At 40.9% G+C, this 144,179-nt stretch overlaps 1 protein-coding gene across 2 annotated transcripts; it reads left to right on the forward strand.

Annotated features, from left to right (window-relative positions):
• Nucleotides 1–7,830: 7,830 nt before the first annotated feature.
• LOC148015613 (prolyl 4-hydroxylase 1) lies at nt 7,831–108,710 on the forward strand. 2 transcript variants are annotated; one of them, XM_087665547.1, is made up of 11 exons: nt 7,832–8,033; nt 8,202–8,249; nt 9,245–9,297; nt 55,790–55,855; nt 56,025–56,103; nt 72,795–72,865; nt 74,625–74,695; nt 98,156–98,207; nt 101,099–101,188; nt 101,292–101,384; nt 107,533–108,702. In XM_087665547.1, exons 1-11 carry the CDS (start codon nt 7,835–7,837, stop codon nt 107,638–107,640), a joined length of 930 nt encoding a protein of 309 aa, XP_087521673.1. In that variant the 5' UTR covers nt 7,832–7,834; the 3' UTR covers nt 107,641–108,702. The 2 variants fall into 2 exon arrangements, with proteins under 2 accessions (XP_087521674.1, XP_087521673.1); XM_087665548.1 differs by lacking the exon at nt 101,292–101,384 and having other exon boundaries at nt 7,831–8,033; nt 107,533–108,710.
• The last annotated feature ends 35,469 nt before the right edge of the window (nt 108,711–144,179 follow it).

Below are 144,179 nucleotides of genomic sequence, written 5' to 3' on the forward strand. Positions count from 1 at the left end.
TTCAATATTGGTCTACATCCTCAAAAGCTCTTTTGTACATCTCATTGTAATTCTCATCTACAAGCTTTGAGGACAAAGCTTCTTTAGGCCAGGTAGGCTTGTAATAAAGGATAGGCTTAGGAGAGAGCATAAAAGGATGAGAATGTAACATGTTTGCATCTTTTTTCCATTAATAAATTTTCCACTTGAGGACTCCTAGTTTGGACCTCCCACCATAGCAAAGGGGTGTGTACCTTGCTCCATCATAACAAGAGGAGGGTATCTTGCTACCATTTACATTTCCTCAATTGTGTTTCTCCCACATGATAATCTAAGTATTAGCTATAGCCATCTTCATTATAGCTTTTGCAATATTTATTGGTTCATATTGAACAATTTTCATTTAGAACAAATTGTCTTCATTACAAAAAACAATGTGGAGTATTGGGATTTCGAACTTTCATTATGTGTTAAACCATTGGGCCATATAGAGATTAGTTCTTAAATGCTTATCTTATAATATTTAATTGGTTGGAAGACAAATATAATGATTTTAAAGGTTTTTGTATCCACCATTAGTTTTTTTTTGTTGGTTTTGAAAAATATTTAAGAAAAATGATGAGATCATTACTTTCAAATTTGAAAGGTTTTTGGTTTAAAGTCTCAGTTTTAAGAGTGTGTATCCTTAATACTTATTTTTTCTTCTTAGATGTGAATTGATAAGTGCCATTGGGGGAAGCATAACCCAAGAATCAAACTCATGCACTTGTAATGTTCACCTACAAAGGACTTGTCTCCACTACAAAAATTATTCCGAAGTAGTTTGGGCACTAGTTGGAAGCCCATACAAACTGGTTTTGCATGTACAAATTACTTTGGAAAAAATGCAATATATTTTTCAATCCTTCTCATGTTGTACCTACCAAATAGCAAAACAACTAGCAAAGTGAAAAATCTCCACACATGCAAGATGGTGGCAAACTTTTTTGGACAATACCTTCACCTTTGGCTCAGAAAAGTTAAAGGTTCACAAATCCATTGCAAAAAAACTCCAATGTATGCGATGCAAGTTTGAGAGGATTCGCCCTAGTGGAGATATGATCCAATATGGCATCTTCTCATGGACATATTTTTCCTTTAATATTATATTTTAAACTTCATTGTTTTTCTTAGCAATTACTTTTATGTCAAATTTTAGAAGGATCATAACTCTTGTTCATACAATTTTTGTCTCATTCTACTTACATAGGAACCAGAGTGCTCAATTTTAAAGGGTACCATTGTTTTTTAATTGGAAAGGCAACTATTTATACCATCATTCGAAGTGAAAGGGTCAACACAAGTAACACATTTTTTGAAAATGTTTTTGGAGGCCCAAAAGGAACACCAAGAAAACAGGGTTTCTACTACAATAAAATCTATCATGCATCATCAACAACCATCTCTTTCATCTTTTATATGTCCACAACAAGGAAAAAAACACCACGAACAAGAAATCTTCACGCATCTTCATAAAAACAATTCTCCCATGGCTTTAACTTTAACAAAATCCATCATTCTCTTCATATTCTTCATAGAATTCTTCGATAAACATTGAAAACACAAAATAATGCTCCACTTTGAATGGAAAGATATCACATATAATTCATGTTCAAACTTTTTCATAGCTTTCTCTCACAATCTCTCATAGATAGATACATTGTTTTGCATAGAATTGGCTCTCTCTCTCTCTCTCTCTCTCTCTCTCTCTCAATAGTACATCATCTCCTCACTAAAATACTCAATAATCACTTATAATAACCCTTCTTTGGTCGTGAATGCCCCTTCCAAGAGGTGTGTTTGATATGAAAGGTCACCAGAGCCACTACAATGACTCTTCATAGCTCAATACTGTCACTTCGCTCCAATCTTCTCTTAAGTCTTTAGCAAAACTGCTTCTTCCACTTCCTTGAGCTCTTTTGAACTTATATTAATCTCTTTCCAAGGATAGAAAACTTTCTCAAAGTCACACATAAATTCCAAAAAACACTTACAAAGGCATACAAAACAAGAACAGAGGCTCTACAGCAACTCAACAGAGGGTTACAGAAAGTCAACAAAAAGCATCAGAACCACATAACTCATACTAAAACCATTACAAACTATCAAAAACAATTCAATGAGCTTTCAAACAACCTCTAATTTCATCAATCATCATTCCACGCTTCCATACGAAAGAAAAATAGAACAAAACAGAAGTTGAACAGATGCTATCAAAACAAATCAGAACCTATCAAAACATCACAGAGCCTCATATCCCTACTATAAAACATCATGAGCTTCCAAAACATAATCAACCTCATCCAAAACACTCTCAAACACTTCCAAAACAACCAAACATTATTCAACATCCATAAAAAATCAACCATTCGGGCCTCAAAAACAACAAAAATCAACCAAAAAATCAAGTCATTTCGTCATTTAATAGTTTCTCACCTTTATATCCTTCCTTGCAAGAAGGTTAACTTTTAACCTAAATCTTAAATAGAAGGGTTAGCCTTTTATTTGATGTTATCACTCAAAAGCAACAAAAGATGACAGTTGGAAGATTTGAATCACAATCATTGGGAAAAAGAAAAACTATATCAATAATGTCATTACAAAGGATGCAAGCATTGAGGTCTTATATATTTCATTTGCTTCCACACCTAAAAAATCCCATCATGGTTTACATCATCCCAGTTGTTGGATCTTGAAAAGGAAACAGACATGAGCATGTTGAGTATAGATAGGTTCAAACAACTTCTTCCAATGCTTTTAATCCGGTTTTTCTTAGAAAAACCTCTTTCGCATATGGTCGAGCTAGTTGGTAATGTGACAATATTTTGCCACAATTTGAATAGCTTAGGCTACATTTGCTCCCATTCTATCTCCTCGCCACATTGATTACAAGCATCAATGAGTCCCGAAGATGGATAAGAAGAATATAAAGTTGGGCATTGGTCCTACACCAAATCTAGTTGTCAAAACTAATCTAAAAACTCCCTAGCTTGTTGATGATGAATCTCCACATTCCTATGATATTTTTTGGGAGCGAAAAGCTTGGTAGCATGGAAAAATAAGAAATCACTAAAATGTGATTCCAAGTCTCTCTAGAAAAGATCTTCCTAGAATAATTGATTCATTTAGGCTTCCACCAACATCATTTGTGAGAAGAGATGTGTATGACAAAATGTGATGGTGTTGTCTTCCTTTTTTGTTGGTAAAAACCATTGCTTCTTGTTTGATGCAAAGGAGCCATGATGAAAGAAGGTTAGAGCCACTACCAAACTTTTTTCTCTCATCACAATGCATATACATCTCTTCCTATAGTTGTTATGTTGACACTATCGTACTGAAACTTGACACTCACATATTTTAATATATATTCCAATAAGTGAATTATGAATTGTAGCTCAAACACTGTGGCTGTCTTGCAAAGAGTTGGATATTTTCTCTTCCAAAGAGCAAGTAATCTGAGCATGATTGTTACCAACCTAAAAATGAAAATACTTAGTTATAAAAACAAAAAAGACATTCAAAAGAAAATACATTATATCTTAATAAGTTACATAAAATTACCTTCTCATGAGCTTTCTTCTCGATATCCACCTTATGCCATGTATTTTAAGGACTTCATTTCGTTGTGCCAAAAAGGTACCCATAAACTTGCCTAATTCTTCTTGACAGAGAGATGAATATTATTCACTAACTTTATTAACACATTTGTCTACATATTTAAAATCTCCAAAGTAGCTCACATGCGTCTTTTGATTGCCAAAGCTTCTCTATGTGCCACACAGTGTATACCAAGGAGATGAGGCACCTCAACTTTCAATCTTACAAAGAGACATGCTCGTACTCATACCATCACTAAAGCACCATCAGATGCAAAGCCCACCATTTTGTTGAGTGGGAGTTGCATAGTTATTAATACTTCCATTATTCCCTTCAGAAGTCTTTCTACTTTTCCATCCTCTATTCCAATCAATTTGACAAATTTAGTTACACATTCACCCTTGTCCACATTGATTAGTTAGAAATATATAGAATTAAATGCTTTTCATATCTTTGGTTTGGACTTTCATCTAGTAAGATAGAGAACACCAGACTTGCATTTATCTCATGTTTTAGTTCATCCCAATACAACAAATATATAGCTTCAAGAAATTGGTTTCCACTTTTTTAGTTAATATACGACGAATATTCATTAGATAGTGGCATTTGAGGCGTTTTCATATGCATATGAAATTTGCATTATTCTTCACAACTTTCTAAGGACATATCTTTCTTAACCACATGATATAAGACTTAGATGAAAGTTATGATACGATTTTTCTCTTCATCTATCATTAAGTCTACATGTTTTTCTATTATATTTGCTTGACTTTCCAAACATGTCTTTTTTTAGAATTTCTTGTTTATGTTCTTATGAAACCTCGTGTATTTGCAATGCTTCTCTTTGAATTGTTGAGCTATCCTCATTAGCAAATATATTTTTTCATTTGACAAGTAGTACATATCTTACATTTAGCTCTCTCTCTCTCTCTCTCTCACACACACACACACATTATAGATAAGCCCATTTGAATTGTAACTTCCATATCAACAGAAACTTACACTTACATATTTTTTTCTCAATAACATTTACAATACTATTAAAGCAACTAGAGCTAGCTTGATGTTGAGGATTTTCATTTTATATGTCAAACATTGCATGGAGCTTTGATTGCCTTTTATCTTTTTTGGGATGAGCCATTTCAAATCCCTAGTAAATATTTTTAAAAATAATGTTCACATGAAACCAAGTTAAAGTTTCTTAGAAAATATGTATAAACTATAAAATACATAACCATCATTCCAATTCTAGCAATAACATTAAACAACCAAGATTTTCCAGTTGATTAATAATGAAGAAACTTATTTTTAAAAAACTATAAATTATTCAAAATGATAAACTCAATAAAGAATTTATAAAAGGAATGAAAAACTTCAATTAATTATCGACATGCTGCATGACCACTGCACAACCACGCTACTATCATTGCTTGATGCAATCGTGCGACCTGAATGAAGGCCACAATCTTGACTCTCCACTCATTGCTTAGCAATGAGCACAAGTGACACCAAGCTTTGGTTGGTAGAGCCACCTCAACACTTGCAAACCTTGACACATGCATGGTCAACACCCAACGCCTGGCAGCATGCATGCTTGCTAGTCACAAAGTCGTAGTGATTTGTGAACCCTCTCCTAAAGCCATGTGGCACAACCCACGATGCCACTGCCATATCAAGTGGAGCCAAGGTCCAATGCTCCATAGCAATGCCCCATAGTGCCACACGAGTTGTGGCAATCCCACAACCACATCCATGGCACAACCACACCTATGGTGCCATAGTCACGCCAATGGCTCGTAGCCAATTGGTAGTTTGGTTGCCTTTGGAGAGGAAGGCACTGGTCTAATTGCCATTGAGCAATACATCGAAGGGTCATGGTTGCAATGACCAGTTGGCAATCACCATTGACCAGTGTTGCAAGGCACCTACCATTTATGGAGTCTAGAGGCAAACCAGGAGTGACACTCACAAACTCACATCCAACTCCAAGCTTAGGCTCCAGCAACTTGTGAGTGGCTGCACTTAGAAGTTCAAACTTTGGGCTCATGAATTAGAGCATATTCAAGGAATCAAGATAGTAAGTAGCCCTCTAAACCTTGAACTTCAAAGTTGGCTAGTCAATAATGGATTGAAAATGAGTGGATGATAGAGATAGCATCAAGAAGGCTCAAGCACCAATGAGAACTTGTAATAGTGAGGCTATACATAGTGGTTCATAACAAAACTGGTTACAAAAAAAATATCTATAATATCTTGATTCCTTATTCTTTAAAAATTAATAAATAGAAGTCCCTAGAATTTACCAGTCATTATGTCATACTTGACACTTGTTACTTAATACGTATTACGATGATGATGGGGCTGTGGGCAATGATCCACTTATTGGGTACTTGGTACTTATTGCTAGGTATTTTTATGGAAGGGTAAATTTTCAATAACTCTTATTTTGTAAATCTAAGTAAAATAAGTTACCCATATATTGAACAAAAAAAGTTTATTGCCCTTCCGACACATGGACATATGAAACATTATTGTTGGTTTTAAAGATCGATTTTTCTAAAGCCCTTTTTAAGAAGGCATCTTGTTCCGTTTTAGTCTTCTTGTTTGAAGGGGGGGAGGGGAGTGGGATTAAAAAGCTATGGAGTAGCATTCTTCTTAGTCTTCTTCCTTATGGTGGAGTTGCAACTTCCAAGCACCCATGTGGCAAGCCTCTTGCCTGAGGGCGCCATACTATAGCCTGCTCAAAAGGGTAGGACTTCGTGTACACATGGATGGGCATGATTTGCAACACATTAGGTCGAGTGACATGCACCAACGACTCAAGTTCCATCTTGTTAGAGCTCGACCACTTCTCCTCCCTCAACACCCTCTACCTCTACTGCAATTACCTGTCTCGACTTCACATGGCTAGGAAAGTCCCTCTTCCTACTCCTCTTCTCTATCATCCCCCCCTCCTCAATCAGTCTTTAGTTGCATGCATGCAATCCAGTAAAAAGGAAAGTGTGGGGACGCGCACAGAGAGAGAGAGAGAGAGAGAGAGAGAGAGAGAGAGAGAGAGAGAGAGAGAGAGAGAGAGAGAGAGAGAGAGAGAGAGAGAGAGAGAGAGAGAGAGAGAGAGAGAGAGAGAGAGAGAGAGAGAGAGAGAGAGAGAGAGAGAGAGAGAGAGAAGCGAGGGTAACATGTGGTACCCCCCATAGCACCCCCTAAAGTTTTTGTAAGGGATGCAAGAGGTTGACACATGGCACCGCTTACAAAATGTTTCATCAATAAAAGAAAATGGTATTAACATTTCGTTGCCATTAGCACTACACAAAAAGGTATTGGGAGAGAGAGAGAGAGAGAGAGAGAGAGAGAGAGAGAGTCGATGAGCGTAGGCGGGTAGAGCTGCATCACGAGGAGCAAGCGCCAACGGGTCTCTCTCTCTACGCCTATGCCTTGTTGACTCGACGTTCTTTATTCAATGCCTAGACCAGGCGGAGCTTCTTGTCGAGGATGCGGGTGCTTGAGAGGAAGGCTGGTGGTCAGGAGCATGTCAAAGTGTGGGGGTAGGGCGAGCATGGCTGCCGTGATCTCTTTTGTGCAAGTGTAGCCTAGAGAGAGAGAGAGAGAGAGAGAGAGAGAGAGAGAGAGAGAGAGAGAGAGAGAGAGAGAGAGAGAGAGAGAGAGAGAGAGAGAGAGAGAGAGAGAGAGAGAGAGAGAGAGAGAGAGAGAGAGAGAGAGAGAGAGAGAGAGAGAGAGAGAGAGAGAGAGAGAGAGAGAGAGAGAGAGAGAGAGAGAGAGAGGATGAAAAAAAGCATATGTTTTTCTACGAAAAGAACTCCTTTTAAAAAACAAAAGAGAACATATTTCATTGTTGTTTGAATTTTTGAATCGAAAATTGAGTGAAAAGATTTGCGAGCTCACCCTTTTTTTCTTTTGAACCAACCATCCACCCATCTTGTTTCTTTCTTTTCTTTTTCTTTCCATTCTTATTTTTTAATATTTTTTCTTTCTTTTCTTATTTCTTACTTCTTAATTATTTTTTTGGTCTCCTCTCCACTGGATGTGCCACATAGGTTTGGGAACATATTAATATCCGTCCTCCAGAAACACCGAACCAAACCTTTGGTTAATATATAGAAAAGATGACCATGGCCAATGGCGAGGTCAGCTCCATTGCGGGCCCCATAGCCGCCACATTTTGTTTTCGCGCTAGTAATGAGTATATTATGTCGGCGAGATGTATTTCTCCAAAACCATTGCTGAAAGGTGGGCGTGCCGCGTGATCGACAGACTGCAAGTGAAAAACCATGCTACAACAGCTCGAAAGAAGGCGGAGACCCAGCAGCATCAGTGTAATCTCATCATCTCAGTAGCGATGGCGAAATCCAGAGTTCTGTACGCGCTCCTTTCACTAGTCATGCTGGGCATGACCATAGGTAGAGCTTTATTCCCACTCCCCCCAAGAAAAAAAAAAGAAAAAAAGAAAAAGGAAAAAACTGCCATTTAGCGTTTAGAGAACAAAGATCCGAAACAACGGAAGCTTTGTTGTTATTGCAAGTCAATGCTCTTCTGTAACAATGGAGAGCTATCGTTTCTCTCTGCAGGGGCTGTGGTTCAAGTGCTCCTCTTCAGAAGACTGGAAGCTTCAAGTGGTACTATGACGCATTTCTGAAGTTTCGTAAATGTAGTCAAAATTTTCCTGCGAATGCCATTGCATTTATATGATCGCGCTAGCATTCTTGCAGCAAGGTATTGACACAAAAGTCAGGTTAGAATCTCTTAGAGATGATGGTCCATTATCAACCAATTCGAGGAATAGCTGCACCAGACAAAAGCATGTAAAACTTTAGGTGCAAGGGCTGTAGGGTGACTGGCATTAAGGCTCTGCTCCTTATGGAAGCCTACGCAAGCTCTCAATTTCTCAAATTACCAAGGGCTATTATCCTTCAAAACCATGTCCTTTGAGAGATTCTAACCTAATTTTGTGTCAATACCTGACACAGGAAAATGCATTCAGTTCGTAAGGATGCTGTTTCTCAATTATGTCAATGTCTGTTTTGTGCTTCACCCACTTTGCTGATTCCTCAACAATGGTTGCCAATAAATCCTACTTGTAGACGACGTTTTGACTTTTCTTTGTTTGGATTCTGCATTTAATAATGAATGTCGTGGTTTAAAGAGAATCCAATGTGATATCAAATGACTATGGATAGTGGCATTCGACTAAATTGTACATTTGGTTTGAGGAATATTGGTTGAAGAGACATGCTCATGTAGCATCCATGGGGGTAAGAAGATAAGAGAACGCTGGTTGAAAGAGGAGGAACACTCTTTGGTGCTAGTATGCATCCTTTAAGAGGAGAAGAGAATGGTGAGGAGGAACACTTGTGAAGTGCTAATGCACTGTTCTTCTTGTTTTTGAGCATTTATTATCTATTATTTTGAGCAGTTTTAATCATCTCTTAGTAGCATCATTCTATACTACTAAATCAGAAAGTTTGTGTGCAGTGAGATAGGTGCTAATGTCTAACGTGATGGTGTTTTGAATTGTATTGTCAGTAAGGGCTCTGGTTGACCAAAGAAGAAAACCAAACAAGGTTAGTGATAGTGTTCTAAACAAGCTTTAGCATCTTGTTTGATTTTGCAGATATATTTTCATGGGAAAATGATCCAGAAGCTCGGATTTTGCGGGTGGGACTTGTAAGTAGAACTCTTCCTGTATTAAAAAGGAAAGTTCAGCAAAGGAGCTTCATGTCAATTCATTTGTTATGCTAGTTCATTGCACCTTTGCTCAAGACATTAGAATTGTTAATCTTAGTAAAGGAGCTTGCAGTTTGCACATGATAAATCACATGTTCAACCATAATGATAATGCTTCCGATCTACGGATAATAGTCAATGCGATGTCTCTAGATGATCTAAACCCATTGATTAGGATCTTGGTGATACCTTTAAATCCTCTAATTCAGTCAAAGGATTGATAGTGCATGTGTTTGAGAGTTCATCAGCTTAACTTAGAGTTCAATTACACGGTCCTGCTATTTGGCATGATTATTATCATTGTCATGTGTTATTGCACACTTTCCTAACATCATAACCAGTTCCAAACATTCATCTTCAACTATAAGTTGCCATGTCCATCTGTTGAATGCTTTTGTCATTTGTACAATCTCTATTCTAAGGATAGTGAGATAATATTTCTCATAGGGAGTTCTAACTTTCCACTTTGTCACGTTTTGAAACTTGGAAGTTTGGTAGGCTCAAGAGAAGTTGGTAGATAGTGTGTGCTCACATCACAATATCATGCATTTATGAGTATACCCACAATAAGCTTGAGCCAAGAGCAAAGCACCAACCAAGAACAATTAGCAATGAGGGAATCAATGTGTTGGTTGCTAAATGTTATAGTATATGAGCATACAAGACCTAAGAGAGTTGGCATGTGTGAGAGGTGGGAGGGCTTGCTATTGGTGCTTTCCTATAAGAATCTAAAAAGCATTTTATAGAGTAGTAGACATATTTTTAAACCCTGATACTCATTAAATGCTCTGAGTATGGAGAGTTAACAATTGCCTCAACTAAGTGTTGAATCATGGATAACTCAATGCTAGACATATTGGATATGCCTTGGAAATAGCACAAAGAAGACTCCCCTCAAGGATGAAACTTGTGATGGAGAAACAAGTTCCTACACGTAGTACCCTAGCAATATCCAAGATAATTCAAGAAGAGTTGCTCAAGATCTAAAGGTCTTCAACTGGATGGAATGTTTGGAAGATCACATGATGTTGGAGATGCATGTATAGGAGAATAATAAGTGTTCCACCTTGTTAGTGTCACGAGGATGTGAAGGTTTGATGCTTTGCTTAGTACGTGATTAAGTTGTTAATCAAATATACAAATGTGAGATGCACATGTGATGTGCAAGTTAGTTATTTCACAGTGTTGGGTAGAGGACCCCAAGATATGAGTTGGTGCCAAAGATAAAAGTTGTGATAAGCTGTATTTGTTAGGTACTAGGTGGTATCTGGTGTTAGTTTGGACCTAGGACCATTATTTGACCAATGAGTGTCAATGGTGATGTTAGGAACCAACATTCCAATTCAAGGGTCAAATAATGGACAAGACCACTTGGGGGTCAAAATGCCAATTTAGCTGTGGATGGGCACACTCAAATTTTTTGGGTAGGGATATAGGTTTGAAATAATTTTCAAAATTAATTAGTTCTAAAAATAATTTAAATGATATAAAATTTTTGAAAATGTATTTGCAAGGCTACTACTTAGCAAAACTTCCCTATGCAAGTGGGGAGAAAGCTATTGGAGGCTGGATAGAGTTGATTCTAGGAATTCAAAGCTTGTTGCAGGCTTGGAGAGAGAAAGAACAGGCTGTAGTGGTAGTTGGAAAGCCATTGCAGCCACCAAAGGAGTTGGCAGCAGCAGATTACAATCCCAAAAGGCCGTGGAGCAATAGGTGATAGCTTGGAAGGGCTGCCAAGCAGTAGGCGACAGTCACTGTGGAGCTCTTAGGTAACAGGCAACAACATATAGGCAAATCTGATCAGGGCAGCAACTGATTTAGGAGTTTCCAATGATGAACTCTGAATTTTCTCTCTCTACGGCATTCTCTCTCATTCTCTAGCCTTTCCTTAGAGTATCTCAACAAATCTTAGCTATTTATAGTAGAAATTAGGGTTTATCACAACCCTCGGGTCTTGCACTCAAAGATCGAAGGCCTAGTACTTGGAATAGGGTGGGAAATTGTGTAATTTCAGTGTTTCCAAGAGGTTAATTGTCACGAGGACGTGAAAATTTGATGCTTTGCTTATATTTAATTGACATTTGATTAAAGGATTAATCAAATGTGCAATTAAAATATGCACATGTGTTGCACATGTGAGGTGCAAGCTACTTTTTTTATAGTTGAAGGCCCAAGGACCCTGTGAAAAAGATGGGTGTCAAAGGCAAAAGTTGTAACAAGTTACACTTGTTAGATTCTAGGTGAATTTTGGTGTCAGTTTGCCCCTAGGACCATTAATTGGCCATTAAGTGTCAGTGGTGACACTAGGGACTAGGCATTAATTAATGGATTAATGCTTGCCCAAGGGCCAATTAATGCATGGGACCACTTTGGGTTGCAAATGGCCTAGCCAATTAATTTTTGGATGGGCAAGGTCAATTTTTTGGGCATGGATTAAGGGCTGAATTAATTTTCAGAATTAATTAATTCTGAAAATTAATTAAATGACTGGAAATTGTTGAAAATGGATTAAGAAAGTTGCCACTCGGCAAAACTTTCCCATGCAAGTGGGGGAAAGGCTAAATAGGGCTGAAGGGAGAGGGAAATCTCGTTTTTTCATTTTGGAGCTGTTGGAAAGAGGCGTTGGACTGTTGCTGCTAGCTTTTTGGGGCCATTTCCCAGCCATTGGAGACCATTTTGGTGATAGAGATTGCATATTCTTGACCTTGGGAAGCTGACAATTGTTACTGATGCACTTTCTCCTGAAGATCACAATCTCTGATGCTCCTATTGTTGTTGGTGCATCCGTTTGGGGTTGGTACAACAAGGCAACAGCTGATTTTTGATCAGTTCTTCGCGACAAATCTCTGAATTTTCTCTCTCTGCAGCATTCTCTCATCTCCTTCAGCCTATGCTCAGCCATTCTTAGCAATTCTTAGCCATTCGGAGGAGATTTCAGCCATTTTTGGTGGGCTGATTTGTAATTTCTGCAGCAAACCCTAATTTACAGTAGAGATTAGGGTTTAGCAGCCAGCTTGGGATCCGTGCCAGAGATTGAAGGCTCAAAGGATTGAAATCAGCAGCTGATAATTGAAGATTATTAAGGGATGTTAGGGGCCAGCCCATCCTGAATTGATTTGGGGCAGCATTTGGCCAGCCAAGGGTCAAATTGGAGAAGAAGTCCTGGGTGAATCAAGGGGCAAATGACCCAAAAGGCTTGCTGGTCATTTATGACAGCAAGAGCAATTGGTTAGCAGGAGGAGATTGAAGAATCTCGAGTTTTACTCCTTCCAATTGAATGAAAGCTAAAGAAATACCGCAAGGGGCGCCAATTTTGGAGCCAACAGGATGTCTACTGTCCAAGAATGTTATGGTAAAGTGTGTGTTTCATTTTATGCTGGACAGAGGAGAGAGAAACTACAAATGCAGCAGGTTGGTGATGACGTGGCAGGCTGGCAGCAGCCTGATCAGAAAAACGTAGATGATCAAAATGCAGCCTTGGGAGATGTTGCCAACAGTAGATGAAGTATTATGATACATGGATACGTGAAACAATACTGACGAATAGCCGAATCACTCAGAAAACGTTTAACGATCCTGAAAACAGTGGCACGAGACTTCGTTTCTCCTCCCAACCTCGCCTAGATAGTTGCTGGCACCTCCCTTCTCGTTTCCTCTGCCAGCCATCCACTTCAGGTGAGTCCTACTATTCTCGGACTCTCTAACTCTCTAGGCTCCCCCAAACCCTGTTCGGGTGCCAAAGGCCCTTGGACGGTCATCCCTCGCGCCCGTTTCCCATAATTTACCTTATTAATGTAACATTTCCTTCCCCTTAAGAATCGGTTTCGTCCTCGAAAACAATACTTGGAAGGTCCAACTGTAAATTGGGAAACCTTTTCCTTAGGGTACTTACTCGCTCCCATGTTGAGCTTTCTTCTGAACAATCTTTCCACTTAACTAAACATTCTTGATAAATAGTATTCCTTGTTCATTCGTTATGAACATTTAATATTCTTTCTGGTTCATGTGGATTAGATTGGTCATCTAATAGCTCCTCAAGTTTATAATTTAAGATTAGATTATCCAAATCACCCAGCTTCTTCCTTAGCTTACTTACATGAAAAACTGGATGTATTTTACTACCAGTAGGTAGTTGGAGCTTGTAAGCCTGTTCTCCCACCTTTTTAAGTATTGTGAAAGGACCACAATACCTGGGATAAAGCTTTGGACATCGTCCCGTTTTCATGGTTTTAGTTTGTTCAGGCACCTTAAGATAGACCAATTCTCCTTCTTCAAAGGAGATGTCTCTTCAGTGAGGATCTGCATAAGCTCTAGCTCGATTTTGAGCTTTCTTAATATTTTCTTGAGCAAATTTTAACATACTATTCATATCCTCCAAAAAATCCTTGGCTGCTTGAACCTTTTCCTTATGCAGTTCCACTCCATGAGGAGCTCTGGGTTGAAACCCATACATTAACATAAATGGACTATATCCAGTGGAAGAGTGCTCGGCACTATTATATGCAAACTCTGCTATCGATAGATACTCTTTCCAATTAGTTTGCCTTTTACTTACATATGCCCTGAGTATATCTTCAAGGATTTGGTTAACCCTTTTAGTTTGCCCATCATTTTGCGGGTAGTCCGCCGTACTCATGCTAAGTTAAGTATCCAACTTCCTAAATACCGCACGCCAAAAATGGCTATCAAATTTTCTATCCCGATTAGAAACTATATTTGCCGGAAGGCCATACAATCGGTATATGTTCTCTATGAACAATCTAGCCAATTCTGGTGTTTTAACATCAGTTGAAGTTGGAATAAACCTAGCCATTTTGGTTAACCTATCCACAATCATCCACACAGAGTTGTGCCTCCTCTGTGTTCTGGGTAATGCAACAATAAAGTCCATGGAGATACTCTCCCATTTTCTCGAAGGAATCTCTAATGGATAGAGAAGTCCTTCCATTTTCAGTCTTTCAGGTTTATTAACTTGGCATTTACTACATTTGACCACATAGTCAAGGACGTCCTTATTCATTCCAGGCCAATAGAACTGCCTTTTAATAAGACTATAAGTCTTATTAACTCCTGGATGTCCCGCGCTAGGGGTATCATGACACTCAAAGAGTATCTGGCGCCTTATTTCTTTATCTTTCGGGACACATACCCTACCCTTGTATAGTAAATAACCATTATCAATGGTAAAATTCTTCCACTTGAATCCCATTTGAGCAACCCGTGATGCTCCATTTCCTTGTTGAACATCCTCAGATATTCCTTCCTCAGTGGAGGCCCTTCCATTTGGATCCCCATTTTCTATTGCTTTCCATATGTTGGAATATGCCGGATCAACCTGGCATTTCCCTTTTAAGGATTCAAGCAAATTGGAAGTGAACTGAGTAAAACTCAATTCATTTATGATGGGCATTCTGCTAAGTGTATCAGCCACTATATTATACTTTCCTTTTCTATACCTTATCTCATAGTCGAACTCTTGGAGGAGTTCGGCCCATCTGGCTTTATGCCCTTGTAGATCCGGTTAGTCATTAAGCCACTTAATGCTTTCGTGATCCGACAGAATCAAATGTTTGGCACCGTATAGGTAGTGCCTCCATTTCTTCATTGCATGTACTATTGTATATAACTCCCTTTCATAAACAGAATAATTCTGTTTTGCACGGTCTAATTTCTTGCTTTCAAAAGCAACTGGTCGACCTTCTTGTAATAAGACCGCGCCTATCGCCTTATCACTGGCATCAGCTTCAACCACACAAATGGTTTATTGGGATCCACAATTAATAGTACTGGAGCTGTAGTGAAAGATGACTCCGGCAAAGACAGAAAACGATGAAGCCCGAAGAGAAAATTTGTTATAGTCCCAATCGGTGAGCACGAGTGATTCTTCTCCTCCCAACCACGCCTAGATAAGTGCTGGCACCTCTCTCTCCGTTTCCTCTGCCAGCCGTCCACTTTTGGTGAGTCCTACTATTCTTGGACTCTCTTACTCTCTAGGCTCCCCTTAACCCCGTTCGGGCGCCCAAGAGCTCGGATGGTCATTCTCGTGCATGTTCCCCTAGATTTACCTTAATGTCACATTAAATGTCACTTTAATGTCACATTCAATATTTGTGACCTTAACGTTACATTAAATGTCACTTTTAATGTCACATTAATGTCACATTTCCTTCCCCTTAAGAATCGGTTTCGTCCTCGAAAACGATACTTGGAAGGTCTAACTGTAAATCGGGAAACCTTTTCTTTAAAGTACTTACTCGCTCCCATGTTGAGCTTTCTTCTGAACAATCTTTCCACTTAACCAAACATTCTTGATAAATAGTATTCCTTGTTCGTCTATTACGAACATTTAATATTATTTCTGGTTCATGTGGATTAGATTGGTCATTGAATAGCTGCTCAATATCATCATTTAAGATTAGATTATCCAAATCACCCAGCTTCTTCCTTAATTTACTTACATGAAAAACTGGATGTATTTTACTACCAGCAGGTAGTTGGAGCTTGTAAGGCCATTCTCCCACCTTTTTAAGTATTATGAAAGGACCACAATACCTTGGTGAAAGCTTTGGACATTGTCCCTTTTTCATAGTTTTAGTTTGTTCAGGCACCTTAAGATAGACCAATTCTCCTTCTTCAAAGGAGATGTCTCTTCGGTGAGGATCTGCATATGCTCTAGCTCGATTTTGAGCTTTTTTAATATTTTCTTGAGCAAACTTTAACATACTATTCATATCCTTCAAAAAATCTTTAGCTGCCTGAACCTTTTCCTTATGCAGTCCTACTGCAAAAGGAGCTGTGGGCTGAAACCCATACATTAACATAAATGGACTATATCCAGTGGAAGAGTGCTTGGCACTGTTATATGCAAACTCTGCTATCGGTAAATACTCTTCCCAATTAGTTTGCCTTTTACTTACATATGCCCTAAGCATATCTTCAAGAATTTGGTTAACCCTTTCAGTTTGCCCATCTGTTTGCGGATGATCCGCCGTACTCATGCTAAGTTTAGTATCCAATTTTCTAAATACCGCACGCCAAAAATGGCTATCAAATTTTCTATCCCGATCAGAAACTATATTTGTCGGAAGGCCATACAATCGGTATATGTTCTCTACGAACAATCTAGCCAATTCTGGTGTTTTAACATCAGTTGAAGTTGGAATGAACCTAGCCATTTTGGTTAACCTATCCACAATCACCCACACAGAGTCGTGCCCCCTCTGTGTTCTAGGTAAAGCAACAATAAAGTCCATGGAGATACTCTCCCATTTTCCCGAAGGAATCTCTAGTGGATGGAGAAGTCCTCCCATTTTTAATCTTTCAGCTTTATTAACCTGGCATTTATTACATTTGACCACATAGTCAAGGACGTCCTTATTCATTCCAGGCCAATAGAACTGCCTTTTAATAAGACTATAAGTCTTATTAACTCCTGGATGTCCCGCACTAGGGGTATCATGACACTCAAAGAGTATCTGGCGCCTTATTTCTGTATCTTTCGGGACACATACCCTACCCTTGTATAGTAAATAACCATTATCAATGGTAAAATTCTTCCACTTGAATCCAGTTTGAGCAACCCTTGATGCTCCATTTCCTTGTTGAACATCCTCAGATATTCCTTCCTCAGTAGAAGACCTTTCATTTGGATCCCCATTTTTTATTGCTTCCCATATGTTGGAATATGCCGGATCAACCTGGCATTTCCCTTTTAAAGATTCAAGCAAGTTGGAAGTGAACTGAGTAAAACTCAATTCATTAATGATGGGCATTCTGCTGAGTGCGTCAGCTACTATATTATACTTTCCTTTTCTATATCTTATCTCATAGTCGAACTCTTGGAGAAGTTCGGCCCATCTGGCTTTACGCCCGTGTAAATCCGGTTGATCATTAAGCCACTTAATGCTTTCATGATCCGATAAAATCAAAAGTTTGGCACCTACAAATAGTGCCTCCATTTCTTCATTGCATGTACTATTGCATACAACTCCCTCTCATAAACAGAATAATTCAAAAGCAACTGGTTGACCTTCTTGTAATAAGACCGCGCCTATTGCCTTATCACTGGCATCAGCTTCAATCACAAATGGTTTATTTGGATCCACTATTAATAATACTGGAGCTGTAGCAATAGCTACCTTAAGTTTTTGAAAACTTTCATTTTGGTCTGTTCCCCAATTAAAACTTTTCCCTTTCCCTTTAAGTTGGTCTGTCATTGGAACAGCTATTTTGGCATAATCTCGAATGAATCTATGATAAAATCCAGATAAACCTAGGAAGATCTGCAGCTCTTCCAGGTTCATTGGAGGTGGCCATTCAATAATTGCCCTTACTTTTTCTGGATCCATGTTGATTCCCTCTTTCGATATAATATGCCCCAAATATTTGACCTCTTGTGCAAAGAATTCACATTTAGTTTTCTTTGCATAAGGGGAATGTGTTTTTAACAGTTGGAATACTAATTGTAAGTGTTCCAAATGTTCTTCTCTTGATTTACTAAAGATCAAGATATCATCCAAGAAGACTACTACAAAATGTCCTAGATAGGGCCGTAAAACACTATTCATCAGCTTCATAAAGGTAGCTGGTGCATTGGTGAGGCCAAAAGGCATCACCAAAAAATCATAATGCCCGTATCTAGTACGAAATGCTGTCTTGGAAACATCTTGTGCTTTAATTATTACTTGGTGATAACTTGATCTTAAATCTATCTTTGTGAAGAATTTTGCCCCTTGTAATTGATCAAAAAGATCTTCCATTCTGGGCATAGGAAATTTATTCTTCACCGTTATTTTATTAAGTGCTCTATAACCATCTTTTTTCTTTACCAATAAAATTGGTGAAGCCCAAGGTGAATTACTGGGTTGAATAAACCCTTTATCCAGGTAATCCTTAATTTGTCTTTCAACTTCTTGATGCTGTGTTTCACTTAACCTATACTGTGGTTTAGAAATAGGGTGTGTATCCTTATTTATATCAATTGGGTGATTTATATCACCCCTATCTGGTGGAAGGCCACTTGGTAAATCAGAAGGAAACACATCTTTAAAATCATCTAACAAACTACTTAAATTCATTATTAACATTCAACTCACAAACATAAGAAAATTGTTGCTTTATATTACAGAAAGTAAAAGTGTTCTGTACAGGAAGAGACCATAACATATATATCTCACAAACTTCCTTCTTTATCAGCTTCTGAACTTCAGTAGAACACATCAAAGGATTATCAGATACTTCATGTTCACCTTGAATGACAAAAGTCTTACCATCCCTTTCAAATTCCAGTGTATTATGATGGTAACTACGTTTTAAGGATGGTTCCAATCCCCATAGCCACTCCCTCCCTAGAGCAATATCAGCTCTTTCCATGTTCATTATTTGGAAATCAAGTTTATCTTTATATCCTTGAATTTCAATTTCCAAATTGGATACCATTGTATCCCATATTTTATTGTCTTGGCCTTGCATCATACGAACAACATATTGATGCCCACTCTTTTGTTGGGGAAGTTTCAATTTTTTGACAAGTGCATAATTTATAAAATTATGTGTGGCAGAGTCATCAATCATGACTCTAACCCTCTTTCCAGCTATCAATCCATGTACTCTAAGTAAATCATGTGGCCCAAAAGTAGGCTGCCACATAGAAGTTGACATACAACACTTATGTTGTACATCCATGTGCAAGACCTCTAAAGATTTGTACTTTTCATGCCCCTTTAATTCTAAGGTCTGCACTACATGGATTTGTTTTTCTTTTCCCTTGCCCTTGTCCTTATCCTTTCCTTTGTCTTCCCCCTTTTTCTTTTGAGGGCAATTCCAAGCAGCATGGTTAGGGGATAGGCAATTGAAACACAACTTTTCTTTTTTGGCCTTATCAAAGTCATCAGGACTTAACTTTGGCCTCATATATGGTTTCTTTTCAAAAGGTTGTTTTTTACCCTTAAAAAATGGTATTTTCCTTTTAAATTTGCCCACAAATTCTGAGGTTTCCAATTCCTTAGACTTGGGCTCCGTATCAGTGAGACTAGTGAGTGTACCTGGACGCATACTATCTTCATGAATTAATGCAAATTTAATTGCGTCTTCCAGCGTCTTAGGTAAACTCTGTTTTACTTCCTTTTTACAGGCTTTATCTAGTCCCCTAATGAATCCTCTTGTTTTTTGAAATTCATCTATTCCTTCCAATTTGAGGATTATCTCACGATATTCCTCCAGATATGTCAGCAGGGGTCTTCCCTTTTGTCTGACATAATCCCAATCTTCCCAATTTCTTTCCATTTCATTTTTAGGAAGAAATTCTTTCAAAAAGACGGATTCAAATTGAGCCCAGGTTTTAGGTATTTTATTCGCCTCCTTTAAAGTTCGCCACCACTTATATGCTTTGGGCCCCAAAGTTAAACTAGCCTCCAGTGCTTGGAGATGTGGTGGGGTGTTTTTTAGTTTATGTAAATCTTCCCATTTTTGGAGGAAATTAAAGATTGTGTCTTTATTCCTATCTTTTTCCTCCCCGTAAAATTGAGGTGGTTTCATATCCTTTAGAACTGGATTATCCCTCAATTTATGGTAAGGTTGAGGTTCCTTAGGATCTCACATAGTCACATCTAAATCTTTCGATGAAGATGGGACATCCGAGGTTTCTATCTTATTTTTATCTCTTTCCAACAATAAAGTTAATTGAGATTTTATTTCAGTGAGTGTTTGAGTTAAAAATTCCATTTGAACCCCCTGAGCTTGCACACGAGCAGTAAGATCATCAAATTGCTCTCGTGTAGCAAAAAATTCTTCCCATTGTTCTTCTTGTATTTCTGGTTCATGGGGATCTACCATAGGTTGGTCCCCAGAACTAGAGCTTTCCATTACCCTTTCTTTCCCTTTTTCTGCCATTAATACACTGGAATTGGAAAGCAAAGATAAGAAATTTGCATACAAAGTAAAGTACTTCCTTGATTTTAATGGCAGGCGGTGGTTGCTGGTTTGGAAAGAAACCCGAAGAGTAAGGAACAAATTTTATCTTCCCAGACTAGAGCAGTGAAGCAGTTATGCTGGAAATTCAATTTCGTGACTTCAGTCGTGTATGACCATTTTCGTCCGTTTCATGACATTTTTCTGTCCCTCTCACAGCAGTCGTGACAACAATCGTGTCACGTTTCACGTTTTGCCTCCGTCTCACAGCAGTGGTACAACAATCGTGTCACGTTTCCTCACGACCACACGCCTGGTTGTTTCGCCTGAACCTTTCTTCTGCCCGTAACGTGTCACATTTACGTGACGTGGCACGTCTCACTTTTTTTTTTTTTTCCACGGCCCGTCACGCTTTCACGGCGTCTCTTTTCGGCCAGTACTCATTTATGACGGGTGACACGCGACCTTGCGAAGGACTGACGACTTGGCAGATGACTGACGACCTGGCGGATGACGGATCTGGCCGTTGAACCCTAGGCTCTGATACCAATGAAAGATGACTCCGGCAAAGACAGAAAACGATGAAGCCCGAAGAGAAAATTTGTTATAGTCCCAATCGGTGAGCACGAGTGATTCTTCTCCTCCCAACCATGCCTAGATAAGTGCTGGCACCTCTCTCTCCGTTTCCTCTGCCAGCCGTCCACTTTTGGTGAGTCCTACTATTCTTGGACTCTCTTACTCTCTAGGCTCCCCTTAACCCCGTTCGGGCGCCCAAGAGCTCGGATGGTCATTCTCGTGCATGTTCCCCTAGATTTACCTTAATGTCACATTAAATGTCACTTTAATGTCACATTCAATATTTGTGACCTTAACGTTACATTAAATGTTACTTTTAATGTCACATTAATGTCACATGTAGTAATAGCTACCTTAAGTTTTTGAAAACTTTCATCTTGGTTTGTTCCTTAATTAAAACTCTTCCCTTTCCCTTTAAGTTGGTCTGTCATTGGAACAGCTATTCTGGTATAATCTCGAATGAATCTACGATAAAATCCAGATAATCCTAGGAAGATCTGTAGCTTTTCTAGGTTCCTTGGAGATGGCCATTCAATAATTGCCTTTACTTTTTCTGGATCCATCTTGATTCCCTCTTTCGAGATAATATGCCCCAAATGTTTGACCTCTTGTGCGAAGAATTCACATTTAGTTTTCTTCGCATAAAAGGGAATGTGTTCTTAACAATTGGAATACCAATCGTAAGTGTTTCAAATGTTCTTCTTTTGATCTACTAAAGATCAAGATATCATCCAAGAAGACTACTACAAAATGTCCTAGATAGGGCCGTAACACACTATTCATCAGCTTCATAAAGGTAGTTGGTGCATTAGTGAGGCCAAAAGGCATCACCAAAAAATCATAATGCCCATATCTAGTACGAAATGCTGTCTTAGGAACATCTCGTGCCTTAATTCTTACTTGGTGATAGCTTGATCTTAAGTCTATTTTTGTGAAGAATTTTGCCCCTTGTAATCGATCAAAAAGATCTTCCATTCTGGGCATAGGAAATTTATTCTTCACCTTTATCTTATTAAGTGCTTTATAATCAACACAAAGTCACATAGAACCATCTTTTTTCTTTACCAATAAAATTGGCGAAGCCCAAGGTGAATTGCTGGGTTGTATAAACCCTTTATCAAGTTAATCCTTAATTTGTCTTTCAACTTCTTGATGCTGTGTTTCACTTAACTTATAAGGTGGTTTAGAAATAGGTTGTGTATCCTTATTTGTGTCAATTGGGTGATTTATATCACCCTTATCTGGTGAAAGGCCACTTGGTAAAATCGGAAGGAAACACATCTTTAACTTCATCTAACAAACCACTTAATTCATTACTTACATTCAACTCACAAACATAAGAAAATTGTTGCTTTATATTACAGAAAGTAAAAGTGTTTTGTACAAGAAGAGACCATAACATATATACCTCACAAGCTTCCTTCTTTATCAGCTTCTGAACTTCAGTGGAACACAACAAAGGATTATTAAATACTTCATGTTCACCTTGAATCACAAAAGTCTTACCATCCCTTTCAAATTCCAATGTATTATGATGATAACTACGTTTTAAGGATGGTTCCAATCCCCATAGCCACTCCCTCCCTAAAGCAATATCGGCTCTTTCCATATTCATAATTTGGAAATCAAGTTTATCTTTATATCCTTGGATCTTAATTTCCAAATTGGATTCCATTGTATCCCATATTTTATTATCCTGACCTTGCATCATACGAACAATATATTGATGCCCACTCTTTTGTTGGGGAAGTTTCAATTTTTTGACAAGTGCATAATTTATGAAATTATGTGTAGCGGAGTCATCAATCATGACTCTAACCCTCTTTCCAGCTATCAATCCATGCACTCTAACTAAATCATGTGGCCCAGAAGTAGGTTGCCACATAGAAGTTGACATACAACACCTGTGTTGTACATCCTTGTGCAAAACCTCTAAAGATTTATACTTTTCATGCCCCTTTAATTCTAGGGTCTGCACTACATGGATTTGTTTTTCTTTTCCCTTGCCCTTGTCCTTATTCTTTCCTTTATCTTCCCCCTTTTTCCTTTGAGGGCAATTCCAGGCAGCATGGTTAGGGGATAGGCAATTGAAACGCAGCTTTTCTTTTTTGGCCTTATCAAAGTCATATGGACTTAACTTTGGCCTTACATATTGTTTCTTTTCAAAAGGTTGTTTCTGTGAGAGTGCGCAACGGAAGAAGAACACGAACACAGAGGAGAGGAGAGAGAAAGCAGAGAATGAAGGAAGAAAGTCTGCACTGACTGAGATGAATGCTGAATACACTGAAATGGACAGAGTAGTCCCTGCACGCAGCCTGGAGCGTCAGTGAGGGCACCGGAACAGACTGGAAGCAATGGCAGCACCAATGCCGGAGACGGAGATGACGGAGACAGTGCTGAACCTGCAGAGTACAATGCTGGAATGACTGGGGGGGGGGGGCAGCTATATATAGCCCCCAGGCCAGAAAACTGGCCGACTTGCCAAATCTGGCCAACCTGGCCAGATTTGGCCGACCAACCAGATCTGGCCGACCTGCCCAAAAACTGGGCCGACTGCAGAATAACAGCCCAGTTTGGGCTGTATGACTCCCACAGGCTGCAGACTGACAAGGACAGCCACTAAACGAACTTACAGAGCTCCTCTGTCTCCTGTTAGATCTGACAGGAGCTCACAACCAGGAGATGACAGACTGAGAATGATAAAGAGCAGGCTAACACCCCCTCTCAGATCCTGGGAGAGTCTGAAGACCCAAGAACCGCATGTGATGAAGCAAAGAAGCCTGAGGCAAAGGCTTCGTAAAGAGATCAGCTGCATTGGTGGCCGTAGGACAATAGACCACCACCAGCTCCGAATCCACGATCCGCTCTCGAACATAGTGACACTGAACCTCAATGTGCTTTGTGCGAGCATGAAACACCGGGTTCTTGGCCAGAGCAAGAGCACTCTGGTTATCCAAGCGCAGCTCTGTAGGTCCGGTCTGGGAAAAGCCAATCTCCGCCAGTAAGCGACGGAGCCAAACTGCCTCCATAGCGGTCGAACATAGGGCCCGATACTCAGCCTCTGTAGAAGAAAGTGCCACAGTAGGCTGCTTCTTGCTGCTCCAAGAGACAGCACCTGATCCAAGGGTGAAAGCATAACCTGTAGTGGATCGTCTCGAATCCACATCACCGGCCCAATCAGAATCACTCCATCCAGAAAGGGTAATCCCATCTCCATACATGATCTCGAAGGATCGAGTCCCCTGTAAATAGCGAAGAACCCACAAGGCTGCTTGCCAATGATCCTGGATAGGAGTCTGCATAAAAGAAGACAATAAAGCCACCACAAAAAAGATATCTGGCCGAGTGTGAAGCAGCCAGATAAGAGAGCCGATAAGGCACCTGTAACGAGTGGGATCTGGAAGGGGAACTCCAGCTGTTAAAAGCTTGGACTCGGGGTCCATGGGGCATGAGATAGGCCGATACTCAGCCATATTAAACTCCGAAAGAAGCTCAGAGATGTACCTGTGCTGCGAGATAAAAATGCCCTGTGCCATCTGATAGATCTCCAGGCCTAGAAAGAAGTGAAGGATCCCTAGATCCGTCATGCCAAACTCCTGTTGAAGAATGGACCGTGTATGCTCCACCTGCTGAGTGTCGCTCCCTGTAATGATAAGATCATCCACATACAAGATAAGAAACACTGAAAGAGAATCCACAACCCGGAAGTAGAGGTTGGGATCATAAGCGGAGCGCGCAAAGCCACTCTGTAGAAAGAAGCGGTCAATCCGCTGGTACCAAGCACGAGGAGCCTGCTTCAAGCCATAAAGAGCCTTCCACAGCCTGTAGACATGATCCTCCTTCCCCTGCACAAGAAAACCAGGAGGCTGTGAAACATAAATCTCCTCCTCAAGAACGCCATTCAGAAAAGCAGACTTGACGTCCATCTGATAAACAGGCCAACGGTGGTGAGCAGCAAGAGCCAAAAGAACTCGAATGGTGGACATCTTGGCTGTAGGAGCAAAAGTCTCGAAGTAGTCCAAGCCTGCACGCTGTGCAAAACCCTTGGCAACAAGCTTAGCCTTATGCTTGTCCAAGGAGCCATCTGCAAGATACTTGGTCTTAAAGACCCATTTCACACCTATTACCTTCCGTTTCGTGAGACGCGGAACAAGCTCCCACGTATGGTTTCGCTCGATGGAATCGAGCTCGGCCTGCATAGCCTGTCTCCAAATATCCTGTGCAAGAGCCTCCTCCACAGTGGAAGGCTCGGAATCCTGAAGAATTTGTGACATACGAGCATAGTTCACACATAGTGAACTATCCCGCTGGGCCTATAAACGTGCTGATCGACGTGGACCTGTAGAAGAAGCAGGAAAGTGAGTAACACCTGAATCCTGCATGAGCCGACGATACCATAAAGGAATCCTGAAAGACTCTTGCTGCTGTGAGGGAGACCGGGGGGTCTCCGGAACCTGCAAAGCACCCAAATCGAAGAGGGACTCCCCCTCACCGAGTGAAGGTAGATCCTCCGCATCAGAAGAAGGCTGTGTATCCCGTGAAGATTCCGAAGTGGCGGTGGAAGAGCTCGTAGAAGACGGAGTCACATCCACCAAAGGGGAAAGGGAAGCCGAAGGAGGAGGAATAGGGGGGGTGCTAAGGGGTATCCTGGAAGGAAGTGAAGGTAGAGAAGGTGGGGGGAGGTCCGTCGATGACGAAGAAACATCTGTAATGGAACCATCAATTGGATCCTCAGAGGCCGAAGCCTCATCAAAGATCACATCCCTGCTCACCTCTACCTTCCGCGTCGTCGGGTCGTAGAGCCGATATCCCTTCGTGGTCGTGCTATAACCAACGAAGATAAGCTTTCTCGACTGAGGGTCGAACTTCGTCTTCCTCTTCTTCTTGTCCACATGGACAAAAGCGTCGCACCCAAAGATGCGAAAATGGGACACGGAAGGCTTCTTCCCAAAGAAAGCCTCATACGGAGTCATGTCCTGTAATGCCGAAGTCGGAGAGCAGTTGCGAATATACACCGCTGTAGCCACTGCCTCACCCCAAAGGAAATGAGGAAGACTCCTATGCTCCAGCATAGATCGGGCCATCTCCACCATGGTCCGATTCGCACGCTCCACCACACCATTCTCTGATGGTGTGTTCGGATGGGAATACTCCACCCGAATACCATGATCCCTGCAAAACTGAGAGAAAAGGTGAGAAGTGAACTCGCCACCGTGATCAGCTCGAACGCCACGAACCTTGGAAGTTGTTTGGGTCTCCACAAACACCTGCCACTCACAGAAACGGGAGTACGCCTCGCTCTTGTACTCCAAGAAATAAGGCGACACATAACGACTAAAGTCGTCCACAATCAGCATCAAATACCTGGCCTTCCCAAGGGAGGCCGTGCCCATAGGTCTGCAAAGGTCGGTGTGAACCAACTCAAGTGGAGAAGTAGCCCTCCTAGAAGCAACCTGAGGGTGTGGCTGCCTGTGCTGCTTGCCCCTCAAGCAGCTAGGGCACAAAGTGTGAAGAGGAGGGAAATCAGGAAGTCCCTCCACCATCTTCCTCCTAGAAGCCCGGCGAAGAGAATCGAGGTTCAAATGACCATACCGAGCATGCCAAAGCAGCCCAAGCTCACGGGAAGTCCGCGCAGCCAAGGCTGTGAGCGTATAAAGCCCACCCTCTTGTGTACCTGTCCAAAGAGCATCACCTGTCGAAGCATCCTCCACTGTGACTGCATCCTGTGTAAAAATGACTTGGGTACCTAGCTGAGTAAGGCCATGCACAGATAATAGGTTAAAACCCAAATCAGGGACATAGAGAACTTTAGCGGAGGAAGACCGCCTGTCAGAAAACATAGGTAAGGTCCCCACGCCTCGAACAGGGACTGTAGAATTGTCACCAATGGTGACGGTACCCCCTCTGGAACGAAGATCCTGAAGCCAATCCTGACGGAAGGTCATATGTGAAGATGCTCCACTGTCGACGAGCCAAGGCTTCTCCTGTGTGGTAGAAGCTAGGGCTGTATCCTCCTCAACAAAGACATGCACAAACGCAGATTCTGTTGTGGCTAGGGCCGCCTTTGAGTCCTTCTCCTTAGGCTTCAAATGGGGATACTTCTGCCAACACTTCTCCTCGGGATGAGTGCCCTTCCCACAATGGGGACACTTGGGCTTCTTCTCCTTCGCATCCTTCTTATCCTCCTCCTTCTTGTCCTTGGCCTTCTCCTTCTTTTGTTTCTTCTTCTTGCCGCCACTTGTGCCGGCCGTAAATGCCTTGGTGGAGCCATTGGCTCCCACCTCTTTGAGTCGCTCGTCATGCTCCAAGAGAAGCGGGGAAAGCTCCTCCCATAGGAGTGTCTCACGGGTCCTCGAGGTGCTGAGGCTGGTATAGAAGACATCATATCGGGGTGATGGCAGCTGAGTCCACAGAATCATCGCCATATCCTCAGACGATATCAGACGACCAAGAGAGGCTAACTCGCCTCGCATATCCTCCATCTTCATGATGTGCTCCTTCATGGAAGGAGAATCATCAAGACTGAGCATCCGCAACTTCTTCTCCAAGGAAATCTTGTGGGTAAATGTCTTGTGCTGATACAAAGACGCAAGCTTCTTCCACACTTCCGCCGCGGTCTGTAACCTGTGAACATGTACAAGAACGGAATCATGGAGACTCATAAAAAGAAAGGAACGGGCTCGAGAGTTGAGCCTATCCCATAAGGCTGCACAGTCCATAGAGGTGCCATCGGACGAATCCGCGGGGGGACGGTCGATGGGTGAAGAAACAAGCTCCCAAAGGTCAAATGTATCGAGGATGCAGGCCACCTTGCATGACCAGAGGGAGTAGTTGGAACCATCCAACTTATCTTCCTTCGGAAAGGAAGGGAGAATCGGCACCTGAATAGAGGGAATCAAGGAAGGCATCCGCACATCTGAAGGAGTCTTCACGGAAGAAACCTTCGCGGTAGATGGAACCCTCTGAGATGCATGGACTGAAGAAGGACGAGTGCGAGGAGGTTCTTCCTGACGTCGAACCTCATGATAATCCCGCCTCCGCTCAAAGGAGTGATGAGAAAGAAGTTCATCCTCTGAGTCATCAAAGCCTGAAAACTGGTAAGACATCTTCCAATCTGCAAAATACCAAAGAAAGTTGTGCCGATGTCGAAATATGACCAGCAATGTGGTCACCAACCACCAAGACGCAGGCAGAGAATGCCTACAAACACCTGGATCTGCAAAACGCAAAGATAACTGATGTCGATCACCAGAAAAGAGACCACCAGCACCAGGAAACAGCCCGGAAAGAAGTCGCCAGCAGGAAATGTGCCGCCTGGAGTGAAAGCGACCAGCAGAACAGCAAAACGCAGCCTGTAGAGAGGTCGCCCAGCAGAAGGAGGGACAGCCTGGTGGAAAACGCAGGGTTTCTGCGTCGCTGGATGACGTGGCAGCCTCTGCAGACAGCGTGGACAGGAAAACGCAGGCTGAAAGGCCTCCTGAAGAAGTCGCCTGGCAGTTGTTGATCAGATGGCAGCAACAGTAAGGTATCTCACTCCTGAGGGTATGTCCTCCGTGCTCTCAATCAGGCGATGATACCATGTGAGAGTGCGCAACGGAAGAAGAACACGAACACAGAGGAGAGGAGAGAGAAAGCAGAGAATGAAGGAAGAAAGTCTGCACTGACTGAGATGAATGCTGAATACATTGAAATGGACAGAGCAGTCCCTGCACGCAGCCCGGAGCGTCAGTGAGGGCACCAGAACAGACTGGAAGCAATGGCAGCACCAATGCCGGAGACGGAGATGACGGAGACAGTGCTGAACCTGCAGAGTACAATGCTGGAATGACTGGGGGGGCAGCTATATATAGCCCCCAGGCCAGAAAACTGGCCGACCTGCCAAATCTGGCCGACCAGCCAGATCTGGCCGACCTGCCCAAAAACTGGGCCGACTGCAGAATAACAGCCCAGTTTGGGCTGTATGACTCCCACAGGCTGCAGACTGACAAGGACAGCCACTAAACAAACTGATAGAGCTCCTCTGTCTCCTGTGAGACTCTGACAGAAGCTCACAACCAGGAGATGACAGACTGAGAATGATAAAGAGCAGGCTAACAATTTCTTGCTCTTAAGAAATGGCATTTTCCTTTTAAATTTGTCTACAAATTTTGAGGTTTCCAATTCTTTAGTCCTGGGCTCTGTATCAGTGAGACTAGTGAGTGTACCTGGACGCGTACTATCTTCATTGATTAATGCAAATTTAATTGCCTCTTCAAGCGTCTTAGGTGAACTCCTTTTCACTTCCTTTTTACAAGCCTTATCTAGTCTCCTAATGAATCCTCTTGTCTTTTGAAATTCATCTATTCCTTCCAATTTGAGGATTATCTCACGATATTCCTCCAAATATGTCAGCAGGGGTCTTTCCTTTTGTCTGACATAATCCCAATCTTCCCAATTTCTTTCCATTTCATTTTCAGGAAGGAATTCTTTGAAAAAGACCGATTCAAATTGAGCCCAAGTTTCAGGTATTTTATTTGCCTCCTTTAAAGTTCGCCACCATTTATACGCCTTTGGTCCCAAAGTTAAATTGGCCTCTAGCGCTTGGAGATGTGGTGGAGTATTTTTAAGTTTGTGCAAATCCTCCCATTTTTGGAGAAAATTAAAGATTGTGTCTTTATTTCTATCTTTTTCCTCCCCGTGAAACTGAGGGGGTTTCATATCTTTTAAAACTGGATTATCCCTCAACTTGTGGTGGGGTTCTTTAGGATCTCGCATAGTCACATCCAAATCTTTCGATGAAGATGGAATATCCGAGGTTTCTAGCTTATTTTTATCCCTTTCTAATAATAAAGTTAATTGAGATTTTATTTCGGTGAGTGTTTGGGTTAAAAATTCCATTTGAACCCCCTGTGCCTGCACACGAGCAGTAGATCATCAAATTGTTCTTGTGTGGCAAAAAATTCTTCCCATTGCTCTTCTTGTATCTCCGTTTCATGGGGATCTACCATAGGGTGGTCCCCAGAACTAGAACCCTCAATTACTCCCTCTCTACCTTTCCCCTCCATTAATACACTGGAATTGGAAAGCAAATATAAGAAATTTGCGTACAAAGTGAAGTACTTCCCTGGTTATAGTGATAGGGCAACTGTTGATGGCTTTTAGTAATAACCCCGAAGAGTGAGGAATAGTTTGTCTTTCCCAAACTGAGCTGGTCACGTTGAAAATAAAGCTTATTGGCAGAAACACCGAGTAAGGAGGGGACTAAACACACCCCTTCCCAACGGTCATGTGAACTAGCTGTATGCCTGTTATGTCAGATTCGTCAAACTGGCTTCGTCTGACTGGCTTTAACTGCCGTTCGATTGCTGCGCTTCCTGAAATACTGCCGTTTGATTGCAAAGGGGAGGTACAATAGGGAAGGGAGGTTGATGTTGAATCTTGTAGTATACCAAGAAAGGGTATGAATCCCCTCTCAACCAAGGATGTTGAGGCGCAAGAAGAGGACCTTGATGTCGGTCTTTGTGTGATATTGAGAACCATGGGGATAGATGAAGAGAAAGATAAAGCACTCTAATTGGAAGAGCAGGGTAGAAGTCATTGCCATGATAGTATCAAGAGAGATGTTGCACGATCCACTTGGAGAGGGGAAGCCTCCATGCTAGTAGAAGAGCAGATCTCCTAGGAAGATGGAATCACAAAAGAAATGGTGGGCATTCCATGTCTCCAATTCAGGAAGACTAGTGCAAACTTGCATGATAGCCCGACACTAGAGTACAAAACCTTGCAAGTGAGATCATAGATTCTCCAAAATAGAGGTTAGTAGTGAGATGCTTCAAAGAAAAACAAAACAAAATAGTAAACCTAAATGAAAGATGTGCAATGAGTGTGTGTATATGAGTGAATGTAGCAGAATACTAAAGACCTAGAGGGACCATAGACTAACCTAGGGTGTGTGGAGGGACCTAGAGAAGAGCTAGCCTAAGGATATGGCTACCAATGCATATGGCCATCAACAGTTTGGTGCTAATGAAATGCATGACATTGTGGGGAAGTGTACCTAGGGTGGGGCGTAGGAGGAGACCTTGGAATGGATGCAAATAGTGCAATGGGTGAGGAGCCAGTAGACCAAATAGCTAATCCTTTAGGAGTAGTGAAAGATATGGGTTGTTGACGCAAATGGGGCAATAGCAGAAGGCAAAGCCCCACTTGATTGTCCAACAGGAGTGGAGACAAGTGCAATGGTTTGTTGTGGTTTTTGAGGTGGGAGACCTTGGGCCTTGGTATGACACTCCTCGTCCACATGGCCCAATCTTTGGCAATGCATGCAAAACCTAATTTTTTAAGGGAACTATTGCCAAATGGGTTTCGTTTCCTTGTTTTTGTTTGAGGAAGAGGTGTCACCCTTGTTTTGAGTTGCCTTCACATCTTGTGAGTTCGTGCCATCTCCCGTTTTCACTTGCGAAGAAGAGGCAAGTAGACCGCTCTCTGAATAAGAATATGGGAGGACTTCTAGTGGATTTAATCATCCAGCCTCACGTAACACAAGAACTGATAGTCGAACTCATAGAAGGATAGTAATCGGGGCAATGAGATGATGTATTGGATGAAGTGGAAGTACTTTTCAAGAAGCTTGCTAAAAAAGAATGTAATGTGATTGTTGTTTGACTTTGGTGGGGCAATAGTGAAACTCTCTAGGATTGCGTTTCTTTTTAAATAAAATGTTGAATTCATTAATTAGTTTGAGTTTTGTGGGTTTGTTTAACTAAGGCTAATGATTTTTTAGCTCAACACCCTGAGAAATACCCTAACACATAAACTCAAACATAATCATACAACAAAGCACAAATTGACAAAAGACAATTAGGGCTAGGGTTGTTGAGCGAAAAAATGCATTGCATGCTGGTTAGCCTCTTAAACAACCCTAAAATATGCTTATTTAATGAAAACCCTAAAATGGGGTGCGGTTCAAGAGAGTTTCTGTGAAACCTTGATTTGGGAGGGTCCATCCATATCTATAAATAGACAAGCTGCCCCATTCAATCTTCATCTCTTGTGCAGATTTTCAGCCATTAGTCTTTCTCCACGTGGTTGTCAGCCTTCGCGATTGCTACCATCACTCCTCTAGGTGCTCTAGCTTCTAGTGACTGCTTCTCCTAGTGCCATCTCTCGCCTAGTGTCACTCCCACTGTTGCATTTGACACTCCACAGTCATTGCGAGCCTCCAGAAGGTTTCCTACAGCTTGCGTTTGATCTCCATTAACTAGGTGATAGGTTCTCCTTCATCAGGCTGCATTTGCGGCTTCTGGCTGCTGCTTGACATCATCATCCCCTCTACTGCTTATGTTTGTAGCTTCTGCTTGCCACTTGCCTTCTCCAACATCATCCTTGCTATCACCGGCTTCACCAGCCTCCATTAGAATTTGGGTTTGATAGTTTTCCTCACTTTGACACTTTGACTAGTGATCACAGTACTTGGGATTTGTGTTTGGTGGATGTCACTCTTCAACACTATTGCTTTGCCCTTGGGCACTTTGTATACTTACATTTGTTTAGAATATTCATTCACTTTAGAGTTGTGTTCATTCTCTCTCCTTTTCTTTGTGTTTGTTTCTACGTTTGAGTTTTGAATTTTGCTTTTTAGAGTTTGAGTTTTGCACATTTGTGTTTGTATCGTTGTGTTTCTGTCATGGTCCTACACTTCTTGTTTCCTCAGTGCAAACCCTAGCAGCTACTCCACAGTTTTCTTCACATGGTATCAAAGTCGGTGCTCTTGTAAAGAGCATCTTGTGGATATAGTGGAGTGCTAGGTTTTATGCGAGGTATACAAACAACTTGTAACGAAATCACAATGTCTCAGTCACCTTCTTCTCGAGACCCCATGATGTCATACCAAGCTTCTCCATCACTGGAGGCCTTGAAGAGGGATTATGGACTCCATGACGAAGATGACATCCCACTGTCACCTTCATCTTTACCTTCTTTATTTTCTCTTGTTCCAGATTTTAGTCTCATGTCAGAGGAGTTTCAAGAGTACTTATACATCATGTATAGTCGAACTTACACCCCTCCTACTAGCTTTACTACTCCATCTAGACCAGTTGGTGAGGTTGGACACCACTTTGATCATGGAGGATATACGATGTTTGGGATGATTGGCAACCCATCTTCATCATCGTAGCCAAGCCCATTGTCAGGTTCCTACAATCCCTTTGAGTCATATGAATCAAAGCCCTCTCTTGTTTCTCCTTTTGGTATGTAGAATCGGGATGATTTTCTAAATGTAAACTCCAATAGCGGGGGCTCTCGAAGTAGACATCCTTTACCAGGTATATCTATATGTTCTGTTTCATTTGAGCATGTAAGCCACTCTTATCAAATCCCTCACATCCCACCCTCTTTTAGTCCCCACATTGATTTCCTCTTGGATTACTCTACATCTTTCACAATGGGATTTGGAACCTCCATTTCCACTTCTAGGACATCCTCATTCTTTGTTTCATAATTGCACTTTCCTACCACTTCATGTCACAATGCATTGTCATAAGGAATGTGACTCTTAAACAGTGTACCATTCACTTACCCTCAAGCCACTTTACACCATGGGGCTTTGCTATAGGGCGTGCCATCCTCCTTTAACATAGTTCCCTCCACTTTTTTGAAAGTGAGCACATTATTTTCCACTAGGACAACTGCGATGGGCATCCCTCTCACTACCCCAAGTCACACACATCCTTTAAGCTCTCAAACGCAGGGAGATTCATCCTTTACTTATGGTATGTCATCACATTTTCCATGGGTGATTCCTATGCAGGGATTTCCATCTTTTGCTCCACGTGTCTTGTCAAAATAATAGGTATGCTTTGATATCATGTCAAACTAAGCGACAGTGTAGAGAGATTGTAGGGTTTGTGACGAGTAACATAAAGTATGTATAGCAAGCATTGAGAGAGAAGAGAAACTCAAAAACACAAGAAGAACACGGTGATGATGCACTAGAACATGCTATGAGAAGAAAAGCTGATACAACGGAGCCGAAGCTTAGACGATAATTGCACTATCTTGTCTGAATCAAGTGGCATCACTTGTGGAAATTTGCACAGTGAAGGGAGCGAAACAGAGTCCTTTGGGAAGTGGGCTATTGAAGTAACCACTGGAAGGTGAAAGATAGCTGTTGAGGGAGCAAACCGCAATCCTCTAATGTCGTTGGAGATGAGCAAGACGAAATCACCAGTTGTAGCGAACCACAGTCCTTTGGTGCCAGGGAGTGACTTGGGCATCAAAATGCAAATCCTAGAGTGTCGAAATTGTCAAATGAAGGGAGATCAGCCGAGATGGTGATGCCAGATAGATAATGATGATGCTAGATGATAGAGGATCTTCCAGGATGCAAAACGCAAATATTTGGGGTGTGTTGGGCAATTGCCAGGTAGAGGATCTTCTAGGATGCAAAACGCAAATACCTAGGGTTGAGAAGGCAGGTGCCAGGTAGAGAATGAGAAGTTGCCAATTGTGTTGGACTGGTGCCAGGTGGAAGAAACTCCAAAATGCATAACTTGCTGATGGAATAGGGCGCCTAAAGCAAAAGAGGAAGGGTGAAGGCAGCCATGAGCCATGAATTGCAATGTCCTGCTGATTGGGCGTGTGTGCAATGGAAGGGGCTGGTGAGAGAAGGGAAGGGTGTTTGATGACGAAGGAAGAGGGGTGAAGAATGACTGAAGAGTAGCAAGAATGAATCAAGTGATTGTCTATTTATAGGCATAAGTTGCCTAGGGTGGTGCACCATTGCGCGAATGCTCATTGAAAAAGTGGCCAAAATGTGGATATCAGCCCATTTTTGGGGTTGTCAATGCGAAACCCTAAATGAAGTGTGTAAACTAAAGATGTGGTTTCTCAACATCCCCTCTTAGGCCCTAAAAGGGATGAAGAAAAACGAGCAAAGAGAGATACGAAGAAGAAGTAGAGGAGCCCGGAGATCCAGGAATTCCTCTTGAAAGGTAACTTGTAGTAAGGAGTGGGAGACATAATGAAATGTAGAACTTGACTCCACCTTGGGAGAGAAGCCACTAGCTCCATAACTCCATGTTGGAAGGAATTCGAAGGTCTCATCACCAAGTTGTGACTGAATCTCCAAGGCCTTGATCTAGGCCTTCTTGGAAGATCTTGGATATTAGTAGGAGAAATGACTGCTTGAAGATAGCCATGCCAAAAGAGTAAATGGTGGGTGACGAACTTCATGATGAGTAGGTGTCCCCATTGAGGATGGTAAGGGAGGGGTCCTCTGTGAAGCCAAAGAAGCCCCCTCTGAGGGCAAAGAGAGTACATCCCCCCCCAGAAGCCCCCTTTGTGAGAGATAGGGAATCTAAAAAGGGAATCTAAAAATTCATGGATAACGGACTCCGAATCATCTAATGATGAAGGAAGTGCCATTGGTTGTGTTGAAGAAGGTATTTGGTCCTAGAGGTGGCCTCTTGAACCTGAGTAGGCGAGGGTGGGAAAAGGGGAGGCTTATTCGGAGCTGAGGATGGGCAATAGTCACTGTCTCTTAGTGGAGTGGACTACGGAGCTGAAGTAATAGAAGGTGTCAAACAACCACTGTCTCGCAAAGGAGCAGACTATCGAGGGAATGGTATCCATCAATCACAGTCTCTCAGTGGAGCGGATTGTAGAACCGCAGCTTGTCGAGGTGGCATTCTTGAAACCCTAGAAGAAGTAGAAGCAACTTTCATAGCACATTACAACGGTTGCGAGGAGGCCAGGGTACCAGTCAATCCTTTTGTGGCGTGAAAGGACTTAGTGCACATTGGATGCGTCTTATTGCCTTGAGCATAAAAATTTGAAAGCTGGTGCAGAATAAACCTTGTGGCCCAAAAGGGAGAGGTGATGCAATGAGTGCCTGGGGGTAGACGCGTATGCTCCATTGGGATAGGGTGCAAAGGTCCATGTCGGCAAGCATCGGTGGGGGTTTTGGTGATACCAAAAGAGGAGCACCTAGTGGCATGTCCATCAACTTGTGGAGAAGTCACAACACCAGAGTGTCAACTTGTAAAAGGGTGGGGGGTTGGGAGAGGAAGAGTAGGATATCTTTGTCTCTTGGTGATGCAACAAAAATGAAGGGGAAAATTAGTAGATGATGCCGAATCTACAACTTGTCTTTGTCTTCTTTGATGAATAGGGTCTTTAGCTCTCTAAGCTTCTGCGCTTTGGTACCACGTCAAAATAACATGTATGCTTGGATACCATCTCAAAATAAGTGACAGTGCAAAGAGACAGTAGGGTTTGCGGGGAGTAACACAGAGTGTGTATGGCAAGCATTTTGAGAGAGAAGAGAAACTTAGAAACACAAGAAGAACACGATGATGATGCATTGAATCATGCTATGAGAAGAAAAGTTGATACAACGGAGCTGAAGCTCGGAAGATAATTGCATTGTTATGTTTGAATCATATGGTAGTACTTGTGGGAATCTGCACAGTGAAGATAACTGCACTGTTCTGTTTGAATCAGGTGGTAGCACTTGTGGAAATCTGCACAGTGAAGATAACTGCACTGTTCTGTTTGAAGCAGGTGGTAGCACTTGTGGGAATTTGCACAATGAAGGGAGTGAAACTCAATCCGGGCAGCCGACTATTGAAGGAATCATTGCAGAGTGTTGGAGCTGTTAAACGCAGGGAGAGCAGCCTAGATGTTGACGCCAAATGGATAATGATGATGCTAGATGATAGAGGATCTTCCAGGATGCAAAATGCAAATACATGGTATGTGTCAATCAGACGCTAGGGGTGAGAAGGCAGTTGCTAGGTGGAGAATGAGAAGTTGCCAGTTGTATAGGGCTAATGCCCCAGGTGGAAGAAGCTCCAAAACACAAATCTTGGTGATGGAATAGGGTGCCCGAAGTAGAAGAGGAAGACTGAAGGCAACCACAAGCCACGAACCGCAATGTCCTCTTGATGGCGCGTGAGGGTAGTGGAAGGAGATGATGAGAGAAGGGAAGGGTGTCTGATGGCGAAGGAAGAGGGGTGAAGAATGATTGAAGAGTGGCAAGAATAAATGAAGTGACTGCCTATTTATAGGCATAAGTTGTCCAGGGTGGTGCACCATTGTGTGGACTCCCACTGAAAAAGTGGCCAAAATGTGGGTGTCCACCCTATCCACCCTACCCTTATTACACACCTTATCCATCTCCTAGTATTATTGCTCATATTGCAATAACCAAGGATGCCTTCAAGGATAAGACTCGTGTTAACGGGCTGAATTTCACCACTTGGTTGAACTTCATGTAACAAGTGCTTGAATCGCAAGGACTTTGGGAGCTCGACGTTGGTCTAGAGCCTAGTGGGACCCTTGCTTAGCTCACCTTGATCACATCAGTTAGTGGAGAGCTCGCAATCCTACTGCCAATTTTGAGTTAATGTAGGGATTGCTTTGTGAGTTTCCCTCTTAGTTACAACATTTTCCCCTCACATTTGAGTGTTAAAAGTCATCTCATTGCCCGCTATGTGGCACAAGATTGCACTTGACATATCAGTCTCGGTTTTGAGCTTCAAGAGTTTTCCATTAAGGAAGGGGATAATTTGAAAGTCAAGTAGGCTCAATATTGGCAGTTGCTTGCGGAGTTTGCCACTACTAGCTCTCAAAGTCAGACGATGATTAGGTAATGTTCTTCTTGAACAAGTTGCCTAAAAAATACTTCCATTTTATCCAGCACATTATCTCACTAGCTAGATTGCCGGTCTTCTACAAGTTTGAGTGTTGATCCTTGCATTATGCAAGGCTGCATGACCAAGTTCACAAGAAATCCTGTACACATACTTATCTAGAGAGGGGACTGGTTGCATCTTCTTCGCAAGATAAAACCAACAGTGGTTAGAACTCACAAGATGCAAAAGCAAGCCAAACTAAGGGCGACTTCCCTTTTTCAAACATAGCCAAAGAAACAAAACTGAGTTGGCAACAACTCTCTAAGAAAAATAGGTTTTGCACACATTGTTAGAGATGAGGAGTGTTGTACCAAGCCCTAGGGTCTTACTCCTAAGGAACCTCAATAGACCATCGTGACAGCCTCCACTCCTAAATAGTCCAGTGGGGCTATGCTTCTTGTTGCTGCCCCATGTGCTCCTTCATCCCCCATAGCTATTGGATATGTGGCACACGGCAACCTCAACAACCATCCTTCTCTACTCTTGAAAGGTTGTCTGATTGGTCTACGAGTACCGATCCCATTGCACTTTATGCATCCACTTCATGCTCACCTCCATCTAGGACTATCTTCCCACTCAGTCAGGTGTTTCATTGGCAGAGCTCTGCTAGTGGGCATATGTGATGTGGTCACATCCTTACATATCTCCATCTTCGCACTCTTAGGTCTTTAGGCTATTGAGTCGGGTCCATAGGATTTTGTCCTTAGATTTTCATGCTTAAGTTTTCCGTTGCATTTACTTACACACTCATACGCATTTGCATCATTGCATTGTTCATTCATTTATATTTTCATTTCAGTTTTTTTTGGAGTATCTAAATATTGACCTCTGTGCTTGGAGATCTCTCTCTCTTTTGCAAGGTTTATTTTCAGTATAGGGATAACATGTAGGTTTTCATTAGTCCTTCTTGTGCTGGCAACTTGGGATGAGTGCTATTCCATTCATGGTTTCATTCTCCTAGGAGTTTTGCTCTTCTACTAGTAAGGAGGCTTCCTCTCCCGAGGTAGATTGTGCAACATCTCTCTTGATGCTATCATGGCGGTGATTTCTATCTTGTTCCTCTAGTTGGGATGCATCCTCACATCCTAGTTCTTGGTACCACATGAAGATTGACATTCGTCTCCTCTTCCTCCTTCGGCATTGCCATCCATGGTTGAGAGGGGGTTGCCTCCTTGGAATTCTACAAGTTTTGATACTTGTCTTCGACATTGGCTCCCCCCCTCCCCCTTCTCCTGTTGTATCTCCTTCTTTTGTGTTACATGATTTCATCATCTTTGTAAAGGGCACTTGGGCAAGTGAACAATCTCCCCACAAGGAACATTGTCCAAGTGGCACTTGTTGCATGAGCGTTTCATAACATGTAGCATACTCATTGTGTAGAGTACCACTAGACAGATTCTACATTGTTTCCGCCAGTGGCTTGTACACCACACCACCATTACATTATCACTCTTCCCTTGTCCTCATTGATACACTCGAGTGGATGGGTAGCTTGTCTGTTTTGTGTTGGGTTGGACTTAACCATCCCTTCTCATTCTTCCGTATGGTACAATTACTTAATCGACTGCAAACCATCTCTCAAATCACCTAATTAAACCCCCCCCCCTCCCAAAAAAAAAAAAGGAGGGTGTCCATTGTGGTTTCATCCACCTTTGTAGGATTTGCTAGGCCACTGGGCATTCGATGAGCACCCTTTGTTCGATGTTGTGTCCTCTTTGGGGTGACTACTTGGACTCCCTTGGTAAGGTAACCATCATCTTTGTAGTCTTGGTAGGCCACTGGGCAACCACTGTGTACCCTTTGTTCAATGCCACGGCTGGTTTGGGGTGTGACACCTTGGGCAAACTTGGGTTGGCTTTCCTTTCTAGCCTTGTTTTGGGCTTGAGAGAGGGTGTTGAGCTAAAGACTTTATTACATACTGATAAGCCTCTCAAACAACACTAAAATAGGCTTATTTAATGAAAACCCTAAAATGGGGTGTGATTCGAGAGAGTTTTTGTGAAACCCTAATTTGGGAGGGTCCATCCACATTTATAAATAGAGAGGTTGCTCCCATTTAGTCTTCATCTCTTGTGCAGATTTTCAGCCATCTATCTTTCTCCACGTGGCTCTCCGGCCTTTACGATTGCTGCCATCAGTCCTCCAGGTGCTCCAGCTTTTGGTGACTACTTCTCTTGTTGCTGTCTCCTACTTGATGTCACTGCCATTGGTGCGGTTGGCACTCCACAGTCATTGCTAGCCTCCAGAAGTATCCTGTAGCTTGTGTTTTATCTCCATCAATGAGGCGACAAGTTCTCATTCATCAAGTGGCTGCTCCACTGCTGCATTTGCAGTTTCTGGCTGCCGCTTGACATCATCACCCCCTCTATTGCTTGCATTTGCAACTTCTGGTTGCCGCTTGCCTCCTCCAACATCATCCATGTCGTCATTGACTTCTCCAACCTCCACTGGGATATGTGTTTGATAGTTTTCCTCACTTCAACACTTTGACTAGTGATCATGGTACTTGGGATCTGTGTTTGGTGGGAGTTACTCTCCGATGCTGTTGCTTTGTCCTTGGGCACTCTGTACACTCTTACATTCATTTACAATATTCATTCACTTCAGAGTTGTGTTTTTTCTTTCTCCTTTTGTCTGTGTTTGTTTTTGTGTTTGAGTTTTGCATGTCTATGTTTGTATTGTTGTGTTTCTATCACGGTTGTACACTCTTGTGTTTCCTTAGTACAAACCTTGGCAGCTACTCCACAATTTCTTTCACAAGGGTAACTCAAAGATAATGAACACAATGAGCAAGAAACTGAATGAATTTGAATAATACAATACTCATTTAGCAAACACACCATGTAGTGAAGGAAAATTGACCCTCAAACTCCCATGCCTCAAGGACTAGGGTAGAGAATATGAGCTAGAGTGTATTGTACTCCGATGGATTCCAAAATGCAGCAAGGCAATCTCCATAGGTGATTGGCAGCAGCAAATGCAAGAATGTGGAGCTAGATTAGTGACAAATGGGTATGCCAGTCATCCGAAACACCATATGTCCTCCTTGAAACCAATCGGTTTGGATGTAGTAGAAAAACTGGTAGGAGGGAGATAAGATGAGCCATACTTGTCCATGTGGAGAAATACCTAAACACAGAAACTCAAACACAATTGTACGACAATACACAAATTGATAAAAGAACAAAGTTAGGGTTCGGGTAACTCAGAGACCATGAACATATGAATAAGAAACTGAATGAATTCGAATAATATAATGCCCATGCAGCAAACACACTATATAGTGAAGGAAAACTGACCCTGAAACTTGTGTTTTGAGGACCGGGGCAGAGAGGGTGAGCTGGAGAGTGTGTTGTACTCTGACGGAAATGCAGCGAGGCAGCTTCCATAGGTGTTTGGCAGCAGCCAACACTGCAGTGTAGAGCTGGATCAGTGAGGGACAGATGGGCAAAGGAGAGAATCTGCAAACATAGCAAAATTGGTGATGACTTCTCAAGTAACCGACAGCCTGATCAGCAAACTGCAGATCTGAGATGATGTCGCAGTCAGGACAGCAGCCAGCTGATCAAAATGCATCCTTGGGAGATGTTGCCAGCAGTAGATGAAATGTTAGATGCAGCAAACACAGTCTCCAACTAATTGCCAGGCTGTAAATGCAGCCTCCAAGTGAAGGTGGACTGCAGGCGGCAGCAAAACGAGCTGAGGACAGCAAGAAAAAGGTTGCAAACAGGCAGCAGATGATGGTAGACAGCATGGAGCAGCTATGATTGAGATATCCTTCTTGAATGGGGTGTGGGCAGCAAAGCTATAGCATTTGCAATCTGCAAAACGAGATTGATTGAGTGGGAGGGCAATGAAACCAACCTTTCTTCTGTGGATGAGAGGTAATTCCGTGATTACAACTTAGTTACATCATCAGTAATATTTATTACAGGTGGCAAATGATGGTAGACAGCATGGAGCAGCTATGGTTGAGATATTCTTCTTGAATGGGGTGTGGGCAGCAAAGCTATAGCACTTGCAATATGCAAAATGAGATTGATTGAGTGGGAGGGCAATGAAACCAACCTTTCTTCTGTGGATGGGAGGTAATTCCTTGATTACAACTTACTTAGATTAGTAATATTTATTACAAAATTGAGAAATACAAAGTAACTTGCAATCTTGGACAATGGACACCTTGTTGGCCCTAAGAATGGTGTCCCTTTCGGTATTTCTTTAACTTAATTGAAAAAAAAGTTGATATACATGGGGATTCTCCCAATCCCTTTCGGTATTTCTTTAACTTAATTGAAAAAAAAGTTGATGTACATTGGGATTCTCCCAATCCCTTTCGGTATTCCAACTCCCTTTGCTGTCCAAAATGACCAGCAAGTTTTCAATCCGATTTGCCCCTCGACTCAAGTAGTCAATTGGCCTTCATTTGCTTTGATGGAGATGGAAAATGCCTCAAATTCATTGATTTGTTAGTCTCTCCACTTGAATTTTATTGAAAACGGCTTTAGCCTTACTGAATCTAAGTCTTGGAGTTTCCAAATTTTGGCACGCTTCTTCCTGAGGTTGTAACTAACCCTAATTTCTATTGCAAATTAGGGTTACAATAGAGAAATTTGAAATTTCTTACTCTCTGGCGATCTCAATACTGTAATCTTCGGAGTAAGGCTGTGGAAAGGTTGGGAGATGAGAGAGAATGCTGAGGAGAGAGAAGATTCAGACTTTCTTCTCGAAGAACTGAAGAAAATCAATCATTTATTGCTGTTGCCTTGTCTCAACAGCTTGTAGATACAAAGAACTGAAGAAAATCAGTCATTTATTGTTGTTGCCCTGTCTCAACAGCCTATAGATGCTGTCACCTCTTGTCAATTGGTCTTCTCTTGCCCTTGGTTGCCTTAGAAGGTCCTCCAATGGCTACAAAGCAGACCAATAGCATCTCCTCCCTCTCTCTTGCAGCAGCTGAATGTGCTAAAATGCCTCTCTCTAGCCTTGAAAGACGTTTTCTAGTCTTGCATAGGTATTTTTGACAAATGGCAGCCTTTTCAAATGGTTTTTCTAGCATTATTCATAATTAAATATTAATTTTCAGTCTTTAAATGCTGAAAATGAATCTAATAATTATTTCGGTGCAAAAAAAAAAAGATTGGTCAATAATTAAATTGGCTAGACAACTTCGATTCTCGAGTGTCTCTGAGCCATCTTTGACCATTAGATTGGCGTTAGGTACCATTAAACGCCACTTCTCTAGTGTCACCAACTGACACTTATGGCTAAATGAATGACCTAGGCTAACAACTGGCACTAGATACCACCAAGTACGTGTGCGGCATAACTTATAGTAACTTTTGCTTTTGACATCTTATGATTTCCTTGGGTTCCGGACTCGTAAATTTACTCTAATCCTAGGTACACCTCACATGTGCGACATTTACTTGAATTCTCATGTTAAGTGAGGTTTAAAAAATACATGTCCTCATGATAGGTAACTTGTCTATTTATAAAAGGTTTGGGGTCTTCCAAATTAGGGTTTACATGTGGAACATTGAAACTCTTGAGTATTGCGTTTCTTTTTGGTACCACATAAGACCAACATCAAGCTCCTTTCCATGCTACTACCCTTGATTTTGGTTGCCGCCACCCCCTACCTGTGTAAGGGGTTGCTTGACTAAGGGGCAAGGGTTTGGGTCTTTGATTTTGGTTTTGTGCCGCTTGCCTTAACACTTGTCAAAATAACAAGCTTTTTGACAATGTTGACAATACCTATTTTTTAAAGGTATATTTTGCCACTTGAGCTAGGGAGATGATTAGGAGGTTTTTTATGACTCACTAGCTTGGTTTTGTTTTTGTTTTCGATTTTGATTTAAAGTTTGATTTGTTTTTGCTTTTCCTTCCCTTGCTGTCCCTTTTGACAAGTGGCAGCGAGGGTCACTCTAAAGATGTAGAGCTATGAAACTGATTAAACAACGGAGTTCAACAAAGTAGTTGATACTCAAATTCATAGAAGGTGGGTATGGTAGGCTGTGAGATCACATGCTGTACAAAATGGAAGTATTTTCTCGGTAGCTTATTTAGAAACGGCGTGGCTTGGCCATCAGAGGACTTAGAAGCCCTTGTGATAGAAAACTCTGCAAGAAGTCGCCGATACTCAACTAAGTTGACCTTAAAGTGACCTCGGTTAGTGATTTTGAAATTTTCGAGTTCACGGTCAAGTGTGATATGAGGAGTCCTATCTTGAGCCGCCTAGCGGTTAGTCAAATGTGCCCATCGTTGGGATGCTAGATCAAAGTAGTATAGTTATGAGTGAGACTCAAGAAGACCTTGAGGCATTCCTAGCCTTCCATGAATGGACAACCTTGTATGGAATAAGTATGGGATCGGGCTAGGATTCCAAACCTTGTATGAAACTAGCTTTCCTTCTCGAATAGGGTGGTAAATAACCCAATTAAGAATTTAATCACCACAATTAACAAATTCACAAAACTGAAATGCACAATTTACCATACAATCTTGGACATTGGACAGCTAGGTGGCCCCAAAAATAGCGTCCCTTGTGGTATTTCTTTAACTTTTATTGCAAATGGATGGAGTACAAATGAGATCCTCCAACCTCCTCCGCTACTTTTAAGTGATCCTTGTTGTCAAAACTGACGCGCAAGCCTCCAAACCAATTTGCCCCTTGGTTTGCTTGGGGATTGGTCTTCATGCTATTCCTTGAAAGTCAAATCCAGTCGCAAATCTGATATTGGCTGGTTGGCTTCTTGAATCTCCTTGAAATTTCTCAATTTCAATTGCTGGAACCTCAATGCTGAGAACACATCTCGAGGCGTCTGTCAAAACCCTAATCTTTGCTGTAAATTAGGGTTAACAATAGAGATTGATTGAAATCTCTTTCTCTGATGGCTCAAATTGTTGGAAAATGTTGAGATAACTTGAGAGATGACTGGGGGATGAGAGGGAATGTTGTAGAGAGAGAAATTTCAGAGTTTCATTGTAAGAAAAGCTGAAAAGCTATTGTCGCCTTGCTCAAACAGCCATGGAACCTATCATCTACAGCTTAGGACCATCAGAAAGATTGCTGTTCCCTCCTGTATGCTGTCATCTGCACTAGAAGGACCTTGGGCTACTGTCATTTGCTCGTGGAGGGATCCAAACTGTTGCCACATGCTATAGGATTGATCCCTAGTGGCTGCAAATCACATAAGTAGTCTCTCCTTACTCTCTAACAACCTTCTTTTCTCTCACAATGACTGGAATAGACTTCCACCAGCCCCAACTGGGTAAGTTTTGCCAAGTGGTAGCCTCCTAATCCCATTTTTCAGCATTATCTAGCTTATTAAATTAATTTTTAGAATATTAATTTTGAAAATTAATTTAATAATTAATCTAGTGCTTAAAAAATTAATTCCATCAGCCAATAAGTAGATTGGCTAGGCCAATTTATCTTCAAAGTATCCCTGAGTAGTTATTAACTCTTAGACTAGCATTAATTAATTAATTTGCCTAGTCTCTAATGTCACCACCAATGACACTAGTAGCCAATAAATTGGTTAGGTCCAAATCTAACAGTGGGAACCATCTAGTACCTATTAGGCATAACCTATTACAACTTTTGCCTTCGACACCCATTGCATCCTCTGGGATTCGTCAAAACTTAACGGATATAAATACTTCACTCAGAGATTTAAGGGATTCTATTATACTTCATCTATATCGTGGATGACAGGTTTTTTCTAATTTTTGTAGTCGTGTCTGTTTGCAGTTCGTAGTGGCATATTTGCAACTTGTTTATTTTTTTATGTGATAACGGAGTTAACCCTTTGGGGTGGATAATTGACTTTATTTTACCTTTATTGTTTGTAGTTTTTTTGTATTTCCAAAGCTACTTTCCTAATTTCCAATCGGGAACATAATATCAAATTATCCTCTATCATGATGATAAAAAAAAAGGATATGCTAACGATATAAATAAAGCCTAAAATGGACCGCATATACGGGCAAAATATATGCGATCATGTGGATCAACATTCAATGAGTTTGACTACAGGTTTAGAAATTGGTCTGTTGCCATGAAATAACTGCCATGCACATCTCGTATGCTAAACAACCTTGCACATTCGATTAATAATTTAATTAAATGCTATCAACAAGATTAAAGCATCTCAAAATTTCATGTCCCCATGACAATACATAAGGTCCCATAGGTTTTGAGAGTCAAGTATATATCTCATCAAATTTGACCGTGGTGTAATTAGACCCATTGAAATGAGTCTTGTTAGAGAAAGCGTGCTTGGGTGAAGAGGAGGCATCTATGCAAAACCATGTGGGGAGTGATATGAAAAGGTGAAAGGTGTGAAGGGTAATGGTGATGTAGTGGAAGAACTGGGTGGAATAGGTGAGTTTGTAAATTGAGATATTACATTGAATTGATTTTGATTAGATGAATGAAATTGGAATGAAGGTGAAAATGATGAATGCAAAGGTGATGCAGAAAATTCATTTTGACTATTAGAAGCATAATGAAAAGAAGGAAGAGGCAAAGAAGAGTACGTAACTTTTTCTTATTATCACCTCTTCTTGTATTCACATAGATGAGTGGGTCATCTATGGTGGATTTACCATGTTCTACATATGGAACTCTTGCTTCAATTTGGCCTTTACTAGCATGCTGTAAAGGCACTAAAGAAGGAGAAATAGATGAAGGAACAAAAGTAGAAACTTGTGTACCTTGTGCCGAGGTAGGAGAAATAGGCTGAAAGTATGGAATGTACTCCAAATCTCTCTCCAAGAACGGGGCACATTCCTAATGGATGTCTCGACGGCCTTGCAACATCATCAAACTTATGTACTACATCTTGTGAGACAGAATCAAATATACCTTCTTCTTGCAACTTTTGTTTCAAGGCTTGTCGATGTAACCCTTGAGATTTCTTGGCTCTATGAGCCAAGATCAGCTGTAGCTCTTGATTGGTGATATCACTAATGAAATCAGAAGGATCATTCGCCATGTCGAAACCTTGTGGAGTTGGTAGTGGATGCCACACTTGCTCAGTTCTCAGCACAAGCTCTTTTGGGGATTGAGTGTTGACGTGTTCGAAGTCATTTGACTTAGTGTGGTTCCTGGCTTTTGCGAAGAGCTTTCAGATCAAGGTCTAGGTTTCTGTAGAGAGAACCTAGCTTTGATATCATGTGAAGAAATACCCTAACACAGAAACTCAAATACAATGGTACGGCAAAGCACAAACTGATAAAATATCAGAAATAGGATTAGGATAACTCAGAGACAATGAATACAATGAATAAGAAATTGAATGAATTTGAATAATACAATGCTCGTGGAACAAACACATTATGCAGTGAAGGAAAACTAACCCCCAAATTCTCGTGTCTTGGGGATGTGGTCAAAAAGTATGAGTTGGAAAGTGTGTCGTACTCCAAATTCTCGTGTCTTGGGGATGTGGTCAAAGAGTATGAGTTGGAAAGTGTGTCGTACTCCAAGGGATCCCGAAATGCAGCAAGTCAGCCCCCATAGGTGTCTAGTAGCAGCAAATGCAGCAATGTAGAGCTGGATTAGTGACAAATGGGCAAAGGAGAGAAAATCTGCAAACACAGCAAGCTGGTGATGATGTCGCAGGCTGGCAGCAGCTTGATCAGCAAAATGCAGATCTGAGATGACGTAGCAGTCAGGACAGCAGCCAGTGATCAAAACGCAGCCTTGGGAGATGTCGCCAGCAGTAGACAAAGTGTCAGATGCAGCAAATGCAGTCTCCAGCCGTTTGCCAGGCTGTAAAGGCAGCTCCTAGGTGAAGGTGGACAGCATTTGGCAGTAGAATGAGGAGAGGACAGCAAGGAGAAGGCTGCAAACGGCGAGAGATGATGGTAGACAATTTGAGCCAGCTTTGGCTGAGATGTCCTTCGTGATTGGGGTGTAGGCAGCAAAGCTATAGCACATGCAATTTGCAAAAATGAGATTGATCGAGTGGCAAGGCAGCTTGTCTATTTATAGAAGGTTTGGGGCTTCCACGTTAGGGTTTGCATGTGGGACATTGAAACTCTCTAGGACCGCATTTCTTTTAAATAAAAGGTTAATGTCATTAAATAATTTGAGTTTTTGTTTAATTAAGGCTAAGGAATTTTCAGCTCAACATCCTGAACACCTACAATCTTTGGGATCTTGTTCAGTCCCTATACCTTGACCTACTATGGATTCCCGTGTTGGGGTGACCTCGGACTTGACAGCTTTATGGGATTGGCTAAATGCCAAAGCCCGCTCTTTTCTCTTTTTGAGTTGTGCAGGTTCTATGCTCGTGCATGTATGATGTATCTATACTACCGTAGAGGTTTGAAAGAGTTTAGCGACTCTCCACTAGATGGAGACATTTGGGCATCACTTATCTCTTGAGTTGAGGCTACAAAAACTCTTTCTTGCATAGATTCCTCTCCTCTATGATGAGGGATCACATTCACAAGATGGAGGAGATTCGAGATGAGCTTCTATCTCTTGGTAAGGATTTTTTTCAAAGGACCTAGCTACGATACTTCTCTCACATCTTCGGTCACTGATCTATGATGTATTCTACACCAGTCTTCTCACCTCTTGTATACAGGAGACTCTCACTTGGGAGGTGCTAATTCCGTTGGTGTGCTTGAGCAGGATGCGCATCACAAGGTGATAGATTTTGGGGGAGCCCATGCACATAGCCATGCTTTTGCGGCATTATCTATAGGTATAGGACATGCCAAGTAGAATAAGGGGAAAAGGAAGAAGTTGGAGTCCTCTTCAAACTTTGGTATAAATTTTGAGGGGAAGCACAAAGGATATCCCAAGTATCCTCATTGTGGGAAGACCTTGCATCTCAAAAAGTGTTGGAAGAAATGCCCTCACCTTTATCCAGGAGCGAACAAAAGATCTACATCAGAGCCTTTGTCTACCTTTTCTTCATCATCAGCTATGACCATCGAGTTTGTGTTTCTTTACATTCATTAGATGGAGGAGCCTTCTTTAACCTTCTTATTGTTTGAGTGGTCTTGGCTCATCGACAACGGTGTATCAAGCCATCATCCCTTGCCACTTGGCCCTTGGTCCTTGTTGTTTCTGTCTAGGTTATGGTGCCTTTGATAGCTCCTTGCTATTGTCTCACAGTTGAGTTAGAGGCTTGGCTTATCCCTCCCTAACTAGGGTTTTCAAGAGTGATCCGTTTGAGGGATCTCCATTTTCATCGCCCTTTGGTGGCCTTCCTTTTAATCGGGCTTTCATCAATAGAGGAGGTCTCGCTCCTTAGTCAGCATTCTTCATTGTTGGGCTTTATCGGCATTGGCACTCTTCTTGCCACCCTTCGATCTGTATCTCCTTTGGCCTTTAGCCACATCCAAGATTTGAGGGGGGTTGTTAGTAGACATGTGTCTTGTATCATCATCTCCTATATGTGAGCCTTAGTCTGAGTTAGACAAGGAGATTGGAAGCTTTGACATTGTCTTTGTCTATCATTTTATGTGCTTTAGGCACTTTAGATTGAGGGTACATAAGTGCGTTTCTTTTTGGGCATTGTAGTCTATCTTGGGCACCCACGTTATGGACTTGGCCACTTTATTACTAGTGCAGCTCTAGTTTGCCTAATTATAGGCAATCTACCCTCTCTCTCTCTCTCTCTCTCATTATCCATCATTGATCCTTTGTGATCAGTCAGTCCTTCTCATTCTCTACCCCTTGCTACTGTTTGGGACCGACACTGATGCGTAACGTTGCATGTTGGGGGTGACTATTGCGTATCCATCAGCCATTGTAGTTAGATTGTTCCTTCTCCACCTGTGTTCTTTTTCTATCTCCTCTCCATGTTCACTTTTCTTTTTGTTGCGCACACTCACAAATTAACCATTGGTAGACTAAATCTAGCTCCAAATCTGATCAGGATGGGTTGATCTCTTGGAAACAATGAAAGTGCACAATTTCTAGCTAGTGTTCCAAGTAATAAGTCTTTAATCTTTGAGCACGGGATCCGAGGTAGTTGCCAAATCCTAATTACTACTGTGAATTAGGGTTTACAGCTATAAACACTCCTGCTATCCACTAAATATGACTGATTTTTGCTACAAACGGCTTAAGTTTTTCGAGATACTTCGAGAATGAGGTAGAACGGCTTAGGTTTCATTGCCAGAAACTCATCAAAACAGCTGTTACCTTGATCATAAGGTGCCTTTGATACTGTTGCTTGTTGCTTGGGAGCCCAACAATGGCTATCTGTAATATTCTTGCCATAACACTTTATATCAAGAAACAAAATCGAGCTTGAGACGTTTTAAAAATTACTCGTTGAGCTATCACATAAGTGACATCATGTAATTTTCTTAATATTGAGTCTTGTATTAAATCGACTCCGCAATCCGACATGAGAAGACACCTCAATGTTCCCAGCCAACAAAAAGCAAAGACGCCTCGTAAATAATATTACGATGGCTTGATCATAATTTTTCGTGCATTATATTTGATTTAGCATTCGTGACTCCATTTAATGCATCAAAGATCGTATTGATTTCGTAACCGCAAATACAAATTGTAAAAGCCTTAATCGGTAGACAAATAATGTGCAAGAATGAGTATGATATTGAGTAAGTTAAGTGTCAAAGAGTATGATATGACTTTATAAACTAGATAAGTCATGAGGTAACTTGGCCAAAGACCACCAGATGAAGTCGGTTTGAAGAAAAAAAGACGTTTTTGAAAAAATAAGTCAAAATCATGACATTTTTTACGTCACGAGGGAGAGATATCATAAAATAATCATCCTCATATCACCATCCAATAGGTAGATAATCAAAGTGCATTTTTTATAAAGCTCACTTGGCTCTTGACAAGTAGCCAAAAGAATGAGTTGATTGCATGTTTTCCCTCATGCCTATAAATATACCCCCTCTCCTTCACAAAGAAAGCAAGAAGGAAGACCTCTTAATGATGGAAAATTTTCTCTACTTCTCTTATCCATTGAAGCTTTGAGCTTGAAAGAGTAAAATATCCCCCTTCTATCTCATTTCCATTCTCTCTACCCCTTGTTACGCCTTCGTTCCATACAGCCATATCGCCAAGCGAAACGTTGGTGAAATTTTTCTAGACGACCATCAACTCTCCTTGAACTACCACGTCAATTTCGCTTGACATCCATGGTTTTGCGAGGTCGCAGAAATTCAAAAAGCCCATTTGAAGCAAGGGAAGCAAATAACGTGGCCAATGGAAAAAATGATGTAGTAGGAATTGATGAAACCTCCGTTATAGCAAACTTGAGAGAGGTAACATTTTGTCAATTTGGAAAAAATTAATGTTTTATAAGCTTATTACTATATTTGGTTTTAAATGATTATAAACGCATTCTAAAGAAAATGCATATGAACTGTCGCTTAGGAAAATAGCCTAAGTAATATAATAATTAACTATTCAGTGAAAAGACTCTTTTGCTTGGAAAAGGATTATATGCTTGTCATTAAGACAATATCTTAATTATGGTTTATTTTGTGATATTTATTGCTATTTCATTAATGACGCATATGATCATAATAACAAAAAAAAGGTGGAGGGTGTTAGGGAAGGAAATATTTTATGAATTTTCCTTGAAAGTGGCTATATCTATTTCATTTTGCTAATAATAAACATGTGCATATAAGTTTTATAATAATTTATAGAAAATCATTTAGGTAATATCATGAAATAATCAATGCATTAAATCAACAGAAAGTTGTATAGGAATATATATATTAGACGTGCATAAATTAGATGCGTAGTAATATAATTCGATTTTTGAAAGATGAAAGAAAAATTACACTTATGATTTTTGCATTACCTAGAATAAAGTAAAAAAAAGAACAATCAGTATTGCACTTAGGATATAGCTAAATGAAAATTGATCTTTCTAGATAACGTTGAAAGTTCGGTAAATGGTCGGACATCGTCGATTAAACCATAGAATATGAGTAGAACAAAATAAAAATTAATTTCTTGTTGAAATCATACGTAATGTTAATATTAATGATTATATCAGCGAGAGCGTCAATATCATGAGTTGATCCATGTATGAATCAGTGAGAAAACCTAGCCTAAAATATCGAGAATGTTGAAGCAAAAACAACTATGAAATACTCAACAACCCTGGAACTATTAGTATCAGGAAATTGAATAAATATTGGAAGTTTGTAGGACTTGTTGGACATTGATAAGAATTTGTCAATACAAATTCTAAAGTCTAAACAGACTTGGAAAAGCATTTGAAATTCTGCTAAGTGTGGGTTAGGGCAGGGCAGCGCATGAATTGCTTGCCATAGGTATAAATGCCCATATTATCTTTTAGGGCGGAAATACCAAATTTTTCATATGGATAAAATAGATTTCAGATTTGCGAAATAACTTGCGGATCCTGAAAAAAGAGTTGTAAGTAGGAAGTGAAACCCTAAGAATAAGGTGGGATCTTAAAAGAGAAACCGTAGATTTGGATGGGATTGCTTCCTATGTTAAAAACACTTGCTGCTGTTTCTTTTTTATTCATGTATGCATTGATGGTTGCACATGAAAGATTGATTGTGCTTGTAGTAGTTAAGATCTGATTGTAAATATATAATCAGGATAATAAGAGGAAAGATTGGACTATGCCTTTTCCACGGCTAGATGCGGAACCTTACTCCAAGGGGGATTGTTTTGTACCGCTGCAAGGAGCTTTGGACTGGTCCCGATGGTGAGAGGTCGCTCGATGAGGAATCCATTAGGCAGGAGGACGAGAGTGTCAGGGGGGCTCTGGTCGTAAATCTCTTGATCGCTCTTAGGAACTGCTTGACCCTCACACGAATCAGGATGGGATCCTGGAGTCCCCGATACTAGTGAAGGGATGGAAATCTTGGAGGGTTTCTTTTCTTCTGCACAGACAGAAGGGATTTTCCGGTGAATGGAGGTTTATCTTCTGCGTAGGTAGAAGGGGAAAAGCATTGTAAATAACTTTGCGTAATATGTTTTGCCAAAAGACTATTTTCTCTGTCTTTGTATTGTGTCCTAAAAATTATGCGAAGGAACATGTGATAACGGGTTAATTAACAAAGTTGCTTTCATATGTCATAACCTAATGTGATAGGTAATTAGAAAACTAAGGAAAACCATTTGTGGGAAGCGGGTGGGCGAGATCCTTGATGGATCCGTCCTACGGATGGATGGTCCCGGTAAGCTGGGAGCTTCTCTTAAGAGATTGAACGAAATGTTAATTAGGAAAAATCAGGTAGAGTCGAGCGTTGACTTACCTAGGGTTAGGTCTTAAAACCTTGATCAGAAATTATCTTAGGGGAAAGGTGCAGTGGCTATGCCAGAACTCCGTTAAGGTTCCTTGAATCCTAACCAGTTGTTGGAAAAAAGCGTTGCACTCCATGAACCAAGGGTAACTACGATTGCTCCAGTCGGACAATAAGCCCTTGTGGGTCACCTCTGATGGAGCTAGCTGATGCATCGAGACCTCACTTGTCAAATTAGGACCCCAAGCTTGTAGGTTGATCCTCGTGGGGATGGCCAATACCTTCCATTACGGGGTGGACTTTGGGAAACCTAGACGATAGACCCTGTGCATTCTCAGGAGTGTCAGGCGAAGCTGTCTAGGATAGTTTCCTGATGGACCACTAAAACATGTTACCGGGGAATTGTTAGGTAGGCATGTGACGCGATCACTTGCCTAGATGCTATCTCTTGCTGCCAAGCAACCTCTATAGCTTGTCATGTGCTGCTCTAGGTCTCTTTGGTTAGGTCATTAGCTGGTGCAGGGAGTCTTAGCTAGTCAGAAATGGCTTGAAATGCCTTGGTACAGTAGTGTCAACCTCTCGTTCCTTTCTCTTAGCCTCCACCAAGCTGAAATGAGCTCTCTCCAGCCTCTAACCATATTTTCCCCACTTGCACGAGAAAGTTTTGCCAAGTGGTAACCTTTTTGATCCATTTTCAGCAATTTTCAGCCATTTAATTAGTTTTCAAAATTAATTAATTCTGAAAATTAATTCAGCTCTTTGTCCTTTCCAAGAAAATTAATTGTGCCCACACAATTAAATTGGCTAGGCCATTTTGATCCCCAAGTGGTCCTGTGAATTATTTAATCCTTGCTTCGGCATTAATTAGGTAATTAATGCCTAGTTCTTGGTGTCACCATTAACATTTACCGGTCAAATAAATGTCCTAGGTCCAAACTAACACTAGGTACCACCTAGTACTTGTCAAGTACAACTTGTTTACAACTTTTGTCTTTCGCTTCCACTGACTTCTTAGGGTACTTAGTTCATCATTGTGAAATTGTGCACCTAACATTCTTGTACATAACCTAATCAAATGGTAAGTAAAGCATCAAAATTTCATGTCCTCGTGACACTTGTAAAATGCAAGAACACAGCACATCCTTATTCATCATGTCCAAGGATGTGACAATACTACAGGCAACTTGCTAGAAGGCAAAACATAGCAGCCACTTTGCTTATTGCACACATCCATTCTATCTAGAGTCTTCTATGCAAGTATGAGAATTAGTGAAAGAATACCTATTTAGTAAGGGGTGTCTAACCCACACCGTACAATGATTCCTTAAAGAATGAGGACAAAGAAGAAAAGGGTGAGCACAAGCTCCATCCTAGGTAGGTGCACCCATACATAAACTACACCTAAGGGTCCTCAAGTTAGATGTGCCTAATGGCTTTGGTTGGATGGCTTCATTTGTAACCCCCAAGCCCACTTTTTCCTTACAACAAAACCTCAAGGTAGATCGAAGGCAGGACAAACCAGGCTCATCGGATGACTTGTCACCCTAGCAATTGCATTGCACAATAAAACATTACACCAACTAGGTCCTCAAGTGTGAGACAACATTTAAGGCTTTCTTGGAATTCAAACTAGGCACGGAGGTAGATCTAGTTTTATATGGCTGATCTGGTTGATAGGATTAGCTTAATTGGATGAGCTTCAGTTTGTGTGTTCTTAGGATTAGATGAGACTTCTGTATGGGATAGTTGTTGGTGGTTTTCATTGGTTGTTGTGGAAGAAACAACGTCGTTTGGGGGTTATCCCTTGCTCCCATTTTTTGTTTGAGATAGCAAACTGTACAAGGAGTTGGAAGTCATGAGGTAACTTAGAGGCATAGGGAGTGCTTTGTGGCTCTTCCCGCAGCTCACAACTTTGTCGGCTGTTTTTGTGCTGAAGTTGTGAGCTTGGGTTTGTGGTTGACATGTTTGATGAGTACTCCTCTTGAATGTCTACTGCATCTGAAACACAGTTTGAGTGAATGGAACAGGCTGTCACATGAAAACACAGGTGCTGCGGATGTAAACGAGTGCTGGGGGGAGCCTTAATGGGTGCTGATTGGCCTATTAACCACAAAAAGGCAGGGCATCCTGGGGCAGACAGTGTGCTGGATGACCTTGTACAGCCGGCTGCACTTAAAGCAGCAAAATTTGAAGGAAGGTGTACTAGAACTGCTGCCTTTGGATTAAAAAGGAAATCTATTCTGTGTGTGTGCTGAAGTGGGTAGTCTGAAGCATCAAATTTGCATTTGGATTAGTAGGATCCTGTGTTTTGATGGGGAAAGGCAAGAGAGCAGCACATGCAGCAGGTCCTGCGTTTGGCAGCTCCAAGATCTGTGTCGTTTGAATGGGCAGCAGCCAATGTTGCTTGGAACCATTGTGGATGATGACGTGGTAGGCTGAAGATGAGCCCTGACAAAAGCAGTAGTCGTTGAGAGCTGAAGTGGATGTGGAGAGCTGGCGATAATGGTGTTGAAGAGTAGTGATGGAGGATGAGAGTGGCTTGTCCCCTTGGTCCCTTTTAGTTTTTAGTTTTTTTTTTTTTGGGGGGGGGGGGGCATTTGTCCTACCCAAACTCAATCTGGACAAAGTCAGCCCTTTTTGGGGCTGTTTTTAGCAAAATCTGACTGATAAATTTGTCATTACATTGTAACAAGTTTTGGCTAATTTAGCATTGCTTAATATGTCAAGTATGCACTAGTTTCAACTTAAGAGGACCAAGCATGCACTAGTATTCCACTTGCATCTTCCATAATGTATAGGAAAATATTAAGACACCAAAAAGATGTGGTTAACAGGAATTATCAGCTTAAAGGAGGAAGAAACAAGATGGTCTAGGTTATACATTTTTGTGCAAGAAAGATAGTAGAAGGCTGGTATGATTTTGTTCGAAGATATTCGAAGAATAACTAGGAATTGTCTGAATGTGTTTCTGGACGATTGTTTTGGAACTGTGCAAATGTGTTGTAAACTTGAGGTTTGTGCTGAAGGTGAAGCAAGAGGTGATAAGCTGGTCACCAAGAATCATAGTGTTCCGAAACTTTTTAAGCCCAGAGGTAAACTTCCTATGGTTAGAACTTAAATTATATATTGGAAGCTTTAACTGTGCTCTCAGTTGGCTTGTCTATGTTGATCTTTTCGGCCTTGTGCAAACACTTTCGAGGTTTTTTAACTTTTCTGAGCATTTTCATCTTTGACTGTCTGTCTCAACATCCAATCTTGAAGGAATGCGACTACCTTATTGCAATTGCTCGACCAAGATTAGGCAAGTCAACTGTGGTCGATGTAAACACAGGCAAGGCATGTTAGTCTTCTCAGAGTTCATTTCTTTTGGCTTGGTAAACTTGTTTCGAACGTCTCCGGTGAAACTGAGGATTGGAGTTCTTTCATCATTTCATTTCTTTAATTGTTCACAGACATGCTTTGAGTTGTGTTTTGTTCAAGGAAGCACTTTGAATGTTTACTCAAGTAACTCTTGAGGAATTTGTCATTATGCTGTTGTTTACAAAGAGCCTGAGTACAAACAGTTTTTTATAGTGGCTAAGACTCAAATTTGACTTTGAATATGTTTTTGTCACTCTCCTCGTCAAGAAAATTTTCATACTTCCAAATGAGGTTAATTAAGATTCATTATTATTCAGAAAATATCAAGGTGACGTCTGGGAGGAACTAGCAAATTTTTTCTATGGTGAAGCCACAGCATTGACGTTGACAAGTTAGCCTCTCCAGAAGTTGCCTCTCCTGTTTATAGGCTGTATTTTGAATCACCGCATGCTGGCACAGCTGTGTCATTTCTCTGTGACTGGAAGTTTTCAATTGCTCATCTTGCAGTTTACCAAATTCAAGCTGCTGCAACTATATAATTGTCGAAACAGCTTTTTAGGAAGGGAATATTTATCATTGTCAAGGTCTTAGGAGCTTCAAAGTTTTGGGCCTTTAGATATCTGCAGGCAAACGAATTCATTTCTGATCTATGTAGAGTTGGTCTCAGATATTTTCAGGCATTGAAAGTAAAGTGAATGAGAATTACACTATTCGAAATGCTGATGACTCTGCATGGGGACTCAGGTGTAAGCCAAGCCATTTAATATGTTCATGATTCTGTGGGGATTTGAGTGTAAGGTACACCTACAGCACACCCTTATGGCACACTTCTACACAATCTCAGATATGGACAAGATGCTGGATGTTCTAGTTTTTAGTGTATATTCTCATGCATAGAATGTTAAGTGAATGAGAATTATACCCTTCAAAATGCTGATGATCCTGCATGGGACTCAGGTGTAAGCCATTTAAAATGTCAATGACCATGTATGTATAAGGTACACCTGCACCACAACTCTTATGACACACTTTTAAATGGCAGATAGAATGCCAAAAAACCATGGTTGAAAGACCAGAAACTCCAATAATCTCTTTCTTATTGTTGTTGTGTTTGAAAATGACCTTCACTAAGGTCAATTATCTTCATGAAAAGCAGAAATGGTTAGAATGTTGATGTTTGCAGTAAGTATTGAGTGCTTGATGCATTTGAAGTCTGATGACATCTGTGGGGATCCAATTGCAAGGTATACATGCAGCATAATATGCAGAACTTTATATGCATTGAACAGAATGCCAGCAGAACATGGATGCCTGCAATATCATCTAAATAACTGCTGTCTTTTGCTATAGTGTTTGGAAAGGATCACTATTGCTGCAGGTAAATCTGTCACAGTACATATTCTGCACATACATATGTAAAACATGGTATTGCAGGGCATGTGCAGGAGTCTTCCCAAGCTTTTTACAGTTGTTACAGATATGCTAACATCTTTGTCCTCTTGGAGATTTTAGTTTCTTTATATTATCATGTAAGCAGATGGCTTGATCATTCTAATGGCTATACATTGAATCTTATAGACATGACAGATCCGGATCTGTCTCATTATCACTTGGTCATACTAGTGTGACAAACCCTGTAAGATTGTGTTGACCATTACACTAGGTTAGAGACTGAGCACACACTAGACGGAGGTCTCACCCTTTTTGAAGAAAATTTTTGTTCGTTGCTGCCCTAACATTGAATTCCATTTCCCCTTGTTGATCATCATCGGTTAGTTGCTGCTAGGGCAGATGCACTCAGGTATGGCTCATGGAATGCATAATCCGATGTATGGCGGCATCGATATGATGCCTGGTGTGCAAAATCACTCATATGGGCAAGCATTGGTACCCTGTCGTGCTTTTGGGGCTCAAGGAATAAGTGCTGGTCATGCAAATGCTCTGTTTAATGCTGGCTATCATGGAAATACAGCAAACGCACCCTTTTTACAGCAGCTAGTGTATGACAATTTGATCCCCATAGGTCCAACAAAGGACTATGATGAGGGAAACTTCACCGAATCCTCTAAGATTCGAAAGGCAGTCACTTTCTTGAAGGGAAATGCATTGCAGTGGTGGTCCACGCTGTTGATGCAAGGTAGAGCACCATCAACATGGGTACAATTCAAGCAAATGTTTGCATCAAATTGGTTGACTAGTACCTTTGAGGTGGACATCATGACAGCTTGGAACAAGCTTGATGCAAAGGAGTGCAAGAATTTAGAGCAATCCAATAATAAGTTTTGGGATGCATTGTTGCCCGTCACTTCTTATCGGTCAGTTCCCCTTCATGAGCAGGTGGAGAAGTATGTATGTGGTTTGCCTAAAGGAATCAGGGATTTTTGCATTAAATCCACTGTTTTCAAGCATGACTCAGCTTATAGAAACTGCTACTACAGCTGATACATTGCTGTGTGGAAAAGATGCCAGCTTTCAAGACCATGATGAGTCAAATGTCAAGGAAATGAAGGCTGAGAAAAATGGCAGATCTGAAAATCAGGCTGAAAAGAGGCAAAAATAGCAGCAAAGACCTTCGAAAAGTGTGGCAGAGCATAGAGAATTGAGGCTGCTAATAAATGTTACATATGTGAACATGAGGGACACATTGCTAGGAACTGTCCTAATCAACAACAAGCTGATAACGATGATAGCACATGAGAGAATCAGTGATGTATGGAATATCACATTGGGTTGCATGTGATGAAAGATCGGACATGCATTGTGTGTTAGCAAGTGAAGCATGGTAGGCAAAAGATGCCGCAATTTATTACAGCTTATGTAAGGATAAAGTATGGGTTTCAGAGAACTTAAGGAACGTAAAAGGGAGCAGCTGATCACCATGGATGTGTGTTATATTTCTTAAAGGGTGATTATGTATTGTTGCGTTTTAAAAAGTCAAGGTTGAAAAAGATGAAAGGGCAAACGAGAATGTATTTGCAGTTCAGAATGAGAAACTATGGACCTTTCCAGGTGTTAGAGAGGATCATCGATGTGTTAGAGAGGATCATCGATGTGGTATATCGGCTGAAATTGCCTCTACACTAGTAGATACACTATGCCTTTCATGTGAGCTTGTTGAGGCCTTTTTATGGTGATGTGTCTAAGGATGTATTTGCTGAAATTCAGTCCAATGTAGAGGAGCTGAATAAGATATTGATATCTGATCAGATTTTGGCACATAAAGAGAAAAAATCAAAGGTAAAGCTTCCATAAGCTATTGGGTGAAGTTTCATAACTGTTCACCAATGGATGCTAAATGGATGGAAGAGGATGACTTGGCATATCATCCTCAGTTGTTGCAGCTTTACCTTGATGTCTTTCAGTTAGAGCCGACTTTGGATCGGGCTCTTTTAGGTTCAGCAAGGCAAGGGTCCAGAGTACCACCTGATACTCAAGGGGGAGATAGCACTTCCACTCCTCCAGGAATGGATTGCTCTTGTATATAGTGGATCTTGGATGTATTCATCATGCATCCAAGGTACTGTGCTGACAGTATGTCTGCCATGAGGTCACTATTCAGTGTACTAGTCACTGTGGTATGTATGCAGATGGGTATGGTTTTCACTGCAGCTCTGAAACTGTACAATTGCATCAAGTTATGATCATGAGAGATTGATAACCGAGTGCCGAGTGCTAGTTTTCAGTATATGATCATTAGTTTCAGTGGTATTCAGCTGGTTCTATGGACAACAGCATGTGTATTGAATGCCATTGACAATTCATCCATGGTTTCGGCTCGGTTTATACTTTACTATGGTTGTGTAGTCAGCACTGTTGAGAAACAAGAGTTTGGGATGCATTCGATGAGTTTCTAGCAATGGTTCTGGACTATTGTTGAGCTTTATGCTATGTTTATGCTGGCTGAAAATTTTCAGCAAATGGTGGGCATATGAAATAGTTAGCTAGCAGTGGCCAATGTTGTGTTGACTATGATGCCTTGTGGAAATTCCAGTGCAGTATTGTTTACTTTGACACATAAGAATGCAATCGAGGACGATTGCAAGGATTTCAAGGGGGTGGTCTGTCACGAGGACGTAAAAATTTGATGCTTTGCTTATGCTTAATTGACATTTGATTAAAAAATTAATCAAATGTGCAATTAAAAGATGCACATGTGTTGTACATATGAGGTGCAAGCTACTTTTTCAGAGTTGAAGGCCGAAGGACCGTGTTAAAAAGATGGGTGTCAAAGGCAAAAGTGGTAACAAGTTATACTTGTTAGATTCTAGGTGAATTTTGATGTCAGTTTGCCCCTAGGACCATTAATTGGCCATTAACTGTCAGTGGTGACACTAGGGACTAGGCATTAATTAATGGATTAATGCTTGTCCAAGGGTCAATCAATGCATGGGACCATTTTGGGTTGCAAATGGCCTAGCCAATTAATTTTTGGATGGGCAAGGTCAATTTTCTGGGCATGGGTTGAATTAATTAATTCTGAAAATTAATTAAATGGCTGGAAATTGCTGAAAATGGATTAAGAAAGCTGCCACTTGGCAAAAATTTTCCATACAAATGGGGGAAAGGCTAAATAGGGCTGAAGAGAGAGGGAAATCTGGTTTTTTCATTTTGGAGCTGTTGGGAAGAGGTATTGGACTGTTGTTGACAGCTTTTGGGGCCATTTCCCAGCCATTGGAGACTATTTTGGTGATGGAGATTGCATATTCTTGACGTGGGGAAGCTGACAATTGTTGCTGATGCACTTTCTCCTGAAGATAACAATCTCTGATGCTCCTATTGTTGTTGGTGCATCCGTTTGGGGATGGTACAGCAGGGCAACAACTGATTTTTGATCAGTTTTTCGTGACAAATCTCTGAATTTTCTCTCTCTACAGCATTCTCTCATCTCCTTCAGCCTATGCTCAGCCATTCTTAGCAATTCTCAGCCATTCGGAGGAGATCTCAGCCATTTTTGGTGGGCTGATCTGTAATTTCTGCAGTAAACCCTAATTTACAGCAGAAATTAGGATTTAGCAGCCACCTTGGGATCCGTGCCAGAGATTGAAAGCTCAAGGGACTGAAATCAACAGCTGATAATTGAAGATTATCAAGGGATTTCAGGAGCCAGCCCATCCCAAATTGATTTGGGGCATTGGAGAAGAAGTCCTGGGGCATTGGAGAAGAAGTCCTGGGTGAATCAAGGGGCAAATGACCCAAAAGGCTTGCTGGTCATTATGACAACAAAAGCAATTGGTTAGCAGGAGGAGATTGAAGAATCTCAAGTTGTACTCCTTCCAATTAAATGAAAGCTTAAGAAATACGGCAAGGGGCGCCAGTTTTGGGGCCAACAGGGAGTCTACTGTCCAAGAATGTTATGGTAAAGTGTGTATTTCATTTTATGTGCATTTATTTATTGCTGTAATTAACTCTTAAATCATGTTATCACCACCCATTCCAAGAAGGAAGGCTGGTTTCAGCGACTGTTCTCTGCAACCTAGTTATTGTTTCTCTCTCTCCTTAGCCTGTTGTAGCGGATTTTCTCTCTCCTCCGTGTTGTCACTGATGTTTTTTTCTCTCCTTAGCCTATCACTGCAGATTTTCTCTCTCCTTTGGTTGCATTTGTTGTAGCGTGCGTTTTTAGTCTTTCTCTCTCACCTGCATTTTTCTACTAGTTGCAACCTCTTACTGTTGGTCACATCCTCCTCCCAATGGCAGCTCACTTCCAGCCCTTCCACTGCTCTCCTAGCCCTTGAGGCGGACATTGTAGTTCATGGTTCATGGCTGACCTCTTTCTTCTTCAACAAGACACACTAGTACTCATGGCTTCTTTACCAATAGATGACCAGACTACTAGGTGCTCCTATTGTGGCATCATTGGACACACCACCAATGCTTGTTGACATCGATCCTTGCTCCCCACCCCCTCGGAGTATATGCATCTCCCACTTTACACTTCTTGTGTCACCTCTCCTTTTGGGCCACAGAGATCATTTTGCATCGGCTATCAGAGTACTATGCTCAAGGCAATAAGACGCATCCGATGCACACTAAGTCCTTTCGAGCACATGGAGGATCGATTGGCGCTACAACCTCTTGGAGATCGTCGCAATGCTAGTGGCAGTCTTATCCCATCTATTTTCAGGTACAGTGTCTACCATGGCCCGCGGTTTTGCAGTCGGCTCCATCGAGAGATAGTGATTGTTTAATACCATCTCCTTGTTAGTCCGCTCCTTTAAGAGACAGTGGCTGCTCGACTCCTTTCTTTTCTTCGGCTTCTTAGTCCGCTCCATTGAGAAGCAGCGATTGTTGCCTACTCATTGCTCAGTCTGAGCCCCACCATTCACTCTCGCCTACTCAGTTCGAGAGGCCACCTCTGGGAGTTCTTCACCACCCCAAATACCTTCTTCGGCACGATCGATGGCACTTTCTTCATCCTCAGACACTTGGAGTCCGTAATCCATGAGTTTTTGGATTCCCTATCTACCTCAGAGGGGGATTCAGAGGGGGATGATCTTTCTTTACTCTGTGAGGGGGCATCTATATCTGCTGTGACTTCAGAGGGGGCTCCTATACCTCCACTTTCAAAGGGGGTTTCCACCCACCGCTCAATCCTTCGCACACCTTAGCAGAGGCCTTTTACCTTCTTCTACCCTTGGATGGGGCGGCTTCCTTCTAGCGGTCATCTCACCTATTGATACCGAGGATCTCGAGGATCTACCTAGATCGGGGCCTTGGGAGTTCAGCCGCGATTTGATGATGAGGCCTTCATATTTTTTCTTGCATGGATGCATGGAGCTAGTGGCTTCTCTCCTAAGGTTGAGTTTCGGGGTTCTCCAGTTCACTCTATCTATTGTTCATTATTGCAGGCTACCTTTTAGGTGGAAATCTTGGATCTTAGGAATCCTCTACATCTTCTTCTTCCTCTTCTTATTGCCTTGGTTACTTGGTCAGCATGGAACTAACTCCAAAGATCACGTATGGGCATATCCTTATGGTTCTCGACACTACACAAAGTCCAACATTCCTCCTATGCGTTGTATGTTTTCATAATCTTTGTACTAGGGCGCTTGGGCAAGTGAACAATTTTCCCACGAGGGACACTATCCAAGTGGCACCTGCTGCATGAGCATTCTTCAGCATGTAGCATTCCATCTTCACCTCACTCTTCTCTTCTTCCCCTTTTTGGGCCTAATTGAATAAAGGGTGCATGTTGGCTGTCCAGTGGCCTACCAAGACTACAGAGGTGATGGTTATCGTACCAAGCGAGCCCAAGTGATCACCCTAGAAAGGATAGGGTATTGGACAAAGGGTGCATGTTGGCTGCCCAGTGGCCTACCAAGACTACAGAGGTGATGGTTATCGTACCAAGCGAGCCCAAGTGATCACCCTAGAAAGGATAGGGTATTGGACAAAGGGTGCATGTTGGCTGCCCAGTGGCCTACCAAGTCCTACAAAGGTGGATGGAACAACATTGGACTTGTTTTTTTTTTAAATTTTAAAAAGCAAGTTAAATTTTATGGGATGTGGCTGATTTAGTAATAGTGACCCAGAAGATCGGAGAAGGGAGGATATACCCAAGACATCAAAAAATAGTACAAGCTTACCCTTCCACTCAAGGTTGTCAATGATGAGGAAAAAAATAGGTTATGAGATATCCATGTGATGAAGGAGTATGGTGGTGTGGTGACAACAGTTGTCAGTGGAAACAACTTAGGATTCACTCAAGTGGTGCTTTGCACAATGAGATGCAAAGTATGCTACATAGTGAAGAATGCTCATGTAGCAGGTGCCACTTGGACAGTGTTCCTCATGGGAAAATTGTTCACTTGCCCAAGTGTCCTAGTGCAAAGATGATGAAATCATGCAATGCAAAGGGGAAGGTACAACAAGGGGGGGGGGGGGGGGAAGCCGATGTCAAAGACAAAGCGCTGAAGCATGTAGAATACCAAGAAGGATAAAAACCCCTTCTCAATCTAAATGTAGATGTCGAAGAAGGAAGAGGAGCTTGATGTCGGTCTTCGCATGGTGCAGAGAACCATAAGCAATGGAAGATAAAGATAAAGTGGATGAAGCACCCTACTGGAAGAGCAAGGTAGAAGTCACCGCCATGATAGCTGTCATGAGGACATGTATTTTTGAAACCTCACTTAACATGTGGATTAATTTTTAATCACATGATTAAGTAATTGTTGCACATGTGAGGTGCAACTCGGGTTAAAGTAAATTTACGAGCTCGGGACCTGAAGAAATCACGAGTTGTCAAATGTAAAAGTTGTTATAAGTTATGCTGCATAGGTACTTGGTGGTATCTGGTGCTAGTTGTTGGTCTAGGTCATTCATTCGGCAATAAGTGTCAGTTGGTGACACTAGAGAAGTGGTGTTTAATGGTACCTAACACCGATCTAATGGTCAACGATTGCATAGAGACACTCGGGAATGGAAGTTACCTAGCTAATTTTATTATTGGCCAGTCAGATTATTTTTCAAGGCACCGAAATAATTATTAGATTAATTTTCAATATTTAAAGATTGAAAATTAATATTTAATTATGAAAAATGTTGGAAAAACCATTTGGAAAGGTTGCCACTTGCCAAAATTGCCCATACAAGACTGAAAAATGTCTTCAGAGACTGGAGAGAGGCATTTTTATAAATTTAGCTTGCAAGAGAGAGGGAGGGGAGGCTGTTGGTTTGATTTGCAACCATTGGAGGACCTTCTCAGGTTTGCCAAGGGCAGGAGAAGACCAGTCAGCAGTAGGAGACAGCATCTATAGGCTGTTGAGACAGGGTAGCAACAGTAAATGACTAATTTTCTTTAGTTCTTTGCATCTACAAGCTGCTATGGTAGGGCAGCAGCTGCATTTGACTGATTTTCAGTCATTCTTCACATCAAAACTCTGATTTTTCTTTCTTTACAGCTTTCCCTCTCATCTCCTAGTCATTTCACAGCTTTGCTTCGAAGATCTCGGCATTTGGATCCTTGGAGGTTGAGAAATTTCAGATTTCTCTGCTGTAAACCCTAATCTGCAGAAGAGATTAGGGCTTAGCAGCAGCCTCGGGAAGCATGCCAGAAATTGGAAGCTCCAAGACTTGGATTCAACAGGGCTGAAGCTGTTTTAAGCCTATTCAAGTGGAGGGACTAGCAAATAATTGAATTTGGGGCATTTTCCATCTCCATCAAAGTAGGTGAAGGCCAATTGAGTGCTCGAATCAAGGAGCAAAATAGATTGAAGACTTGCTGGTCACTTTGGACAGCAAGAGGAGTTGAAATACCGAAAGCGATTGGGAGAATCCCATTGTAAATGAACTTTTTCTTCAATAAAGCTAAAGAAATACCGAAAGGGGCGCCAATTTTGGGGCTAATCGGGTGTGCATTGTCCAAGACTAGTAGGTAAATTTATATTTTCAGATTTGCACTAATTGTTTGCTATTGTTGTAATCAGGGATTTACCACCTATCCATGGAAGGAAGGCTGGTTACATGGTTTCGTTGCTGGGACACCACTCAATCTCTTGATTTGGTGGGCTCGAGTCACCTGATTGCAAGCCAAAGCTATGTGCTAGTGCTGATTTTTACTCTCAGCTGAGAAATTACAGCAATATGTCTTCATAGAGTGAGATGGACTCAAGCAATGATGATGCCTCTCATTATGAACGTTCACATGGGAATGAAGAAAATGCAATGCTTGACCTTGGACAAGGCTCAGATTATGGACAATAAGCTGAAAATGTTGTCGTTAGGCAAGATGCATAGCCTTCAGGGCATAAGGAGGCTGATGACCAGCAAAGCGAGAGGAATTTGATGACTAGTTTAAGAATTGGATGAGAACAACAGCAAATCTCTTTGCTGAATTGGCAAAGAATCCTCAATTTACCCGATTTTTGAATGCTCTAAAGAAGGACAGCAGAGGCAAGAAGAAGAAGACGTCTTCTACACCTTCGAGACAACAAGATGCACTGAAGATAATACCAAACCCTTCATTTGAAGCTCCCAAAGATGCTAATGAAATAAAATAGTTGGTATAAGTTAACTCTCAAACAAAAAAGATGGAAAATCTAGAAAATCTAAAGCAGAAGATAGGGCCAAGGCAAAGTGAAACGGAAGACGAAGGCGCGCCAAGAACAATATGGAAACGCAAGAAGTGTAAAAAAGTTCTAAATCAAGGAGAAAGATGCATAATAAAAAGTGCAAGTCAATACTTTTGTAAAAGAGCACAAGGGGCACCATGATTTATTTTAAGAGCACCGGGCTCTCACCCGTGCAATTTGTAAAGGTAGATGGGCGATAGGAAAGAAACTAGGAAGATAGGAGGACAATGGAAAAAAGAGCCTAGGCCACGGCCAGCCATGTAAAAAAGGGGATAAGGGGATGATCTCCCAAAGGGATTTAGGGCTTTGTATATAAAGTTGAAAAGTGAATGAGAAGCTCATTCTTGTGTGTGGCCAAAAGTAGCTCTCCTCCTCTTCTTCTTCTTATTGTTTTTGCTTGCTTGAGCTTGTGCTTGAGAGAGGGAGTGTGAGGGAGTGAGTGCGTGAGGGTGAGGGACTGTGGTGGAGAAGCTCTTCATTTTTTCCTCTCTTCTTCTCTTCTTTTCTCTTCTCTTCTCTTGCTTGCGACAATGAAGCTTGGAGCGCGGAGCTTGAGGATGGAGCTTACTTGAAGCTTGCACTTGGATCGTGGAGCTACCGGAGTACTTGGGAGAGAAGGCAACTTGATCGAGCATCAAGGTAAGCTCACTACAGTCGTAGGGATGGATAACGCATCGGCTATGCGAGAGGTAGCCATTAGTGCTCGGCTTGGAACGCTTGAACAATAAGCGGTCTGTGGGTCTTGGCGGTTGAGCTTACGCTTGCCTCTACAGTATCTATGGGGCAAGGAATGCACGCAAGGCCATCACGAAAGTGCCAATCCAATGGATTTTGGACAGCCAGGCGTGCATGCTATGACGGGACAGCCATGATATTTTGGTGGAAGCACAATTTTTCATGCTATGGTTGGACAAGGATCACACATAGGAATGTATGGCACAAATCCCTATGGTACGCAGCAACCAATGCATGGATGCAAGGCCCAATGTATTGGGGTATGGCTGGAAATATGCAAAACTCTATGTATGACAGCATTGGCTTGATGCCTAGGGCACAAAGTAGTGTGTTTGGTACTGCATCTACACCTCGGAATGCTTATGGGGCTCAAGGAATGAATGTTGGTCATGCAAATTCTCCGTTTGGCGTTGGTTTTGATGTAAATTCAGAAATGCACCCTTTTTGCAGCAGCTAGTGTATGATAACTTGACACCCAAAGGGGCAGCAAAAGACTATGATGAGGGTGGAAAATGAGTGAAGTTTGAGTCCTTCAGCGGTGTACAGGATAGGGTGAAAGCTTTGACTTTCATTCAGCAGTTTGATGCAGCCTATTCAGGGGGGAACTTCATGGAGTCCTCAAAGATTCGGAAGGCAGCCACTTCCTTGAAAGGGAATGCATTGCAATGGTGGTCCACTCTTTTGATGCAAGGTAGAGCACCGTCAACATGAGTACAATTCAAGCAAATGTTTGCATCGAATTGGTTGACAAGTACCTTTGAGGTGGATATCATGACAACTTGGAATAAGCTGGATGCTAAGGAATTTAAGAATTTGGAGTAATATAATAAGAAGTTTTGTATTGTATTTGCAGTTGCCATTTCTAAAGTAATGAAAAATCATCTTTCAGCGTACTTGGTTTTTACTGAGGATAAAGATGATCGTGAGAATGTTGGGAACATGTCTAAGTTAGAGAAGGATCGCATGTCATTTCTGAAAATGTATGTTGATTGCTTCTCTCAGTCACTTCCAGGGCATCTACCGTCTAAAGCCCAACAAGAGGAGATTATGAGTCAGGTAAATGAGCTGTTAGAAAAAGGGTTGATTCAGCCTAACTCATCTCCGTTTTGTTCTCCAATGCTTTTGGTGTAGAAAAAGAATGGTTCATGGCGTATGTGCATTGATTATTATGCTCTGAACAAGATCACAAGAAAGAATTACTTTTCGATTTCTTGGATCGATGATGTTATGGATAGATTGGAAGGGGTAATCATATTTAGCCATATAGATTTGAAAAGTGGGTATCATCAGATATGCATTAGACCAGAAGATATGCATTAGATCAGAAACTCAAGAAGCAGTCCTTGCATCGGCTCAACATTGGTTGTGGCATTGCGAGGTGTCCATTGATGGATGTAGTTAGGGTGAGATAGTTGAGGATCCGACATAGGCTCTAGACCAATGACGAGGTCCCAAAGACCTTGAGACTCAAGCACTTGTTGCATAAAATTCGACCAAGTGGTGAAATTTGACCCGTTAAAATGAGTTTTATCCATGAAGGCATTCTTGGCCGTTGCAACAGGAGTGGTAGTGCTCGGAGATGGTTAGTGTGAAAAAGTGTAATGGGGGTAAGATGGGGCAGTGGAGTGCACTTGGGAATGGGCCCTAGAGTATCCACCATGCATGCAGATAGTGTGCAAGGTGGATCCATTGGTAGGGATGGGTTGACTAGGCATGGGCATGGTAGCTATATGAGTAATCCATGGTGGAGGTGGAATGGGAACACGTGGAGAAGAAGATGGAAATCCTTGCGTAGGTGTAACCTAAGGTAAGTGGGATGATGCACCATTAGTCGAGGATGGAATTCCCTACGTTTGAGTGGTCAAATGAGAGGTGAAGCGGGGGGTAGTGAGGGGAATGCCCATCAGAGCCGTCCTAGGTGCTATAGGTGTGCTCATTTGCAGAAAGGTGAGAGGCACTATGTTAAAGGGTGGCATTCCCCCTAACGAAGTACTATGGTGCAAAGAGGTAGAGAATAGGATAGAGAAGGAGAAGGTACTAGGAGCAGAAATGGAAGATCAAATCCCTAGTGTGTGTGAAGCGGATGTGGAGTGTAATCCAAGATTTTGAAAGGATAGAGAGGTGATCAAGGTGTGATATAGAAGAGGGTGGGATGGGAAGGAATTTAGAAGTTTGTGTCACATGCTCAAATGAAACAGAAGCTGTAGATGTACCCGAATTCCGTCTGCTTCGAGAGCCCCCACTATTAAAGTTCACATGCTCAAAGCCATCCGGATCCTGTAGCTCAAAAGAAGAAACAGACGAGGGTTTTGATTCATGTAACTTAAAAGGATTGTAGAAACTTGACATTGGACCTAGCTGAGATGATGAAGATGGATCTCCAGACGTTTCGAATGCCGTATATCCTCCATGATCGGAGAGGTAGCTAGCCTCACCAACCGGTCCAAATGTGGTAGTAAAACTAGTAGGAGGGGTGTAAACATCACTGTACTTGTTGCGATAGTACTCCTCAAAGTTCTTTGTCATGTTAGTGAAATCTAGAATAGGAGTAGAAAAAGAAGGTGAAGGTGAAAGTGGAGTGTCGTCCTCCTCACCGAGTCCATAATGCCGTCTTCGAGCCTCTGGTGATGTCTATAATGCCATCTTCGGGCCTCTAGTGATGGAGAAGCCTGATAGGACATAATAGGAGAACTGGAGAAGAAGGTGTTTGGGACATTGTGATTCGGTTACGAGTCGTATTGTGTGTCTCGCACAAAGACAAGTTCTCCACAATATCCGCAAGATACTCTTTACAATAGCACCGACTTTGATACCATGTGAAGAAAACTGCTAGGGTTTGCATTGAGGAAACACAAAGTGTACAACCATGACAGAAACTCAAAGAGACAGACACATACACAGAAAGTAAAAATCAAACCCTAAATGCAAAACTCAAAACTCAAACACAAACTGAAGAAAGGAGAGAAGAACACAACTCTGAAGTGAATGAATACTGCAAATGAATGTAAGAGTGTACAAATACTCAAGGGCAGAGCAAAGTGCCAGAGAGTGACATCCACCGTAGACGGATCCCATGTCTGTGACCACTAGTTGGAGTGTAGGATGGAGAGGATGCAACAAACGTAGGTATCAAGATGTGCTGCCTTCAGTTTTTTCAAAATCCTCCCAAGACATTTGTGGATGAGTCCTTATCCATGGATCGTTTTCGAAACCACCAAGCCTTCAAAAGGGATCACCTTCATTGATGCCCTTGCAATGTATTTCGGATGATTCTTAATGATATATATCTCTTTTTGGAGGTGTCATTCAGATGGTTGTGTTTAGTGTTTGTGTGTGTGTTGTGGGTTAATCTTATGTGACGAGTTCGTGCTGGTTGAATAATTTGTTCGAGAGCTCTTTTCAACTATTGATAGTGATGGTGGATGGCAAGCCTATGATGGAAAGATGAAGAAGAACCTCTTATATCCTTTACAAAATTTTTATGACTTTTTATTGTTTATCAGACGTGTTAATGAATAATGAAGTTTTCCTTTAGAAGTATTCTTATCTGGAGCACCAAACGCAAGCTGGACAGATGATGAAGAGGGCTGGCAGCCGTCGCTTGGTGTGGAGGAGGAGCTGTTGCTTGGGAAGATGACACCAAATGCAAGCTATGGATGCAGTCCCTAGCTGCCGCCAGGTGTCGAATAGGTCCAAATGGAGCGGCAGAAGGTCGCTTGATGATGGAGATGGGCTGCTAGCTGTTGCCTACACATTGGAGGAGCAAACGCAGCAGCAGGTGTGGCAGCAGTCTCTGAGGCTGGACAGCTCTGTGTGTGTGGACTGATGGCTAAAATCTGCACTCCAGGGTGTGAAACCTGCATAGATGGGAATAAGGCTGAATGGAGGCAGCCTATCTATTTATAGATGTTGAAGGGTGCCCCAAAGAATTAGGGTTTTTGGGGGACCACTGAAACTCTCTCGGACTGCTCCCATTTTTAGGGTTTTTTATTAATTAAGTGTGTTTTGGGGCTGTTTAAGAATGCTAATCAGCTGAAAAGGATGTTTTAGCTCAACATCAGCGTCTAATCTCCCAATGTGCATTGTCATTTGTTGGCTCAGCTCTGGGCAGCTGAGAGTGAGGAGGGGCAGTTGAGGGTGCATAGCAACATGGACCTGGAATGTTGAACAGGGAACAATAATGAGGAATTCAAATAGAAATTGGAGGGGTAGGGAACAGGAATGGAAAGGGAATGAGAAAGAAACAACATAAAAGTTGGAAAATTTTATAGTTTTGAGATAAACACTTCACATTGGCATCTTGTGGGCCTGTCCCATCTACACTTGCAATCGGCATCCCGTGGGCCTGTCCCATCCATAACATCTGTCTACGGTTGAGGAACAGGTGTTCCAAGCAACTTGGGACCACCGATTGACCTTAGGAAGTGGAACCCAAGCATATGAGAGCAGGTGTCTCTGCAACCATCATCTGATGCCTAGAGCTTCTGCACTACCTGCACATCCTCTCTCCTATTCTTTATATTACTTCAACACAGAGTTCTATAGCTCAGTTGATGGCAAAACTAGGCAAGTGGTTCTTTTGTAATCTCACCATTTGTTGCAGGACTGGCGAACTTGTCCATGTAACATGTGCAAAACAATGTAGCAGAGCTGCCTCACTCGGCTGTGGTGGCTCTGGTTGCAGCTTAGGACGAAAGCAACAGTAGAGACACATTTTAGGCAACTTTAGTTGTGCCAGGCCACCACCTGTGCAGCCCCCTTTGCATATTTGTTCAGCCTCTATGGCTGGCAGCACACTTAGCTTGCGAACACTCAAATAGTTTGTCAATGCTTGCAAGCACAACAGCTTCAAACAGCTTGCCCAAGGCCTATGGATTAGAAATTGGGTGGGGGTTACTCCAACTCCCCTTCCTGGGAGGTCACCCATCCCAGTGTTGTTCATGCTTGTGCATGATTAATTGGAAGATCCCTACAAATTGGACTAGCCATATAAGCCCCAAAACCTTGAGGTGAATCTACCCATTATGGAAATCTTCCTCAATTGGCCTAAGATTGAAACCTAGTCTCAACCCATCATCACTTTACTGATATTGAGCTAGTTGTCTGTAGCTACTAGCAAGTATGGATTGCATTTCCACAACACTGTGCAGCCTTGGTTCAGCAACTTTCTCTCTTGCAGGCTCTTCCTCTTCTGCTGGAAGCTTGATTATTCAAGCCATAACCATGTTTACAAGTTCCCATACCTGATCACCATCAGCAGCAGCTCAGCTGGAATCAGCCACCAGCAGGGGAATCCCAGGGACAAATAGGGAAGAGAGTGCAAACTCAAAGATGTCCAAGCCCATATAAACATATCACTTCTAAATTTACAACAACATATGCGTTCCCATATTAATGTATGGCAATGCTGTAGATAACATATTGCGTTGAGATCCATATACAGTAGATATGATTCAGATAATGTATATGATTATTGATTTTGACACATGATGGATATTTTTGGTCATATATTAGCTTTTGTAAGAAAATTGTATTTTCTTGCACTCACAATGTTCCATTTGTTGTACTCAGACATGATTTGCACATCTAAGCTAATGAGCTCTAAGGTCTCATGCAGTGCATCCTTGATAATGTGTCAACACTTCAGCCATGCATATTTCCTTTTTGTCATGATGATTGCTTTTGCATTGCATGTTAACTGAAGCGATGGTTGCTAGGGCATAAACACTTTGTTCAGTCTTCACATGATAGCATTTGTTGAATCTTGATTGATTCTATGCATGTTCTACATGATTTATTTACCTATCATGTTTTCTGTTTGGTGTTTGCTAAATACAACACCCAACTTTTCTGCCACTTTGACAGGGAGTTGAAAGTAGAGTGCGAACCAGTACAAGCATGTTTCTGACATCTTCTGAAAGAGAATACCCAATGATTGAGGTGTTTAAACTTGGCTCGGTCCATTATTCTAGCTGCATCCTCTACATTAAGTTTTGCAGTTATATTAATGATGTATCTATACTGTTTTTGGTCAAGCCCTTTCTTGCCTAAAATAGAATGGAACCTCTCAATCTATGATGTTCATTGCACTTTTTCCTTGTTGTCTAACTATTTTCTGCCAGATATCAACATTTATGTTCCCTTTTAGTGTTGCCATGCTATTTTTCTATGTTGTTTAAGTTACCAAGGACTTAGTTGATAGTGCTTAGATTTTTAATCTATGGACGAATGCTTGATGTTGGAAGCTATAGATCAATAATGTATGGTGTTAGTGAGATTTGAAAAATGATAGAAGCTTGTTGAGTTCTCCTGTCACAAGATGTAGTGTATGTATTGCTGTTTAGACGGCTTAATTACAGCAATAACACATTTGTAACATCCACAAAAGCTAACTGAAAATTGAACAAAATTAGAGACAAAGTGTGGCTTGGAAGGCCAGGGTGGTTGTGACTTAAGCCATTGTTTGCCCCTTTTTATCATTCTCTTGAATTTTTACCAGGAAACTTAGGAGTGAAAGCTTTAGACTTCTGGAGGATATTGGAGGACAGCTTTAGACCAAAAAAGGTTTCACTCTTTCTTTGGTTACTAGCATATAGGAGTTTAGCAATTGGTACGTGGCTTGGCTATGGTAGAGACCCAATTACTTGTGCTAGATGCGGGGACTATGAGAAGACATAGAGGCACTGCATATGGGATTGCCCAAGGGCTTAGAGGTTTTGGAGTAGATCCCATAGGATAGTGTTTCATGGCATTGACTCCATGATTGCTACATGGGGGATGGTTGCTTGGGTCATAAATAGAGGCCTGGCTTGTGGATATGAGGATGTACATGGTTGTCATGCCTATCTTGTTTCAGGGCAGCTTCTGAGCAAGATTATCATGCCAGTTTTCTCACAAACAGTGTGGACTTAAGGGCATTGTCATAGATTAGGAGCTCATAGCTAGCATTATTGCTTGGTACATATGGGCAGCCAGATGTAGCTAGTCTATTGACTTTTTGGACATATCTATTGCAGAGACTCTCTTCAAATATCTGGGTAGAGATTGTACATACTTAATGCATCATTTTTGCACCAATCTGAAAGTTCTAGGGATTTGGGTGAACCTTAGAGCAAAACCCTAGAACCTAGTGTGGGTTCTAGGACAAGTAAAGTTTCCAAGTGCATGGATGCAAATGGACGGAGAAGGGTTACTTGGCAGATCGTCCTCAGTGTTGGGCAATAGGTTGAGGTTGTTATCTTGGAATTAAGGGTACATAAAAGTTTGGGTGTTTTGAAAGACTAGATAGGGGAACTTCAGCTCATGGTTGGCTAGATGCAATTAGACATTGATAGCTAGGAATGCAGTTCTTTGTGAGCAAGTGGTTTACAGATTTTTATTGTTCATAGTTTTTATTATATGATGATTGTTCTTGCCTTGTAGAAGTGTTTTGGATATTTCCTCATTGAAAACAATGGTTTTACAAAGAAATGTGTGTTGATGACATCTCCACTGGTTCTTGTGTGTGTGCATGTGTGTATGTCCAGACTCCAAATGAACTCCTTCAGTCACATCTTATATCATATTGTACACAACTATGCATGAGATATGATTTCATATTGTACACAACCATGCATGAGATATAGTTTTTGTCCATCTTTACAAACATGCTTGTGTTGCATGTACATTCATCATTGATATTCCATACATTTCTCCTCAGGCTATAGAGAAAAGGATATCTGTTTACTCAATGATTCCAGTTGAGAATGGAGAGCTGCTTCAAGTACTACGGTAATTCTTATCTTTTCAAACTGTACTCTGACTTCAGTATTTGATTTTTGCTTGTCTATTTTTCCATTTTTTTGTGCATGTGTGTAATTGTTCTTTTTGTTGTTTTCTGGGGCTTGGGACTGTGGGGGGAAGGGTTCTTACCCAAAGTTTTGGTGAGTTGGGGAATGTGTGAGAGAGTCTCTGCTGTGCACGCCTCCCTTAGGGCATGGCAATGATTTTTGTCTTCTGTTTTCCTTGCACCTCTTCCCGTGCTGCGCACTTTGTCTAGCTGTCTATTGAGTGTTGTCTCTTATTACTGACTTGTTGAAAACTCCTTTTGTCCAAAAGGCCAACCTGATTTTGTCTTTCTACTCCCTTGACAGCAAGTGCAGTCCTCCTCCTTCCTGTCTTTCCCTTGTACAGCCCTGGGCATCATCAAAATTCCCGGTCTCCCACAGCTTTAAATTGAAGTGTTTCTTTTTTGCAAGTCTCCATGGTTTCTTCCTTTGTTGGTGGACTCATAGCATCTCCAAAGGCAGTCAACATGAACTCAGTTGTGGCCATCTTACATTTACAGTCTTTCCACTTCCAAGCTCAGCCAGTTGTCAACATTTTGGCCAAAGGGAGAGGGCTGCCCCCCTTGGTGATAACTTCCAAGTGTCTATGGCCGGCTGAATGCAGGAGGCTTTATCTTCATCATCGCCACATGGACATTCTAACCAACCCCATCTTGACTTTGTTCAAACTGATCCCATCATCATCACATGGACATGGGACTTGTCAAAAGATGACGTACCAGCGAGACAGTAGGATTTGCAAGGAGGAACACAGAGTGAACTCGGCAAACATAGAGAAGAGAAGAGAAGAGAAGAGAGAAGAAACTCTGATGAATGGAATGATGAAGTTTTGAATCATGGAGTGAATGTGATACAAGGGAACAAGGGTGCCGTAGCGCAAGGAAGATGATGAAGACAGCTATGAACCACGAACCACAATGTCCTCCTGAAGGGGTGTGAGGATAGTGGAGAGGCTAGAGAGAAGAGGCAACAGACTGAATGAATTAGCCGTAAGGAATGAATGAGAGTAGCCTATAAATAGGCACAATCAGTCTAGGACGGCGCCCGTTTTTGGGGCTGCAAACCCTAAACGCAAAACACAGAAATGCAAAAATGCAAACTGCGGGTGAAGGGTTTCTCAACACCCCCTCTCAGGCCCAAAAAGGAGAAGAAGAGAAGAGTGAGGTGGAGATGGAATGCTACATGCTGAAGAATGCTCATGCAGCAGGTGCCACTTGGACAATGTCCCTTGTGGGGAAATTATTCACTTGCCCAAGCGCCCTATTACAAAACACAAATATAAACAGAAACCATACGACAAAGCACAGACTGATAAAAGAACACAGTTAGGGTTAGGGTAACTCAGAGACAATGAACATAGTAAATAAATGAAGTGATATAACTACTGAATAATACGATGCTCATGCAGCAAACACACTATGCAGTGAATGAATATTGAACCTCGAACTCTTGTATCTCAAGGATCAAGGCAGGGGTAATGAGCTGGAGAGTGTGTTGTACTTCGAATGGATCCCGAATCGCACCAAGGCAGCCTCCGAATGTTGAACACCAGTAAACGCAGCAGTGAGAAGCTGGATCTGATGCAGACAACAGTGAGGAGAGAGAAAGACAAAAAATGCAGGCAGGACAGCTTGTAGGAGAGAGAAAGACTAAAAACGTAGGCAGGACAGCTTACAGGAGAGAGAAAGACTAAAAACGCAGGCAACAGGACTATGATGACATGGTAGGCTGTACGGCAGCAGGTCTGCACAGGAACAACAGTCGTTTGTGTAGGCCACTCTATGGGCTATCCATAGGTGTCACTCATTCCTTGGTATGTGCCTTGTAGGCCTAGATATTATCAGTTAGGACCTATGGTACACTTAGCACTAGTTCCAGTTGGGACACCTAGTACATGTATGACACCCAGTTAGGGTTTCATCATGTTAGGTTAGGGTTTCATTATATTAGGTGTATCTTTTGTATTCTTCATAACTTCAGTAATACAACTTCAGCAGCACGCTTTGCTTCTTGCCTCCGTCTCCTGTTGCTTCCGTTGTCCACTCCACCCAAGAGTGGTATCAGAGCGGGTTACCATCACTTCGTTGCTTCAGATCTGACCCTCCCGCTTCCTCTTCTTGCTGGTCATCACTCCCAGGAGGCTTCCCATTGCCATTTTCTGGAGTTTCCAGCCATTGCTCGAAGTTTCGTTGTGGGAAAGTGCTTCAAATCTGATCTCCCATCCTTCTTGCTGCTTCTCCAACCTTGGGGGACTCCATTCAAGCTGATTCAGCCTTCATTTGGGCCAAAACCGCCTGTTTTCTGTCAAAACCACCTGCTGCGTCAGAAAACCACTTCTTGCACACAACGGTTTTGACAAAGTGCAAACCTTTTGGCATAGCTGTGTTGTACAAGTCAGGACGCCCCTATTTGGTGCAAAAATCAGGTCAAAATCACTTTTTTGCTCCAAAACCACCTCCGGTTTTGCAAAAACCACTTCTGGTTTTAGGGTTTCGGAGACTGTTTTGGGTCAAATTTGGTACAGATCTGGTTGTCCTTCTCTTCCAGTTCCATTTGCCTTGGTCTTGCTGGATTTTGACATTCGTGGTCAAAACTACGACCATTTTGGTCAAAACTGCCCCCGTTTTGGTCAAAACAGCTTGTTTATTGAGTGGTTTTGTAGTTACAGCAGTAGTATTTGCTGTTGCAGACATACATCTACTGGTGGCGAGTTGGTTAAAGCTGATTTACTGTGTGTTTGACTAGTGTTGACTTTTAGGGTTGACCGGTCAACTGGTTGACTGAAATTCCTGCATTCAGTTTGAATTTTGCCTGCGGGGATTTGTCTTTTCAGGTACATTCAAATATTGCTGGCAGATTTCAGTTGGTCATACAGTTGGTTTATGCCTGGACAGCCTTGAGGCTTGTGGAGTCAGTAATTGGTATTTGCAGTTGAGAGCTTGAGGCTCCTAATCTTTGCTTTTGTCATTCTTGTGCATTTGTTTGCATAATGGCTGGTGGCAAAGATGATTTCTTTGGGGCCTTCGGTGCTGATGATAAGCTTGATGGGGTTAACTACCCTATGTGGTCATTCATGATGAAGCATGTCTTGGTTTCCAAGAACTTGTGGAATCTAGTATCTGGCAATGAGCCTAGGCTCGTCAGGCAGGCTACACCTTCTTCCAGTGATGTTACATCCACTGGTTCTTCCCGTGATGCCTTCATTCCTCCTACTTAGGAGATGATACAGTGGGATGGCCGTGATGCTAAAGCACAGGCATTTATTGCTCTCTCTATCAGAAAAAGTATTGTTCCTCATATCTGTCACAAGACTGTGACAACTATTACATTTTTGTTGATTTCTTTATTACATATTTTATTTGGTTTTTCTTTTTGGAAGGATCCCTCTTGAAATCTAAACGCCTGAGTTGCATGGCCAATATGTGAAACGGACAGGAATGTCCAGTGAGTCAAGACTGGACAGTTAAAGTCCAGTATAAGTCTGGAAGAGACTGATGGCACTGTAGATTGACAAGTCTGGAAGAGACTTGTGAAAGTGTATATGGACAAGTGTGTTGAAGAACTAGCCTGGAAGAGACTAGTTGAAAGTGAAGATGGACAAATCTTCAAGAGATTAGTCCATGTGGGGTCATCAGTGGAAATTCACTTTCAGTTGAGCTTCATTATAGATTTGGATGTAGCCATAGTCTGCAAAGATGATCAGAAGACTAGTGGGATGCAATGGAAGCAACTCCTAAAATTTAGGGAGTTACTATTTTGGACCTCAGAATTTGTTCGCGTCATTATCTTCGTTTTTGCATGAGGATCAATCTTCTAGTTTGTGTCGAGGTCAAATTCTGCACCGAGGATGGAGAATTTTAGACTGAAAGGTTTAAACAGGAAAATTGTTACATGTATGCCATGTGTCACAATTTGGGCATAAATTCCCAAAAGAGAGAGAGAGGGTAGCACAAAAACGAGTTTCAATGCATGGGGGGCTCATTTTTGTGAAAGGGAGATGGATTGCTGCAGATGGAGAGCTCTTGAGAGCTGGTCTACCTTGTCTATGATGCACAGAGGCTTGAGCTTGCTTCCTACTCTCTCTTTCTCTCCCTGACAGTATAGTTATGCTGCAGAATCAAGGGCCTTTCTTCTGATTCAGGTATAGCTGTGTGGAATATGCTGTTTTTGTATGAGGGAAGAGCCTCCTTTTTCCAGGAACAGGAGCAGTTGTTTGCTGCCCACAAGCAGGAATAGGTGAGGGTGGTAACCTCACCAAGCAAGTGCCTGAAACAACACTAAACCAGAACTGATTCTGGACTGTTCAGAGGGAATTTCAGAGCCCAATTGATGTCAGAATCAAGGAGCACTTGGCCCAGATGATGCAGGACAGTGCAAGGAACAATATGAGCTAAGAACAGGTGTCAGAACAGGTCTGAACCAGTAATTACAGTGGGCTGAACAGTACAGGGAACAGTATGAGTTGTAAACAGGTTTCAGAACAGGTCTGAACCAGTAAATACAGCAGGTTGAAATGGTCAATTCTGCACTCCAACCAGAAGATTCAGACTTGGGCAGAGTTTCCCCTCTTGGTCAACTTGATTTGGGTCAGAAATTGTACTTGTCAAATTTCACCCAGGAATAGGTGAAAGACAGCCCATTGTACTTTCTCTTTTTAAAAATAAAGAAATACCGCAAGGGGCGCCTTAGGGGCCAACAGGGTGTATGTGTTGCAACAGGAGCATTCTAGCTTCCTGTATGTCTTCTTGATTCTATGTCTGTGTTGCAACAGGAGCATTCTAGCTTCCTGTATGTCTTCTTGATTCTATGTCTTTAAGTTCAGGTAAAGTGGGCGACTGTTAAATTGGGCGAAAGCATTTATATATTTTGGTTCCCAGTGAATAGGCCGGTTTCAATATCAGATCATGCACTACTGCTAAGGACTCTTGGGATAAGCTTGCTTCCTTGTATCAGGTATGCAATGAGGCCCGTGTTGCTTATCTTCGCAAGCAACTGAAGGATACTCGTCTGAATGAGGGTGATAATATGGATGCATATCTTACAGCTATTCAAGATTCAAAGGAGCAATTGGCTAATATTGATGAAGACATCCCTGACTCACAGCTTGTATCAGGCACATTGGATGGGTTGCCTGACTCTTACCAAGGTTTTGCCACTACCTTGAGGTTGGTTGCTATGGGCAATGCCAACTATTATTCCTTTGATCAATTGGTTGCTCTTTTATTGCAGGAGGAGCAGAGCCGTGTGAATCGGAATGCCAGTATGCACTCAGATCAGGTATTTACAGCCAATGATCGGAATAAGGGGATCCTCTCAGGGTGATCAAAAGAAGAAAAAGAGGTGCAATTATTGCAGGAAGCCGGGCCATGAAATTGCTAAATATAGGAAGAGGATTGCTTTTGAAAAGAAGAAGAAAGAAGTTGGACTTTCAGTCACATCTACCTCTGGCACTGATGCAAATGCCAAATACACATGGGCATGCTAATGAGCAAGCTAATTATGCCAGGGATCAGAATTGGGGCTTCATTGTTCAATGCCATTACAATCCTCTAGTGCATGATACAAGTTCACATGCTTGTATGGCATTTTCAGCCTCTACATGGCTCTTTGATAGTGGTGCTTCTAAGCACATTACCTCCTGTAAAACTTTGTTTACTTCTCTTGTTGATGCACCAAAGTGGGGTTCCGTGACATGTGCCAACAATGCATCTTATATGGTTAAGGGTATTGGGCAGGTGGCTGGTACATCAGTTACAGGCAGTGTTGTCACTCTGGAGAAGTTTTGTATGTACCAGGCATACCAAAAATTCTGATTTCTATTTCAGCCATAGCTAGATGTGGATTTCGGATTGTCTTTGATGGGCATAGGTGTGCAGTCTATGACTTGAGTCATGCTGATGCTATTATATTGACTGCTACTCTTCAGGGGGGCTTGTACAGCTTGGATGCATATGACAGTTCAGCTCATGATGCTCATGCAGTTGATGCAGATGTTTTGCCTGATACTTACTTGTGGCATGAGAGGTTTGGGCATCTTAACTTTAATGCTATGGTAAGGTTGCCTAAAATGGTTGAAGATATGCCACAGATGCAGATTCCTCATAAGCATGTCTGTGAAGCTTGCTTGCTTGGCAAGATGCACCGCTTTGTCATACCTAAGGATGGTAGAGTTGGGGCATCACGCAAGCTATTCTTGATTCACAGTGATGTGTGTGGTCCTATGGGGGCTGCTTCAATTGGAGGTTTCTATTATTTTGTGACATTCATTGATGACTTTACCAGGTATACTTGGATCTTTGCATTGAAGTCCAAGTCAGAGGTGTTTACCTGCTTCAAGCATTTCATTGCCTTGGCTGAAAATGATTTAGGCTTGAAGATTTCACAATTGAGATCAGACAGAGGTGGTGAATATATGTCAGAGGAATTTAATGCTTACATGAAATCCCATGGTATTCATCATGAGTGTACAGTGCTTAACACTCCTCAGCAGAATGGAGTTGCTGAGAGAAAGAATAGGACAATTATGGAAATGGCCAAGTGTATGCTTAAGGGCAAGAATTTGCCCAATATGTTTTGGCTGGATGCAGTGATGTGTGCCAATTATGTGCTCAACAGGAGCCCCACCAAAGCATTGAAAACAATCACACCCTATGAGGCTTGGAAAGGACACAAGCCATCCATTTCTCACATGCGTACTTTTGGGTGTTTGGCCTATGCACATGTGCCTTCACAGAGGCGGACAAAGCTGGATGATAAGGCTATAAAATGTATATTTTTGGGATACAGTGCAGAGAGTAAGGGTTATAGACTTTATGAGCCTTCCACCAAGAGGGTAATTGTCAGTAGAGATGTCATCTTTGATGAGACATCTTCCATGCCCTTGCGGGACTGCAAAGTGGAGTCTACACTTGGTGTCTCAAATATTTTTGATAGTCTTGTGCCATTGCTTGGATCTGATGCCTCAGATGATGTACCACAAGGTTATGCTCCTCCACCTAATGCTCATTTACAGCCTACTACACAGTCCGGACAGCCACCTGTTTTGACATAGATGCCACGTGCTACTGAAGACATTGTGGAAGAGGCAGTAGAGCAAGAATTGGCTGGTATTAGACAGCCTAAAAGAGCTCCTCGTTGGCTCTTTGAAACTTTGAAGGACAACAAGTTAGATGCTCCTTTGCAGGCCCGTACGAGAGCTGCAGCCAAAAGAGATTTGGCAAACTCGGTTGCTCATGCATTGATTGCTATAGCATTTGATGAGGAGCCTGTTTGTCACAAAGATGCCTTCTCAAATGAATTGTGGATGAAAGCCATGCAGGATGAATTGGCCTCCATTCATGCAAACAAAACATGGGAGTTATGTTACTTGCCTGCAAGCAAACATGCAGTAGGGACTAAGTGGGTATACAAGGTAAAAAGAAAAGCTGATGGTTCAATTGACAGGTACAAAGCCCGTCTTGTGGCCAAAGGCTATGCTCAGAAGGAGGGCATTGATTATGAAGAGACCTTTGCCCCCACTTCATGCATCACCACCATTAGATGTGTTATTGCCCTGGCTGCCCATAATTATTGGGAGGTACATCAGTTGGATATAAAGACAGCATTTCTCAATGGTCTTTTGGCAAAGGAAGTCTGTGTTGCCCAACCTCCAGGCTTTGAGGTTGAAGGGTATGAACGCAAGGTATGCCGGCTTAAGAAAGCCTTACATGGATTGAAACAGGCACCCAAGGCTTGGTATGACAGGATACACACTCATTTGCTCAGCCTTGGCTTTCAGAATAGTCCTATAGAAGTGACTATATATCCGCAAGAGGGGGGCAGATTCGCTGATTTTGATCCTCTATGTGGATGATATGATTCTCACTGGGCCACATCCCGAGAAAATTGCAGATTTCAAGCGGGAATTACAGCAGTCTTTTTCCATGATTGATCTTGGCCAGTTGCACTACTATTTGGGCATTCAATTTGCTTGATCTGAGGGGGAATTGTGATGTCACAATCGAAGTACATTGGGCAGCTTCTACATAAATTTCAGATGGAGGATTGTAAGCCTGTCTCCACCCCATTAGAGACTGGTTTTCATTTCTCTGCTGAAGATGGCAGTGGTCCATGTGATGCTACCTCCTATCAGCAGGCAGTTGGTTGTTTGCTTTATCTATGTCATACTCGGCCAGACTTGCAGTATGTGGTTTCTCAGTTGAGCAGATACATGCACAGTCCCACTCATCACCATTGGCATGCAATGAAACGTGTCTTCAGGTACATCAAAGGCACGCAATACTTGGGCCTTCTCTACAAGGCTGATACTTCACTTATCATGCATGGGTTCATTGATAGTGATTGGGCTGGTTGCCAGGATACACGCAGATCCCACAGTGGCAATTGTTTTATGCTTGGTTCTTCATGCATCTCATGGTTCAGCAAGAAGCAGGCTAGAGTTGCCACATCTAGTTGTGAAGCTGAGTACAGAGCAGCTTTCACAGCTACAGTAGAGTGTGTTTGGCTATGGAAATTACTTGCAGATCTTCTGGTTGGTCAGACAGCTCCTACGGTCATCCATACTGACAGTTAAAGTGCTTTGGCTATAGCACGAAATCTAGTGTTTCATGCTCGCACAAAGCACATTGAGGTTCATTATCATTATGTCAGAGAGAGATGGTCAGATGGTGACATCAAGTTGTCTTATGTTCCCACTGAGGACAACTTGGCAGATCTATTCACTAAGGCTCTTCCGCGGCCTAAGTTTGAAGCTTTTCGACAAGCTTTACACTTGGTCCCTTTTGTTACATGATCTGCCTTCTCTGTACAGTCATAGGTTGCTATATCCACATTGGATGAATTTGTGCAACCATGACTTAGTCTTTCAGGTATCTTGAGACGTTTCCAGGATACTTCAGCCCATACCGTTGAAGGGGGTGTGTAGGCCACTCTATGGGCTATCCATAGGTGTCACTCATTCCTTGGTATGTGCCTTGTAGGCCTAGATATTATCAGTTAGGACCTATGGTACACTTAGTACTAGTTCCAGTTGGGACACCTAGTACATGTATGACACCCAGTTAGGGTTTCATCATGTTAGGTTTGGGTTTCATTATATTAGGTGTATCTTTTGTATTCTTCATAACTTCAGTAATACAACTTCAGCAGCACGCTTTGCTTCTTGCCTCCGTCTCCTGTTGCTTCCGTTGTCCACTCCACCCAACAGTTTGACTGGAATCAGCTCCAAACTGCCTGAAGAGGGTTGGAAATTAGGCGCCAACTGATGGAGACAGCAATGGACAGGCTTGGCTGAGATGTCCTCTGTGAACGGGGTGTGGGCAGCAAGCTGAAACACTTGTAATCTGCAAAACCGAGATTGTTTTTGAATGGAGAGTGATCATCAACAGTTGCTTTGCTGTAAACAGCTACAAATTGTGGGTGGAAGGCTGGAAATAGGCGCCAGACTGTAGATGACAGTAAGGGATAGCTGAGACTGCGATATCCTCCGCGAAAGGGGTGTGGGCAGCAAGCTAAAAACACTTGAAATCTACAAAAACGAGATATTGATGCAGTGGAAGAAGAAGAGAAGTGGATATGCCGAACCCACCATTGGTCTTTGCCTTCATTGGAGTGGAGGATCTTTGCCGCTGTTTGAGCAGATCCATCTCTGATACCATGTCAAAAGATGATGTACCAGTGAGACAGTAGGGTTTGTGGGGATGGAGTGAATGTGATGCAAGGGAACAAGGGTGCCGTAGCACAAGGAAGATGATGAAGACAGCCATGAACCACGAATCACAATGTCCTCTTGAAGGGGTGTGAGGGCAGTGGAGAGGCTAGAGAGAAGAGGCGACGGACTGAATGAATCAGCCATAAGGAATAAATGAGAGAGTGGCCTATAAATAGGCACAATTAGTCTAGGATGGCGCCCCTTTTTGGGGCTGCAAACCCTAAATGCAAACCCTAAACGCAAAACGCAAAAATGCAAAAATGCAAACTGTGAGTGAAGGGTTTCTCAATAGGACTTTGTATATGAAATAGATCCTCATGCTCTCATGATGGCAGCTGCAAATCTGACCTCAAAGCTTCTCCCTAGGTCATTGGTTGTGATCTCCTGAGAAATCTAGCAAATGCTAGGCTGCCATGGTTGTCTAAGTGTATATATAGTGGATTGTAGCCTTTATATAAAGGTTTCTTTCAAGGCTCTTTGCCTAGAAGACGACTCTCAACAATGAGCTTAACCAATAAGGCTTTGCTCTAGCTATTTAGGTCTATTGCTTCCCAAGCATCCTTTGGATCTAGGCTGAATAATAACATCCCAAGCCACCTGAGGTAGGTGCATAATCTGGAGAATGCCCAATATGTACCGATATTGCACATGGTCTTACGAAGAATGTAGTTGGGAACCACCACTCTTTCTTCTAAAGAAAGACTTGCAGAGTTCTAAGAAAGGAGCTTTTGGCATGCTCCTCATAGTACGGGGGAGTTTTGGAAATGGAGGAAACGGAAATGGGAAAAATTGAAGTTTCGGAGTTTCAGCCAAATTTTGGAAATGGAGAAACGGCGTTTCAGATTGTACAAAAAAAAAAAAAAGTATTATGTGGGTATGTAAATATATCAATGCCTATAACAACATGTGCCCAAATTTCATACGAAACTTTGAGTCTTTATGATTGAAATCATGATTCATTACACATTTCTTGAGTCAGAGGCACGACTCACGACTCACGAGTGAAGATTGAGAAGTCAAGACTGAGGACTCAATGGTTGAAACTTAAGACAACTTAACACAATTAAGACTCAATTTTCAAAACTTAAGGCAACAAAATGAATTAGAATTTATGACTCATGAATAATCTATGATCTAAAGAGCAGTGAAGACTGATATCAAGAACAATGGAACAAGAATCAAGATGCATAATAAGTAGGATCAAGATACAATGATACATGTAACTATGTCATGTGAATAATCTGTCATAACTCCAAAGTCTAGTGAGGCTATAAGTATCAACATCAATGAACAACTGACAACTCTAATCTGGACTCTGTATTGCTAAAGTGATTCTTGTATATCACGAGTCATGACTCATGACTCATCCAGGCTCTGAGGATCTGTGCACCCATCTCATCATCCGACTTCGAGGATCCTGATCGAGAAGTTGATGAAGCAGCCTGAGCCTTATCCTCAGACTTTGGCTCAAACTCTGCCTGTGATGCACGTCCACATGTGGCCCTCACTCTAACCCTCCTCTGTGCACGAGTCTCATGCGCCGGTGACGATAGCTCCTCATATAGCATTGAGTAGATATCCCACTCCTCCTGTGGTATCTACGGAATGTCACGCACCTTCTCTATATCAATCTTGTCAACATCCACCTGTAAAGGTGAACGAGATAAAGATATATCATATGAGACGAGATTCAATATGTTCAATGTTTATACATATCACAATTTACAATCCAACTTCCAAGCAAATTAGCAATGTCAAGTGTCAAGGACTCAAGGTTAAAAAGTTAATTATACATAATACTAATCATTACCAATTTACCTGTGAAGGCTCAAGACACAAATCAATCCTCTCAAGAAGCTGGAGATTGCAATGGCAAAACACTAAATGCTCCAGCTGGGCAATTGTGAGCTTGTTTCCCTTTTTGGTATGGAAGAGGACCCATGTGCTCCAGTTCCTCTCAGCAAGCCTTGAACTACAATCTTGCGAGAGGACCCAAATGGTAATACGCTTCTATTCAAATTTAAGAGATTGAGGTTAAGTAATTGGTAATTACTAATATGCAAGCTGCAAAATCAACATTTGAGTGGGCAATAGATTATAGAACTTGCTATCTAGGTTGCATAATGTATTAGATAATTAAGATTCAAAATATAAAAGTCACCAATCACATATCAAAGTAGGAGCACAATTGCCCTATTTCTCTCACCAAGAGATAGGTTGAGGTATGTCTCTCGAAGCCTAGTTGTGGGTTGGCCAAAATGAAAAGAATGATTGCGGAATGCCAGCAAATCATCCTCTACTCTTCTCATCGTATCTATATTATCCCTTGAGAGACGCCTCATGTACTCCGTGAAGCCCTCCTCTAACTTCTCGCTAGTGTACTGCTCCTCACTACGCCAAAGGGGATGCAAGATATGTGTGACAACATGGATTGGTTTATGGAATCAATTCCATTGTGCATTCCACACTACATGAATCTCATCGACCCTATAGATAAAATAAGTTAAAAACTTAGAAGTTAGAATAATGATCAATCATGAAGGAGTCGTTAATACCAAATAATTACATGTGTAAAAGTTAAACAAAAACTTACTTGTCTTGGGGTAAAAAGCTGTTGTGAAGCAAGGCCTCGTCAATTTTATCCATATACTCATATAGAAGCTGCAAAGTACTCCCCTCCATATCAGTGATGCGCAATACAATGTAAATAGGAGTGAGACTTTTCACCAATGCCTCTACCTCAACCCACCAACTCTCATTTAAAATATTGTGTCTAAAAGCAAGAGTCTTTGGAGACTCTCAATCACTCCACGTGAGCCAATTCCTAACATGTGATGGTTTGTATCAAATTTGGACGGACCCGTATCAATCTCTCCAATATAATAAACATATAAGCAAATCTAGTGGTGGAGAACTTCAATAGCTCAAGTGTGCTATTGGCTCGAAACATGCGTGTGACGGATGGCCTCTTCTTCACAAATCTTACAATACTTGTTGCTGTCTTGAAAATGTCATCCACCCAAGATATTTGCCCAACATCTTCAATAAGCAAGTCAAGGCAATGGGATGCACATGGAGTCCATACTATGCTAGGAAACTCCTCCTCAAGCATACGACCCATAGACACACAATTGCTTTCATTATCTGTCACTACCTGTACCACATTTTGGACTCCTATGTCCATGATGACCTTTTGCATATGCTTCCAAATGAAAGCTCTTGTGATGGTAAGACTTGAGGCAGAGGCATCGATGGCCTTAATGAACACGGTGCCTTTACGTGAAGACACCAAAATATTGTAAACATTCCTTTGGCGCATATCTGACCATCCGTTGCATAATATTGTGTATCCATATTTTACCCATGTCTCATTCAAGGGCTCCAATTGAGCCTCTATGGATGCTTTCTCCTTTCGAAGCTCTCGTGTGCGTAATGCATCTATGGATGGGCTTTCCCACTCACACCCTATGCGGCTTACTACCTTGATTGTCTTCTTCCATTGATGTGTAGTGGCCACATTGAAAGGGATAACACACCGAATAAATAAACGTGTGAGTTCCCTAGTTGCCTTCACAATTGCCTGCCTTTGAAGTCCTGCATGGACACTTGCACCATGCAAGGAACCCTTTTGCCCACCACCACTAGAAGATGGCAACGGGGTCCTTTTTGCACTTGGACCCGATATGGATATGGATGCACTTCTTTTTTATGGGCCACTGGCACCTCCAATTTGGCTAGCGCCACTAGGCCCACTAGCCTCTCTTTGCCACACTTGTGCTTCATTAGCCTGATGTGGTATTGGATGAGAGGATTCATTCTCTTCTAGCTCAATACTCATACGCTTTCGGCACCAAAGATGGAGACTTACTGTTACTTCTGTCGGCACATTTGCGTAAGGCTCGATGTCTTTGTTGGGAACGCATGCCAAATGGTCTTTCACGCGTGTTACACTCCCCGATTTGTCCAATCCACAATAGTTGCACTGCTACCTCTTTGATCTGCTGGATCCCTCATATCTCTTGATTGGAGTGACGTGCCTCCAATATGGGTCCAATGCCATGATACGATGATTAGCCTTTAGGACCTAGGTAATGGATTAAAGGAGCAGGAGGAGGAGGAGGAGCAACAGCAGCAGCAATAGGAGCTGTTGCTGTTGCAGAAAGAAGAAGAAGAAGAAGAAGAAGAAGAAGAAGAAGAGATACTATGCTGCTCCTGAAGAGAAGAGGTGCCAAGTGTTGCTCTGAAGTCATATCAATCTCTACATGACATCTGAGATACCTCATACTATGCAAAAATTAGGCTTTAGCAGCAGTCTCGGGAAGCATGCTGGAAATTGGAAGCTCTAAGACTTGGATTCAATAGGGCTGAAGTTGTTTTTAGCCTATTCAAGTGGAGGGACCAGCAAATAATTGAATTTGGGGTATTTTCCATCTCCATCAAAGCGGGTGAATGCCAATTGAGTGCTTGAATCAATGGGCAAAATAGATTGAAGACTTGTTGGTCACTTTGGACAGCAAAGGGAGTTGAAATACCGAAAGGGATTGGGAGAATCCCATTGTAAATCAACTTTTTCTTCAATAAAGCTAAAGAAATACCGAAAGGGGTGCCAATTTTGGGGCTAATCGGGTGTGCATTGTCAAAGATCAGTAGGTAAATTTGTATTTTCAGATTCGCATTAATTGTATGCTGCTGTAATTAAGTTGTAATCAGGGAATTAGCATCCTATTCGAGGAGGAAGGCTGGTTACACTAATGGACATCCCTATCTCATTGATCTTTGAATACAGAATCTCTCCTCTCTAGCCCTACTGATAAGGACATGGATATAGGTAGAAGAATAGAGAGCTGCAACTCCTTTGATCAACTGCTTTGGAATTCCCATCCTTTGCATGGTGTGCTACAAGAACTACCAATCTACATTGTCGAAAATCGAAAAGTAGCACAATGAGGTCCTGATTCCTGAACGGGCAAGATTGGTGGACTCCTAGAAGGTGAAAATGTTGTCTAAGACAATGTGCTTTTGCACAAAACATGTTTGAGTGGGGTGGATAATGTTTGGCATCCAGGGGGCCAATCTAAGATTGATTGCCTTTGCAAGGATCTTGCGATTGCTCAACGTCTTGAGGGCCCTATGCTATGAATCCATCGACTCTCTCCCAAGTCTCTGCACTCTCTATCTAGTATGTCTGGGTCTGTAATACATAGAAGTCTCTACTAACTTTGTCTCCTTATTGAGTTCAAAAGCAGACTCTTGGGGGAAGTTTGTAGTCTGATCTAGCTTCCTTCATGATATCAATCTCTACTTTGGCAACATGCAACCTCTCATCTACCCATTTGCAACTTGGACATTTTGTCCTCCCTTCGAATTGGAGCATGTGAGGCTATAGCAGTCCTATCCCTCTCTAAGAAGGCCATGTCTCCTCATGGCCTCTTTTCTGAAGAAAGAATGATCTCTTGCATGCACTCATCTGAGTCTTTAGCACCCAGGTCAGAGAGGTCTAGACCCCCAAAAATCTATGTGATTGGTGCTCTGAGGTCGTGATTCTAGAGCAGGGTCTTGTGACTCTCTCAAATTGAGCTAGTGGAGCTGATGAATAGTCCTCTGGGATCTCGATACTAGACTGGGGTCCTTTGACTCTCTCAAAAAGCGTTAGGTGAACTGTTTAGTGGTCTAATAGAGTGGTGCCAGGAATGATACCAACTATGCATCTGTTGTCACAAGCCCAATCATCCACATAAAACAAGTCTCTCGACAATAGAATGGGATCCTCTTACTCTCTCAATAGAGCCAGCAGAATTGGTGAATGTTCTGATAGAGTGGTGCTAGGAATGACACCAACTATGCCTCCTTCGTTACAAGCCTAATCGTTCACATAAAACTTTTCAATCGTTAAGAGGACCCTAGCTTCTGTTACCATGTCTCTCCTAGAGAATTGAAGTGAGCCTAGGGATCTGCCGAACTCTCTTGTGAATTAAACATTAGAGGAATATGAACCCCTTCCATGCAACTTGCTCTCCTCTAATTGTCTCAGTGTATCCACTTCTCCTATCCTCCAAGGCCTCTACCCCAACCTGGGTTAAGGACCGACTGAGGGTAGTCCAAAATTGTCTCTTGTTACGCTGGCCATTTGGGGGGATAATAACTAGAATTCTGGTAAGTGCATTCTCCACTTCATCGAGACCCACAGCTTTCCAACAAACCTGCACGCAGTTGCATGAATTTCTATGCCTGCGACTACTAGTGCCCAATAGGTGTAGCTCTGTCCTTGCAAAAGATTTGACAGCCGCTCTTTTGAGAGGTAATGCTCTTATATCATGAGAAGGTCCAGTGATCCTCCCACTAGTGCTCTATGTAGGTCATTCCATGAGAGGCTCCTCATGAGGAGCATCTAAGTCTCTCGAACAAGCGCAGCTAAGCAACCCATGCCCACCTGTGCTGTGTCTTGAAATAAGCCGTGTCAAACCTTCTCTTTGCAAGCTTTGCTGCCTCAACTTTTTTTTTTTTGGGGGGGGGGGAATCCTCGAGGTAACGTGAATTATCTGAATCAAAATCCAGGTCATAGAATAAATCCTCTCCTTCTTGAGGAGCAAGTTTCCGGCTTAGATGCTGAGTGGTAGTAGGTAGCACTTCTGGTGAGTCTTGTGGAGTGCATAGATTGGCTACATTGGTCCTTTGTCTGCCTCTGCATCTGCTCAGGGCCTCCCTGTCCATCTCTTGTCCATCCTGTCTATGCTCTCTCTATCTCTGGTGCTGCCTCCTCCGTCTGGTGATGTGATATCTCTGTTGCCATCTCACGATCCTCCTCTGCAGTCAAGGTCTGCTGCCTTTTTCAGCTTGGTAAGAAGTCTGATGCTGCTCTGTCCGAGGACAGTTTGCTGCAAAATGCCTAACCATCCTGGATCCAAAGCACTATCCAGAACGGCAGAAGTAGGACACTAGCTGTAGCAAGGATCCTTTGGAAAGATAAGGAGTCCTAATCATCTGAGGTGGACTTTGATCTTGGGCCTTGGCCATTAGAATACACGTTTTTCGATTGGGCCAGACTTTGAGCAGTGTGGAGGATTTGAACACGAAAGAAATTGTGCAGTTTTGGAGGCCCAATCATTTCAATGGTACAAGTACATAAGACTCTTGCACAGTGATCCTTGGATGATAATGCTATGTTTGTGATATCTGTAGATGCTTCTTATGAAACAATGAATAGTGGCTTACAAAACAACCCAACCTACACCTCCCAACACCCTGTGAATGAGGGTCTCCTCCATGGAAACAGTGAAATATCCTCTTTTGACCTGTTTTAACATTTTGCTTTGACTAGCTTTCCAAGGTTGCGAGATGTCATCCCAATATTTCTGTTTTTTCTGCTTGGACTAGTTCTGGGTTTTATGTAATATGGTCACTATATGGTGATAAGCATCATAGAATATTCGCAAGCTCTTAGATTGAGAAACACCATTATTTTTGTCAATGTTTGAGGCTATCCTTGTGTGCCTAATTGAGGCTTGGATAGATAGATCAGTTTCAACTAGATCTGTTGCTTCAGTGCTTTTGGTCTCCTTGTGCTAGAGAGGCTCTCATATTGTGAGGGATCTGTTTTGTAAACTGCAATGACAAATTTGTGGGTTCTCACCTGTTCTGATGTCTCCTACCAGTAATGCGAAGTGTTATAGAGGTCCCTTTCTGAGAGTGGGGTCACCCATTCACTTGAATGAGGCTCACATGGGGTTTATATGGAATATTCTATGGGGTTGACCAGTACAAATAGTTTCTGTCTTTGATTGCAGCAGCTGGCAATTTGTTTTTCAGCAGAGAGATGGTTCTTTGCAGGGAAAGTAGACCTTATGCATGTGAGAGAGAGGGAAAAGAGAGAAAAGCAAAGAGAGGACAGAGAGAGAGAGAGAGATAAAGAGAGGGAGGGAGACATTGCTTTTCATTTCTTTGCTTTTAAAAATTTTTATTTTCTCTTTTTAATTCTGTTTATAACAAGATGCTGGAAACTTTTCTCAAATGATGAGATGATAAGACGATGAGGACCTAGAGACTTGCCGGTAGGAAATGAACTCTGATTGCAGTTTGATAGTCTCTATTGTCTCCTGGGCGTGCATTGATCAGATATGGATCATTATGCTTTGCCTTTCCTTAGACAAGATTTTGTCTTCCATAGTCCATTTAGTCATTAAAAAATCAGTTTGTATCCAACATACAATGTGTGTTGACAAGTTCTATTACCCAAGTTAAGTAGTTTTATACTTCCAGTCCATTGACAAGTATTGTTACTTATATCTATGATCTACCATAGTGGCAACCTCTCATTGATTGCATGGATAGCAAGGTGTAATAGGTATCATGGTTTACCAAGTGGGTGGCATGAGGTGAGACAAGCTGAAACCAGCCTTCCTCCTCGGTTAGGGTGGTACTAACCTAATTTAACAGTAATTACAACAAGCATAAAATTCACATAAACTAAAAATGGAAATGTTACTACTTTAATCTTGGACAATGGATAGCTTGTTGACCCCAAAATTTCCGCCCCTTGCGGTTTAGCTTTTATTGCAAATGGATGGAGTACAACTGAGATCCTGTAATCTTCTCCGCTAATCCAAGTATCACTTGCTGTTAAAACTGACCAACAAGCCTCCAAACCAATTTACCCCTTGGTTTGCTCGAGGATTAGTGTTTACTTTGCTCCTTGAAAGGCAAATTAAACCCCAAATCTGATATTGGCTGGTTGACCTCTTGAATTTCTTTGTAATTCTTGAATTTTAGTTGTGAGAATTCAAGTACTAGGCCCTCAATTCTAAGATGTATCCCAAGCAGGTTGTCAAATCCTAATTTCTGCTGTAAATTAGGGTTTACAACATATATTTTTTAATATCTCCACCTCTAATAATTCAAATGGTTGGATTTTGTTGAGATGATGAGAGACGGTTAGGGGATGAGAGAGAATGCTGTAGAGAGAAATTGTTGGCCTAGGTCATTCATTTGGCCACAAGTGTCAGTTGGTGACACTAGAGATGTGACGTTTAATGGTATCTAATGCCGATCTAATGGTCAGAGATGGCAGAAAGAGACTTGGGAGTGAAAGATGCCTAGCCAATTTAATTATTGGCCAGTCAGATTATTTTTCTAGGCACCAAAATAATTATTATATTAATTTTCAGTAATTAAAGGCTAAAAATTAATATTTAATGATGAATAATGTTGGAAAAACCATTTGGAAAGGTTGCCACTTGGTAAACTTGTCCATACAGACTGGTAAAAGCTTGAAGAAGAGGAAAAACGAGATCATTCTTGTTGTAGCAAATGTGGGAGAGTTGTAAGAAGCCGTGGCCAGTCTATTTTCAGCCATTGCAGCCAGCCATGAGTGACGTTTTGAGGAGGCGATTGCAGATTCGGATCCTCCACAGCTGGGTGATTGCATCTAGGTATAAGGTGACAATTGATTTGGATGTCTTAGCTATAGGCGACAGCATTTAATGCTATTGTGGCAGGGCAACAACTGCAATTGATTGATTTTCAATTATTCTTCGCAACAAAACTTTGAATTTTCTCTCTCTACAGCTTCCTCTCTCATCTCCCAGTCATTTCACAGCCTTGCTCCGAAGATCTCAGCATTTGGATCCTTTGAGGTTGAGAAATTGCAAATTTCTTTGTTGTAAACCCTAATTTATTGTAGAAATTCGGGTTTGTAGCCTCAAGAAGCATATTGGAAATTGGAAGTTCGAAGACTTGGATTTTTCAGGGTTGAGGGTGAATTTCAGCTAAATTCAGGTGGAGGACTAGCCAGTCATTGAATTTGGGGCATTTCCATCGTCTATGAAGTGGATGAAGGCCAATTAAGTGCCCGAATCAAGGGGCAAATCAGATCGAAGACGTGTTGGTCACTTTGGACAGCAAGGGGAGTTTGAATTGCAAAGGGGATTGGGAGAATCCCATTGTAAATCAACTTCTTAAATAAAGCTAAAGGAATACCGAAAGAGGCGCCAAATTTGGAGCCAATCGGGTTTGCATTATCCAAGATCAGAAGGTAAATTTGTATTTTAAGATTTGCACTTATTGTTTGTTGCTATAATTAAGTTATAATTAGGGATTTAACACCCATCCACGGAAGGAAGGCTAGTTAAAAACAACATATCTTTGCTCTCTAATAGTCTTCTTCTCCCTCGCAATGTCTAGAATTGACTTTCACTAGGTGTGTGAAAACGTTTTTCCTACTTGCATTGGCAAGTTTTGCGAAGTGGTAGCCTTCTAATCCCATTTTTCAGCATTATCTAGCTTATTAAACTAATTTTTAGAATATTAGTTTTAAAAATTAACTTAATAAAAATAATTCCATCAGCCAATAATTAAATTGGCTAAGCCAATTTTTCTTCTTCGTATCTTTGAGTAGTTATTAACTTTGTTTTAGCTGGTGAGAGTTCCAGCACTACTTGGACCCCTGAACCGGGGTGCTAGGTGCCTATCCACGCCCCTCCCATTGGGAGGAGTCTTTCAAAGACCTTGGTCCTGAAGGAAGTAGCGAAATCATAAGCTAGTGGCATAGGGTGGAAGCCTTTGAGTCTGATTAGGCACCCGGCTCAAAAAACAAAAACAAAAACTGACATTAATTAATTAATTAATACCTAGTCTCTAATATCACCACTGACATTAGTGGCTAATAAATTCAACTGATATTTCAGGGTCTTGGTTTTCACATTGTGAAATAAGTAACTTGTACCTCAGATGTGCAAGTCACATTAGTACATTTGATTAACTTTTAATTAAATGCTAAGCAAAGTAAAAAAAAAAATTACGTCCTCGTAACAGATCACTGCCTTGAAATCCTTGCAATCATCCTCGATTGCACTGTAATGTGCCAAAGCATCTATTGCCACTGCTAGAAATATACATTGGTATCATAGTCAAACCACATATGCAGATATTGCTTAACCATGCTCATGCCCTCAGTGTGTGAAATTCTAGTCACTAAAACCAGTTACAATCTGCTCACATGAATCATAACCACTATCAAAATCATAAGAGATGTATCCACATTCCAAAATCTGACACTACTTTGACCCACCAAGACATTATATTGCATGAACTAAGCATAACCAATGTCTCATAGCAATGATGTACCGCACGATTCTCATGTAAAGCATACACCAATTACAAACCACATGTAACTTACGTAGTTGTACTTCTCTTGCTCACCCACAAATGTACATTGTATATCATCCATGTATCCCATACATGCCTTACAAATGTATATCACATCAAAATGTATATCCCATGTAGTCCATGCATACCTTGTAGATGTATAGTTTTAGAGGCTAGGTGCAAACCATACCATATGCATACCAACTCATAGTGACTAGTACATCCAATAGTAATCCCAAATACTGTCAGCATACATTATCCTGGATGCAAACCAGGTACATCTAAGATCCACTATATATGAACTGTCCATCACTAGGGAAGTGGAGGTGCAACCTCCCCATTGAGCATTAGGTAATACTCTAGACCTTCTATGCCTTGTTGAGCTTGAAAATCCCAGTCCAAAATTGACTCTAAGTGAAATACATCAAGGTAGAGTGCATTATTGGGGATGATTTGCCAGGTCACCCTCCATCCATTGCATCCATCAAAGGTGAAACAATAGTAAAACTTCATCGAGAAGCGCACGGATATCCTACCTTGTAACTTTATTTGTCTCAAAACCTCCACTAGGTTCTAGGTCTTTGTCTCTCTAGAGCACGGAGATCCTTTGTACTTTCACATTGTTGCAATTCCATCTTAACCAATATGCAATGTTGCATCCAATTGACTAGCTTCTCATGTGCTTGATATGCTAGGAGCATGAACATTAGGAAACATGCATGTTTGCATACTTTAGACCATTGCAATGTGATTGTGCATGGGAATATCTATACTAGCAACCGTACCAAGATACATTTTCCTATACATTGCATGCATTAATAGTTGTAGTTCTCTCATGCAAGCATTACTAGTTTCAATACTAGAGTAAAGCTTTTGACCTTCAATTAGGTGCTTCAAGCCCACCAAGTTAAGGGATTTGATGGTATCTCGACGATGGAACCTTGAAACCAGCCTTCCTCCTTGGTAGGGTGGTACTAACCTGATTTAATATTAATTACAACAAGCATAAAAATTACATAAACTGAAAATGCAAATGTTACCACTTTAATCTTGGGCAATGGACAGTCTATTGGCCCTAAAAGTGGCGCCCCTTGCTGTATTTTTTTAGTTTTTATTGTGAATGGATGGAGTAAATTGAGATTCTTTGATTGCCTCCGCTAATCCAAGTGTCACTTGCTGTCAAAGTGGACAAGCAAGCCTCCAAACTAATTTACCCCTCGGTTTTCTCGGGGGATTGGCCTTCACCTTGCTCATTGAAAGACAAATTCAGCCCCAAAGCTAATATTGGTGGTTGGCCTTTTGAATTTCTTTGAAATTCTTTCAACTATTGGAATTCAGGTCCTAGGCCCTCAATTCTAAGATACACCTTGAGGTGGCTATCAAATCCTAATTTCTTCTATAAATTAGGGTTTACAATAGAGTTTTTTCAATATCTCCACCTTTGATAACTCTATTGGCTGGATTTTGTTGAGATGACTTGAGAGATGGCTTTGGGATGAGAAATAATGCAATTTTAGAGTTTCATCGCGAGAAATGCTGAAAAACTCTTGCCGCCTCTTACTCAAACAACTATGGAAGATGTCACCTGTAGCTTAGGACTACCAGAAAGATTGCTGCCCCCTCATGTCTGTTGTCACCTACACTAGGACCTTGGGTTGCTGGCACTTACTTTTGGAGGACTCCAAATTGTTGTCAACTATTGTAGGAATGGTCCTTAGTGGTTGCAAATCACATCAGCAGTATCTCCTTGCTTTCTAGCAGTCTTCTTCTCTCTCACAATGGCTGGCTCCAAAAACGTGTTTTCCACTTGCATGGGCAAGTTTTGCAAAGTGGCAGTCTTCTAATTCTATTTTTCAGCATTATCTAGCTTATTAAGTTAATTTTTAAATTGTTAATGAATTTAATAATTATTCTAGTGCTTAGAAAAATAATTCCACTAACCAATTATTAAATTGGCTAGGCCAATTTGTCTTCTTAGTATCTTTGAGCAGCTATTGACCCTTAGATTGGTATTAATTAATTAATTAGTGTCTAGTCTCTGATGTCACCATTGACATTAGTGGCCAATAAATGGTCTAGGCCAAAATTTGACACTAGGTACTGTCTAGTACATGGTAGACATAACTTATTGCAACTTTGCCTTTGGTATCAATTGATATTTCAGGGTTCTAGGTCCCACATTGTGAAATAATTAACTTGCACCTTAGATGTGCAAGTCACATTAGCATATTTGATTAACTTTTAATCAAATGCTAAGCAAAGCAATAAAATTTCAAGTCCTCTTGACACAAGCACGCACTTGAGCGACTTGAGCTTCTGGACCTAGTTTTCTCCTTGGTTTTTTATTGTATAGTATACTGCAGTCTCCTCACATGGATGGTTGCTTGTGTACTAACTTGGTGGGGTATGCGTAGATGTACGAGTTGGTGTCTCTCTTTTGTTTCGTTATTTTCGCCCTGGGGGGGGGGGGTGGTTTTGGGCATGTGTGTATGGATGTGATTTTTTCAGAAATTCATGAAAGTTTCCTCACTGTGCTTTTGGACTATTGTTTGACAGATATGAACCTGGTCAATATTACAAACCTCATCATGACTATTTCGCTGATGAAGTAAGGGCGAAACAGTTTCTAATGGTTAAAATATTGTCTTTTGTACTGTAATCTGATGTTTGGTTGGTTCAACTTATGTTCTCAATCTTATCCTTGATTATTTGTTTTCCTATCAGCTTGAATTTAAACATACACATTGAGTAGTGACTATATTACCTTCACAGAACTTTCCCATTAGTGGCTGTTGCTATATGGAAATTTTATGGAAGTATTCGACATTATTGTTTTTCTTAATATGCTTCACAATGTGTAGTTTGTGCTAGTCCAATAAACTAAATAATCTTAAATAAATTCATCACTTGATTCTTCCTTGTGCATGGTTGAAGCAACATGAATCTAAGGCTGTAGTGTTAAACTGGATTAGTGGCTGTGAAAAATATAACTGTCTTCTTTAATGAAGAAGGAAAAAGAATCTATTAGTAAGGCTCCTTGGCACAAAATATTCCAAGGCAAAATGCAAAATATGGTCCATCAGGATTAACGTGTGATGCTACTTAGAAGATGAAGGGCATAGTGTGCAATGCTTTCTCTTGTTTCATGTGCATTGTAAAGAATTTTAAACTAGTGTTTTCTCATGTTTTCTAGATGGTTAGGCCATTGGCAGGGGTAACTCGATAAGATTAGAAGTTAATCATTATGGCACTTTATCTGAACAACTGTCGGGCAATTCAAGTGCAATTAGGTTTATTGAACCTGTGATTGATGAGGATGAACTGGGTTTGTGTCCGTTCCCTTAAGCTTGCAGAATTTATGGTTTAGAAATGCCTTCTAATAGACATCTAAAGAAAGCAAGAAATTTAATTCCAGCTGTCTGAGCTGGTTTCTAGGCTGACTTTGAAGATTGCTTGAAAGATTGAAAACGAGGCAATTAAAAAATCTAGTCATTCACCTTAATAGGCTGTCAGCACGAGTCCTCTGTTGTGTTCTCTGCATGCTCCTTGGATGCCTGTTTACTCATGCATTTTAGTTGCATGTTAAATATTGTGAATAAGGGTGATCAGCTAGTTATGGAAGAATAAGCTAGCCCTTGAGCAGAGTAATCAAGAAGTGCATCTGCTTAGTTTGGTAGAGCACAGTTCTCCAAAACCTGATGCCATAGATTTGATTCCCACATGGTTTAGCTATGGAAATTTAGAAATTGAAGTGAACCCAAAAGGAAAAAACAAACCGACTGTGAGGTACTAATATGACAACACCAATGGTTAATATATTGAGCAAAACTGACTGTGAGGTACTAATATGACAACACCAATGGTTAATATATTGAGCAAAACTTGCAATTCTTAATCCCACCATATGTGGTTGTGGTTACTTTGGCATGTTAGGAGACATCGTAGCAGAAGGAATGTCTAAGGTCTTGGCTACATCAACTGCTGCATCATCTTTCCATATCCGATCTGGATAATATTTTTAAGTGTTGCACATCTAGATGATATCATCACAGTGACTCCAAATCCAAATGAAAGAACATAGAAGGGAACAAAATCAATCTAGAAGGTCATCCAATGAGAAAATTTTCACTTGTCCATGTCTTGAATATGGGAGATTCGTCTCACAAATGATGTGTTTTTTAGTCATTGTGATGGCAAGACCAGTTAGGTGCATATAATCATTTAGGTGGTGATGATAGGATCTCCTACTAGAACCAATGGTGTCTGCATGCATGTATTTTTTAAATCCCGGGGGGGGGGGGGGGGGGGGGGGGAAACACAATCATAACATTCAACACTAAAAACATTTTTCAATTTTCCATAAGCTGAAGTTGGTGAACCCTATGATATGTGGCTATCTCATATGGTTTGGAGGGCACTTGATTATGTACTTTTATCCTGTACATGCTGCCCATCACACCGTGGGAATTGGCTCCAATGAACCATCGAGAAGGGATTACTTATTAACTGATGATTTTGATGTGTTGAACCTCAAGAGTGGCTTCCAAAATTTGTTTCTGTAATCATCACATGACTTGCTCTTTCGTTGTCAGAGGTGACTCCATTCCATCTTCACCTCTATTTTAAAATGGACATATAGACACTTGGCCTTTCAATACAAGGAACATTCAATAGAGCATCAATATTTGCATGCATCATGGTTCATTGTCCATGCTCAACATCAACTTTAGCTATAAAAGGAGGCATCAATATATGCAATCATCATGGATAACACCTCAAAATAAAACTCCAGCAATCAATGCTAACATCTGTGTCAATGTGTTTAAAGAATCCATGATAAAGGATGATCACAAGAGTCCCAAGACATTTAGGGTATGTCATTTGTGAAAGTTTAAAACAGGTGTTTCATACGTTTATGAAATGCCTAGGTATGAAGCGAGTTTCCTAACCTTAGGAAACAGGTTTCTTGACAACTATGGGGTCCCCACGATCTTGGAGTGGCATGATCATATGCCACTCTTGCCCACCAAGTTTGGACTAGATTGCTCAAATATAAAGCTGTAACCTTGCTCTTTTGATCTTTAGAATTGTCATGTCTATACATTATTTGGATGCTATTATTTTTTCGCCCCTCCATTGACTAGATGTTTTCATTTTTCCATTTAGAGTTTTTTACTTTTTTTGTAAGATGTTCTTCCATCTCTATTTAGTGTACAAATATTATAGTGTGTGTGGAGAAAGTAACTGTGTACTGTTAACGTTGCCACTTTTAGCCCTTCATTATTCACCCAGTCTAACATGTCGATAGGTTTTCATCTGAGTCGTGCACATTGCATGTGTAGGTATGCGGGCTGTTGTACATTCTTGTTGTTTTAGTTTCAGCCCACCTGCACACTGTTACGAGTTCATGCCCATTCTTCTTAAATTAGAGTGAGTTCATTGGGGCTTCTTCAGTTTTTGTTTAGAGAGAGAGGGGAACTAAACCTTTGCATATTGCAGTTCAACATAAAACGTGGTGGACAACGTGTTGCAACATTTCTAATGTATCTTACTGACTCCATGCAAGGCGGAGAAACTTATTTTCCATACGTATGTTTCTACATCAAAATCATAAATGATCAATTATACAATGTTGTTTGATAGGGATTCTATGTAGAAATATTAAAAATTATATTTTCTATTTACATTTTAGGTAGGTGAGCAGGCATGCAGTTGTGGGGGGGAGCAGAAAAAGGGTCTTTGTATAGAGCCAAGAAAGGGAGATGCTGTTCTTTTCTGGAGTCAGGTAGATAGACATGTTTGAATTTTTGTTTGTATAATTTGACCATACACATGTTGTCATTGGTAATTGCAAAAGCTTAGTATGTTGAGCTGTCAAGATCTGCAGGGGATTTATATGGGTTGATGGAACACAGAGATGTCAGCTTGGTAAACTTCCTAGATACCATGGGTGTAGCAAATTACAGTGTAAGGTATCTAGGTTGACTGGTGGTTATCTAGTTTTGTAATTAATTAAGCCCTTTGGCTTGTGAGGCCTAGCCTTGTGTGGATAGGTTGGAAGCTTCTTTTTCAAGCGGACATGCGCTCTGAGTTCTCTTTCCGCACCTCAGCAGCTTTTTGGGCACGGAAGGGGGACACGATGTGCAGGGAGTTTTTTCAGGTGCACCAGTCTCGCACCTCAGGAGAGCAGATACACAGCCTCCAAGATCAGTATTGGAGGACCCGTTCTAGCCCATACGAGGTGATGGAGATTGCCACCGACTCCTATAGTCGCCTCTTCCAGTAGGAGACAACCTCAGCTAGAGGATAGCGATGTAGACAGCAGGTTTGGGATAACATCCTGTCCCTCGTCACAGAGGAGATGGGACGCTCCCTCCTAGCCCCCTTCACAAAGAAGGAACTAGAGGAGGCTTTCCATACACAGGAGGGGCAAAAATGCCCGGGAGAGGATGGCCTCTCTAAGGCTTTCTTCACTACCTTCTGGGAAGTGGTGAAGGATCCCCTACTGTTGGCCTTTCAGGAGATTTTCACTTGAGGACACATGCCAAGTCTATTGGCAGGCCTTATCAGTTTTCTCTCCAAAGGGGGAGACCGGTTGGAGCTTTCCTAGTGGAGACCGATCACCTTACAGCTAGTGGCCTATAAGGCACTGGCAAAGATGATTGGTAGGTGACTATGCCGCTTGCTTCCAGACATCATCCATGACACACAGACAGGCTTTGTCCAGGATAGGAGCATCCTGGACAATGTATTCACCTTTTTTGAGACGATAGAGTGGGCCCAGTACAGTGGGCAGAGACTGGCCGTACTACTATTTGAGAAAGCCTATGATAGGGTGGACTGGGATTTCCTAGAGGGGACCATGGTGAGGTTGGGTTTCCCCCAGGCTTGGATTTCCGGGGTCTCCGCACTTTATAGATCGGCCACCAGGAGGGTTCTCATAGGAGGGAGGTGAGGGGAGGAGTTTCAGCTGGAGAGATCGGTCCGATAAGGCTGCCCCCTGGCTCCGTACATGTTCCTTCTTGTAGAGGCGATGTCTCACTTCCTCAGGTCACGTGTGAGCGGTTTACGTGGCCTCCGACTTCCAGTAAGAGAGGAGACCAAGTTGTTAGACTCAGAGTATGTAGATGATACAACACTCTACATAGAGGACGATGAGTTGATGCATGAAAGAGTGAGGTTGGCTCTTGAGGTGTTCTGTTCTACAACGGAGCGAAAATCAACTAGCGAAAGTCGGTTGCTTTCCTCACAGACCTGGACTCTAGCACGGAGTGGGGCATCCACTTGGGATTTAGATGGGTGAGCAGAGGACAGACCGTTCGATACCTAGGGTTCCAGGTGGGACTCGACATCACTCCTGCCTAGCAATTTCTTCCAATCCTCGATTCTATTCGGAGGAAGCTGAACTACTGGAGCATGGCTCGCTTCTCACTAGCCGGCCAAGCCTTGGTAGTTAACCAGGTCCTCCTAGTGATAGCTTGGTACATCGCCTCGTGTTGGTGCTTCTCCTCCTCTTGTGTAATGCAGCTTTGCCGCCTAGTGCGGAATTTCCTTTGGTCCGGGTCAGACGGCTCCAGGGATTCCAGGGCCAAGGTGGCGTGGGCGACCATTATACGACATCGGGCAGAGGGAGGGCTTGGGATCATAGACCCAGAGTATCAGAGTATGGCCCTCCTGGGCAAGCTAGTTGTCCGCGGGCTCACACCGGGAGGGCATACCTGGAAGGTCCTATTGCAGGAGGGTCTTCAGGACTGTAGACCGAGGCTTGGCGGTGAGTGGAGGCCGTCCCTGAGATGGATCTTCACGTCAGCCCAGATCACCCTTCCTACGCAGCTTGCTCCGTGTGTGGCAGGGCCTTCGTAAGGCCCTTATCCAGAGCCCCCTAGGCTGCCAGGAGGAGATAGACTGTCAGTCGGTGATTTGAAACCCCCAGATCAGGGACCAGGAAGGGGCACAGATTGGCGAGCGTCCCCACACCCAGTGGGCTGGTTGGGAGGCTGGTCCAGTTCGTACCATCAGGACATGGTGGGAGGTGTACAAGATGGCAGACGAGGAGATGCTGAAGCAAGCATCAGGCTGCCAACGAGGTGGAGGTGAGGAGAAGGGAGATAGACGCAGTGATACCTCAAGAGTGGCTTGCTCCCTCGATCCAAAAGCCGATAGAGCCGGGGGAGGTATGGCCCGCTAGGTTTTCACTAGCAGGCATCCCCCTACAGGTGGCACGAAGAGTGGGTGGCGCTCCACTTGGGACCTTTTTCACAGTGCGGGGGGGGGGAGGGGGGGGGGGCGTTTGGCTCTTGACAGAGGGCAGGAGGATGAGGGGATAGCTGTCCTTTCATGGAAGAGGATCCGGGTGGCTGGCCTTCAGGGGAAGACATGGCGGTTGGACCCTTTGGTCTTTTGGTAGGAGCTTAGGGAGTGGCGCCTCTAGATCTGGGAAGGAAGGCCACTTGAGGAGCTGGAGTGGGATCCGGGAGAGTGGCTTTGGCCGGCCACTGCGGTCGCCAAGAAGCCTCCGAGGTTCTTGGAGTACACTGTCAGGATTGGCAGACACGTACTGATGCAGTAGGACATGGATTCGGCGCTGTCACGTAGCAGGCACTGGGCGGAGCATAGCATCGTGGAGCCGTTCCGACGAACCTCCTGGCGCCGCCTATGGGATAGCTGGAGGTTGAGGAGGGTATCGTACTTTTTATGGCTAGTGGCACATGGAAGCTTGGTGGTGGGAAGTTGGCTTGCCCAGATGCAGGAGGGAGTTTGTAAGTGCTGCACACAGCAGTCGATGGAAACCCCAAAGCATTGCCTTTGGTCGTGTGAGGCGGCATAGCTCGTGTGGAGCGGAGTATGCCGCATCTTGCGCCGCATAGCACCCAGCCTTGGATGTATCTCTTGGGGTGCTTTCTGCTGGTAGGCGGTCAGCCAAGGCCGTCACCTTCTGTATGCGGCCGAGATGTAGGACACGATATTCATGATCGAGGCAGGGTCGTGCGCAATGGTGGGTTTAGAGGTTCTACCCATCTGCCAGGTAGTGGAGCCCACGGTAGACCACTCTGAGGTATGGGAAGGTGACCCTAGCGGAGCTCTGGACCTCCATCATCCACTCCCTTCGAGGCTGATAGGATCAGGTGCTGGGCGAGTCCAGGGGTCGTCAGGAGCTCGGAGGTCATTTCATGCACACTAGGGGCGGCCAGGACCTGTTCTTCGTGATGCAGGCAGGCAGCCCCAGATGGCGATACATCCCCCCTCCATGTCTTCTTGCCCGTATCCCCCCCAGACCGCCTTGAGAGGCTTGTATATATGATGTATCTGTGACTTTCACCAGCTCCAGCTTGGTCTGTTGAGCATGAGCACTTCTTTGTATTCAGGTTTTTTTCTGAAGTAATATAATTAGCCACACTTTATTTGCAAAAAAAGCATAGTTAATGGGTGGCTTCAATGGGTTGCCCTGGCTGTTCCACTAGCATTTATAGGAGCCATTTCTTGCACCATTGCTAGGGCACACAAGAGTGGTGATAACTTGTAGGCAGGAGATTGATGCTGCTATCCTGGATTAGTGGCTTGCGCCTCCCTGCCGACTTCTCATGAGAGTGAGTGTTGCTCAATTTTCCATTAGGAGTTCAACTACAGGTGGCAGGATTCAAAGCACCTTGATACATTCTTCATAATCGAGGAGCATGGCAGGTTGGTGTTGGTTAGGGTGTAGCAAGGGATGCCTTCCTAGATCTCCTGGGGAGTTCCTGTTGTTGGGTTGAGATGGAAGTCAAGGATATTGGATCCTTGAATTTCTTAGCAGGAGTTCTATGAGTGGCATTTGTGGATGTGGGTTGGCTGAGTACTGGATTAGGTGGATTGGGATCTATCATCTAGGAATGAAGTGTTGGCCAGCTTCATGCGTTTTGGCAGTTTCTACAATTTTCTTCTTTACATGACATGAGCAGGCAAGCATGTTTTGCTGCAAGGTGATGATGAGTAGGCCGCCTCCTTGTGTAGGCAATGGTTGAGAGAAGCACAGTGTGACTGAGCCTTTAGACATGCTTTTTGGAAGGGTGCACGGAAGACTCAGCACCCTTAGAAGGTCTTATCACGGTTAGCCCACCGTGAGCTTACAGTTAGCAGTTGCTCGGCGCAAATGCAGCTAGATGGTCTTTGTTGGTACTGCCCACAACAGTGTTAGAGACATTAGAGCACGGTCTTTGGCATGTGAAGTGGCTTAGTTGGTTTGGAGAGGGACTTTCAGGATTTTTTGTGGATAAGGGATGGCTAGAGTGCATAAATTGGGGGACTCTGTGTTGGAAGTCAGTCAGCCAGGTGGCACCGACTTTATAAGGCGGAGATGCATGACAGAATCTTCATCATTCATGCCAGCACTTGCAGTTGTTTGCTTTTAGGCCTTGCCCAGCTAGCAGCTTTGGCCTTGACACTGCAGTCAGAGTTTTGGGAACACATTGGGAGAACACATTGGGAGCCTTTCAGGGTGGCATATCTGGAGGGCCTGCTGCAATATAATTTTCAGTGGTTGTGCCCCTTGATGCACGATGTCCTTGCCCAGCTCTGGTCTTTGATGTTGGGAGCAGCTCCAAGGTGACCTGTACTATTGCTAGGAGGCTATAGAGCTGTTCTCCACACTTGGGGGTACCATAGCCTGTTGTAAAGGGATAGCACTTTCAAGGGAACTAGACTCCCTTGCTTTGGCCTCCCCTTTCCCCTGCCTATGCTGCAGTCATGATGTTGAGCATATCTTCTTTCATATTTATTATTGATTAGTATAATCAGCCACATTTTAGTGTGTCAACACAACAAAAAATAGGTCAATTGAGTTGGTAAGAGGAGGCATGTTTTCAAAACTCTAATTGTTGTACAACCACCCGACAGATAGGATGATGCACCTGGAGAGCATTACTTGAGGCAGGTTTTTCAAGCAACCATTGGCTGCATAGAACTCAACAAGGCTTAACATTTGGTACAGCCTTGAACATGGTTCAAGATGTTGCAGCTAATGATGGTCATACACAGTATCCCGGGTTGTGTAAATGATATGGGTGATGGATATAAAATGGGCCCCATTTGGAGGAAGTTGAAGAATTGATACAGCCTTTAGAGCAGGCTCTCTTATTAAATGGAGGACTATAGTATAGTTGGTAACAGTATCCACTATTCTGCAAATCATATCAGTCCAAAATTCTTTTCACTGACTGCTTTGATGACCGTGGACTCAAAAGCATCCCAATCACTTATGGTACATGACTAAGCCATTAAAATAGTAGGCAGTAAATCTGTAACATACATGGGAGAACAGAATTGCCTGATTTAAAGCCTAGTTTTTATGGAGATGTTAGCTTAAATATTGCCCATTGGCAAGGTAAACAAATAATTACTTTCTCAACATAAAAGATGTGGAGCAGTCACTAAGACATGCATGCCTTATCTTCTTAGAAGTTGCCCTATTCTTATTCCTAAATTGGGTCAACTGTCCTCATCTACAAGAGCTGCCTGGAGGATTATGATCTCTCTCGACACATTGACAAGCTCTGGAGTATTATGAATCTCAATTTGCTTCTATCCTCTAAAAAGAGAGTGGACAATGAAGGGTTTGGAAAAATTGTGGCTACTAAAATAAAAAAGGGAAGGTCTAAAAAGTGCAGGTGGCTTTATGTCCTGAATTTTCATTGCTGGCCTATGGAAAGGTCAAGCCTGATCTTTTTGCAAAACTAATCACCAAACTTAGCAAAGGGGAAACTAAACAAATGGATCTGCATTTTAAGGTTTGTATGCAATGCTTGTATAAATGGTTGGATAATTTCGAGACAATCATTTTGTTTCCCCAGATATGTAACTGTTAAAAGGAATCAATGAGTCCTTTGAACTCATGGAGGTGGCATCCTTCTGCAATTTCATCGCAAGCTGATAATTGATGGTTGGTTGATTTGTTACAGAAGCTGGATGGAGATGTAGATCCTGCAACAACTCATGGAAGCTGTTCAGTGATAGCTGGGGAAAAGTGGTCAGCCACAAAGTGGCTAAGACAGCATGCGTTCGTATAAGTGATGCATGTATCCAGTATCAACTAGTCCTGTAATTATGTGATTATTAAAGGAGATGATATGGCAGATAACAATTTTGGTTGAACAGCCGTCTGTTCCATGGAAGGGTGGTGAATGCCCTACACACAAATGGAAAGGTGGTGAATGCCACTCAATATGATTGCGTTTGTGTGTAGCACGTGGTTTTCCCAATGGGCGTTCCCAATCTGATTTGGTTGGAGGGCCAGTTTTGTATTAGTGGATGACCTTGAGCCATGGAGAGATCATGAAAGAGAAGTTCGGTTGTTGCATTCGTTGTGAAATGTTTACCAGTCCATATCCATCAGACTGGCAAGATGGTTTAAAAGCATCACGATTGTGTCTACTGTGGACTTTGATGCAGTTGCGAAGCCGTGGAGTTTTGGCCTGTAGGTAGTGATGTCAAACATCTCAGTGTTTCCTGCAGTGTCACTTGGGGTATGGTAGAGCTTCGGTCGCAGTGATTTTTCTGAAGTTGTCTTGGGTAAGTGGCATTACTGCTGTATGATACATGATTTGACTTGCTTCTTGTGTTGTTTTTGTTTTGGGTTTTCAACGAAATCTTATCGACGACGATAACCCCGCTGCTTGCGAACATCGAGAATTATTGGGTTTGGTCAAATTGACCCCGAAAATATAATTGCGTGAAAATAATTTACGATTTGTTGGCAATTACAACCTGATTCCAAATATTGTTTTATAGAATTAGAGTTATTTTGCATTCAGGATTTCATTCAAAGCAGCAGAGATGGGATTTGTAAGCTCTTTTGCAAGACGCTTCTGACCGCGGCCAAGGCTGCTTGCTGCATGTATCACCTTTATTTTCTTTATATATCCGCATTACCCAAAAAAGGAAGAAGCAACGTGGCTTTCTTCCTAGAATGCAAATCAACGAGAAGTATAGCCGCATTGCAATAATGCGGATGTTCTAAAGGTGGATCACTATTTGGCCTTTTGGGATGATTTTAAAGAAATCTTATTGATGATGATAACTAATGCTCGGCAACATTAAACTTTACTGGTGCAGTATAAACATGGTTTGGCCCAAAATGATCCCAAATATGCGATTACGTGAAAATATTTACAATTTGTGGGCAATTATGCTCAAAATTAACTTACACATTTTGCTTTTTAAAATGTTGTTTCATAAATTATAGATGTTTTGCATTACTGATTGCATCCAAAGCAATATTGCTTTATTGTGAGACCACAAAACAATAACTAGTAGACACCCTTATTGCAATAATGTAAAATTTATGTCGAAAGATTTTTTGATAATGCAAGTGGATGTGTTGAATGAGAATGATAGAATCAATACCTCAAACTATACTGAATACATATTTTGATGACAAGGTGGTGTATGTATGTAGTGGTACTTGGATGCAAGTGATCATGCATCATCACATGGGCTTATTTGACTTTGGGTGGATTTGTAAGACAAGTTTGCCCATTATGTGCTATTTCTACACTCATTATTTACTATACACGGATAGACTCATAGATGCATGACTGTGGGTTTAGAGATATGTTCACATGTTTTAGTTGATGAATTCCATGTTGAATCTTTTGGATGCTAGAAGAAGGCACAAGCTATGTGATACATTCTTGGAAAGGTTCTCCAAAGAGTAATGTATATGTTGAGTATTCAAGGGATCTTTGGTGAATCCTACATAGATCTTGTAAGAGTTCAAAGCATGAGGAATTCTCTTTCAAAAATCTATTGCTCAACCTATTGGAGTTTTGAGATTAATTCTCAATTTTTTGACGAAGGAAGCAAGTTGAGAAATCTTAGCTAGTAAAATCATAGTTTGTCACAATTACACGGTGCAAAACTTTTGCCACTTAGGCTTATGTTGACTCTTTGTGATTCGCATGTCAAAATACTTTTTGGCATGTTGAGGGCTAGTATACTAGTTAGTGATGCCTTGTTGCAATGCCACCATGGAGATTGCTTACAACAAAAGTCGACTCTTTGTGATTTGCACGCCGAAATTCTTTTTGGCATGTTGAGGGCTAGTAAACTGGTTAGTGATGCCTTGTTGCAATGCCACCATGGAGTTTGCTTACAACAAAAGTGTGGAATCCTCGTTGGCTTACTCAAGTAAAAAGTTTCTCATCCTCTTGGAGTAGTAAGCATGATTGTGTTTTCTTTTTTAAAATTTAACATGTTACCTTTGAAATTATTCAAAATTGGCATAGTTTGCTTTGGCTAGGACAAGTTTAGGAGTTGTATGAGATTGTCAACTCTATGGACAAAAAACCTCTATCAAGCCACAAAAGGATGGGTGTAATGGATTTGAGAGAAGCATTAAGAAAGTTGTTACAAGTTATAGTGTATACTCAATCAATTATGCAATCAAATACTATGGGCTATGTGTAGTTTAATTGATATGTTTCACTTAGACCACACAAGATGTCAAAGCACTAATGGTTAAGTAACAAAGTTGCTATGGAAACTTTAGACAAATGAAAAGCTTTGAGATTGCCAAGTAAGGACTTGAAATACGCTTTGAGATAAAGACATCTTAATACATTGGAGATTTATTTAAAAACTAGGCCAATGAATAAAAATAGTTTTGGATAGTGTGTTTGTTGTGTGTGTATATAGAGTAAAAAGGAATATGGGACGTTGGATTATGAATTATTAGTAAGTGGTATTAGTTATGTATTTGACTTTGTTGACATAAGATTGGGAGAGTGCGATCCCACATCAAATAATCTAGAAGATCACCATTACATAATTATTTTATTCAAATAAAAACCATATAATTCTTTGTTGTTTTTGAAGAATCCTTGGTATTCTTAGAATCTCTCAATGCTTTCAATACTTTTAGATTGGACATTAGGTATATCATTGATATTGTGTTGGTGATTGATTGTTGCTTTCATATTGATATGCATGTGATATCCATTTTAGTCTTTTGAGTTTCTTTCAGTTATTGAAATTGAGACTTAATGGATTGTAAACCTAATGTAACACTTGGGGGGATGACGTGCTCTTTCTTTAAAGGTAATGGCATACATAACGTTCGTAAGAACACATTTATCTTGGATAAGTAAGTGTAAGAATGCTCTTGGGCATTTGGATAAACTACTAACATGGTGGAAATCCATCTAATTAGACATTGGAAAATAAAATTATATTTGAAATGATTGTTGTTTCTTAGGAAATTGGAGGTGCATGTTTGGAGTATTGCTTATGGGGCAAAAATAGAAGACATACAACCCAATATTGTAGTTGTATGTATGTTGCAAGTCTCCACGTCCTTTGAGATTGCCTAATTAGTAGACACACATTTATGAAATATTTTCTAGTTATTTTTGGTAGATTTTTATCTTCACATTCAATGGTCCAAATTCTTTAGTAACATTAGATGATGGGAATTTTGGATGAAGGATCCTACAAACTTGTGTTTCCAATTAATTTAGGATCAAAGGAACAATTGTTCAAATGTAATTTATTTTTCCAAAGTTTACTAAGATGGATTTCTACCATGTTACTAGTTTATCCAAATGCCAAAGAGCATTCCTATGCTTACTTATCCAAGATAAATATGTCTTTATGAATTGTATCTTATATGGATGTGCTCTCACTAACAAAAGAAAAAGAATGTGATTTGTATTAAATTCTACTTTCCTTGTGATGATGCTTGATGTTGGGAGAGGTTTGTTTATGGGAAGCTAAAATAAAGAAAAATTACAGACTAGAGGTAAGAGTTATGGAGTAGCTTGTAAGATATCTACCATCTCCTTTGGACTACAAAACTTAAATGTAGATTTTCAAAGAAGGTTTGGTAAGTACTTTTGAGTGTTTGAAAAATTCTATTCTTATAATTTAGAGTTATCTTGTTCCTTTGCGTAAGTAAACTTGGTGTATACAAAGATACCAAATTCGGATAATCTTTGTAGTCTCTTTTTCTATGGTTGTACAAGACAATAACTATGTGGTTGTGCTTCACTTGGTGGAATTAATGGTGCCAAATTCTTTTGTACTTTCCATAAGTTTTTATTTAACCTTAATTATATCATATGCTTGTAAACTAGCTTAATCAAACTATTGCACTTGTGTGTATGTGAAGAGATTGTTTCAATCGGCAAGTTTCAAAAAACAATGAGATTTCAAGATTGGAGGATTTCATGAAACATAAAATTGTTTTCTTTATAAAATGACAATAAAGAGGATGTACATTATCTTGAAGCTTGAGGCTTGAATAATGGAAAATACCAATTTTCTTGGCATTGTTTAAATTATCTTAAGAAGCAAAGACTAAAGATATGGATGAAGATCCAATGAAAGGAAGACTTATGTTCACAATCATGAAGAAATAAAGTATTTAACATGGAGAGGAAGGAACTACAATATCCTTACTAATCAAGTTGAAGCCAAAAGTTTAGGAATGAAGGTATTGAAATACCAACAAATGAAACATGTTCAAAGTTTAGGAGATCTATATACAAAAAATCCATAGATAGCATCATGATACAATTAAGGCAAGCCTCAGTAAAGTATTCTTAGATGGCTAGCTAGATCTAGGTAGAGGATTGCAAAAGGAAAATTGATAAGTTCTCAAGTGTTCTAGAAATTGGGTAGAGCCATTGTATATTGGTATCCAAAAATGTAAATTGTTGTGTGTTAGAATGCCAAGTAATCATGTCTTAGCTTTACAACAAGGAATGTATCTTGTGAGATGCAACACTATATGATATCACATGTCATAATCCCTCAAAAATTAATTTAAAAGAAATAATAATGTGTCGAGGGAGTTTGAGAATATGCTAGTAGGTGTTTTTGACATCCTAAATGCATCAACAATAGCCAAAACTCCCAAAATGTTTTTATAATAATTGAAATCAAACATGTAAAGGGACCAAAAAGGCTAAAGATAGGGTTCATGTCCTTTGGCATTCTCAGAGGTATCCACAAGGGGCTAAAGATGGGGTTTATAAGGTTTGGTATGCATGATGTTTCATGGATGCCTTAACAAAAGCCAAATTGCACAAGCCTTATCTTTAGCTCTTCCCTCAACCATTCTAGCTTCTCTAGTTCTTCGAATTTAGTCATTGGTTTTGGAATGTCATTTTGGGGGATTTGAGTCACTCCCAATACATTTGTGATGCCAAAAATACTAAATTCTACAACAAAATACTGCCAAAACAATTGCATCCTCTTAGATGGGGTTTCCTAATGTGAGTTTGAAAAGGGACATCAAAAGAGCATGGAGGTTTCGAACAAATAACATGAAATTTGAAAGCACTTTCCCATGCTATTAAAGGTAATTATGATTAGTATTGTAATAGGTGATGTGCATGTGGTAGTAGTGAGAGAGGGAAGTGAAAAAAGTTTATGACCTCCTATTGTAGGTGATGAGGGTGAAATTATAATGCTTGTTGCATAGCTTTCACTAATTTCACATAAAGAACAAAGTTTCTTATTTTCATGGGATTCCTTCCCAAACTCACCATAGGAAGGATATATTTTCAAGGAGCTTTGGATTTCTGGCCTACCAAACTCATTGTGGGAGACTCTTACTATTTAGGAAGTTCAACATTTGTCAGTGCATTTAATAAAATAGCTCTATGACATTCCCCAAAAAAGATATTCACATTTAAATGCCTACTCATTCGTTTCCTAAAAAGTTACCCTATTTGAATATGTGTTTGAAAATTTGAATAAGTACACCTATTTTCCAATTTCACATTAGATTTGTTTAATTGTTGCACATTATTTTCTATCTTCTCTAAAAGGCCCTACACATGACCTAAAACAATCAAATCAATGGCATAATGATGTGGGATGATAGAGATAGATTAATACAAGTTCCCAATTCTAAGTCTCGAATGAAGACAAGTGCAACATTCTAGCATAAACTTGGATTGTGGTTGAGATCATGCGAGAATGTTAAATTTCAAGTGATGTAAAGTTTTCTTTGACTTGGGTGCATCATTTGCATCATGAAAAGAATAGATGGAGCATGGATGGAAAATAGACCTATTAACTACTAAGTTGGTTACATTTGAAAATCACTCTAGAGATTGGGCTTTAGAGGCTTTCTAGCTTGTAAGTATCAATGAGATACTTGATTGTGGTAAAGAATGCATAACATGCACATGTACACTTATATTGATGTTTTTGGTATAAACAGATGGAATATAAGGTAGTAAATAATAAACAAAAATATCTTGTGGATACTCAACCTCAGACAAGGGCTATAGCTTAGACAAGTAGTATCATTCCCACCTTTGAAGGCTTTGTATAATAAACATACATTACTATGATACAACAATAAGCACATCCATTGTCAATATGTTGATACGACCAATAGTATTTGCTATAAAATATACAAACATTAAAAAGAGAGAATACTTGTAGTAATTAGCATCCTCCAATATATTGCTATACTATATTCCTTCTTTCAGAGAGGTGCAAGAATTTCCAATTTTGCATTGATATTTCTTGTTGTTGAGAAAAAAATGGTAAGCCTAATTGAAGGTAAAAACGTGATCAATGTATGTGGGCTAGAGCCAAGGAAGAAACAGGGGTAAGGCAATATAATGAATAGTATATACCAACAATAATTTAGATTTGCCAGTGTGAATCAAGAGGGCTACAAATAGCAGTGTGATTGGAGAGGGAAAAATTTGAAGATTACAAGGGAGACTTGTGAATGTACAAGAAATAGTTAGTCTTTGTGAGTGTGATTGTGCGGGAAGTAGTGTATGTGTGCATGTGTGTGTGGATTTGTGTATTTGTGTGTGTGTGTGTGTGTGTGTGTGTGTGTGGAGAGAGAGAGAGGTGTAAATGTGGTAAGAGAGATATGTGAAGGAGAGATGCAATTATATGTATGTGTGTGTGTGTGTGTGTGTGTGTGTGTGTGTGTGTGGAGAGAGAGAGAGAGAGAGAGAGAGAGAGAGAGAGAGAGAGAGAGAGAGAGAGAGAGAGAGAGAGAGAGAGGTGTAAATGTGGTAAGAGAGATATGTGAAGGAGAGATGCAATTATATGTATGTGTGTGTGTGTGTGTGTGTGTGTGTGTGTGTGTGTGTGTGTGTGTGTGTGTGTGTGTGTGTGCACACTTAGGTGAGTACTACCTTTAACGTAGTATGAGTATGTAAAAACTAGTTGGTAAACAAAGAGGGTTTTCAACAACAACCATGGCTCTCTCTCAAATGTCCAAAGCTATGGGTTCATATGCTTATGACATCATGTGTGATGGTGTGAATAGCTAAGTGGATTAGGTCCATCCAATCATTTATTACATTGAGTAGACATTGATATACTCACATGAGAGAGGGGGTGGAGAGGGATAGAAATATGTGGCGTATGAGTGTGGTATAAACAACACATATATAGAGGTAGTGAAAAAATGCTGAGAGATAGCGAAATAATGTGTTTATAAATGCATGTAATATTTTTTGTATGCTTTTGCATATAGTTTCTAGGAAGACCAAAGATATAGTTAACAAATAATGAGTGCAGATGTATAATATTGGGAGGGAGAGAGATAGAGAGAAAAAGAAAGAGCAAGTGTATGTGTAGAATGAAGATGGAGAAAAGAACATTAAGAGAGAATTATCAAGTGATTTCCATGTTGTGTATGTGTATGCACACGTATGCATGTGAATGTGTATGCATGCATGTGTATGTGTGTCCCCCTTCCTCCCCCCCCCCCCCAAGGGTTAGGGTTCTCGATATGTGGTCCCCTCTTATCTAAGCTTGAGGGGAGAAAACTGTGAATGATGAACCTTAAGGGTAGTAAGAGATGTTTTAATTGAAAATACATTGATATATTTGTGACAACAATAAACCTTGGATACACAAACAAAAAAGAGAGAAGCTACATTTTGAATTACAACAAAGTTAGGGCATTATACACTTGTATAATACTTGAAAACTAGATGTATATTAGACCCTAAAAGTAGTTTTAGGTTAAAAATACATATAAGTTTTTTAAAAATTACACTAAACTAACATCATAGTCAACTAACATTACAATAAATAAAAAAATTATAAATGTACAGTAAATACAATAAGTAAAAAAGTACTAAATTAAAATTTACCTTTAGTTCCACATCTATAGGCACATTTATCTCAGCATGGATAATGTCATTTACCCACACTAGTAAACATAGCAATAAATGTGGTTATGCAAAATACTCTAAACTAACATGATAGTAAACTAACCCTAAAATTACACTTAGACCTAAAATTAAACTAAAGTAACATTACAACAAATTGAAATAATAGTACATTGACATTACCATAAACCTAATACTAGATTAAAATAACATGGCACTAAAACACATAAACCGACCCTAAAATTATAGACTACATGACAATAAGCTACCATTATAATAATTAAAGATTTAAAAAATGAGATGATAGTATATAAAAATTAGTAGAATAACATTTGATGTTAGGAATGTATTTATACGCACATTTCTCAACATGGCTAATTGTGATTTAGCTATTAGGTTAAGCCTCTTCACAAACACAACTTTGTAGAATACTCTAAATAGGGCATTATAGCAAGAAAGGGAAAGGAAAACTAAATCCAAAGCAACAAATTATAATACATGAAGATGAAAAGTGCATACATAAAAATTACATTTCTCTTGGTTGAACTTGGTTTGTTGACATGCATGCTTTCCCTTTTTTTCAAAGCCTCTCCCTCTCTTGAACCACATACGATTGACCTTAGTTGTCTTTGTTTCTTGAGAAGAAGAAGAAAACATTAGCCCTTTGTGTTCTTGAGGAGGAGAATAAGCAGAAGAAGAAACTTTTCCTTGTTATTGAGCAAGAGGAGGAGGAGAATGTGGTTGTTCTTGACAAGAAGAGAAAAATGTATCGATAGCTCCCCCACATGATAGCTTCCACCTATGCTCTTTTGTCTCATCTTATGTCTTGCCTATCACTTAGAACACTTAAAATTAAAATGAGTTGTTGGTAGATTTGAATGTCTTATCCCTATAGCTATGCATTTAAAAGTATGCGATAGCGCTTGAAAAATATAGTTTAGAAGGACACATAAATGTGCATATAAAGACAATTATAGATTCACCTGTAATAGTGCATCTATAACACACTTTTACACTAACCTTGTGTTGTGTTTGATTGTTGATTTAGTATTCTACGTTATTTCTACTTGTTGAATTAATGTTATACTATCCTTTTAGTAAACCATGCTTAAGCAAAAACTTAATTCAACATAATAGTGAACTTAAAAACCAATTCATACACAACTACAGCTAGAGTGTTCCGTACTATACGTGGCACTTGTTGGTCCTTGAGCTTGGCATCTTTTTGTCGTAAGAATTTTCTCAACTTGCTATTGTGAAAATTTAGTGAAGGCAAAGTGGAGGCTAGAAAAAAGGTGATTGATTACAAAATATATTTGACAACTATTAATCTTTGTAGCATTAAGAGTTGGGTATCGTTCCACCCTTCCATTTTAGTTTTTATTTCATCTAAAATCTAATAAAACCACTACTTCAAATGTCATGAGGGATCATGTAGTTATGCCCCCTCGTCCTTGTAACCTTACGACCTTGACCTTGAATGAACATTGATCCCTCAATACTATCAATCGCCCTATTGTTACATTGTATCCTATTCTTAGAAACTCTAAGTTCTCTCTTAAAATCTCTAATTCCCTACCCACTTCCAAACCCTAAACTTCACTCCTTCCACTTGGAAGAAACATTGATCTCCCCATATATACCCCAAAAATATAGCCACAACATCAACTTTTGTTGATTAGTCAAATCATGTTGCTTAAGGAGAAATGTAATTCCCCTTGCAAAAGTTGTGTCTCTATCTAGCACAACCAAAAATGAAACTTTGGTGTCTTAAAGAGCCTAACTACCCTTGGCAAAATGCTCTGCTAAGAGATTTTTAGTGAGTGGATATTGAGGATTTTGGTCAATTGAGATCTTGACAAGCTCAATGGACTTGTCATCAATGACCTCTTTGATAAAGCGGTAATGCACCTCAATGTGCTTTGTCTTTGCATGGAACATTATGAATTCTTGGCCAACTAAATAGCACTCTAGAATTCGAATGTAGTGTAGGGACCACATTAGTAATACCGATGTCTACCAATAGACAGCCTAACCAAAGAGCCTCTTTGCAAGCCTCAATGGCTGCAACATACTCTGCCTTTGTATAGTAGATAGGGCCATGCGTTTCTACACCTTGGACATCCAAGAAACAACACCTCGAGCAAAAATGAAGTTATGGCTAGAGGTGGACTTCCTATTGTCTGCATGTCTTGCATAATCAGAGTTAGTGTGTACATGGGCCCATGGCTTCTGTATCTTGGTTACCATAACATATGCACATATCTACTGTGCCCTTTAGGTACCTCATGATACTTTTCACAACATCCCAATGGTGTCTACCAAGTGTATCTATATAGCATGCCACAACTCCTACTACAAATGCTATGTCAAGTGAATACATCAAATTACCCATTGCAGTTACATAAGGGATCAGAATGGAAGGAAGACACTACCTTGGATTTAACCACTCGGGTAGCTCAAGCCAATTAGGAAAGTACATGGGCCAACGAAAGGATCACTTTGGTAGATAAACTAATACATGACCAACAACAAAGCTTCACTTACACCTAACTATAGCCACTGCTCCAAATGAGGAGGACTCAACTAAGGAACCTAGAAGGAAATTACAATTAGCAAGAGAGACTCTCAGAACAAGTTTGGGAGTAACAAAGCCTCAACTCGATTATAGTCTCATGAGAGAAAACTATGTGCTATAACTTAGAGAGACGTTTCTCAAGTGAAAGACTTGAAAAATTTTGACCTCATTAGTGGAGATAGTGAAATTGGACCAAACAAGTGAAAGAATTGAAGAAAATCAGCTGCATTAGTTAGGACATAGTGGAATTGGACCAAAAAAACACTTTAGAGTCAACACTCAAAGAACCAAAATACCCATAGGAGACTCACTAGATGAGCCCACCTATTTGGGCACAAGCAGATATCCTAAGTATAAGAGAGGAGAGATACTAGAAATTGTCAAGAGAATTTTTTTTGCCTCAACCCATGTGCTAGACATTTTATTTCTTAAGAGCAAGGAACCCACCCTCATTAATTGGAAATGTGAAATCATGATATTAGAACAATGCAAATCATAGAATGTGCCCGCACATTTCATGTTCAATCTCCCTCAAAGACTTAGAATTGTGTTTACCCTAGATGTCATGCAAAATTTAATTGAAAGGGGAGCAAAATTAAGGAAAAGATAGCTCAAACATAAGAATTAGGATCAAGGATCATGGTAGCAAGGACGTGAAGCTATTAGGTAAGCAAAGTTTTTGAGGTACATAGAATAATGTATGGACATGAAGTGCAACTTGGATTGAGAAATAATGTTTCAAACTTTAATAATTATGTCCACCTACTTGAGTTATGGGGTATCATTGCCATGATGCTATATATCTCATTGAGCTTCTATTTTGTTCTGTTTTCCTTTAGTATGAGGGGTTGGAATAATGATTGGTGAAGTTTGAGAGTGTTTGGAAGCTTGTTGATTGATTCTTGATGGTTTTGAGTGATTTAACTGAGCTAAAGGCCTTCTGATGACCTTCTGTTTGGATCTGTTAACCCTTTGTTGAGCTTATGTAGAGCCTCTGCCTTTGTTATGTTATGTTATGTATGCCTCTATAAGTGTGATGATGGATGAATATGTAGCTTAGGAAAGTTTTCCAATCTTGGGAAGGGATGAATTTCAAATTAGCTCGAAGAAGTGGAAAAAGTACCTGCTGAAGACTTAAAGTAAAGACTGTAGTGATAGTGACATTGTGGAGCTACAAAGAGACATTGTAGTGGTTGTGGTGACCTTTCATATTAGACATACCTCTTGGGAGGGGTATCCATAACCTAAAAGAGGTTATGAATGATTATTCTTGATGATCCCATTGTACAATTGAGAGAGAGCATGTAAGAACGAGTGAGTGAGTGAGAGATAGCAATGCAAAACAATATATCTATGAGTGAGAGATTGTGAGAGAAAGCTATGGAACTTTTAAACAAGAATAATGTGTGATGATTTCCATTCAAAGTAGTGTATTCTCTTGTGTCTTAGTGGTCTCTTAATGAATTTTATGAAGAATATGAAGAACATAATCAATTTTGTTCAAGTTAAAGCCGTGGGAGAATTGTTTCTATGAAGCTGCGTGGAGATTTTTGTTCTTGGTGTTCTTTTCCTTGTTGTGGTCATATCAAATATGAGAAAGATGTTTGTTGATTATAGAAGATATATTTTCTTGCAGTAGAATCCCCATTTTCTTGGTGTTCCTCTTGGGGTTCCACTTTTTACCACCGAAGTACACATACCACACCTTCATCATTTTCTCTCATCTTTGACAATTTAGAAGCTAGGACATAATTGGCCTTCCAAGTAACCCATTTCCCATCTATTAACCCTTATCCCACTCCATCTAGCATTGGATTTCCTTAACAACCGATGACAAATTAATGCTCCATCCCTCCCCCCCCCTTTTTAAAACATGTTATGTTGTTCTCTCTCCTTCTTTCGCTCTCCAACCTCCCCACTATTAAATAAGAAGGATACCCTTCCCCCTGGGCACCCATCTACCCCCCACCCCCCAGGCACCCTCCCCAATCCCATCTACCCCATTCCCCCACCCCCCGGGCACCCTCCCTTATCCCCCCACCCCTACCTTTCTCTCTCCCCGACCCCTTCCCCCCAACCACCTCCCTCCATCTCCCTCTCCTCCCTGCGTTCCCTCCTCCTCATCTCCTCTCCTTCACGCCTCCTCCTCATCTCCATCTCCCTGCTCCCTCCTCTTCTCTATATAACAAGATGGCTCCTCATAATCTTTCAACATTACATAATTAGCCTAGGCTAAAATCTCTCAAGGGGATGAGAAATGTGAGTATATCTAGACTGCATAATGGCTAAGTGGGATTTTTAGTCTCCACTCTTCCTTCATGAGGCACCATAGGACTCTCAACCTACTACTCAATAAATCAACCCACTTCCTACTCTCACTAGCTAAAGCATCACTTGTGTCCCTTGTTTGCACACTTGGTGCACTCGCACTTGCCCTACATAGCAAACTAATAGGTGGCATTGCATTCCAGAAAGAAATATTTATTGCTTCCATTTCCTAATGAGATTGCTTATACATCTTCTTCTCATTAAAAATCACATCATAATATGAATAAATTTTTATATTCTGAATCCCAATGGCAATAATACATCTCATCTATGTATCCATAGCCCAAAAAGATGCACTTAATGGATTTTGGTTCTAACTTGCTACTCTTTTCCTTTAGTACATGCACATAAACTTCACAAACAAATACTCTCATAGCATCAGCCCAAAATTCTTGACTAAAACTACCATTAGATAGTATACTTAATATTCTTTCGTGTACTATCCTATTTATACACTCTACAACACCATGTTGGATAGGATTACCAAGTGCAACGAGTTTTCTTTTTTATCCCATGTGGTTCACAAAAATTGTTAAATTCATGAGAGACATATTCTCCACCATTATTAGTTTTGAGATACTTAAGTCACTTGCTAGACTGATTTTTTGCAAGTGTTAGAAATTTCTAAAAGCAAGACAACGCCTCATATTTCATACTAGACTAGTCGTCCATGGTCTTGGTTCTTATCTTTATACTATTTTTTGTCTCTTTCTTATTGAGTTGCCAATGCTTGACCATTTTTTCCTTGGTCCATGGATTTCTTGCATATCTCTTCAACCAATAAACTACCCATAATATCATTAAATTGAAACTCACTATCTAGAGTTAAATTCCTGATGGTGACTGTTCTGAAGGTGCCCCATAATGCAAGCAAGGGACACAACAAAAAGATTACCCTAATATCATCTTCAAACTTATAACTCAAATAACCTTTTCATGAGATCCCCTTTATAAGAGGTAGTTTCCTTCTCATAAGTGTCACATTACTTCTTCCATAAGTCATGTGTGGCGGTCTCATTCACAACTATAAAATTTTAAAAAAAATCTACCAAGTGCAACCAAATAGTGAATTTGGCCAATGCATCAAGCTCTAACCAATCATCTTCAAGCATGTCTATTGATTTTCTATTTATGCCTCTTATGGGCCTCAAGCACTTTTTTTGAATAAAACATCTTGGATCAGTGCTTTCCACAAACTAAAGTTAGTACCATCAAACTTCTTGATGTTATATAGTTTCGTGTCCATTACAAATGATGAAGCCATTCATGCAAAATAGCAATTAATTGTCAAGTGACCCAAAAATCAACAAATTGTAACACGAAATTGGCAGACTTTCTACAATACCTACTCAATATAACTAGAAGTGAGAGAAAATAGAAATTGAATCACTACTTAGTAATAATGCAAATATCACTATCCAAACATGTACAAATCAGACCGATAGTTAAACCATGAGATTACAATATCAATGCTTCCTCACAAATATAGTAGGATAAATATATGCTTTCTCACAAATATGCTTTTTACAAATATAGTTGCATAAAAGCATCCAACTATTCATAAGTATATTAGAAGACTTATCTCCTTGAAGACCTCTATAATACATCAAAGGACATTGTTCTTGCTCAATCACAACATATATTCATAGATAGTATGACAATCTATCTAGGTTAAGAATTGCCACAACATATACATCATATAGTCTCTACTCTATTAACACTTGCTACATATAATAGCAACCAACATTAACTTCTAAAATTGTATAATTTATAATCTTTCAGCTTGTGTCAAATAACCTACAACTTAGAATTGCTTATTTGTAATAGTTTATAATTGGTTACCAATTTCTTGATCGTCTATATACAACATCTCTACATTGGATATTTGAATCCTTGAACTATCTTACCATTTCTAAAAACCTATATAGAATTGTAAAAGAAGACAAAATATCATGTGTAACACTTACAAGTCAAACATGTAGCCTGAAATAGCTTTGCATCAAAAAATGGAGTAGATTGAGCCCTTATGGCCTCACCACAAGAATTTATTGATCTCTTTACGCATATTAAATCTCATCCAAAATGGAGATTATAAATATTTCTATTGGCAGCAATGGCTGGAGACACCCTTTTGTTGCAATACCAATTGTTGGAGCTACAATGAGAATGAATTCTTGTAATGACTTTCATTTATTATAGCAGATAATGTATATAAAATTATATATATTATCTATTTTCCTTGAGCACCCCTTCATTCAGGCCTATTTGGGTCCCCTAAGAGTAGCCCTAGCCTCTATCTCCTTCATTGATCTCCTCATGGAAGTCCTAGGGGTGGCCTAGGGTCCTCTCTTTATTTAGGAGATTTTCTTTTAGGACTTTTGAGGACTCTTTTTTGGGGCACTATCTCGAACTTTCTATCCTTTTTATGTCTTTTGTGGGTTGTTTCTTTGGTCTAGACTTAGTAGAGTTTCTTGCCCTTCTTGTGTCTCTCTTGGGTTCTCTCTTTGGGCTACTCTCACTAGAGTTTCTTGCCCTTATTGGTTTCTTTCATGACCCTTGTCTTTGGTACCCTTTTCTTTATCTTGTTTCTACTTCTTTTTTGTTGTTTTCTAATTTGCATCCTGCTCATCTGAAGTGGTCCTCTTCCCTTTTCCTTTTTGGGAGTTTACTTAGCTATAGCAACAATTGGCTTTTTGGCAATAAAAGGCTTATTAGTAGCATCAAGCTTCTTTTCCAACAGAAGGCTTCTTGTTAGCAATAGTAGGCTTCTTCACAACATTTTTCTTATTGGATGCAGATGCCTTAGTTCTAATTCTTGGACTTCCTCAAGGCTTCCTTCACAATTATTAGTGTGGAAAGAAGAAATCAAGAAAAACTCCTCAACTTCATCTTTTGGCATATAGTACATGAGCATGAAAACCATTTTTTAATATTGTGCATGATCATATTTTTTATCTTCCCACTTCAAAGGCCTTTTGAGGTTGGCATAAATGGTCACATAAGGGGGAAATTTTATTTTATTATGGAGGTTAAGGCACTCAATTACCAATTGATTCTCTTTTTGTGCTTGCAATCTTCATAATATATCTTTTTATCAATTTAGACTTTAAATTTAATGGAGGCTATGGTCAAGAAAAGCACTATTTATGAATGATCAAGTTGCTTTGCTCATTGATTTAGAGCTTACATTGTTCTCGATAAGAACTAAGGACTTATTTGATTGAGCTGACAAATTTCATCAACTTTGAAAGTAGTAGTTCTAGGATCAATTTATTTAATTGAGGGAAAATTTAAGGATAACTATTTAGTTAGATTCTTGATAGTTTGGAAGTACTCTTTGACTTACTAGTTTTGGATGTGTCCTCAATGGCAATTTTGGTTCTTGCTTGAGCAAGGGCATGGGATTGCTATTTTTGTGTTTCCCTTTTTTATTTTTGTAATGATGGCTTCCTTTTAGGAGACATTGCTAGTTTGACTAAACTAGCAACTAGCTTTTAATGTTGGCTATTACAACCACTAGTTTCATCGTCGTGCAGCCACTCATATCTTCAGCACACAACCATCAACACACAACCACTAGTATCTTCATCATATAGCCACTCACGAGTTCATCATATAGTTGTGTGGACACTCAATCTCACTCACTCATAAGACATGGTCACACATGCATTTGTGAGCCCATGGCACAATCATACTCATGTTCACTAAATTCAACAAGTCATATGCCCCACCACCTTAGCGCACACTCGTAGCATCACCACACACACTCATGGCACACCCCTCATCCTGACACTCATAGTATCACCACCCTTATCACTTGTATGAATAAGGCACCACTTGTGAGCACCACCTTCACAATTCACTACTTGTCATTTGTAAGCAGACGCTCATTGACCAACACCACTCCTAGGCATATCCACTATTTACTAGTCATGGGTTGATCCACACACTCATTGGGTTAGTTTCCTTGTCCAACTACAAGACCACTTGAATGTTTAACCTTGTGGCCATACTTATAGGTTCATACATCTACAACTTACTAGTATGTGAGCACATACTTGTGGCAACTTTCTCTTGAGAAACCTATGCTAAAGCCAATACCATCACTACCTTTATGAACCATGAAATTATGTATAGATTTTCCCATTGACCACTCATACTCATGGCACTTAGTCACTCATGGACACATAGGTCTAAACACACATGCACTCACTCATAGACACTTAGGCACTAGACTACCTACACGATACACATGTATCACCACATTGAACCACCTTTTTCCACCACTCATGAGCTATCTAGACTCCACACTCATGGACATATTCACACTCACACCATACTCTTGATGACACTCATGATATGTCTCACCCTTAGGTGCCTTATTCACACCACTCATAAGCACAATCACACACAAAATTTGCTTTTAGATTAGGCACATCCCACTCACTCTAGGCTTAGGTTAACACAATACACAAACCTCTTATATCGACTACACATACATAATTGACTTTCACACTCAATCCTAGGGTAACTCACACTTAGGACATTCAAACCCCCTTGTTGGTAAGTTTTCATAACACACTTATGCTCTAGGTCCTTATCGCTTAATCACATAGCCATTCATCGAGTTAACCCTAAAATAACACCTTAGCTTGAAACCTTATGGTTGTCCGACTCAACCCTTAAACAACAAACATACTCACACACATTCATTTGCATGCATACACTCACTTAGGTCCTTATCACCTTCTTACATCACTCTTGTGCTAGATTGTAATTACCCACCATACCCATAAGCTGTCATCCACTTTAGGGCCATCACTATCATATCCATCCATCCATCTTTCTAACCTTACCACATCTAGATCATTAAGACATAGCCCTTAGGCAACACTTTTAGGCATCCACTAGCAAACACCCCATCTCATCAAGGTTTAGGCCAACCACCCCTTTGAAGGAATTAGAAGCTCAAATCTTAATCATTTAGGTACTAAGGTCACTCACATTCACTTGACCCATCCCCATCTTTGATTAAACACAAGGACACACACCTAGTGCATTGAAACAAGGCTTGGCTTTGCTTGACTATTGAATCATAACTAGCACTTGAATCGAATTGGGTTTTGGAAATGTAAAACATCAAACTTGTGGGTCAAAACAATCATATAATGATTAGTTCAATAAATACTAAAACTTGACATGGACTTGAGGACAAACATAGGAGGAAAAATAGAGAAAACTTGCCCATGCATAAACAAGATCTATTTGGAAATATAGGCTACAAAAGTCACAAGAAAAACCTTAAAAGTAAAGAATCAAGTTCATGAATGACTTGATAGGCTATTGAAGAGCACAAAGTTACAGGTACATGCGCTTGCACAATAACTTGGAAATCATGACTCCCAAGGGTGGTTGAACTCCAAGTCTTGAATGTATATTGGGGGAAACTAAGATCACAAGTAATCCTCTATCTCTACCTCATTGAGACAATTATCCTACTCTTATAACATGAGACATGCAAACACAAAACTAACACTTTGGAGTTAGAACGATCCTTATGAGATGTCTTATAATACTTCCATGAGTCCCTAAACAACTTTTATGCTGCAAAACAAGTTTATCAATACTAGCTAACACAACCCAATTTGTCCAACACTAGAATAGACAAAGTTTTATATTGGTGCTTTATCCTACATTTAGCTAGATATGCATTAAATTCCTTACACATATCCTCCTCCCCCACCCCCCCACCCCCAAAAAAGAAAAAAGATTAGAGAGTGCTTACTTTACATACAAGTTTTTCATCCATGCTAACAAACTACTTGAAGCACAAAAACACTTTAGGCTTAAATTTCAATCCATATACCCATTCATGCCTAGAGTAATCATCAATGACAATCACAAAGTATAGGTAATTGCCAAAAGATATTTGCATCAGACCACAAACACCATTGTGTGCAAGCTATACTTTGAAAATAGATCTCATTAATCATTTTTTGGAAAGATAGCCTTCACAAATGTGTTTTCTAGGTACCACAAGAGTAGGTAATGAAGACATCATATTAGATTTCTATGAATGCAATAAACTAGCAAAATTTAGATGACCAAAACATGCATGCCACAGTTTTGCATCCAAAACTACCTGCATATCTACACCTGAAGATGCCATGTCTTCCATACATTTCCCATAGTTATACAGTTTATACATTCCATGGCATAGTAAAATAGATACAATAATCATACCACTATAAAAGAGAACATGAACTGTACATGTGTCATCAGCAAACTCCACAATCAAGCTAAGTGATAAGTGTGAAACTGATAGCAAATTCTTTTTTATCTTTGGTATATATAAAGCACCCATAAGTATAAAAAACATGCATTGATAGTAGTCAAAAAAAAATCCAACTCTTTTGATAGGATAAAAGGAGACATTAGCACAGGTCATAGTACTATCCTTAGGGATAGGCTCAAGAGAAGTGAAAAAAATATGCATAGAAGTAATATGCTTCATGACACCACTATATAAATACCATAGATCTGAGTTCACAAAGAATACACAAGAATCATGTAAATAAGGGTCATTGCATTGTGCACCAAAAGCTCATTCTATATCTCGCACAACATTTGTTGTAGACTTTGACTTAGAAGGAGAGGCATTTGCAATAGTTGTACTAGCCTCTTTCACAGTAAATTTATGACAATCCTTAATGACATGATCTTTCTCTTTGGAATAGGTACCAAACATATGACTCTCTTTTTTCTTCTCATCCTTCTTTATTTGCACATTTTTTCTTACTACTAGGAAATGAAGTTTTTCCTTTACCTTTATACCTAGCCATAAAAGCTTGGTTTGCAACAAGCATACTAGACCTATTTTTCCTAGATTGTTCTTCTTGTAGTAAAATAGATCTATTAAATGACAAACATTTGGATTTCATTTCATCATCAAACAAAGAGTATATGCAAAACTCTTATAAGAATCAAGAAGACCATTGAGAACAATCTTCACAAGTGAACTCTCTAGCAAAATCTCTCCAACAATCAATTGCTCCTTAATATATTTGATCTTTGTCAAAAAACTATCCATAGAGAATACCTTCATCCATATGTTCACTCTCTAATTGCTTACATAGCTAAGAAACACGGCCTCATTTCTTCCTTTGATACAAATGTGTAATAGTGTCCCAAGCATCCTTGGTTGTCGTACATGAGCGAATATGTGGGATCATGCTATAGAGACAATGTAATCAAAGAATGAGCATGTTCCATCCCCAAAAATGTTCTTAGGAGTAAATGTAGTGACGCTCTAGCATTAACTAAAGCAAAATTCAAAATACAGCATCCTCAACAACCCTTGTTTCTCTTGCTTCTCTTACACTTCTCGCTTCTGAAACATCACTACAATGTCTCTCAATTCCATGTACCACATTTTAAAGTCCCTTTGCAATTGATACATGATGCATCATATAAGCCCACATTAGATAGTTGGTTCCATCCAAAAATTAACATACAAAATAAATCATTGTCACAAACCATGGCCATTGACTATAATTGATGCAAAAGTTGCTTGTACATTGCCACCATTGCAAGTGAAAAAGATAGATCATGTAGACAATTCAAGCTCTTGACTTCCAATCCTTCTGTGAAAAGATTGGTTGTACATCTACACAATATTGGCTATAGTGATGTAAATCGTATAGGACTTTTACAATCAAAGTCCCCTTATCCTAGTACTTTGTAACTATATCTATAGCAAAAACATATTTTGATAGGGAACCACTTGTAATCATGACACCTCTTATTAGCCATGGCCTTGAGATTTTGATGAATCTAAGGATGGATTTGAATAGGAATATCATGGCTTATAGTAGGTAGTTGGTGTGGCACTTGATGCTTGGAAGTCCTACACATGTATGATCCAAGTCCTATGGTCTTCTATAGAGCAAGTGCTACCATCTACTTGAACTTCAAGAGCTAGAAGACTAAGGTGACAATCTAGAGGAAACACTACAACGATACCATGAGAAGCAAAAGGCTAAGTTTTCTATAGCATTTAACTTTAAAGTCTTACTAGGTTACCATAGCACCACCCCTATAGTAGACTTGGATGTATCAATATGTATTTTTAAAAAAAAATTCCAACCTCAGACTCATAAGATGGTTGTAGTCCTTAGAACCTTCTTTAAGGCTTCCAAAGCATTGATAGCAATAACTAATGTGTCCTAAGAAGATTAGACTCCCTTTGCTTTTTCTAATGGTGGAAGATCAATGATTACCTTGTTCTTGGTAATCTTTGTGACAATTCTACTCTTGGAATCACGTGCCCTAAGATATATTTGTATTTTAATCTAGAACTAGCACTTCAAGGGGTTGAATAAGTTGGTATTCTCTAAATCTCATGAATACTTGTCTAATCAAGTATAAGATGTTCATTTGATCAAAAATATTAACAAAGGTCATCCACAAAGACTTCCAAAGACCTTAACAAAGTAATTTCAAGTATTGGAAAGTGGCTAGTGCATCAGTCAATCCAAAAGGCATTACAAATGTGTAGGAATAATTCCCATTTGATGGAAGGACAACTTTGTACCTATCGTCTAAGTAAAGTTGCACCTAGTTTTACTTTAAAAATTTTGTCCAAGAAGCTTTATGCTTCTTTTCTTGCCACTCTCTATAACATGCGCTCCATGTAAGTTGGGGATAATTGTCCTTGTTTGTGGTTGTGTTACCTTTTCATTATTGACACACACTTTGATTTTCTTGTTCTTTTTTACAAAACCTTCTCCATAATCAATTTAGACCAAATGGATAGAAGAGAGTTATGGCGACAAGAGAATAGAAGAGGAGAAGTTGTCTTCTACTATCTTTAATGAAAGGTTTTGGGGGGGGGGGGGGGGTATGTGTGTGCGTAGAGAGAGAGAGAGAGAGAGAGAGAGAGAGAGAGAGAGAGAGAACATATTCCTACACCAACCATCCCCTACAGAAAGCATTTCTGATAACCACATATTGGTTGTGCGCCCACCTGTGAATGCCCACTCGGAATGAATGGGTGCTTCGTCTTCCATGCAACCTGTGTAGCGAAACAATAGAGAGAAAGAAGTGTAGTATAAAATGAAGGGATATGCCTTCGACGGGCTGTTGCCATGATATGTCAGCTTGCTCACTAGGATCAAGTGGGCCTTCAGCCTCTATTAATTAAGTTTGAGTGTATTACAGAAAAATCAATGTGGATTATTAACATATTATATGTTTGTATATTAACATGTATATATATAATATATTTATATTAATTTATTAATATTATATATCAATTTATTAATCATATATATATATATATATATATATATATAATATAGACATTTGAAGTATTAATAATTATATGTTAGCATATTATTAAAATATAGATGTTAACATATTATATATCTAGGGAATTCACTATATGTATACCCTCTATATCATGTGTGTTCAAGGCCTATCTATAAATATCCTTATCTATGAATTTTTCTTTGATAAAATATAACCCTTTCTATTCAATATGTAAGTAACCCCTTTATATGGGACCCTTTTGTATGTAAAAAATATGTAAATTTTATATTTTGAAAATTCTTTATGTTGAACTCACGTGATATTTTTATGATTGACCTACCTAATATTATATATAGAGAGAGTATATTAACATATGCATGTGTCTATAATATATATACACACATAGATATGATATCAATTAATACACTTTGTGTGTGTGTGTGTGTGTGTGTGTGTGTGTGTGTGTGTGTGTGTGTGTGTGTGTGTGTGTGTGTGTGTGTGTGTGTGTGTGTGTGTGTGTGTGTGGTTTTGGATACCCTCCACATGACAACCACTAAGGTCTTCTTATTCCTGTGATCTCTTACCACTCTAGGATATCCCACATGGCTCCATTCAAACCCTCACAACTTTCTCCCTCATTTCAAAAAAAAATCCCTACCATTCAAAGTTTTCAATCTAGATGTGATTGTGTCAATTAAGATCTCTCTCTCTCTCTCTCTCTCTCTCTCTCTCTCTCTCTCTCTCTCTCTCTCTCTCTCTCTCTCTCTCTCTCTCTCTCTCTCTCTCTCTCTCTCTCTCTCTCTCTCTCTCGTTGTCCTATGTTCACCTCTACCAAACATCATGGCCAATACTTCTCCTTCGCCTTCTTCTTCTATAGGCCCCTCTGTCCCATAGTTGCCATATTAGCAACAATAGCCTTGACCCGTGGTGTTAGCGGCCTCTACCTCTAACAACAAGCCCTCAACTTTAGTCCTCCTAATGGAATATGCCGCCTACTCCACAAGGGTTTGATTACTAGCCCGATTTTAGAGGGATCCAAAGGAAAGAGGCATGATGTTGCAAGCTAGGTCAAAAGACTCGTCGAATGTAGAAGACATAACAAGGAACTAGCTTTCTCCCAGCTCATCATAAAAGTACTCAAGTAACGGAGGACAATCCATGTGAAGAGAAAATCATGGCTATGGCCATTACTAACTTTGTAATTTACATCCTACGCATAATGATACTCATTGTGACCTCTATCTCCCATTTCGAATGACTCAAAATAATCCATGATCTACAACCATGTGCTATGCATATGCGGTCTCCATTGCTTGTTGATGTGGCATTCGGTGGGGTGAGATTGAGTTTGTTTGCATTAGGTCTTATTACATGGATTTGTGCTCCATCTTGAAGTCACATTTTCAAGTCCTAAGCAATGTTTGCTAAAATTTTAGAGAGGCAAGATGGACATTAGCTTAAATTGGAGGCAATTGTCATGAGAGTTTATGTATTTTGTCTACTTGATTGTTTTTCCAGTTCTACAAAAAAGTTTAAGCATCTTAATCTAATTTCAAGAATAATATCCCACAAAGTTTTGATTAATGAGAATGCACAAACTTATAAGTGCTTAAGTATTATAAGTATCTATTAACTAACATTAAAACACTTGAAGTTAACTTGGGAAGTTGAAATGTAAAACCTAATTCAAAGTAGTTCCAAAGTTTGCTCTTCTTTTGCTTCAAAAGTGTATTGTCAGTAAGCTTTAGGTAAGTCTATATAGTACATAATCTCTCTCTCTCTCTCTCTCTCTCTCTCTCTCTCTCTCTCTCTCTCTCTCTCTCTCTCTCTCTCTCTCTCTCTCTCTCATGTGCACATGTGCAATTTGGGGGTGTATTGCTTATGTGTTAGATGAGATCTAGAAGTCTTTCACAACTAAAGATGAGAGTTTGATCGAAGGGTATGTGGTGAGATCCTTTGTTTTTCCTTTGACTTATTCAAAGGAAAGAAAGAAAGGTAAAGTTATGTGAAAATGATGGTCAAGATGTGGGTTCAAGTTTAGTACAATAACTCCAAGGGATCCAAATTAAAAGAGCAAGGAGAGGTGTTATCCCCATCACCTCTTTGTGTTTGTGTGTATGTGTGGATAGTTTCACATTGTTTTGCAGACACATTCTCCATAGGATTTGTCCACAAAGTGTAGATTTATATTTTGAGAATGTTGTATTAGTGCATTGGTCCACAAACTAGATGAATGTTTATGCATGGTATTCATATGCCTAACAAAATTAACAACATGAAACATGAAATGCACTCTATTTTCATAATGCATGCAAGGTTTTGATTAATGAGTATTAACATGATTATAATTATTTGAGTATTGTAGGTAATCTATAAAATAATATTAAAACACTCTTAACGTTTGCTTTGGGTAGTAGAGTGTAGCATCCAATGGAGAACATTAATCAAGGAGCTCATAAGGTCTTGACAAGAACTCTACTTGGGATGTAGTCTTTTAGAATGTACTGATTTTCAACTATGTATTGAACATGTCCTTCATGAACTCCATTTGGGATGTATAGGAGAATACATTTATTTTGAGTAATGTGTTGAACATGTTTCATTATAAAGCATCACACTACTTCCGATGATCAAGGTTGCAAAACATGTGTCCAACATGTGGCCAATTGTTGTCAACTTTCTTGGCAACTTGAGAACATATGGTATGTCAACAACTCAATAAACAACTAAAAATTTGTGGGCAAGATTAGTGCATGCCTTTTGATATGCAAAGCCTCCATAATGTCTTCTATCTAGACCTTTGATTGGCAACTCAAATTTTTATATCTATATTATCATGTATTAGTTGTTTTTTAGAAAGATTTTTGGTTGTGTGACAAATATGGAGGATTAGGCCATTGATTTGGGCATCCAATTTGTTTAACATCTAATATTGGCATTTTAATATTTTTGAGAGTTTTTTTGTTATGAGATAGATATGTAAGAGTAAATCATTCATTTGGCCAATCGAGTCTTTTAATATTCACAGAAGCAAGAGCTATGGTGAATGGAGCAATAGAGCAAGAAAGAGAGAATTGCATGTGGTAACTCCAACAAACACAACGTGTGACTAGCCTTCCCTTATTCAATAGTCACTAAAAGAATAAAAAATAATGTGATAGTGATGGGCATGCCACCACTTGCAATGTATAAGTGTGCAGTCACGAGAGGTGTGTATAAATATAGAGTGACATAGGTGCATGTCCCTTTACCCCCAATAATCTCCTGTAGAGGCGATATCACAAGCTCAACCGCCAAGACCCACAGACCACTTATTGTTCAAGTGTTTCAAGAGAGCACTAATGGCTACCTCTCACATAGCTGACACACCATCCCTCTCTACGAGTGTAGTGAGCTTACCTTGATGCCCGATTGAGTTGCTTCCTCTCTCAAGCACTCCATTAGCTCCACGATTCTTGATGCAAGCTCAAGCATCCTCAAACCTCCACCTCCAAGCTCCATCCTCCATAGCCATGCGCGAGACGAGAGAAGAGAAGAGAAGAAGAAGAGAGGAGATGGAGGAGGGCTTCACCTCCAAGATCCCTCTCCCTCACACACTCACTCCCTCACTTACTCACACTCCCTCCCTCAAGCACTCACAAGCAAGTAAGAGAAGAGAAGAAGAAGAGTTTACTTTGCCACACACCAAAGAATGAGCTCTCATTTACTTTTTGAACTTTATATACAAAACCCTCTTTCCCTTGGGTAGTCATTCCATTTTTACATGGCGCCCTTTTTTCCATTGTTCTCCTATCTTCCTAGCTTCCTTTCTACCACCCATCTACCTTTACAATTTTCACGGGTCAAAGCTCGGCACTCTTAAAATAAATCATGGTGTACCTTGCACTCTTTTACAAAAGTATTGAATTGCACTTTTTCTTGTGCGCCTCTCCTTGATTTAGGACTTTTTCACACTTCTTGTGTTTTCCAATTTTCCTTAGCATGCCTTCGTCCTCCATTCCACTTTTGCCTTGCCCTTGTCTTCTGCTTTAGATATTCTGGATTTTCCACCTTGTTTGTCTGAGGGCCAACATTACCCCCTCCTAGTTGAGTGCCAGTCCCATGGCACTTATTGGGTGGTGAGTTGAGCAGTGTTGCTAGGGTAGCCAAGTGGCTTTTTGAGTTTGTATGCAAGCCGTGTTAGGGGGTGTGTTGGAGTGATTTATGGAATCGAAAGGCCCTTGAGTTGGGAATGAACCCTAGTGTTGGAGGGATCTATGGAACTGAAAGGCCCTAGATTTTGGAATGAGCCCTGGTCTTGGAGGGATTTATGGACCTGTTGGAGGCATTTATGGAATTGAAAGGCCCTAGAGTTTGGAATGAGCCCTGGACTTAGAGAGATTTATGGAACTGAAAGGCCTTGGAGTTTGGAATGAGCCATGGTGTTGGAGAGATTTTGTGGACTTGAAAGGCCCTCCATTGATGCCATCTTCGGCGCGGTTCTAAATGAGCTTCTTCGTTCACTTTTTGACTGGTGCTTGTAGAAATAGGAGATGGGTCTACCTTGGGCAAGCCCTCCCTCGGTGGTGTCCCACACTTGAGGGCCTAGTTGGTGCATGAGGTGCGGTGTAGGGGGCTTAGGGTGACAGGTCTAACCATAGGCGAGTGTTACCTTCCTAGGTGTGTCCTGCCCTTGATGTGCCCTAAGCGTGAAGGGGAAAATTAAAATGAGGCTAGGGGGTTAGTGTTAGAATATCAAGCTTCCGTTACTCTTTAGTCAATCTATCTTTATGTGTGTGACCGACATTAGCTGGATACAGCTATACACGTGACCATCATTAGCTGGATACAGCTATACACATGTGCGACATTCAATAAGTCAATGACTTAACCACAGCTAGTCTTGGTTAGTTATACATATGTATGTAAGTCTCTTTCAGTTAGTATGAAGGAAGAATAATGGAAGAAGAACAACATTGAGCTGAGAGTCATCTTTCGTTCCACTCTGTCTCTCTCCCTCTCTTCCAACATGGTATCAAAGCTTGAACGCCTGAAGCTTGAAGGCTTGGCAGTGCCATTTCACATCAAGACATCAGATCTGAAGAAAACATCATCAAAGGAGATTGTGCTTACATGATGTTTTTTTTTTTGCAGAAGTTATATCTTGCTACAGAAATGGTTTTTGGAAAAACGGCTTGTTGATCCTGACCATTTTGACATGGTCTATAACTTTGCAAAAGAAAGTTTTTTAAAATTTCTCACAGATTTTGAGATATTCAGCACAGACCTGTGCAGACTGGATGTTTACTGCATTAAACAGCATATGATTCCAGGGCATTGGTGGCTTTCATCCTAACAATGTATATGCCCTTATTATCATGCATTTGAGCATGATATTGGAGTATTAAATGCTTAGTTTTGGAGCTTATTTGCAAGCTAGAAACAGTGAACTAGTTGTTGTCCTGAATTTGAAAACAATATACCTACATACCACTTGAGTGATAAATGCTTTTTGGAATATTGTGAGTGCTGAAAGTCCAAATTTTGGACTGATTTGTTGTTGGCTATACTAGGGTATTGACTGGTTATTGTCTGCAGGAAGGACACCTATTTTCTTCACTTGGCATACATGCAATATATTCTAATCGGTTGGACATGTATCAACTCCTGTATAGAGTGGCAACTAAATGAGATGTTTTGGGGCTGTTTTGAGGTCTGAATGCTCTTATTTTAACAGAGAAAATACTACAGGTTATAGCAGTGGGCTAGTTATATTTGGTATTGCTACTTGCATACAGTACAAACATTGATACTTGTATGCACATAGTTTGTTGCTAGGATATTTTGCCACTACCATAAAATGTTTTGAACTGATTTGAGCTTGGTTTATGCTCAGTTGACTGTGTTTTTTCATTGTTGGAATACAGTTTACAGCAAGCAGGTTGTCAGGAAAATTGTCCTGAATTATAGAAAACCATCCTGAATAGCAGGAAACTGGTCCTAAACTGTAGAAAAAGAAGTCAGATACTTACATGTTATATATATCACTGAATACCTAAGCTGCAACTATGGCAAATGCTCAAGGCACTGACAATATCACTCAAATTATAGGAGAAAAGCTGAACAACAAAAATTTTGCTTTATGGAAGTTCCGTATAAAGAATTTTTTGGTTGGCAGAGGTTATTGGGACTTATGTACAGGTGATGAGGCTAAACCTAAAATGCATGAAAGGAATCCAACAAATGATTAGCCTTTTGAAGTCATTTATGGATATAGATTATCTACACCTGTTGCATATTTGTCTAATAGAATTCAGAGTGCTGATGATATTGCTAGTATGCATAACATTATTTTTGATGAGGTTAAGGATATGATTGCTAAAGCCCAACAATCATATACCAAACAAGCCAATAAGAAAAGACAAGCCATGAATTTCAAAGTTGATGATTATGTTTGGCTGAGAATAGAAAAACGTAGACTGCAAAGTGTTGATAGACATCCAGTTGTCAAATTAGCTCCTAGATTTTATGGACCATTTAGAATCATTCATAAAATTAATGATAATGCATTCAAGTTAGAATTACCATCTCATTGGAAAATTCACAATACATTTCACATTAGTTTATTGAGACCATTTAGAGGCCAATTACCTGTCCACCCTGTTTATGAAAACCCACCTTTATTAGAGGAAGAGACTGAAATACTTGAACCAGAAGCTATCATAGACACTGACTATATGACCACTAGAACTAGCCGAAAGTATTCTAGATATCTAGTAAAATTTAAGAACCATCCTGTAGAGGAAGCACAATGGATGCACGCTAGAGACTTAAATGCTTTCCCCACTCTGTTAGCTCCACATTGAGCTAATAGCAATTGAGGTCAATTGCTATCCCACCCCGGGAGTATGATGCCAGGAGGCATATTCCACGGTGGATTCCGTGCCACGGTGGATTCCGTGAGGTTTTACGGTGGATTCCGTAAACTTTAATGACCGGGGCTCATACACAAAGTGGATTCTTTGTGCGAGAAGTTGATGGGGACGCCTGTCCTTTTCGGGCATTTCATTAATTTAGTGTGTATATGGGTGATTCCATAGCGGGTGATTCCGCAAAATGCATATTAAATTAATAAACGTTTATGAGTTTAGAGTGCGCACTCGTAATAAATTAAGGTTAGGATTTATTTCTAACCAGTTGATTTATTTATATAGCTGAAGACTGCTAGGTATTCACTTTTGTCGGTTTAATTGTATTATTTTACTAACGATTGTGAATGCTTCAGTTGATGTGTAGAGATAGCAGCAGTGGCAGAGGAAAGCATTGGAGTCTAGCGAGTATTCGACCTATGGATTATATTTTGATAGGCGCCACGCCTATATTTTGTTATGTCTATTGAGGCATCGATTATTTATGCGCCTATGCGCATGGATATGTTATTTCTATTTGGACATTGAGATTGGGCGTGCCAGACTCCATGGGTACCGTCCATTAGCTTTATTTCCTATTTTTGTAGAAAGCAAACTCAAAAGCTAAAAGCTTGTCATATTTTTGTAAATTGAGCTATTATTGAGCATGAAGATGGAAATATACATAAAATACATGCTTTGTGAAGCGCTCACAAAAGGCATGGGGGGAGATTGAACCCAACTGGTCTCTTGCTTCTTGTCGTTCATGCTTTTACATTGTTTTTTGTGCAAAAAGGTAGAGTTCATTGTTCTTGGGGACCTTCCGGGATTCACTACGTGAGCATACAGCGACCGATTTGCGCATCAGATGGAGGTGGAGAATATGTCTCTAATTACTTTGACAAGTACCTTGCTAAACAAGGGATCAGAAGACAATTAACTTGCAGCTATACACCGCAGCAAAATGGCGTAGCAGAAAGGAAAAATAGGGTACTGATGGAATCGGCAAGAGCTATGCTGAATGAGAAGAGTTTGCCAAATGGTTATTGGGCTGAAGCAGTAGTGACTGTTGTCTATGTGTTGAATAGAATCCCTACAACAGGGATTCATGATGTAACTCCATATGAGAGGTTGTATGGTCATAAGCCTGACATTTCACACTTGAAGGTATTTGGCAACATTGCATATGTGCATGTTCCTGATGAAAATAGGAAGAAATTGGATCCTAATACTGTCAAGAGTGTATTCCTTGGTTGTGCACAAGACCGAAAAGCTTACATGTGTTATGTACCATTTGCACATGAGACATTGATTATCAGAGATGTTATTTTTGATGAGCTGGCATCGTGGTATGGTAATCCTATTGTAGTGGCTACTGATGGATCAGCCCCAGCACTAGTAATGCTAAAAATACACCTACAGTGAGCACATCAATGAGCATTCCTATAGGTGATGGGTCACCTATAGTAAGTCCTTGGTTAGGATACTTGTGGAGTCGTACTCCTACGTCCACTGACACGGATATATCAGTGAGGGGGAGATTGGATAAGGGAAAACAAAAGATGCTTAAGGATGTGACAGGTCCACTTACAACAAGTTATGAGTCATCTAATAGCAACAGTTTGGATAGTGAGTTGGGCATTCCGTCTATTATGACGCATGGAGCAAGGCAAAGTTGTTATGTACGGCCTCATGAGAGGCAAGCTCAGAGTGAGCCACAATTACGGAGATCTAAGAGTCAGAAAACCACTTGACAAGTTTACATACACTGGTTATTCAGTCCGCCATTATGCATATATAGCTAGTGTGATAGGCTACAAGGAACCTACAAAGTTTGATGATGTAGTTACAGTGCTGCCATGGATGAGGAGTATGCAGCCCTAGCTGAAAATGAGACATGGGAATTGGTTGAGTTGCTTGAAGGCAAAGTCCCCATTGGTTGCAAATGGTGTACAAGGTTAAGTGCAAGTTAAATGGTTTGTTAGAACGCTATAAGGCTAGGCTGGTTGCAAAAGAGTATGCACAATAATATGGCCTTGACTATGAGGAGACTTTCAATCCGATGGCTAAAATGGAAATAGTCAGAACTATCATTGCTTTGCCGCATGCAAAGGTTGGAAATTATGGCAAATGGACATTAAGAATGCTTTCTTGAATGGTGATTTGGTTGAGGAAGTATATATGGAGCAGCCTGAAGGCTATGTTCACCTGGACTTTCCTACACATGTATGCAAGATGAAAAAGGCATTATATGGACTGAAATAGGCACCTAGAGCATGGAATGCTCGAATCAGTAGTTATTTATATCAACATGGATTTAGATTGGGTGATGCAAATCACAGTCTATTCACGAAGAAGACAGATCATGGATATATGTTTCTAGTGTTTTATGTAGATGATCTTATCATTCACTGGAGATGATGAAGAGGGCATTGTTGAAATTAAATCATGTTTACACGCTAAATTGAGAGTTAAAGACCTTGGTGAACTAAATTATTTTCTTGGGATTGAGGCTCTATGCCTTGAGGTATATGGCTGCTACAGAAGCAGTATGCTCATGACATGTTACAGAAGTATAGTATGGTTGAATGCAAACCTATGGAGACACCTCTTGATTAGAATGACAAGCACCATATTGATATTGGGAATGACATAGAGAATGTGACCATGTATCGACAGATGGTGGGCAGCTTGATATACTTGACTATTACACGACCTGACTTATGTTATGCAGTGGGGTTGATTAGTCAGTTCATGCAGAAGCCTCACAAACCACATTTAGATGCAGTCAAGAGAATCATGAGATATGTAAAGGGTACTATAGATTATGGGATATTTTATGCATATGGAAAATCCCTTGACTTGGCAGGGTTTACTGATGCTGATTGGGCTGGTTGTGCCTATGGTAGGAGGTCAACCAGTGGTTATGCATTTGGATTGGGCAACAGTATGATTAGTTGGTAAAGTAAGAAACAGTCTATTGTTGCATTGTCTAGTATAGAAGCTGAGTACAGAGGAGCTACCTTAGCGGCTTGCGAAGCAGTTTGGTTGATGAAACTACTGAAAGACTTAGGAATACAACTAGAAAGCAAAGTGAGATTGCATTGTGATAACCTCAGCAGTGTTATGTTGGCTAGCAATCATGTCTACCATGCTAGGTCCAAACATATTGAGTTTCACTACCATTTCATTAGAGAAATGGTTCTTACAGGGTGGCAAATTGACTTGATTCATGTGGAGACTGAAGACCAAGTAGCAGATGTGTGATATCTATGTGTGTAAGTCTCTTTTCTTGGTTAGTCATACCTATGTGTGTAAGTCTCTTTCAGTTAGTATGAAGGAAGAATAATGGAAGAAGAAAAACAACACTAGGAAGAAACTCTAGGAAGGGCCGATTCGTTGACTTACTTAGGGTTTGGTCTTAGAATCCGAACTGTAAATTATCTTAGGGGAAAGGTACGGTGGCTGTGCCAGAGCACTACAAGGGATTTTATAAATCCTTAGCCTGCTACTGGAAAAAAGTGTTCTACTCCATGAACCAAGGGTAATGGCAGTTGCTCCTTCCAGACAAGAAGCCTCTCAAGGACACCTCCGGATGTGAGTTAGGTGTTGATAGGTGACTGTTAGGTCAATTAGGAACCTTCAGATCAGTCCTCCGTGGGTAACGGTAGGACGCTTCCCTTGCGAGGTAGACCTAGGGTTAACTAGCCAGACAAATTCTGATCATTTTGGTTAGAGTACGGATGGCGACGATTGGAAGATAAACTCTAGGCGACTACTAAAATGTTACTCGTCACGTAATCAAAGGCGGGTACTTTACAAGTGGTATCAGAGTGAAAATAAATATAAAAAAACTTGGTATTGTAGTCGGAGATATGAGTTTTTTTTTTTTAATGGCCAAGGCAAAAACATCGAGGTTGAAGCAAAAATATGGGTCAAGTCCATGGAAGATTATTTCATTACTGTTAGAATTACCCGAGTTAATCAAGCAATGATCGGTAAGCTAAAAAGCTAACAAGAGAAGCCCGAATTTGGTGGAAACAATGGTATAAAGACTAAGGAATCTCCGAAGTGTTTGTGAGTTGGGATGTATTAAAGGATGCAGTGCAAGGCCGGTATCTTCCGCCAGCATACTGCACACAAAAGATGAATGAATTCTTTGGTCTAAAGCAACTTGGAATGACACTAGAAGCCTATTACTCAAATTTTATAACACTTCTCAAGTATGCATCGTCTATGGACATTGCACAGCAAGTATCCAGGTTTTGCCACGAATTAGATGATCCCCTAGACACATGGCTTGAAGCAATACGTCCATCCGACCTCCAAGATGCATTGATAAGAGCAAGACCAAGTGTACAGTAACTCCAGTCCAAACCAAGAAATGATAAGCCTTGGAATAATAAGTTCCAAAACAAAAATATAACTAGGGGCTATGCAAAAAGATCCCAAGGTCAATTCCAATCTGCTAATAGCAAAAAGGCTAAGACATCAGCGGTGGAGAACTTTACTGGTGGTAATAAAGACACTTTCAGGTGTTATTATTGTAACGAACCTGGTCACATCCAAAGGCGATGCCCAAAACTCGGACAGAATGGACGCCAAAGCAAGTTCCGTAACAACCAGAGCCAAACAGCCATAGCTAGAGGAAGAGTTGCCGGCATAACCCTCAAGGAAGTAGAGGATGACGAAGGTCCCACCTTGGAAACCGACATGGAGAGAGCAAGAATTCACACCTCTCTCAACAAGAAGGGACCAAATCGACAATTCTCAGTGATTCAAACACCATCAACCTATAATGGTAAACCCTTTAAAATTTTGATCGATTGTGGAAGCACTCATTCATTCATGTGGGAGCTTTCACTCAACCGCCAAGACCCACGGACCGCTTATTGTTTCAAGCATTCCAAGTCGAGCACTAATGGCTACCTCTCACATAGCCGACGCGCCATCCATATCTACGGGTGTAGTGAGCTTACCTTCGTGCCGTTCGAGTTACCTCCTCTCCCGCACACTCCGGTGGCTCCACGATCCAAGTGCAAGCTTCAAGCAAGCTCCATCCTCAAGCTCCACACTCCAAGCTCCATTGCCGCGAGCAAGACAAGAGAAGAGAAGAGAAGAGAAGAAGAGAGGAGAAGATGAAGAGCTTCTCCTCCTCGGTCCCTCACCCTCACACACTCACTCCCTCACACTCTCACACTCCCTCTCTCAAGCACAAGCTCAAGCAAGCAAGAACAAGAACAAGAAGAAGAAGAGGAGAGCTCCTTTTGGCCACACACAAGAATGAGCTTCTCATTCACTTTTCAACTTTATATACAAAACCCTAAATCCCTTTTGGGCGGTCATCCCCTTTTTCCCCTTTTTACATAGCCGGCCATAGCCTAGGCCCTTTTTCCCATTGTCCTTCTATCTTCCTAGCTTCCTTTCCACCGCTCGTCTACATTTACAAATTGCACGGGCGAGAGCCCGGCGCTCTTTTACAAGATTTTAGGGTGCGCCTTTTTATTTTATAATGCGCCTTTCCCCTTTTGCCTTTGCCTTGGACTTTTAAGGTTGCCCTTGCGCTTTTGGCCTTTTCTCCTTTTCTTTCTTCAGTCGGGCTACCTTTTTTCCGCCTTTGCCCTGCGTCTTTTCCACTTTCTTTTGCTTTCTTTGTGTTGGGGTTAACATTACCCCCCTCCTAGACGAGTGCCAGTCCCATGGCACTCACCGTCGTAGGTAGCAGGCTGTAGCATGCACCGAAGACGTGGGTGACAAGGACGCCTGTGGTTTCCATGGAGGAGTGTTGGTGGTGGTGTTAGAAGGTCCTGGGGGCCTGTTGGTGGCTCAAGTGGCTGGTGGAAGGTTGTTGGAGTTGGTGGTAGGGCTATGGTGTGTTGGGGATTGCATTGATGGTCAGCACAAGTGTTGGTTTGTTGGGGATTCTGCACCTGTCGATTCTTTGTGGGCTTGTCGGATGGTAAGGGATAAGCATTCAGAGTTGGGTGTTGATGAAGATCGAATGACACGTTCTGTGGAGTCTTCAACACCTGCAATTTGAAAACCTCTCGTGTGATCTCTCCCTAAGAGGTAGTGCTAGTTTTCTTATCATGCACAAGACATATTTGATTAGTTTGGGAGACAGGTCGAACTCTAAGCAAGCTGAGAGTATTGTCCTGCACTTAAGGACCCAAACTGTGGATATACTTCGGTGCAAATATTATGTGAGTGCTCGTGCATACTTAGATTTTACATAGTTAGAAGACCGTGGGCTAGTTTCTCATAACAATGCATGGATGAGGCACGCGTGTGAAGGTATATAAGACATCGTTTGCATTGTGACTGCACGATGTAACATAATGGAATACAAGGACACCTCACTTTCAGTAGCTGGAAACTATTGGACTTGCTTGATGAGTACGGTATACATTTCATGGCCAACCGTGCGGTGCTTATCACACTTATTGCAATGGTACTAAGGCAGAGTGCAAAAGAAAATTGTGCAAGTGGGTCAGGGTGACAGGTCTAACCCTAGGCGAGACAAGCTCCCCAGGTATGTCCTACCCTTGATGTGCCCTGAACAATTGTGGGTGATTGTAGGGGGCTAGGGGACTAGGGACGAAGCTGGTCGACCAAGGTCACCAGACGTACCTAATTTGAGGACCCCTAGGTGCTGTGCTGTGATCATGGGTGCTTCTTATTTTTCCATTCATTTCTTTTCATTTTCTTTTTCTTTCTTTTTGTGTCTTTTTCTCTTTTTTTTCTTTTTCTTTTTCTTTCTTTCTTTCTTTCTTTCTTTCTTTTTTTTTGAGTACAACCATTACAATATGTTGAGACTATCAGCCTTTCCATGGGTTGGAAAATGTCAAGCTTCGAAGGCTTCGAAAATAAATAGTACCATGATGATGGTGCCCTAGCCTCGTTGTTAGAGAAGCAGTTGGCGAAAGGGGGAGATACACTTGAGATATTGCAACCCTCCTTGCGGCATATGCGATGTGGGTACAATTGAGGTGACGACTGCCGTGAGCCAACTATAGAGCTTGTCACAGAAAGGGGGCGTGGCCCGGGAATGTTTTGTGGGCCATGCAATGTGGGCGATTGGCAAGGGTGCTTTCGGCAGCGTGGCTTTGCCGCGGCCCGCTGTGGGGTTGTGGGTGTTGCGGTGATTAGGCATTGAGCATTTTCGCACAGGGACCTGTATTATCCTGCATTCACTTGTCGCTTCATGAGAGCATATGCATTGTGTATGCCGCAACTATAATAAACCAGTGCAATGCAAGGAGACATCACTTATTTGAATTCTATGGTGTTGACTAGACATTTATCACCTGCGCTTGATTAGCTTTTTCTTTTGCTAAAGGCGTAGC

Source organism: Lygodium microphyllum, chromosome 24 (genome assembly GCF_053477565.2).
Source record: "Lygodium microphyllum isolate KBCC chromosome 24, Lygodium_microphyllum_v1.1.10, whole genome shotgun sequence".
NCBI classification, from domain to species: domain Eukaryota; kingdom Viridiplantae; phylum Streptophyta; class Polypodiopsida; order Schizaeales; family Lygodiaceae; genus Lygodium; species Lygodium microphyllum.

Bases quoted from the DNA above. Each gene is read 5' to 3' on its own strand.
- LOC148015613 (XM_087665547.1), top strand. From the start codon at position 7,835: ATGTATTTCTCCAAAACCATTGCTGAAAGGTGGGCGTGCCGCGTGATC. The intron at 74,696-98,155 runs GTAATTCTTATC...ATTGTTTGACAG, and splicing joins GAGCTGCTTCAAGTACTACG to ATATGAACCTGGTCAATATT. The intron at 101,189-101,291 runs GTATGTTTCTAC...TTTACATTTTAG, and splicing joins GAGAAACTTATTTTCCATAC to GTAGGTGAGCAGGCATGCAG.